Raw genomic sequence first — 141,762 nt, 5'->3', positions numbered from 1 at the left:
AGCCCTGCCAGTGTAGCAGAAATGATGAGGATGATGATGCAGCAGCAGCCGTTCTTCTCTGCGTGAGTAGCTTAATGTTGTCCGTGTGTAATTTACGTTGAGTAGGCTAACCACGTTATTACATTAATGCATGTAAGGTGAACTAGCAAACATCATCATAGCTACATGCGGCTGTCTTCTTGTTTGATGGCAGGTACTCCCTTCACCCTGGACAAAAAGGCTAAAATGACCAAAGAAAAAGTGGAAAACAGTTAAACATGAGAGGTTTAGGACAAAGTTTGTGTTTTTTCCATTGTTTAAGCACTGCTTCCAGCCAAGAGTGATGCCATATATGCCCCATAGCTGCAGAAAAGGCTAACATTGTTATCTTTTTACAAAAAAACCCCAGCTGAACATGAGAGGTTTTTGGACAAAGTTTGTGTTCTCCATTCTTTAAGCACCGGTTCGAGCACCGTTTAAGCACCGGCACCGTTTCAAAAGTACCGATTTGGCACCGGTATCGGATAAAACCTAAACGATACCCATCCCTAGTCAGACTGATGGGCTGCGGTCAGCCTAACCAGCTTTATCATTGCCCTGGATTCTTTGTGTTAGCCTTGCAGATGCTTACAGAGTGGCAATTCTGTTAGAACTATAATGTATAACTTTGATTGCTCTTTTGTCTTTTAGATTAGATTAGATAAAACTTTATTAATCCCTCGGGTGGGTTCCTCCAGGAAATTCGGTTTCCAATAGCACAGCACCGACAGAAGTTACAGAATGTGAGCAGAAATATACCATATATATAAATACAGAGTATACACAAGGGATAAATAAAATAAATAGGAATAAGAATGCAAGGGATTTGCACATTTCAAGTATTGTGAGTCTATTGCTCCGTTGGATATTAAGTATTGCACAGTGAAGAGGCACTACAGCTGTTCCCTCCTCCTTTGTCCTCCTGTTTCCCCTCCCTCTCCCCTCCAGAGAGGAGTTAAACAGTTTGATGGCGTGTGGAACAAGGAGTTTTTTAAGTCTGTTGGTCTTTGGGAGAAGCAACCTGTCACTGAACAGACTCCTCTGGTTGTTTATGGCCGTGTGCAGAGGATGCCCAGCATTGTCCATAATGTCCAGCAGTTTCTTTAATGTCCTTTTCTCTGCCACTGTCACCAGAGTGTCCAGTTTCATGCCGACCACAGAGCCAGCCTTCCTGATCAGTTCTTCCAGCCTGGATGAGTCCTTCTTTGCTGTGCTGCTCCCCCAGCACACCACAGCATAGAAAAGTACTCCAGCAACCACTGACTGGTAAAACATCCTCAGGAGCTTCCTGCAGATGTTAAAAGACCTCAGCCTCCTGAGGAAGTACAGTCGGCACTGAGTTGCATGACCAGTCCAGTTTGTTGTCCACCCACAGCCCGAGGTACTTGTATGTGTTGACCACCTCCACCTCCTCTCCCTCTATCTGAACTGGCAGTGGACCTGCTCTGGACCTCCCAAAGTCCACAACCAGTTCCTTAGTCTTTGAGGTGTTGAGTTGCATGTGGTTTGTGTGACTCCATGTGACAAAGTTCCTCACCAGACTTCTGTACTCCTCTTCCTGATCATCCCAGATACACCCCATGATGGCTGTGTCGTCTGCAAACTTCTGAATATGGCATAATTCAGAATTGTAGCAGAAGTCAGAGGTGTACAGGGTGAAGAGAAGAGGGGACAGCACAGTTCCCTGTGGTGCTCCTGTGCTGCTGACCACAGTGTCAGACGTGATGTCCTTCAGCCTGACGTACTGTGGTCTGTCGGTGAGGTAGTTTAAGATCCAAGTGACCAGGCAGGGGTCCACCTGCATCCTGTTTAGTTTTTCCTGAAGCAGACAGGGCCGGATGGTATTAAAGGCACTTGAAAAGTCAAGAAACAGGATCCTGACCGTGCTTTTTCCCTTGTCCAGGTGTGAGTGGGCTCTGTGTAGGAGGTACAGGATGGCATCCTCCACTTCAACATCTGCCTTACTATTTTGTGTAATAGTAAAGTCTATATCTCCATATCTCCACTGTAGACCGCTCTTTGTTCTACTTAGACTTAGTTCCTCCTGTGACGGATGGCGCATTGGGCCACAAGGGCTCGCCAATGAGTTTGGTTTGCAGCCACATCTTCAGCCTCATCCCATGAAAGATCGACCGCTTTCAGGCCCTCAATGAATGACCGTCTCCACGTCTGTTTTGGTCGTCCGCAGCTCCATGACAGGTCTTCATGACATGGCTATCTTCGGTAATCATTTTGGATGTTGGCGAAGAACGTGATGGCGAAACGAAATCGTCGCTCCAATGCCACGTCTGCTAGCTGTTGTGAGGCAGTGCGCTGAAGGACCTCCTCGTTGGTAACATGATCTCGATATGAAATTTTGAGAATCTGTCGGAGGCCGTGCTGTTGGAAAACATTCAGTCGTCGGGTAATCGTTGCCGTCGACTTCCATGTTTCATTCGCATAGATAGCCATTGGTATGAGTATCGTATTGAACAAATGGACTTTGGATGATATCGAGATGGCGGTCGATCTCCAAACTGGATTCAAGTTGCGCATGGCCGATGCTGCCTTTTCAAGCCGACAGGCGACGTCCTTGTCTGAGCCACTGTTCGGTGTTATCACACTGCCCAGAAAAGTGAACTGATTGACTTCATCAAGCAGGTGGTGGCCAACGAGTACCGGAGTATTTGCTCTGGCCTAACCGAGCCGCATGACTTTGCTTTTTGCAGCGCTGATCTGCAAGCCAATCTTTGACGCTTCATTTTCCAGCATGGTGGTCAAATCACAAATGGAGCGTTGAGTAGATCTGAGCAGCAAAATGTCGTCCGCGAAATCAAGATCTGCAATTTGTCGTCCGTCGTGTCCTTGGACTCCATGCTCCCTGTCCCGCAGGGTATGCCGCAAGATGAAATCCACAGCCAGTACAAACAGAAACGGCGATATAACCAAGCCTTGTCGGACTCCCGTCTTGATCTCGAACGAGTCCGAAATCCCACTATCTGTATGGACACAGCAGCTTGACTCGTGGTAGATGTTTCTCAGGAGGCTAACGAACATCTCCGGTATGCCGTAGGACCGGCAATTCTCCAGATCGTTTCTTGATGCACGCTGTCGAACGCTTTTGTAAAGTCTATGAAATTGATTGACAGTCGTTGCTGTAGCTCGGCACTTTGATCGATTATTGTCCGTAGCACAAAAATCTGCTCTGAACAGGATCGTCCATTCCGGAACCCGGCTTGTTCTTTCCGCAGCAGCTGATCGACTGTCAAACAAAGACGTCAGAGTAGGGCTGCTCAATTAATCGAATTTTAATCACGATTACGATCTGGGCTTTCAACGATCATTAAAAATGACTGAGCCGATTATTAGCCCCTCCCTCATGCTTTACTCTTGCGCTGCTCCATGTGGCAAATCAAGCGCACTGCTCTGCATTTCGAACACGCGTCACAACAATTAAGAGGACCCGAGGGAAGCTCGGAAAGCTAAGCAGAAGTTATTTGGAGAGGAGAGTGACTGCCGTTGGTTGAAAAGAAAGGTAAAGAAAAAAAACTTCAGTGGTGTGGAAACATTATGGGTTCGCGGAGTCAGATGTGGATCAAGTAGACACAGTGTGTAAACTTTGCTATGGTGTCGTAGCTGCACCACAGAGCAACACTGCAAAGTTCACATTTTTCATTTATTTCTTATATTGCAAACATTTGCACTGTTATCAGTATTTGCACACTATTTTATATTATTTTTTAAAGTCATTATTCAATACATTGTTATTCTTAACCCTTTAAAGCCGGTCAGAGCAGCATGCTCGTTTTGTATAACTATTTTTAAATCCCTGTAGAACCTGAACGCTAAGCTAGCACAATAAATTTTTTTCCATATGAAACCAGAGGAGTTACATCTTATGCCATCAGCTTGTCCTCGGTCACGGTTTCCTTCCACATATAGCTTTGCAAAAATTGCATAAAAAGCGCTTGCAGGAACAAAAACATAATATTTCAGAAACACGCTTTGCCGATCCGATCAGCTGTTCGTAACACTTCCCACATTGAAAAAGACGTCAACGCGAACTATCGCAAGTGACATCATTTTCGCGGAAAATGTAGTTTTTTTACTTGTAGGCCTTAGAACTCGAATTGCACTGCTGGAAATAGTTTATTTTGATGCACATGCACATTCTTTGCAAATTTGCATCATAGGATTGTTTTTTTGTTTTTCCTGCAGTATATAAAAATTGCTGTATCTCCAAAAATAAAACTATGAAGACACTCAAAATAAATTTCCTGTGGTGGGAAACTATTTTTTGCAACTTTTTTGTATTTAAAGTTTTGAGGGATAAACCTCTTAAATTTCTCCAAGTAGAAATATATGTAAAAAAACAAAACAAAAAGATTTTCAATTTTTTTTTGTAGTTTATTGCACTTTTTTGCAATTAATGTAGTTACTATGGACTTAATACATACACATTTTAAAAATATGGGCTATAACAGTTGTATTGATGTATAGCAACGTGAAATGCTCCCACAAATGGCACTACAGCATGTAAAAAAAAATAATATAAGCTCTGGCGGACGAAATAAATATCGTCAAATAATCGTGATCTCAATTTCAGTGAAAATAATCGTGATTATCATTTTTGCCATAATCGAGCAGCCCTACGTCAGAGTAGCACTGTCAGTGTCCTGGGTCTGAGCGCACCAGGGTCCCTAAGCAATTATGGACATGTGTACTTTTGGTGTGCTGTCCCTCATTCTCCCTTCTTGCAGGTATATGTGTGTGTGTGTGTGTGTGTGTGTGTGTGTGTGTGTGTGTGTGTGTGTGGATGCTGGAGTTTCTGAGGCACCTTCAGGCCTGGTGGGTGTGGCCCTGCCAGGTGGTTGGCCACACCTGGAGACCATCACACAGCTGATCAAGCCTCGTCGGAGGAGCTACTTAAGAGTGCGATGGAGCTCCCTCCGACACTGGATCATTGCGTGACTTCACGAGAAGCGTGGAGACAAGAGGGCAGCAAGCACGGGGTGCTCAGACACTGAGGAGCGGAGACAAGGAACACTAGCACTGGGAAGAGGACATGACACGGGAGTCGGGAATGCACTGAGGAATTATTGTTATTTTTCCATTCACTGTAAATAAACGCACTGCTTATATTCAGATCTCCATGCCTGGGTCCTCCTTCCTCACATCCCCACGGTTGGCCAGCGTCAACCGTGACAAGCACGGAGCACAGAACCTTTCCTGGAACAGAAAGGAGAGTTATCCCACGCCAGTTGTTACAATTAGCAAGATCACCCTTCTTCGGCAGTTTCACGATGACATCCTTCCTCCAATCTTTCAGAACTGTCTCCCAGCAGTGATTGAGCAGGGCCATAAGTTGTTCGACTATAAGGTCACCGCCATTTTTCAACCGAAATCTCGTCCAACCCCGGGACCCGGCCAGCCTTCATTGACTGAATCATGGCTTTTGTCTCCGCAACAGTAATTGGATAAACGTTAACTGGAAGGTTATCCAGGGGGCAGAAGGCGTCTATGGGTATCATCAACATGGGCGCCAGTTGATTCAGGATTTCCTCGAAATGTTGGACCCATCGTCGGTCTTGTTCCTCCGCCGTTGTTAAGAGGCGGCCGTCCTTGCTCTTGACTGGTACTCCTTTGCCACTTGGAGCACCGCTCAGTTCCTGGTGGACTCGATAAAGCGTTTTGGTATCGTTTTTGTTCTACAGACAAACTGAAATCAGCTGAATGTAGCACAGGTGCCCATGAATGACAAAGCATGTATGTTTGATGTTTTTATTTTCTTTCTGTGAGCTGGTCATGGAAATAAATGAAGAACCTTTTGTAATGCAAGTAACAAGATAATTGTAATTCTCTTGATATTGTAATTGATCATTGTAATTACTGAATAATGGCAGTGACATGTTACATTACTGTGTTACTTAAAAATGCAATGTGATTACAGTAATGTGTTACTTTGTAACGCATCATACCCAACTCTGGTCCATGCTTAATTTCACTTAATTTAGTTTAGCACCATGAAGTACAACCCGACCCAAACCTTTATTAGATCAACAATGTATAAATATTCTAGAGATTTTATCATTATTATTATTATTATTGTTTTATTGTTTATTTATGTATGTTTTGTTAGGCCAAATTGGCATCAATGCTTTGGTTTAACTATTTCAGCTTGGTAATTCTTTTTCTTTTTTCCTTCTAGGTATTTCTGTGACCAAAAGCCCGTTCAGAGACCGTCTGCCCTCCTATGGTAAGCTCCACAGATAACCACTGACTTCAGTTCAGTTCAGTTTCACTGTAGAGTGACAGATCAGGGTGATGGTTTGCACTTAGAAAATATGTTGATGGGGTGGGGGTTTGCTCAATTATTGGGTTATTACCATTCTCAGCCTTCTGGAGGAAGTTTATTCGATGGTGCTGAAATGAGGCACTGACCAGATTTTGCTCTGGGCACGAAACAGTGGAGCAGATTTTCACCATTGCAGGACTTCTGGAAGGATCATTGCTGCGCCCACGACCCAACTTTGGATAAGCACAAGATAATAACAGGATGAATGGATATTACTTGGAAAACAAGCTAAAAAGCTTGTGGCCATCAGGCTTCCTGAAATATTACATATTACATATAAAGACATATTCTTTTCTCTCCTCAACAGTGCTACCACTTGATGGGCTGCTATTGTCTTCCTTAAAGTCTTTGTCAAATTGAATTAGTCTATTTTGTTCACAAGTGAAACTCTGACCTTTCCAAATCCCCACTTACAACTCTGATACACCAATGAGAGAAGATTAAAGCCACTTGCACACTTTTTTTTCTTTTTGTAAATATCAGCGAAATGGTGCTGCTATTCCTTTTTTTTCTCAGGTATCTCCCGGCCTCGTTCTGGCAGTGCACCACCCACTCCAGTGAATGTACTGAGCATGCCAAGCTCCCCTTCCTCAACCAGTTCCTCCCCTCCATACAACAGACAAGTGACAGCAGCAAATTTTTCCAAGACAACCACCAAGACTCCCACGGTACCACAGTACTTCTTTTTCATTTGTCATGTAGCACTTCTTGATCTCTTTAACTTATTGCTTGTTCCTTTCTTTCAGATTCCATCATGCCATTGGAAATCTTTCTCCCAGCTTCCTTCCTTCTCCTCCCTGTTTTGTTCATCTCTCAGACCCTCTCCCTCACCCCTCAGGTGTAATGTGGACCACCTTCTACATCTGTTTGGTTGCTGGCTGTTTGATGCTGCACTAATCAGCAGAGACTCTGGTTTGTCTCTGCAGTATTGTTTACGCAAAACACATACTACACGTACACATAGTAGGCACAGTACAGTAGTTCTTGTATTCCTTGTGTACTCTTGCTGTGCTTCCATATCTTACTTACTGAACTGTCTTCTCTAGCTGGGCAGGGTGATGTTGCTGTGATGTCAAATGGATGGGCGGCAGGTCGAGCTGAGGCTTGTGGGACACTTTGCAGGATCTTCAGCTGCAGGAAGACGGCAGAGGAAATTCTGTCTGTCTACCTGTCCAGGTACCTGTCTGTTCACCTGTTCAGAGCTATCCACCCATCTTTGAGCAGTGTAATGATTATGGTTCTCCATCTCTTATTCTGCAAGGTTCTACCTGGTTTTGGTACAGGGTCTTCAAGTGTCAGAGAAGGCCAGTTCCCCTGTTCCGGCCTCCATTCTGCTGAACTCCACCTCTCTGTTCTGCTGTGACCTAAGAGGAGTCAACATACTGCTACCTCCCTTTATCTCAGCTCTGGAAAATGTGCTGCTTGACAGGTGCAAGTACTGCAAATACTGTAATTGTTCAATGAGAAAAGTTTATTTGAGTTTTTTTTAAATAGCAGAATAAAGCTGACATTAGTAATGTTAGACGTTAACTCAGCCAGACAGAATGAAACGGAGGAAGAATGGGTTGTAAAGCATCTTTCAGCCCAGAACAACTTAAAATTGGAATTGGCAATTGGTAAAATTCATCTATGGAATTTGGCAAGTTGATTGGAGGCTGAGTCATGAGCTCATGGATGCTGATAGATGCTATTACCTACCAGGATTTCGGGCTGTTGGATTTTGTTGTTCACCTGAATCTCAACGACGGTAAATATTACTAAACTAAAGGCTTCTCTCATACTCTCTCTCACTCAGAGAGCTACTGAAGTTTAAGAATTTTGTCACTCCGGTGGATTTAAGGCGAGCCTCCATCCTAGTCCTGCTTTCCCTGCTGCCCATCCCTATGCACTTTGGATCAGTCCAGTTAGAGGTAACTTATCATGCACTTGCTTAAAAACGTACCCTTGCCTGAGCAGAGATGAGCCGGATCACTGTAGCAGTAGTGTTCACTTTGCTGCTTAGGAGTTACAGGATAGGAAGTTAAGCGCTGATGCTGCAACAAGTACCCTCCTGTTGCTGAAGCCACGCCTTATCAGTGTCCTGATTGGAGCTCTGCAGACAGAGGCAGACACCTGTAACATACAGCTCCTCCTGGGTTAGTTACTGATTCTTTTCCAATTATTGGTCCTGGGGTCAGTTTTTGAGCCAGTTAACAGAAGTTCATATCTGAGTGTTTGATGTGAAAGATTTTTCCATTGTAATCACTTCTGATCTGGTGTTTGTATAGCGGCCATGTTGAATCTGATTCAGGATTCAGCTGTGTTAGAGCCCGCAGGACGAACTCAACAAGTGAGTTTACTGATATTGAGGGATATGTACTTACATTTGCCTTCATTTTATGAGACAAAAACAGTTTTTTGCTTTTGCTTTCAGGAAACTGAGCCCCTGCTTACTGGGACCAGTAAACTCAAACAGGCTTTGGGAGCAAGTCAGACCAGTTCAAACCGATGGACCAGAGGATCGAGTAATTACAAATCAGTTCAGTTAAATTTGTTTTATATTATCAATCCCTCATATCTGAAGAATCTAACTGCAGTAATGTGCGTCCAATCAGATGCAGTGGCAGTTTTGTGGGTTCAATCTCTACGTTTGCTCACTCAGCGTCTGACGTCTCAGTGGAGGAATGATTCAGCAGTTTGTCTGTCTGCCCTGGAAGTACTGGGAGGATTGGCCAAGGTGGAGACACACACACACACACACACACACACACACACACACACACACACACACACACACACACTCAGCGAGATCAAGAAAACCTTACTTTTTTTTGACAATTTTATTTTAAATTTTCAAAATATAAAACAAAAACAAACGCAGAACAAACAAAGACAACCACAGACAGGCTCAGATGCATACAGAAAAAACACTTAATGCAAACAAACTTGCACTTCACAATACAAGAAGAATACAAAAAGCTGAAGTTGATGAGCGTTTACAGAGTTTAGCCCAATCTGGCTCTTGCAAAGTGTTCCAAAAAGGGGTTCCATCTGTATTATGGACATCGTGTCTGTTACCCACAACTGAAAGGAAGGAGGAGTGGGGGACTTCCATTCCCTCAGGATTAATCTCTTGGCAACAATCAAACCTAGTTCCAGTGGCCCCTGCACTTTAACCGGGAGTAGCTCTGACGTTGGAGAACATCCAAAAATTACGAGTTCAGGTTCAGGCTGTAGAGGTTTCATATATGCCTTGGAGTACCAGTCAAATATTTTAAACCAAAACTCTGTTAATGAGGGACAAGACCAAAAGTAATGGAACAATGTACCTTCTGCCCATCTACACCTGTTACACATTGGGGAGATAGAAGGAGAAATCTTGTGCAGTCTGACCTTAGAATAGTGTAACCGGTGGAGGATTTTAAATTGAATTAATTGGTGTCGGCTGTTTATGGAGAAGGAATGGATTTTAGACAGACACTTACTCCACATAGAGTCAGGCACATTCATCCCCAATTCTTTTTCCCAAGCCTGCCTGATCCCAACGGTATGCACTACAATAGAGTCACCAAGTAACTGTACAATTTTTGTGATAAGCTGTCTGGAATCAGGTTGGCTCTTGAGTATTTCGTAGATCCCGTGCTCCGACGGTAGAGTTGCAAAATCTTTAAACTTGGATTGGATGTAATGACTGACCTGCAGATATCTATAAAAGTGTGAATGTGGCAGATTATATTTCCCTTTTAGTTGACCAAATGAAGAAAATGTATCATCAATATACATATCCTTAATAGACACTAAACCCTTTTCTCTCCAGTCATGATAAGTCTTATCTTGCCAAGGGGGCATAAAATCATGATTAAAACATATTGGTGTCTGTACAGATGTGTCTGGCAGTTCCAAAAAACTTCTAATCTGATTCAAGATTCTAATGGTTTGTTTTAATACAAAACCCAGACATTTATAAAAGTCTAATTTTTCAAACTTGGTAAATAACATAGCCAACAAGAAAACCTTACATTTAAATCAATGTTATTTATACTGAACCAAATTATTACAGGCATCCTTGACATGTGAAGCTCTTGATCTCTCAAAATTATACAGGGAAACTTAGTATTGGCAGTCTTCCACTATGATCCTGTACCTATCCCCCTGCAGGTGGAAGTGCGAGTGGAGGAGTCAGAGAGGATGCGAGTAGTCAGTTCAGTCTGCACCTACATTGTTTTTCAGTGCAGTCGTCCTCCTCCTCTTCACTCCAGAGATCTGCACTCCATCATTGTTGCTGCCTTCCAGTGTCTCAATGTCTGGTTAACGCAACATCCCACACTGCTTGGCCATAAGGTAACTGACCAGACCAACTAATCACTATGTATCAATGAGATATCTAACTGCCAGATGACTGACCAGCAGGTGAACATCCATGCGCTTTATTTAGTGTGTGTTTTATTTGACTTTATTCAGGAGTGTTTGTTGGAGGTCCTGGAGATCGTGGAACTCGGGATTTCAGGCAGTAAGTCTAGACAGGAACAAAAAGTGAGATGTAAAGAGGAGAAAGACCAAAACCCAGCCTCTCTGAGGGTGAAGGAGGCAGCTGAGGCCACACTTAGCTGGTGAGCATCACAGTAACAATAACATTAAGATTGTAGAGATTATAGAAACCAATCGTTTTGCATATAAGATCTGACTTAGTTTATATCATGCATTTTGGTTGCTTCTTAACAAGCAACAGGAACAAAAACAGAATTTTGACATGAATTGCTTCGAGGATTTATGTCATTTCAAAAATGTGTTACTGTTCATCAAAGGTGTGGTATATGTGGTATAAGACTGTCAAAAGCAGTTATTGTTTAAACATTTCATCGTAGAAAGCTTTCTGATCCTGGCTATACTTTCAGTCTGAGTGAATCTCCTTTTATTGCTCTTCACACACATGACACAGACGCAATGGAGACAAATGAGTCAAATAATGTTCATGAAGCTGGCAACAATGCATTATTTTACTACAAGTTCAGTCATATTGAGTTCAATTCAGTTTTATTTATATAGCCTGATCCATGCTTGGTTGTGCCATGGTATTAGTGTTAGTATTAGGGGGTTAGGGGTAGGGTGTAGGGTGCTGTATTGAACAACTGATCACGGAAATGTGGCCAAACTTGGTCTTGCAAAACTATGAAATGTGCTAATTAATCCTTTTTTAAAAATCATTTGTACAAATTATTTCGGTACAAAAAGGAGGGGGGGGGTCGTTTCTTTGTTGTTGTTTTTTTTTTACAGAACTCACATTCTATTTTTTATTGCAATGTGGGACTTTACAGTACTGCCTCTTTTTTTTTTTGTTTTTTGTATTTCAAATCGGCCATGCTAAGAGATTTAATTAGTGCATTGGTCCAAACTTTTTGGCTTTTAACCTTAAATGTTTTAAGATATTCATGTTAAAACATTGTCTCCCAAAAAGTAGGTGAATGGGCCTCTTTAAAAATAAAAAAATATCAAGAGAAGTATTTTAATATGTGAAGCTAAAATTTCACAGAAATCACAGAAAGAGGTGATTTGATTTGAGATGAAATGACACAGAAAGAAAGAGCATTGTCATCTTTACAGCCTTTTAGTCATCAGGGTTTGTAGTCAAATTAAAGTTACTGCAAACTATCAAAAGAAAAGCCCTGTGTAACTATAGTGAAATATCTCAAAACCACTGTACTTTGCTGTTGGTTTCCTCTAATTCCTTTGTGCACCAGTGCTCTATACAATCAATTAAATACTATTTATATAGCACCAAATCAGAACAACAGTTTCCTCAAGGTTCTTTACATTGTAATGTCAAGACCCTACCCACAGAGTCCTGACCTTAACACAACAGAACACCTTTTGGACGAATTGGAGGAGAAACTACAAGCCAAGCTTGTCAATTAACAGTGTCTTACCTCGCAAATGTGCATCTGGAAAAATGGTCAAAAATTCCCATAAACACACTTCTAAACCTTATGGAAAACTTTCCAGACGAAGCAAAGGGTGTGCCGACATGGCATGTCACTCAGGTTCACATGCGTGTGAAGGCAGATGAGCAAAAACCTTTGGCAACATAGCGTACAACTGCTGACCTGCTCCATGGTAAACATACTGAATGGATGAGCTGTAGCTTGGTTTGTTACCACCAAACATCCTATCCAACTATCAGACTGGGGCATCTCTAGCTTTAAGGATGTGGTCTGTATTTGTCTCAGTGTTATGCAGGTTTCAGAGGCATTCCCTTTCGTCAGTGGTATCCTCAATGAGGATGTTCTGGTTCGTTCTTCCTGTCAGAGTGACAGCAGTCTTGAGAAGTTCAGATATTTTGTGGTGGAAAGCTCCATGATCCTAGCCTTTTTGGAGCAAACACTGGGACGTGAACAGGGTGAGTCCTGATACAACTAATTGTGAAACTGATAAAAAGGAATCTGGGATGTGTACACAAAAGAATAGAAGCTAATGTTTTTCTATTTACATTATTAAGGAAAACTGTACAGGAAATAAATATATTGCACAGCAACAATAGCAGCAGAAAACCAGTGTACATGCATCATTCCAGACATGAAACTGAACTGCCCTAAAGATACAGTCATGGAACAGAAAGATGGAGATCCTGTTACCTACTCCCCACTGACTGCAGTCTGTTGATGAGGGTGTAAGTGGCTGTGGGAGATGGTCGTTTTGAATGCTGAGCTGACAAACAACATTCTGGTACCTGTCTCAAAATGTTGTTGCAGCCTGCTGCCTTCTTTATTTTCATTCTCCTCAGGTTTTTACAGCCACGGTGAGATTTACTACTTTCTCATCAAAGTGAAGGATGGCTTTTATTACAGGGGTGCTCATTAAGAATGTTCATTAAGAAGGTGTTGTTGTCACACAGCCTTATAATCTGTTACTGCCTGAATCCCCTGCCACATGTGTCTGGTATTGCTAGAGTCACAGTAGAAACCTTTAATCTTTCCAGCATTCACAGGCTTATCACATCACATACTCACACTGATCCTGGCACAACAGGAACGCAGGCAGTACTCGACACATACTGTAATATTTAATAGATATTTTAGATTTCAGCTTCTACTGTTCCACATAAAACTAATCTTTGGGAGGTTCAAAGTTGCCCGTTGATAGTTTCGATTGTGTTTTTGCTTTTCAATGGTGAATGCAGCACAGTATCCATCACTCATCATGGTGACCAGGGGAGCGTCAGGACGCCACACCTGGAGTCTAGAGCTTTGTCCAAAGCCTCACGAGGGACAAGCTGACACACAGGTGGCCACTTCCAAGCTGATGCAGTATGATTCAGTATATGTTGTGCATTCCTTCAGAGGACTTTATCATAGCTTACAATAGATTATACAAAAGATGTGCGCAACCACTTAGATGTCTTCCATTAGTTTGTGAAGTCATATTTTGTAGTACTTTTTTCAGGTTAGGTCAGTCATTTCTTCTCTCTCTTACCTGATGATTGTTTTCAGGAACCCCTGATACCAGAACAGCACAGCATGGCCCAGGAAGATGCCAGAATACAAACTGTTATCAAACAGCAGCTGCTTTCTGAAAGTTTTGATACAGTTCCATCAGTTAAAGCAGATCATAGTATTCCAGCTCTGCATGAGACCATTACTGAGGAGGTAAGAACCAAGTTGGATGAAACCCAGTATATTAGTATATGCTCCTGCTTTAAAACGAATTATCAGTTATAGATGACTGTTTATGACTCGGGCAGCTCCTCAGTAATTAATTTTTTCTCTCCTTAAAACTTGGTATGTTCTTCTAAACACGTTGATTGAATGGTTACTTTATATGATGATGCAGTCATATAGAGACTGAGAAAATCTGGACTGATGATTGTGGTTGTTAGGTATAGTTAAGCCAATTACTGAAACTATTTCCTGAGTACATTGAACTGGTTAGGTGTGACAGTTGTAATTACAGTGTAATTCCAGGTGTAACCTTTTACTGGCCAGGTGCAGCAGCAACTAGAACATCTGCGAACAGCTTTAAAGAGACAGCAGCAAGTCGAGGCTCGACCACAAGCGAGCAGTCGTTCGGCTGTCCCGATGACCTGTAAACCTCCTCCACCTGTCACCCATTTCCAGGCGGCAAGACTGTTCCTGTCCCACTTGGGCCTGCTGACACCTGAGAGTGTAAAGGTAAAGAGGTGCTCATAGGCGGTCGCCTGGTTGTTGGGGTCTTCACTGCCTTACTGTGGGCCTTTACCTTACAATATAAAGCGTCTTGAGGCAACTGTTGTTGCAATTTGGCACTATATAAATAAAATGTAACTTAAGTAAAATTACTTTTGAGCCTCTGATGATATGATGTATAAAAATGGCTGTAATTGCTAAACAGTTGATGTAATACTTTTGAACTGAATACTTTTAAAGCTGAATGTCTGCACTTCAATACCATGTTAATTGTTTGATTTAAAATCAGGTGGTGGTATACAGAAGCATAATTGGCAAAATGTCGTCACTGTCCAAACACTTATGTACCTGATTGTATTTACACGTGTAAGTGTGCTTATCTGTGTGTCTCTCTCTGTAGGATCCAGGTATCAGTGGTGTTCCAGCTCCGCTTGTGGTGCTCGACTCATCTCTTCCTGGTTTCTTTGACAGCCTGAGAAATTTGGACCAGCAGCCATCAAGAATCTACGATTCCACCTTTATCTTCTACATGGGAGCAGGACAGAGGACAGAGGCTGAGGCAACCTAAATAGAGTTTTAAATGAGCAGCTGACAGTGTTCAACGTTTGTTTCAATTAAATATATTTTGTATATAGTTTTAGATCGGTTAAGGTTGTTTTCTTCTCTTTCAGTGTCATTTTGTGTGGACAATGACACACTGTCAGATCTAGATACAATTATTTGCGAATTGTTGTAATGTTTTTTGAAAATGTTGCTCTTGTTGTGTTAATTTTATTATCTGTTTGTGTATAGATCCTGAAGAATGTGGAGTCGGCCTGCAATGTCCATTCACACTTCCTTGACTTCCTGTCATCTCTTGGTTGGCCGGTGGAGGTGGGACAGGTGGGCAGGGTCAGCACTAGCAGATCCGGTATGTGTTGCTGATTGGGCCATTCACAGAACACTCTTAAGGCTTTTCTTGCTGATGCAGATTGGTTATTTTCTTTCTACCAGAATTTTCTTCTGTGCTGGGTGACAGCGGAGGGAGTGTGTTTGACGGGAAGCGGTTCATCCTGATGTTCACAGACAGTCTGACAGAGCTCACCTTCATTGTCCCATCACTGCTACACAGTCATGGTAACACATAATGTACATTAGTGAAACACTTAATCCAAACTTCTGACCCAGAGGGTTTGTGTGGTGTGTGACTTGAGGAAGCATGTTAGTGTTTGAGATGCAAGTTTTATGTCTTCATTTTGGTTTTTGGTTTTTTGTATTCAAATCAACACTCCTGTAATTAAGCAAAGTTGTTAAAAATAAGATGATTCAAAGAACATGAAACACTGAAACATGGCTAAACCTGATGTGATCTGGTTGGGAACAAGAAAGAGCTTCACCTATGACTCGCCCAATCTTCAAATCTGAGTGTCAATAAAACAGAAAATCACTCATAAGTGAAACTTTTGAATTAATATTTACATTAAATATTGAATATTTCTGCTAAAACATAATAGTGTGAAATCTAACATTTACTATGATTTTAAGAATGCATGTCACCATATAAGGTTGTGAGTAATTTCTAAATTTTGTATGAATACATTTTATTTGACCCATTTTGTTTTCTTTGAACTAGATGGCTCGTCAAAGAGTTCAGAGGTGTTGTTCCCACCTGCTGAGTCACCACTCAACCTACCACGTCACTCTAAATCCAATGTATGGACTTTCAAAATAAAAGACTTTTTTCCTTGTTCCTCTAATTTGTATCTTACATACTCGTTTCTTACTTGTCTCTTGATCTTTCATGTCTGTGCAGAGTTATCCAGCAATGATGCCATGTAACAGCCCTGAATGCAACTTGATGATAGTCTGGGTCGAACGGTTCGAGGACATTGGTAACTATGATTCATTTTTCTGAAAACAGAAGTTCATGCTTGCTCTGTGCAAATTTAAAGTCCATGGTGACATTACAGATCACATAGACAAAGAGACTACCAGTGAGAGATGTCTTAAATTCAGAAGAGTTTGCTGAAGAGACTGAGACACATAGAGTGATCAACACACTCAGGCCAGCTCAAAGACAAAGTGTTATACTACTCACACAGTTCAATACATGTTTAAACACAGGCTCTGGAATCTTAATGGCCTGGCCTGTGGCAGATTAACTATTAATGTAGGTGATCTGGATCTAATCTGTCTATGCCGTGAATGGAGGATAAATGTGTTTTTGTGTTTCAGAGAATTTCCCTGTGTCTGGTCTCCTGTCACATACCAGGTCACAAACAGAGATGAGGTAAAACTCTCATTCATTCTCACGCTTTAAGACTATGAAAAATCTTAAAATGTGCAAACACACTTTTGTCCATCAATCTGTTAGTATATCCACAATCCAGCTGATTTTTATACATCCTCTGAAAACTGGACTCTACCGAATCCATGTCAGTGAAAACACCACCAGCAAGTTTGGTTTGGTAGTCCCATTGGTCAGCGGGAGTGTGGTCAGCCAGAGGTCACTGGGTACGTGTCTCCTTGTCTTCATGTCTGCATCTGTGACTGCCTTTTTTCCTGTCTGACCGTCTCGCTGTCTCCAGGTTTTTTGGTTAGGGAGATGGTGATAAACTGGTGCCATCGAAGATTGTTAGAAAGTGACTCTACTCCACCACCTCACATTAGAAGAAAGCACATGATCAATGACATCACTCTTCGCTACCGCAGCCGCCACTCTGAACCTGCCTTTTACTCTTCCCTTTTCTATGAACCCTAATCTGCTAGCCCTGCAATTGCGTGTGTGTGTGTGTGTGTGTGTGTGTGTGTGTGTGTGTGTGTGTGTGTGTGTGTGTGTGTGTGTGAGAGAGAGAGAGAGAGAGCGAGAGAGAGAGAGTATGAAAGGGTTGTTAAGTTAGCCAATCAGACAAAAAAGGTTCTGTTTCAGCCTCCAGCTAAAGACTAGACTAAACATTGAAATTAAAGATAATATATACAGATATTGTATGTTTTTTTTGTTTTAAAAAGGAAAGCAAAAACCTGTGTACTTTAAGAGTCTTATGTTCATCCCATCAGCCAACTAATTGGTCCTCTGTTGAATTACATTGACCATTTTATAGCAAAATACCTTTACAATGCAAACTACAGAGCATATGCAATGACACATCTATGTTTGTTTTTGTTTTTCGTTTTTTTGTTGTTGTTTTTTTTGGGGGGGGGGGGGGGGGGGGGGGGGTTAATATAACTGATTAAACTCATTGACTGATGCAATCATTTTTGGTCAATTGCTGATCCATGACCAGTCGGTAAGCAGTAAGCCGGTGTGTCCTGGGTCTACACCAGGCCCTCCTCCAAGCAAGACATGCTTTGTTTGTTTATGAGAAGCAAACTAGTTTTCCGGGTCATGTGAAGGTTAGTAAGACTCAATTTACATTCCAGCTTTCTGGTCTGAGGCATGTGTTTTTGTGATACACCAGAGTGTCAAAGTAATCTGATTTCTTGCTTGTGAAAGTCACTGAACAATCAGAAACAAACTTCATGAGGGTGGTCTGAGAGCCCAAGTCCACTGGCGCCCTGTGCTTTTCATTGTTCGCCATGTCACAGAAGATCAAAGGGTCTGGAGAAGTCATGGACAATGTTATGCAATTTAGGGGGACATATTTATGGAGGCATGCACAGACCTATAAATGCTGAACAATGGCACCCTGACTGCCATTAGGTGTCTGGATTAAATCCTTGGACCCATTGTCAGACACATCAGTGCTGCAGAGGGTCCTCCTGTTACACATCAATGCCTGCGGCAAGAGTATGCAGGTAGCTTCTGGATAATGAAGGAATTAATACCTGACCTACAGCCAACAAAACACCTCTGGGATATTATGTTTCAGTTCACCCAGCACTGTGAACTTGCCCCTCAGACTGTCCAGGTTTTCAACCCAGCAGTAGGACCATTATTTGCTGCTTTATGCAAGGAAGAATAGGAGTACCACTAGACATGCATGTTTCTGACCAAACATGCTCCATGAGGGTTGCCTGAGATTAACTAGTGGAGCCTGTGCTTACAGCCAAGTGGCTTTAGCATTTCACTGATAACGTCAGAACTGGGAGATCTGCCACTGGTGGTTCTCTTCACAGATGATGGTGCCACAAAGTTTCCAGACTCAATCATTCTAGGTCTAAGGGATGAGAGGGTAATGTATACTTTGCAAATAAATAAATAACAGGATTCGAAGAAGGAGTCAGAATTCAGAGTCAACGTAAACAGATAACGGTGGTTATTATAACAGTATCAACTAATTATAACTAGAACAAAACAATCTTCAACCTGAAGATAAAATCCTTTCTGAGAGGAAGGAAGGTGCGGCTGGCACGTCTACAATTGGAGGCTGAGGAGAAGGCCCAGAACAGGCGGGTTCAGCTCGAAATAAGAAGGCTGGAGATCAGTGTTGGTCAAGTTACTTGAAAAAAGTAATCAGTAACTAATTACCGATTACTCCAACACCACTAGAGGCAGCAGATAGAGATAGGTTAGAGGGACCCATATCTGTCATGGAGATAGACAAAGCAATTCGGGGTATGAAGACAAGAAAAGCGCCGGGCCCTGATGGGTACCCAAGTGAGTTTTATAGAACATTTGCTCCCGCACTGATTCCCTTACTTTGCAGAGTATTTAAGGAAGTTCTTGATAAAAAAGCTCTGCCCCAAACAATGTCACAGGCCTTGATCTCTGTACTCCTTAAGAAGAATAAGGACCCACTTAAATGTGAGTCATATCGCCCAGTAAGTTTACTTGGATGTGATTATAAAATACTGACTAAAGTACTGGCAGCTAGAATTGAGCTTGTTATAAGTAAGATAATACATCCTGATCAGACAGGGTTTGTTGCAGGTAGACAACTCTCCAGCAATCTCCGCCGTCTGTTCAATGTAGTATATACTGCTGGAGATAACATTATGCCAGAGATTGTGATATCCTTAGATGCCCACAAAGCCTTTGATAGAATAGAGTATTACTATCTATTTATGGCCCTCGAGAGATTCAGCTTTGGTCCAACATTTTGCTCGTGGATTAAAATAATTTATTCGAGCCCCCAGGCTATGGTGAGAACGAATAATATCATATCTGAATCCTTCTCTCTATTCCGGGGAACAAGGCAGGGGTGCCCTTTGTCACCCCTGCTCTTTGATGTGGCAATTGAACCCCTTGCAATGATGCTGAGACAGGCTGCTGAATTGGTAGGGATACAAAGGGGGACACAAAACCATAGGCTGTCCTTATATGCTGACGATCTCCTCCTTTTCCTGTCAAACCCTGCCACTAGTATCCCGGTGGCCCTCGGTATTATCAAAGATTTTGGGAGGGCGTCGGGCTATAAAATTAATTTAGACAAAAGTGTTCTTTTCCCCATTAATAAACAGGCGAGGAAACTTTCTTTCCGGGCCTATCCCTTTGCAATACATAAGGATAGATTCACATATTTAGGTGTTAATGTAACTAGTAAGTATAAAGATTTACTGGACTATAACTTTAAAGTTGCACTGGACAAAGCGAAATTAGATATGGAAAGGTGGGCATCGCTCCCCTTATCATTAGCAGGGAAGGTAAATTCTGTTAAAATGAATATACTGCCGCGGCTCCTCTATTTATTTCAGACGATACCGATTTTCATTCCTAAATCATTTTTTAAGGAATTGAACAAATGTACGTCTGCCTTTATTTGGAAAAAAAACTGTCCCCAGGATAAGAAGGGAGTTTCTTGAGAGACAGAAAGAAGAGGGAGGCCTGGCTCTGCCGAACTATATGCACTATTATTTTGCTGCTAATATACATAAGTTGTTATTTTGGGTCAAAGAGTTGGATGAGGATGAAACCCCAATATGGGTTCATATGGAAAGGTATGTCTCTAGTCCAGTGTCCCTGCGCTCCCTGGTCTGCGCTCCTCTACCCTTGAGCAAACATCTTTACACAAACAACCCGGTGGTATCTAATTCTCTGAAAATTTGGACTCAATTCAGATCACATTTTAAAAACAGAACCGCCCTCCTGTCTGCTCCCATCTATGGAAATCAATTGTTTCCCCCAGCCCTCGGGGGAACAGCCTTTAGGGAATGGCATAGAGCTGGGGTGGAATGTGTCAAACATCTTTTTAAAAATGGTACTTTTATGTCTGCTGCTCAACTGGAAAAGGACTATGGAATCTCCTCCAAGACTAATTACTTTAGATATTTCCAGGTTCGGGACTTTGTGAAAAAGTCATTCAGCCCCTCCCTCGAGCTTCCACAAAGCGGATGGATAGACAAGTTGATGGACACAGATCCGCCTGCTAAGGGGACAATCTCCACGCTATATACACATATTCAGAATGTGGCTTCCCCCTCCCTGGACAATGTAAGATGGAAATGGGAGGAAGAATTGGAGCTGGACATTTCAGAGGTTGACTGGGGGGGGGGGGCTGTAGATCTAGTACACTCTGCTTCTATATGTGTGAGACACGGATTGATACAGTTCAAGGTGTTACACAGACTCCACTTGTCACGGGAGAAACTGGCAAGAATGTACCAGGGGGCCGATCCGACCTGCCCCAGATGTAAACAGGTGCCAGCCAACTTATGCCACATGTTCTGGTCTTGTTCCAGGCTGAAAGACTTTTGGGCTAACATCTTTAGAACATTCTCATTCATTTATAATAAAGATATGGAACCAATGCCTCTGACAGCCATCTTTGGTGTGGCACCGAGGGAAACTCAACTAACAGCCTCTCAGAGGAAGGCAATAGCATTCGCCTCATTGCTGGCTAGGAGATTGATTCTATTTAACTGGATAAAGGCAACACCGCCATCCCATAAACGCTGGGTGGAGGAGGTGATGGCACACCTCAAATTAGAACATCTCAGATTTACTATACAGGGCAACACCAAGAAATTCTTTAGGGTCTGGCAGCCTTTCATTTCCTATTTTGAAGATGAGTTTCCATCCACTCCATAACTGGCAACTCCCCCCCCCCCCCTTTTTTTTTTTTTTTCCTTCCTCTGTCTGGGTATAGTTTTGTCTTACACTGTGTGGTAGGACTTGAGTTCGAGCTTTTCTGTATGAATGGTATGCTTTCTGAAAACTCAATAAAAACACTTTGATTATTATTATTACCGATTACTCCCCCAAAAAAGTAATCCCGTTACTTTACTGATTACTTACTTTCAAAAGTAATTAATTACTTAGTTACTTAGTTACTTTTTAGAAACACGATTTACAACCTGAATAGGTGATAAAACGATAGATCTTTCAGCCCAATTCTACTTTTTCTGCATAATCCATCATACAAAATGTAATCAAATGGAAAAGTCTCTTTTTAAAACTTGTTTTATAGGTTTTAACTTTATGCATCAAGCAAAAATTTAATTATATGCAACATTCTCTGACTCGAAGAAATTTGTTTAACATTTAAACTTATTTTCTGCACATTCCAGCACATAAAATATTTTTTTGTGTGTGTTTACACTCACTCTTTCAAATAGATGCAAGTAAAACACAGCAGAAAATAAATAAAGTCAAAGACTCAGCGGTCCTGTTGCTCTATTTTCACCTGTAAAGCAGGAGTGGGGTAGGCGGAGGTGTGCTCTGGTGCAGGTGTGCAGCGGTCAGTGGAAGAATCCGCGAGTTTCTCTGTGAGTTTCCCATTACGTGGTAGCGCACTCCCGCTGCTTGCTTGGAAGTTTAGGGGTTTTTCGCTGTAAAAAGAAGTTTTCTTCCCACGCACAGCGGACACTAATGTTTTTGTCACTTTTTATGGAATCAAACTCAAAGTAAGGTCAGTACTTCCACGCTTTAAATGCTTTAAACGCTGTTGATCTGCACACAGCTGTTGTCACTAACGGCGCACTCGCTTACGTCACTGTCATGAGACATTCTCGCAAAAAATCACGGTTTTAGTAACGCAGTAACGCAGCGTTCCTACGGGAAAGTAACGGTAATCTAATTACTTATTAACGTCTTATTTTGCAGCATTTGAGCACATTGCTGGTGCTTTGCAGTGGCCTAGTGAGATCTGGCCCCTTTTATTACAGTGTAAACTAACTGGAAAAGCCCAAGAGGTGGTAGCTGCGCTTCCCTTAAAAGACAGTTTGGAGTATTCTTGTGTTAAATCAGCTGTGTTGCAAGCATATGAATTGGTTCCAGAAGCATACAGGCAGAAATTTCGGCTACAGAGGAAACGTCCCTCCAAAAACGTATGTGGAGTTTGCCAAGGAAAAAGGTATCCTCTTTGACAAGTGGTGCTCTGTAATGTAATGTAATGTAATGTGCTAGTCCCCATAGGGAAATAGTTCCTCTGCATTTAACCCATTCACCCAGTGAAGCAGTGGGCAGCCACCTGTGCAGCGCCCGGGGAGCAGTGTGTAGGGACGGTACCTTGCTCACAGGTACCTCAGGGTAGCCGTTCAGTGGAGTCGAACCCCCGACCTTCCGATCATGGGGCCACCACTCTACCTACTGAGCTATCCCTGCCAGTGTCAAAAGCCAGTGATTATGATTCATTGTGTGAACTGATGTTGCTGGAAGACTTTAAAAAGTGTCTTCCAGAGAGTATAGTGTTATACCTGAATGAACAGAAAGTAACCACTTTAGCGACTGCAGGAGTTCTCGCAGACGAGTATATGCTCACCCATAAGTCCTCTTTTCTGGTTAAAGAGAAGTCACAGTTTAGTGCTGTGCAGCAGGCTCGCACTGTTAAACCCTTGGGCTCTAAAGAGAGTCGAGAGTGTTTCCACTGTCATAAACTGGGACATGTCATTGCGGACTGTTTGGCCCTGAAACGCAAAACAGTGAATTCTCAGCAACCCAAAGGTGTTGCCTTTGTGAAAGCAGCGTTCCATCCTGAGGTGCTTGATTGTGGTGGTAAGGTGCCAGACCCTTGTTGATCCATTTATCTTTGATGGTTTTGTATCGCTAACTGATAAATTCACTGATCTAAAATCGGTGCGCATACTGACACCGGAGGGTCTCAGACCTTAATCCTTTCTAGTGCTTTACCTTTCTCAGCAGACAGTGCGTGCGGATTTAATGTTGTGCTGCGTGGAATAGAGATGGGTTATGCTCCCAGACCCGTTCACCAGGTCTATATCAAGTCAGAACTCGTTACGGGATTTTTCCCCGTCGCAGTATGCCCAACCTTACCCATAGAGGGGGTGGCCATGTTGCTAGGAAATTATAATGTGGGCGGATTAGTGCGTCCTAGTCTGGAGGTGCTGGATAAGCCCCTCAGTTGTGATGCCCCAGATGTTTCTGTGACCCTAAAGCTGTACCCAGCCTGTGTGGTTACTCGTGCCCAAGCCTGTAAAGATGGTGACGTTACCCGCGCTGATTCTGTGTTGATGACCTCATTTTCTTAGGAGGGTGCCGCGTTACCTGACGACAACAATGTTTTGTCTTCCCCAGACTTGGTGAATCCTGAGGAGCCTGGTCCATCTGTAAAAGATATTCCACTGCCTTTGACCAGAGAAAACCTGTCGACAGCTCAGATAGCTGGCGAATCATTAAAGCCATGTTTTAAGCGTGTGGTAAGTGCTGAGCAAGCCAACCATGAGCAACAAGCCTATTCCATAGAGCAAAATGTGCTAATGTGTCAATAGTACCCACCTGGTGCAGGAAGTGTGGACTGGGGTCAGGCCAATGCTCTGGCTAAGCAGCTCATTGCCGTTTCACAAAGAAAAACGAAACACACTTATGATAAGGCTTCTCTAAAAAGACACCTCAGAGTAAGTGATAAAGTACTTGTCTTACTTATTTTACTCACTTACTTATTTTTACTTGGTTACCTTAAAAGTACAAAATCCCTGCTATGCCACACTTCTGTGTTAACTGCACCCGACTTGATGCAACCATGCAAGTTAGAAATTGACGCCAGTGCTGTTGGGGCTGGAGCAGTACTGTTGCAAAAAGACTTGCAGGGATTGGACCACCCCATTTGTTATTTCCACTGCAAATTTAATCAGCATCTGTTAAGTTACTCCACCACTGAAAAGGAGACATTGGCCCTGTTGCTAGCTCTTCAGCACTTCCATGTGTACTTGGGGTCTGGCACATTGTAGCGTACACTGATCATAATCCACTTGTATTTCTTGCCCGAATGTTTAACCACAATCAAAGGCTCATGCGATGGGCCTTGCTGCCACAAGAGTACAATTTGGAGATTCGGCATATAAAAGGATCAGAAACTGTACTAGCTGATGGCCTCTCCCGGCTGTGAGTATGACTTGTTTTGTTGTCTGTCACGAATATTGAAATCTGTGTATACAAAACATAGTCTTGTATTTTAAGAGGAGGGGTGTTACGGCCCTGGGCCTTGGAGAGAGTGAGACTACCCTTTTGTGCTTATGCAAATCTAAGTGTGCCAGACCTCGCGGACGATTGGCTGCCTGGAGATCCCATGACCACTCCATGACCAATTGACTGCACCTGGGAGTATAAAAGGCTGAAGATCCTTCACACTAGGGGGGAAACTGCTGGTCTGAAGTGAACATGCAGTGGCCTCCTCGTCTGCTTTGCATGTTAAACCTGTTTGCTGTGTTGCTCTTTGTTATACAGCTCAACTTAGTTTCATTAGAGTTTTGTGATCCTGGCTTGCCTTAGTTACCCTTAGCTTTTATTTTGTGTGCCGCCAGCCTGCTTTAGTTGACCCTTAGCTTTTACGCCTGACTGTTTCGTTTGTTCTTTATGTAATAACTATATGCCCAGTGGTCTGTTGAACAGCCCTGTCGGTTTTCTGTTTAAAGTTTGACATTAAAACCTTTTACTTTACTCAGTTTTGTGTGGGGGGGCTTGTGTACGTTACTCCTCCCCTGACACCTAGCAGAGGGGGTCGTAACACAGTACTCTTGCTGCATTAGAAAAAAAGAGGCTTTCTCTTTGCAACCCTTCCTTGCATGACGTACTTGTTGCATGGGGCTTGTTCAGTATTTTTCCAACTGTGCTGTCATGATAACTGATGCCTGCAGAGTCTGAGATCTAGCTCTTCTTCATTGCCTCTGATTCTCTGTGATTATCGACCTTTGGGCATTTCATCTTGGGTCTCCCTCCTTCTCCTGCTGAGGTGGAGACAATTTGTCAAGATGTGTGGCTTCAGGTCTTTGGTACTCTTGGGGGATGCGGATGGCCCAGATCTCATACATACACATCATCTCTCTCACTCACTCACACACAAAACACAAGGAGATTGTTGATTTGTATATTTGTATTTCTATTTGTACTCTATCCATTATTATATTTTCTTCTTTTTTCCTATTTGTCTTCAATTTCTTTGTGCTTGTTACTTGTGCGTGTTAAGAGAGGGTGTGAATAAAGTAAGGCAGTAAGACAAAGCAATGATTGTTATGCCTGAGCAGTATATTAGCTATGCTCAGCAGAGGACCAGAGCCAGGAGGCACACCACAGTGCTCCAGACCTCTCAGCTCATTTTGTTCAGAGCACAGAGAGAGGGGATGAAATTGAAAGTTTGGATGACCTGGAGTTTAAACGCTTTAATCAGACACCAGCAACAGATCACAGGATAAAGGGAAGTACAGGAAAAACTATGAACGCTCAAGAAAAGGTGGCTGAAGGCGAGTGATAAGGAAAGAACCCCACTAAATGGCATGGACACTGTTTTTGTTCATCACCACTGCTAGAGGTGGAGGGACGCAGTGCAGAGGTGACATCAGATGACAGCACAAGACATCCTGCCTGCCGAGAGTTCATGGACGATGTAATCATGATGACTTCATCAATCCAATTGATGAATCTGACAAAAAACACCTTCAGCATCCAAAGGTCAGAGATTCTAACCCAAGAACAAGGGATCCGATGTTTTGGGAAGAATTATGAGAGCTCTCTGAAGGACACTGCTAATCTCGGGGACACCAAAGCTCAGCTAAGCACCTGGCTCATGGCAACAGCTTGGATGGTTCAGCTTCAATGTTTGTCTCACCGTGTGCAATGAAGTCCAGAACTCCCCATCTTTAAAACCCCATCCAGCACCTTATTGGGTTTATCCTGAACAGTAACAAAGATGGTGCTTGAATACAAACACCCAGAGAGACAAGTAACTCAAAACTCAAAAGATTTATTGTATTAATTGTAAAATCAGTAAAAGAATCACAGTGAAAACAAGACATGTGAAAATCCAAATCAGAAGTGAAAATTGAAATACAATTTTTCAGCTTACTAGAGTAAAAATATCAGTGCTTGAAAACAAAAAACAAACAGCAGAAGTAGTTAAATGTATCACTCAGTTCAGATCATTCAATAATTCTGACCAACATCCATACAGAAGAGAAGCATTAAAGAGAAAATCCTTTAAATCTCACACAATTTTAACTCAAATTAAATATTTATGACAGTGAACAGTCACATCAATATTGATGATTTAGAAATGAAATACATCCAGTGTATATATGAGAAAGCCAAATAACCCAAATAAAAACCGAAGCAGTCAGCTCTGATAACTTCTCTTGTACAGCCACAGCTAAAGTGAACATCTATCTTCTTTTAAACAAAATATTAATAATTTTTCCAAATCAATGATTTGATTTTAATGATTTTCTTTTATTTAAAACTGATATTCTGTCATATTTTAATTTATGTTCTAAATGTGTGTGGTGTGTATTAATTAATTAATAAGTGTTCTTTATAGGTAAAGAAAAAAATCAGACCAGTAATCATAGATAATGGCATTTACTCAAACCAGCCACAAATAAAATATAACGCTTGTAGATAAATCCGGTTTGTCACTTAGCCCTTTACCAAATAAATTATCTCCTGTCAACACAAAATAATATAATTAAGACATTTTGTGCTTTCTAATATTTCAGTCCTTAATGAATTGCTAACATTCACTCAAATTTAGAAAAAAAAATCTAACAAAAAACGAAGATTAAAATAAGGCAAATTTGTGATGTATGTGATGTGATGTGTACATTTGGCAAATTTCTCATTTTCCCGTTTCTGGCCAAGATTCACTTTGATACTCTCTAACGAGCTTGCAGCCAGTCAGTAAAACAGAATTTCGGTGTTTTTAGGAAGAGCAGGCGGTTTTTGTTTCAGAATCAGCAGGAAGGAGTGTTTGCTCAACCAGCTCAGCATTGGATTACAAAACAGAAAGCGTTTCTGTCTACTGAATGAACTCATGGGCAGTGTGTCAACAAGTACTGTGAACTTCAGTGATAAATGTGCTCTTATCAGTGTAAGCTTTATAGGAGCCACATGCAAAAGGTTAATAGCAGTAACTAAGAAATCCGATGCTGACGGGGATCAAGGAGACCAGCAAACGTCTAATTCGGCTGTCTCTCACCCTTTACCCTCCCCTGTTGCTTGTCATGTGTTTCTTTGGTGTATTAAGAGTTTTTTCATGTGCAGAGGTGGGGTTTTTTTTCTGTTCTCAAACTGATCTCCCTGTTGGAGGTCAGTCTGGGGGGGGGGAGTTATTTTTTTCTCCTTATCTTTCCTCATGTGGTGCATTTTCCATTGTTATACCTCTCTGACCCGTCTTCCCCATGTGATGTTTTTTGTAATGTATGTATGGTCGGAGGGTAAGATGGCGCCACCATTGCATGCAATAGGTCGGAGGCCTTATGAAATTTCCCCTTGTGGGACTAATAAAGGTATATCAAATCAAATCAAAGAGCAGGCCTGAGCTGAAACCAAAATTTTAGACTGTTCATTGTGAGTGAACCGCCACTAGTGTACATTCTGTTACATCACTAAACCTGTTAAATTAAAACAAAGAAATCCACACGCAAACCAGGAATGTCGTCCTCAGACATTAGTCTTTCATGAGCCAGGGCTCATGTTTCATCACCACATGCAAATACACACACAGGCATAACTAGAGAAAGAAAGCGAGTGTGAGACAACTGAAAAGAAAATCTGCAGCAAACAGCAATTAGAGCTGACTTCTGAATGCTCGTACCATTTTGGAGGAAAATCCCAGGTGGCAAAATACGGATATGTTTAGCTTTTATACAATATTAAAACCTATTTCAATCTAAGAGTACAACAGCCAATGGCTCTACCCACTTTCATATTTGCAAAAGGTTAATGTAAATATGTAAACACGACAGGCGACTAAATCAGCTATCGCTCTCACACACCAGTTCCACTGTAACTTAACTTTAGAAACTTTAGGCATAGTCTGGTGAATTGGTCTCTCCTTACTCTAAGGAGTTACATTTTATTTTACTGTGATTATTGTATATAAAAAACGAATAAATCCTTTAACAGTCAAAGGACAGACAAAGGAAAAACAGGCATTCTGGCAGCATCTGGCTTCTTTTTTAAAAAGGTAAACAAAGAAGAGAACCGTTTACATTTTTTTTTCCAGAAGGGTCCCACACAGCTCAGTGAGAGTGGGTTAGATGATTTGGCAATAAAGAAGTGGCAGAGGCTTTCAAGGTATGGGTCAAAGTAACATTTTCTGCCATCTAACATTTCTATATAAAATAATTTAGGACATGCTATTTTCCTGCATTAATTTGTGTGGTTTTCAACCTCTTCTGAAGAAAAACCATCACCACCTTTTACACAATTTGTGCAGGGTGGATTAAAATAAATGTATATCAGAGAGATGGAGAACTAAAAACACATGTGCGTCTACAAGCTGGAACGTAGACATCTACTAATATATCGATCGAATCCCTTGATAGTTTTCAATGCAAATCACCAAACCAACATTCACTGAGTAATTTGTTAAGATTTCTAAAGAGTCTAGAAGATGGTAAAAAAGCAAAACCCAGGAAGGAGAAACCAGATTAAAGTGAACCTTGCAGTCAGAAGTTCTTCTTCTTCTTCTGTTAGAGGAGCTTGGGCCTGGATGGGTTAGCTCTGACTGAGGAATAAGCCCCAATGTGACTGATGAGGTTGGGTTCTACACTATGGGACCTCTGCCCAGGGACTGTCCTGGCCATTTGATACAGAACAATGTCTTTAGCATGCCCTTTGTAGCAGAATGAACTGTCTAGATACTCAGCCACCCTTAATGAGGCATTGCCAGGGAACAACATGGCTGGGGTGCAGCACTCGGTAGCTGGCGAGACGGCATACAGCTGTGGGGAAATTCTCCGGACTTCTAGAAGGTAATGCCGCCCCAACAACTCTGCAGCGGTCATAAAGTATAGAGTGAAAAAGAGGAGATGGGTAGCGGACAGGGTGAACGAGAAAGAACAAGGGTTCCAGTAAGGAAAGCTGAGGAGGAGAGCCGTTGCGCCAACCAATCCCAGCCCCACCCACTCCAGAATGCGGTATGGCTCAGGGTTCCAGTAGCGTTGTAGCCTTTCAGGATGATATAGCTTGATGTAAAGAGTGTGAAGAGCAAACCTACGTGACAACAAATCCTTTATAACAATGAAAAAGTCATTTCTTGGCAAAGCATCATCTTCTAGAACGACAATATTTTTAGGCTTCACCAGATCCCAGCCTCTGCGGAGACAAAAGACATAATCCCTCTTCTCCTTTTCAAAGGTATTAATTCGCTCCTGTATGCTCTGCTGCTCCTGAGGTGAACGCCGGACCACCCTGAAGTGGCTCTCCAGCACCTTGGCATCTTGGTTTTCCTGCGGGCCACTCTCCACATCACAGACCAGCACCTCCGCGCACTTCTGCTCCCCACAGCTTCCCACAATGTTACTCAGCTGCAGCATTACCTGGAGCAGGTAGTGGTAGTCCCGTGCCTCCTTCCGCCTGGCTGTTACCACAGTGACCAGCAGTTCAGGATGTTGAGTGAAGTTGTTGAATCTGGACGTTGCTGCAGTTGAAGAGCTCTGCCAGAAGTGCAGAGCCTCCTGACCTCGATCTAGGCTTTCCCGCAGCACCACTTCACTCATAGAATCGAGGTACATGGACTTAATGAAGTAGTAAGAGTACAGCAGACGATGGCAGCACAGAGGAAATATGACACAAAATGTGATGATGGACAGGGCGAAGGCTTGAGTGACTGTGCTGGACCATCGCAGGTACTGGCTCAAGAACACTTTCCATCGAGGCATTGGGGAATTTGTCATGTGATGACAAAAAAAAAGTCAAAAAGAATCTGCTCTGGAGGATTTAGGTCAACATTTACAGTGTCCCAATATGATATAGCAGTCCACTAGCACTTACCACAGCAGTGAAACGTAATGACTGTGGCTGAATAAATGGCTGTGATCTGATAGCCTTGTGGAAAATGAGTCAGCTATTGGTTCTTCTTCTTGTCCACAGAGTGGTAAGAGTTTCAGCTCAGTCCTTGTGGTCTGTTTCTCCACTGATGTCTGTAGAGAGAGACAAGGTATTTCTCAGTTATAGTTTTCAGCTATCCTTTAGATCCTACATTAGAAAACTACTTGCTAGTGGTAGTTCATGTGGAAAGTTTGACACAAACTGGAAATGGAGCACAATAACATTCAAAGTAAAAAATTTGAAACCTTTTCAAATGTATTGCAGTGGTAAGCACAACGTTTTATTTTGAAGGCAAACATTCTCTTTTTCTAGTTTGTACCAGATTTTTGTTAAATATATTCTTTGCATATTTAATGATATAATACAAATAATGAACATGAATTTTCAAGGATAAATGTTTTCTTCTTTTTAAAAGGCATTACGTTATCAGATTATTCCATGATAAATCAGTGAGTGCATGCCATGTGAACCGCTTGGAATCAGCAATTTGTTTTTTTATGTTCGCTTATACAGTGAAGGCAAATGGTAAATGGCCTGTATTTGTATACCGCTTTACTAGTCCCTAAGGACCCCAAAGCCATCCACTCATTCACACACTGGTGATGGCAAGCTACAATGTAGCCACAGCCACCCTGGGGCGCACTGACAGAGGCGAGGCTGCCGGACACTGGCGCCACCGGGCCCTCTGACCGCCACCAGTGTCTTGCCCAAGGACACAACGACCAAGACTGTCGGAGCCGGGGCTCGAACCGGCAACCTTCTGATTACAAGGCAAACTCCCAACTCTTGAGCCACGATCACCCACAAGGCATGCAACATTTTACCATCATATCATTACTGTATGATGTATAACTATAGACAGTACATGGGGCTGGTTGAAATATAGCTTGTTTTCCTCGGATCAAAAATGAGCCCAGGTTTATGGTAAAGAAGTGACTGAAGTGATTGTTTGTGAAATTGTTTGGGCGACTGTGGCTCAGGGGGTTGGGAAGCGTATCTGTAACCGGAAGGTTGCCGGTTCGATCCCCGGGCTCTCTGTCCTGGTCGTTGTGTCCTTGGGCAAGACACTTTACCCTACTGGTGTTGGCCAGAGGGGCCGATGGCGCGATATGGCAGCCTCGCCTCTGTCAATCTGACCCAGGGCAGCTGTGGCTACAACCATAGCTTGCCTCCACCAGTGTGTGAATGCGAGAGTGAATGAATAGTGCTTTGGGTGCCTTGAAAAGCGCCATATATAAATCCAATCCATTATTATTAAACCTTCAAATTCTTGTTTTGTCAGTTTGTAACGCTGGCCCATTTTTACTCCCTCCTTGCACTTTCTTAATCAAGCATTAGCAAACATGAATTTGAAAAAGATTTTATCCTTAAGGAATCACACCTAGACGTTGAGCCTGGTATAAAATATAGATGGAAAGGACATCTTTTAGACTGTTCTGACCACTTGGTGATATGACCCATTAAATCTACCCCAAAAGCGCTTTTGAAGATTTCTGAGCTGTCAGAAAACAAAGAAAACATCCATGAAATCAATGCTTGTTTCTGTTACTTCACACATACCTGGTATAAAGTTCTTATACAAATAAATAAATAACAGTCTTCTTAGATTTAGCTTATGTTATATGGAATGACCCTTAAAAATAACCCTAAATGCCAGAATGTTGACATTGCTCACACACACCTAAGTAAAGTGAGAGAGGTATTGATTATACTGAACTCCTCCTTCACTGTGGTGGTGGATACAAAACCATTAGTTAATTTAAACATGTTAAAAATGTGAGTACCAAAATCACAGGTGGGAAGTAACAAAGTAAAAATACTTATATAGAATTTTCAGGTATCTGTACATTACTTAAGTATTTATTTTTCTGACAACTTTTTACTTTTACTCCCTATATTTTTAAACAAATTTCTGTTGTTTTGTTTTTTTCAGCACAACTCCGGAAAGACTGCCGGTACCCACAAGTTGCTGTTGTGCTACTTCAGCATCTAGCTAGCCATACAGAAGAGGAGCAACAATAAAGGTGTAACATGTTGTGGCAGGTTATTTCAAATGCAACTATAAGCTCAGCAAACATTAGCAAACGCTCAAACTGCTTGTAGCACAGTGTGTTGCTAGCTAAAGGTCCAACTGTTGTATTTCACAGAGAAAGAAAATAGCTAACTTCACTCAGAGATGGGGAAAGATAAGAAAGGCAGGAGAAGAAGAGAGGTTAGATTTAAAGATAAGGACTGCTCAGTTCAGCTGGATAAACTGGAAATTTGAAACTAACATGCAAGTCCTCATGTTTTTAAGTCAGATAGGGTCCTGACATGTGACATTGCTTTTTTTTTTTTAAATTGTGAAACATGCTGCACAACAAACTGAGGCAGACTAACTCGCATTTACATGATTTTTAATAAGTTGCGTTTCTCTGAGTGTCATGGGTCCCTGTGTAGCTTCAGCATTGTCTTTGAAGTGTCTTTGGGTGTTTCCCTACCCCAAAGCCCGCTTTTTCTACAGTCTTGTGTTCGGGTGATTGTCACCGGCAATAGTGATAAAGGGTAAAGTAGGTTTGGGGCGGATTTCACCCAGTGATAGTGTTAGTGTACAAAATCAGGCGATCTTGATTTTTAGCAATAATATTCTTGTTTGCTCTAATAAGGTTGCTCTGCAGGTTAGTGCTGGATAAACAGGTTAGCTTGCTGTACTGTGATGGATTTAAAGTAAAGAGCAGTGTGTGACTGGTGCACAGTGGCTGCCTAGTAAAAAGTTAGTACAAGCAGTGTCCTCTCAGTGTTGAGGATGGAAATCAGCCAAGACAACTTATGAAACGTCTGCTGACATCTGGCTGAATTCAAGTGTGTACATCCACAAAGAGCAGCTGGTAGCTGATAACAGCCTGTACATTAAGAACATCTGCTGGAGCTCTCAACAGAAATTATTGTGAGTTGTGATTCTTTCCCCCACACTGAGCGATTACATCTGACTTTAGGAAATTATGATTCTAGAAATACTCCACGCATCTACGTGTTGCGATAACCCCCGTGACAAGACGGTAGCCCGAGTAAACGTTTGCTAACAGTAAGGAGCCAGCAATCAGGGAAGCACTGAAATCTTCCGTAAAGGAAGTGTGGCTCACATAATATGCGCGTTCACGTCGCTATTTTTAGATAATAAACTATATCGCGCTTTAGTATTTACAAACTCCGCGCGTGTGCCAAAGCCGTGGACGCCAGTAAAGTAAAAATAAAGTCAAGAAATGTTACTGTGCTTTTTTCGCTGTGGTCGCTTTATTTTTTAAAAGTGAATAACAGATGACACCATACGGCAAGAAACACGGTCTGTGTTTAAACAGCGCTCTCTCTAAGCTCTGGGTAACACCACGGATCAGTCAAAGTTAGTAAAAACACCCAACACAGGATTGTTTGCGCTTAACGTGCCAGATTAAATTCTGTTGCTCGCGCCGTCCCAGCGCTGTGAAATACGGATCAAAGATCACGTTACGCCGCGTGAACCATCCGAGAATGAGGAGGGCCTCAATTCAGACATTCTGAGAGAAAACACGGCAGACAAATAAATAAACAACACTTACACTTACTTGCGGTCGATTTCCGTTCCTCGCTAACATGACCGAACATCACAGCAACCTCCCCTAAGATACGGCAAGTGACCCGCAGTAAAATACCGTATTACTGAGAACACAGTCGCAGAGGTGCATACTGCTCCTGATCAGCAGGTGGCGCCACCTGACACAAGAAATGCATACAGGAGGGGTCTTTTTTTCTGTTCTCACTAATGAAAGCTACCTTCCGCTTCTCCCTTTTTCACGACAGCAGAAAACTCTCAAAAACATTTTAAACACTTATCAGGGACACAGAGTTGAGTGTGATAATCATAATACTGCACACAATAAACACTGCAAAAGGAACAGCTCAGCCATAAGTGACACACACATACACACAAACATACAAACAAACATATTTCATCCACTATTCAATGATTTAACAACATAAACTGAATCAGATTAAAACATACATGAACATCTTCACTTTTCTGCACTCCTTCCTGTTAAAGAGTAAACAAATTTCTTCTATACCACCAAAAGTTATTTATCATCTATTATCAAAGATTCCTTTATTGTCACCGTACAGGGAAACTGGCACAAGGTTTACATTTCAGAAGACTATTAGCTGAGTCTGCTGAAATGACACGTGGTGGAAGAACTTTTAAAAACCCTTACTTTAAGAAAAGTCGCAATGAAACAGTAATAAAACACGCTGCTATGCAAAAAGTGTAAAAAGTAAGAATATTTTTTCTGCAGAGAAATGTTTGCCATCAGTGTTAAATTGATTAATAGTACTGATGCATGTGTTTAAGGTTGAGCTCATTTAAAAACTTTATATTCTGTTTAATAAATATATATATATATATATTTATATATATAAAGTATCATATTCTATAAATGGTGTATTTTTAGTGGTTGCCCTGTGAGGACCACAAGTCTAAAGAAAAATAATTTTTTTAAAACCCCTAAAAACAGTTATTCATGAGCTCAGAAACACAAGCCTTGAGTGTGTGACATGGTTAACTGTCAATCTGCAGGGGATTAAAAATATTAATGAATAATAAAGATCGACTGTTGGCAAACAACTGTTACACCTGCACTTGGTCAACTTAGTAAATGGACTGGTTCTTATATGGCAGTTTTTTACTCCACCTGAGTACTCTAAGCATTGCCTCAATCATGCCTCAACCACATGCCTCACTCATCCATTCATGCAAGCACATTTTTCTATGCTTAAGTGTTTTCTATCTAACATTCACACATTTATACTCTGATGGATGCGTTAGGGACAACTTTGGTCCAGCATCTTGCCGATGGATATTTGGCATCTACACTGGAGCAGCGTGGGACTGAACCACCAAGTTTCCCATTAGTTCTTACCTACCTAATGAGCTACAGGTAGCCACTTACAAGTTTTGTTAGCCTGGGCATGAGAAGAGCTGCCATCTCATCAAGACTTGCTAGTGTAGTGTTATTAGCAATTTACTTCACACTTCCATCCTCTTTACACTACACATGTTGCCCAAGGTGGTTAGTAAGAAATTATTTGAACTTATGTCTACCTACAGATTTGGCAAGTGCTGCTAGGTTATTTGTCAAGAAGCAGTTGAGGTAAACAGTAGGTAAATGATTTGTTAACAGTTTGTTAACCTTTAATGTTTATTCCTATGTGTTCAGTGACAGATTCTGTATGTAAGTCTCAGCTGACAAAGATCCACCAGCTTACAGGAAGAAGAGTGAGGTAACACCAGCATAGTGACGCTTTGCTCATTATGCCATGGCATGCTAGACACTGCCAAGCCTAGCCTAGGAAAGATTCCCTTAATGACTCCACACCTGTAAGACACATGCTGGGCTGCTTTACTGGTTTTTAACAGCCTGGAAATGAAAACCTACTGTTTAAACGCAATATTGCAAAAGAGCTTTCAAGGAAGGAGGAGGTCCAAGTCACTGACTCACAAAACTATCAGGTTTACAGACTAAAAACTGTGATCTCATTTCTTTTGGGAAGGGCCAATCCCTGATTGTGATCAAATGTGCCACTCCTTAAATCCAGTTAAACTACATAAAGATGAAGGGATCAAGGAACGCAAAAAACAAATTTTTCAAACGGTGTTGCAGTTAATCTCAGCAGGGAATGAAATCCTGCTAGCTACTATGACCTCCACAAATAGTGACTGAATTTTCATTTAAAATCAGCAAGAAAAAGAATCATTGAGAGATGCAAGAATCTTAGAAAGAGAACGGTCTTTCACTGCAGAAGGATGGACTCCAGTTTAAAGGCAGTTTCATGTTCATTCTGTTCAAACACTGCTTTGTACAGGAAGCCAATTCTACCAAACTTAATGTAGACATAGGGATTGCCTATTGTTTAAGTATTTACTGGATTTTATTATTTATCTCCTGCATCGTGACAGACAAACAAACTATCCACAGTGGATTCTGCATCTCGATGACTGGACTATGCAAGAATTTTAGTTTAATTACAAATTTTCTAACTACGTGTTGAATATGAATAGAGAAAGACAGTCAGCTGTTGGGCCACAGGTCTACCTGGTGTTTTGGTTGCTGGCCTGCTTCTGTGGGGGTTGTGGTCTGGGGTGGCTCGGGCCTCTCAGTTGCATGGTGGGCACTCCGCTGGCTGTGAGGCAGTTCTTGGGGCTGGGGGTCTGGGGCCCCATCCTTGGCTTGTGCTGGGGTTGCCGGCCTGTCTGCTGCCTCTGGTTCCCTGGCACTCCTGCCCTTGGCTGTGGGAGCTCTGTCCAGCTTCCCTCTCCCCCTGCTGGGGTGGACGCACATGTGTCATTGGGATGTGTGGCCTCAGGTTTTCAATGCTTTTATGGGGTCGTGGATGCTGGGGCCTCCAAGAGATGCTGCTATGACTTAGAAAGTAGCTGCTTATTTTTATTATTTCTTTCTAACTAGCATAAAAAACATTCGCTAATGTAGATTAGATCACAAAAATCTCAGAGATTTTCAGAACTTTCAGAGATACAAGTCTGGTGTTATATTGGTAATTGCCAGCCAAGAAGCTGATGCACTTTATTATATTTATTGGGTAAATATTTTTATTGATATTCTGGTCTTCAGTGTTAGTTTACAGTCCAGCTTCAGTAAAAGCAAGTCAAATTCACATTTACTGTCAATTGCCAACATTGACAGGTAAGAGTAGACCACATTCACCTTTAATATTGCTTTGGATCAGTTTATGCTTTTTATTAGGTTGCAAATTCTATTTCTTTGTTACATTTAGTTAAAAGAAACAGGTACGATAGGACATGTAGCCAAAGTCAACAAAACGTTATAAAGCTTCTGTCTTCCCTGCATTCATTGATGATGATTTCACAAAACGAATGTAGATCCCCAACCTGCTGTTAAAGTAATTACCGTAAGATTATATTTTTCTTCATTTCTAGCTGAGTATGTTTATGTGTGATTGTCAGTACAAAGGTTTGTGTCACGGCTGGCGGGGTGAGCCGTGCGGTGTTGGAGGAAAAGGAGGACCCAAAATGCGGCAGTGACTGATGATTCGAGTGACGTTTATTTACAAGTGGTGGAGTGACAAAAACAGGCAGTGAGGCATGACAAAACAACTGAAGAAACCTAAACTGGGAGAACTAAATGACAAACCCGAGAGCATACAAAAGGGGTGCAGGGCAGCGAGCCGCAGAGACAGGACCGAAAACAGACGAGCCAACAACGAACACAGACCGACACCCACTATATATACACACACAAGGTAATCGGGTAATCGAACACAGGAGGGAAGAACAGCTGATCTGAATACACATGATGACTGGAGGACACAAGCTGAACACAATGACAACAGACACAGACCTTCAGAATAGAACAAGAAATCCAAAACACGAACCTTCAAAGTACAGCAGGAAACAGGTAGGGCTGATAAAACACTAAACTTCAGGTTCAACCCTAAACTAATACAAAATCAGAATAAACACAAGGCACAAAAATGACCCAGGACCATGACAGTTTGAGGAGAATGAAGGAAGAGAGGACAAAGAAATTGTATGATAGCAGGAAGAGCCAGGTGAGCAAATTTGCACATAGTTAAATGGAAAAACAATTATTTTTGACATAATTCACATAGATTTTATGGATACTTTGTGTGATTTCCAATAGCATATGATACAAATGGTAGCACTTAACATTTAAAAGTTTGGACTTAGAATCTCCCCTGGTTTCTGTGTTCACCAGCTTTGACTATCCAAAATGGTACTCTGGTAATTTGGGGGATTTTATATTTTTGGAAGCAGAATTCAATCTTGTACACAAGCTTCAACTGACAGAGGTCCATTAATTTACAGGAGGAAGAGTCAGGTAACACCACTGTGGTGACACTTATTATGTTATGACATGCCATGACAAACCCAGCCAACCCAGCCTCCACAACTGTAAGACACCTGCTGGGCTGGTTTACTGGTTATTACAAAAACTCAGTTCTCATATTGTGGCTCAGACTACTGTACAGTGTATCAACTGTGCTGACAAAGAAAACTTTGAAAAATCTCTTTGGATTGGTCGCCCTTGATTATTGTAAAATCAGCTACATTCATCACCGCCCCGTTGTCCTCCACCCCAGATCATTTTGGAGGCTAAAACAGTTATCCTGGCTCTTTCTTTAGTACCTGGTGGAAATGCAACTAGGTTTTCAAAAGGTTGTTGGTCCCCAGGGAAGTTTCTTTGCTGAACTCTGAATACTAGAAATAATAGCTAATTATTGGTCATTTGTACTTCTGGAGAGAAAACTGATAAATTTTTGTGGAAATGGAATCCTACTTAGCACTCAGTATTTAAAAAAAACAAAACGGAAGGTTGTTGCGTATTAATTTGAGTATAAATCAGAAGAAATATTGGATATTAATTAAGATCACTTCTGTGGGGTGATGAATTTGTTTTGGGTTGTTAGACATAACTACTGATGTTATTCATTTCACTGCTTGCCACGTTACATTCTTTTAAACTGGGATGTTAAATGGAAAATCCATTGTGTTTTGATGGCTGTTATGCTAACCCAACACTAAAGCTAAAAAAACCCCCAGATTTTAACATTTATAATGATTGCTATGAAATTTTACCTTCAAATATCAAATATCTATGTGGGGGGCATTTGTGGAATGGTACATCTGGCAACTTTCAAACAGGCAAGGAAACCACACCAAAACATGTCCAGAAGTAGCAGTATTATCCACATGCAATGTCCAATGGGAAGTGGTAGGAAGGGGCAATCCACCCTCCATGAACATGTCCCACTGAGCCAAGGGTCAGCAAACCCCAGACCCAAGCCCAGGCATACACCAACACAGACTGACCATGGAAAACTTTGTGTTATAGAATATTAAATACCACCTAACTCCTTATTACAATCCCGGGCATTAGGTGCAGCTTTTTTGTGTGACTAATATACTTTATTTAAATTTTTTTGTATTAGTATATATTCTTTACCTTCTTAAATATCCTTTTATAGATTCTCTCTTCCTTTCCTTTTCATATTTGTTTTTGTTCTTCTCAGTACCACAGGGACAGCACCTAATTTCATTGTACTCGTTACAGGGACAATAAAGCTATTCTGATTCTGACATACCTTCAGAAACTAGTCACTAGCCACTTTTCAAATTTGAAGTGTTTTATTAGTGCTCAAATATGGGACTTTTTTCCATATATTATTATTCATATATTTCAAATATATATATATATATATATTGAAAAATTTAAAAACTTGATATATAAATGGGCGACTGTGGCTCAGGGGGTTGGGAAGCATATCTGTGACTGGAAGCTCGCCGGTTCGATCCCCGGGCTCTCTGTCCTGGTCGTTGTGTCCTTGGACAAGACACTTCACCTACCGCCTACTGGTGTTGGCCAGAGGGGCCGATGGTGCGATATGGCAGCCTCGCCTCTGTCAGTCTGCCCCAGGGCAGCTGTGGCTACAACCATAGCTTGCCTCCACCAGTGTGTGAATGTGAGAGTGAATGAATAGTGGTATTGTAAAGCGCTTTGGGTTCCTTGAAAAGCGCTATATAAATCCAATCCATTATTCATGTTTTTAACATTTTTTATGCATATCAGTGTTAAGTGTTAAGTTGATTTAAGATGGAATGATATATATGGGTTAGTGAAAGCCTTTCACTGCAACAGAATGCTTGGTATTACACTATGAACTATATAGAAGGTTGTGTTTCCTGGCTTAATTTTAATTGTTCTCTTTCTGCCAACAAATTATTTCAAAATGCTTTGACCTGTATTGCAATTTTATAGAATCAGGAACAGCTGCAAGGTTCTGTCACGGTGACTACAAGTACAAGGAACTTCATTTGGAGAATCATTAAAGAATTTCGGTTTCTGCTTGACCAATTATTGTTTGTTTTGTTGTTGTTGTTGTTTCTTTTCTTGGGTTTCTTGGCTTTACTTACGAAGAGTGTTGTCTCCACCAGGAGTAGGTTAGATAGTGTGACAGGTGCAGGAAACCGGATCCACCACGTCAATTATCAGAGGTGTTTGCGCAACAGCTCACTTACCCAAATGACCAAGCTTGCCACCTTTACGTTTCCATGGAACTGTTGTTTACAGTGGGTAGTGTGAAAAGCTGCAAGCTCACAAACGGAACTGAGTTCAGCTGGCAGCACATAAAAAATGTCTTCATATGTCTTTATTTCCATTCATGCAAACTGCTGCTGGAGACCTCTGCATTACTCTGCCAAATCGAGCCCTGCACTCACAAATTTAAATGTGGCCCAAATATTTTGTCCCACCTAGTTGTTGCCTAGGTCTGCACGCGTGGTGCACATGCTAAAATCAACAATCTGAAGCAAACGTATTCTGAGAATGACGGGGAAGTGAAGTACTCCTTTATTAACTGTTAAGAGACGATCATGCATCCTTCTGCCAAGTTTATGACGTTCTGGAACTGAATTTGCGTCAAAAAAAAAAAATTTGAAGAGGAAAATGTAAATAAATAAAAAGTCCAGCAGAGCTATTGCTATTGTCGCTCTTGAGTTTTTTGTTATTTGATGTTCTTGAAAGCGGAGCTGCTGCCCGTTGTCATGGTGATAAATGAGCCAGTGTCCAAACACTGCCGTCTGTCCCGCACTGATGATCCATCAAAGGCATCTCCATATTCGTTAAATTCGCTCTGACTACGCCCCAATTACCGGGCGTGTCTGCACTGTGCTGATGGAGATTCCGTTTTTTTTGCAGCCTGCTCCACCTGCTTTTCAACCGTAGCGGGTTTGAATCCGATTTAGTCTAACAGCAGCAGCAGCAGCAGCAGGATGGCCTCCAACACTAGGACTATGGCAAACCTTCCCAGCGGGGTCGGAATATGTGCCACCCTCCCCGACATCCTGTACCTCCCAGAACTGGTAAGAAACGGCGATTGTAGGAACTTTTCTCTGTCACACAGTTTTTACTCACAAAACATGCAGAAACTTTCTTATCCAGAGATGTTCAGATGGAAAGCCCTTAAAAAATAATTTTAAAAAAAGAAAAGAAAGAAAATAACTTTTAACCATTTTCTACTTTTTATTTCAGTGACGGTTTTTGTTTTCTGAAACAGAAGGACAAAATTGTTTCATTTCTGGTTAACCTGTGGTTCAAAATATATTTATATAGTAGGTATAGTGTAAAAGTAAGTTACAAATAAGGTTAAACTTCTCACTTTCTCTTCACAGCAGTAGTAAGAGGAGCTGATTTACAGCCACTTTGCAGAGAACGTGGTTCCAAACGTTTTTGTGCTCTCCTGTGCCTAATTTTAAGTTGGCTTCACCCTACTGATAACTGAAGTTTATAGGATGCTGACTGAGGGTTAATGATGTGGGTGTGTTAGGAGTAGGATAATCTTCCTACATGAGCAATATTACAATTAATTATATTCCAGTGAATATGTCATGAGCCAAACATCACAATAGGCGGAGGACAGACCGAGCAGGTTGGATTCCTATGATGACTCTGTGCAGTGGAGGAAAACAGATATGAAAAGAAAAAATGTTTTCATAAGCCACGTTTAGCTTAAGAAAATGTCAGCAGTGGAGGAATGTCGCAGGTGTTTTCACATGAATGTGTGTGAACAGGTGGAGTTCAGACAGTGATGACATACGGTGGAGGAGGGTCAGGCTCCTGAATAATGCAGTCTGTCAATCATTAAAGGTGTAGAGTAAACGAAGGCAGTCACGCCTGTGCTGCATGCTCAAGTAGAAGTACAGGTTCTACAAATAACTGCAACACACGTTGTGGAAACATATAATTTCCTTAAACTAAAGCTTTATGATCGTCCCAGATCTAACTGAGGCTGTCATTTAGGGGCTTCTAAGCCCGTGTGGAGATTTTTCACATGTTCCAGCTCTTCTCATGTGTACATGATGTATACATGTTGTTGCAGGTTTTTGGTGGTCTGGTGTGGATCTTGGTGGCATGCACACTGGTAGTGCCAGAAAATCCTCAGGGCTGGGTCATGTTTGTCTCTGTCTTCTGCTTTGTGATGACTTTTATCTGGATGGTGGTGTTCGCCTGTGGGAGACATCATAATAAAGCCAGCTGGGCAGCAGCAGTAAGTCCTCCACAAATCATATCGCACACACTTACTTGTCCTTGCTGCTTGGCAGCTGTCTGATTGTTGAACTTTTATCTCTATTTTTGTTATAAAAGTAGTTATAAAGCATCTTGAGGCTATTGTTCTTGATTTGGTGCTATATAAATAAAACTGACTTAAAGTGTGTTTCATTCCTGTTTATGTAGCTCTATCATACCTGTCTTGACTCCAGTAGCAGGAAGTACCCCTGGCAGATAGAGGATCCAACTTATACGCAATAGAAATTGACCAGCTTGAAGTCCTACCTCGTTGTTTTGTCTGTTATAAACTGTAGTATAATACAGCGAACAATATTAATATGGTTGCTTCAGAGAAACACGGATCGTTCTAATTGCAAATAGATGCAGTTAAATGATGGTAGATATACAGCATCTACCTTCATCATCAACCCTGACACATGCCTCACTTTAGAGGTAAAAAAGAGACAGGAAACAGAGATTTTGGCAGAGTTTTAAGGAAAACGCACCCTTCCTTATAATTCTATATAATATACATATAGTACATATAATTTTATATAAACCACAATTAAATGTTACAATTTAAGCCACTTTACTTTTCCTTCTTGAGCTTGTGTCCATTATATATCATTGTTCTGAACTTTTCTTCTGCCGTGGTTAAATGACAAGCATCAGTGCAAGATTGCTTTGACAATCTTCTTCGGTTGCTTTCCGTGGTGCTCTGACACCTGATATTTAAGAATTTGCAGCTACAAAACAAGTTTTTTGATGCAAACACACACAACACAATAGCTTTACATGCCAGTGTTTGACAGGATTTTGCAACTATATGTGTGTTTTGACTCTATGCCAATGCAGGCAGTCACCACTTTGAAGACATCACCACATAACAATGTCTCGCTCTTTTTCTTCCTACTCTGTCAGGACTTTTTGTATCATGGCATTGCTGCATTCTTCTACCTCAGTGCTTCAGTGGCGTTGGCCAAAGTGACGCTGGATCTGAGCGGAAAACAGAGCAACAACACAACTACAGGACCACGCAACTACAAGTTGGACGTTTCTGCAGTGGTGAGTCAGGCTGTTGTTACTTGGGTGACACAAAGAAATGAATGATTATAAAGCTAATGAAATAAAGCCCACAGAGAATTACACACTGGTTGCAGTTTTCTTTCAGAGTTGGCTCTCAGTGAGTTGAAATAGTGATACAAGAGGTAGTCGTATTTCAGTGAGGCAAACATAAAAATACCAAATAGTTTTTATTGCATTAATTCTTTCAGGCATCATTTTTAATTTTACTTTAAATGTACAGATTTTTTTACTTTACTTTGTAGATGTTCCGTTTTTGTTTTGAGGTATTTAACCTATTTTAGATCATGTTCTGATTAGTTGTTTTCTTTGGATCTTTTAATAAGAAAAAATAGGAAGAATCAGAAGAAATCAAGTCAGTAGAATATTTGCACAGATCTTCATGAATTTCTGTCTGTCGTGGATGTAATATTTGATCAACTCCATAGCCCTAACTTTAAAAAAAACATAGGAGGCTATCATTACCTAGTAAAATGATTCCAAAATACTAAAATAACTTTGAAATCTCACCTGCTTTACTTCTGCAGTCTTCTGCTGTGTAAGTATCGACTCGCTTAGTAGACATTTTTGTCGCTAGTGGTTTTCTATCCATTTGTAATTGTTTTGTGTCTATTTGCATTAATGTTCTATGTCTTTGTAGTCATTATATTCTATTATTTCTTGTTAATTAACTTGTTTTTTGTCTTTATACTAAGCTAGGCTAAAGTGGTTTTAATCTAGATGTTAAGTCTCAACAAAAAAGAGAGTGTTTGGCACATTGTCAAACAACGGCTTTGAAACTGAAGCCAGCCTATTTTTTAAAATATGAAACTACTTAAGAATAAACTTTTAGTGCACTCAAGGTGGTGAAGTGGAGACTATTCTAAAACCTCTTTCTCCAGGGCAAATATTTCATTGCAGCAGCAGCAGCAGCAGCAGATCTGTTAGGTTTGTAGCATAAACCTATTCGCTGGAACGTTAAGGACAATCTGCTACGCAGCAAAAGCAAGACTCAAGGCACCAAAGTTCTCTGGTTACTCATGCATGAGGGAGACCTGGCTGGAGCCAAGCGTCGTTCCACCACTTGACCACTGTCAGACTCTCAGCCAGGTTTCCCCACAGCACTCCTTTTATTGTGGTTACATGAATATGCATAGGGTCATTAACATATAACATCTTACATAGGTATACATGTGAACAAAGAATACTGTGTGTGTGTGTGTGTGTGTGTGTGTGTGTGTGTGTGTGTGTGTGTGTGTGTGTGTGTGGGGACTGCTGATCAAAGGGTCAAACATCCTTGGTCAGGAAGAGGGTAGCCTCCCCCTCACCCTAGATGGTTCATCCTAGATAACACGGTGAGGAAGTCCTGCAGTTCATCTAAACAAAGAGCACTTAGACTAGAACAGACGCAACTACGTTAATCCTACCATAAAATAATAAGACACGGTATGACCTCTCATGCTCCCAAAGTGCTGTCTAATACACACAAAGTTTGCAGACTATCAAGGATCAAAACCTCTACCAATCTACAACTAATTACAAAACTCTAAGCATATATAAGTAAATATTTCTAAGCATAAATGACAATCAACAATACAAACTCTAACAAGATCTGCTTTAACATTTAGCTCTATCATACAAGATTTACTCTCAACAAATGACTTCTAATCAAAGATGGATATTATGAACAATTTAGCTTCAGTAATGCCTGGAGGAAATGTTATATGTTGCTGTTAACATTGCTTAAAATCTGATACTGTGTTGGTTTGGATTTTTTTAAGGCTTTAAGTTTCAGTGGTTCAAAGATCATTTAAGGTGTTGATTACCTCCTGATGTTCTCTGTCTTTGCAGGTTTTCTCATATGTAGCCACTCTTCTCTACTTCGTCCACACAATCCTGTCTGCCATCCGATGGAAATCTTTCTAGAAGCTTTCTCCCTATAAACCTCATGAGCAGAACTGAATTTCATTTTGTACATACGGAAATGCTGATATGACGGGGGTTTGGTGATGGAGACTGTCAAGTTACTGATCTGGCGTTTCCCTCTGCTAAATGAAAGACGATCTGGGTCTCACTGTGCCTCACACTGCCTCATGTCTACTGTTAACTTCCAGAATACCATTCCACAGTATCACTACTTACAGCCACAAGATTAAAACCAGGGGCCACACAGTGTGTAGGAACTGGATATTTGTGAATGTGCTGGGATGCCAAGCACTGGAATGCGAAAGGTGGATCCTTTGCACTCCTTGTCCCAGGAATAATGGGGTCTGAGATTAACACCTTAGATTAGTTTCAGATTTCATTTGCCATTTTAAATAGTTCTCATTTTGCAAACATTTTTAAGTTGACAAAGTGTTCCAATAAAACCCTGCTTTGTAGTAAAATAATCAATGCTACGTATATGTCAGTAGTTTTAATGTTGTGGCTGTTTTGGTAAATGGTAAATGGCCTGTATTTGTATAGCGCTTTACTTAGTCCCTAAGGACCCCAAAGCGTTCACAATCACTACTCAAGCTCTCATTATATAGAAATGTCAGAGCGCCAAAATAAAGAATAACCAGGATAGGAACAGAATGATTGTATAGCCAGACATAAAAAGATTTATCATTGCCCTGCAAAACTGAGCAAGCCAGCTTACTTAGAAAGACTGAGGGACTAGAGAGACAAGCTTAGCGTCACTTTTATTTGCTGATATCAGAACACTTGATATCATTTGGCGAGGAGTGAACTCATCACTTGAATGATCATTCTGCTACACTCCATGAAAATAATATTTGACATATTTAGTTTAAATTAATGTGATAATTAATTTATCAGTGATTAATTTCAGGTTCCCATGGGTCCTTTACTCCTTTTCTTCTCATCATTATTATTTGGATAACTTTGTCCTTTAATGAAAACCTTTCGATTAATATTATTGTTCTGCTCTCAGCTGACTAAAGAAAGGAGCGGGTGGGGAAACATTTATATTTTTGTAGGTTTATTCACACTTTCTTTGAAATTAAATAAATTTGGGGTTTTTTCATGAAATACATGAAATATGTGAAGTGTTTCTGTATGCTATATTACCAGATTTTGTAAGGTGAATACAATACATTCAGACAGAGATTGTGGTTTGTTGAATAGTTATGCTACGTGTTGAGTGCTTACAAATTTTATGCCAAGGAGTCCAGACCAAGTCTGCTGTGACACACACAAAAGGTGATTTTGAGCACTTGTTTTTGTATCAGTTTGTGAACAGATTTTTTCAACATAATGCAGTTCATGCAGTGTGAATATGTGGTATATAGAAACAGTATCCATTACATCACCAACTTTGAGCTTTGAAACTTTGAACTAGGACTGTAGTTGCGATTTTAATGTAAACATGGGGAACCAACCTTAAGAAGGGTCAAAAACTAGTTCCAGAGAAGAAGTTTAGCTAAATACAAAATAATTTGTCAATAATTTATTAATGAATAAAGAAAATCTGTTCTGTTCAATCAAATTTCATTTATATAGTGCAACATGATAACAACAGTTGTCTCAAGGTGATTTATATTTTAGGGTAAAAACTCTACAATAATATAGAGAAAACAGAAACCCCCAAAATCAGATGACCCCCTACGACAGGGGTGGGGAAGCTTTTTTATATGAAGGGCCATTTAAATGTTTATATATTTCTCAGAGGGACATACTATTATGAACACATACCTAGGGATCCAAAAAGAAAGACCAAAAAAGCTACATGAGGTTTCAGCTCGCCAACACACCTCACAGCAGCCGGAGGTGAGTGCAACAACACAAGCTTGACACAGGGGTCGAGGGGACACGGGAGAGAGGGAGACAGAGACAAGACTAAGACACACAAAGGACAAGGGAGACTTAAACACAAGTTAGAACATAATACAAAAAAGGCACAAAACTCAAAATGCTGGTTCAAGATGAACCAGAACTATGACGTAACCAACTGCAAAAAAATAATGATGAGATTCATTTAAGATAAGATAAGATAAGATAACCTTTATTAGTCCCACGTGTGGGAAATTGTGTTACAGCAGTGGACAATCCAAAGTTACATGGAAAATTAGAAAAAAGAAAAACACTGGAATAAGATTTCAATAGATACTGTATACAACTGTACACAATAGAATAGAATAGAATAAAATAATATATACAATCGAATAAAATAGAATAAAATAGAATACAAATGCTATATACAATTGAGTATAATACAACGATGCCAGAAAAGAGTATTGCACTTCATTTGCACTTCATTTGAGATTACAGAGCACAAAAACTGCTACTGTTCTGAAGTGCATTACTATTTAACTATTGATTACTGAATTGGCCAAATGGTTACATTCTTGGGATTTACATGTAAACAGAACAGCTAGAAAGAGACACAACACGAGATAGAAATGGATAGCAGCCATGAATATTTCACGTAGCAGAAGCTTGTTGCTTTTCTTTTCTGTTTTTAACCACAGTAGCATTTTACTGCTAGAGCAGCAGAACAGCATGAAGCAGAAGCATTAATGATTTATATCAGTTAAATAACAACAATAGCATTTGTCCTGAAAAGCAACTGATAACTATATTTTAATCACTCGAGCAATTTCTTCTGACATAAACACATAAACAACAAGATCCTTATAGCGTTATTTCCCGCTGTTATAAAGCGTTGAATTCATTTGACAGCTGTACAAACTTAATCAAATTTTTAAAAAGTAGTGTGGATGAGTCATGTCCAGATATTTTAGCTCTGGACATGACTGAGCTAAAATAACCACTACTCTTTTTATTCTGACCAGCAGTGAAGAGTTTAAATCAGAGAAAACATGAAAGCAGGTTTTATAGAAGTACAGCAGAGAGCAAATACAGAACACGGCGCCTCATACACAAGATGTGTTTCCATCACTTCAGAGATGCACGTTTACATTGGCATATTAATTTCATGGAAAACTCCCATGATCATAACCAGTATTTATTTAAAACTTAATCCTAAACCTCACAAGTTCATCCTCATGGGGACTTGCTTCATGTCAAGAAAATATAAGTACACATGGAGCCATACTGGCAGTGTGGCAGGTCAGTGAACTGTAGCTGTGATGGATAATTGATGAGAAGGCAGGAGGTGATAATAGCAGAGTATTTCCATGAAACTGAAGACGAGAGAAGCCCTGGGATGATGCAGTCTGTCTAAATGACTATGACATCCTAATCTCAGACAACAAACAGTTGATAAGCATTATGGACAAAGATACTTCATGTCTGTGCCTCTTTTATGGATAGTCTTGATGTTGTAGACAGCAGTGATCCTCCAACTTTGTGTCACCATTTTGGATATATAACAACCCCCAAAATGGGCCCTACAGTGATTAAAATGCACATTAGTTTAGGCACAAAGAAAACTTCTTGTCCTTCTGTGCTTGATACTGTCGACCATAATATCCTATTAGAGCGATTAGAACATGCTGTAGGTATTACAGGTACTGTGCTGCAGTGGTTTGTGTCATATCTACCTAATAGACTCCAGTTTGTTCATGTAAATGGAGCGTCCTCTTCACACACTGAGGTTAATTATGGAGTTCCTCAGGGTTCAGTGCTAGGACCAATTCTGTTTACATTATACATGCTTCCCTCAGGCAGTATCATCAGAAGGCATAGCATACATTTTCTTTGCACTTCAGATGATATCTAACTTAATCTATCCATGAAGCCAGATAATACACACCAACTAGTTATGAAGCAGGAATGTCTTAAAGACATAAAGACCTCTATCTTTCTGTTTCTAAATTCAGATAAAACAGAGGTTATTTTCCTCGGCCCTAAAAACCTTAGAAATATGGTCGTAACCAGATACGCGCTCTGGATGGCATTTCTTTGGCCTCCAGTAACACTGTGAGGACTCTTGGAGTCATTTTTGACCAGGACTGCTTTCTTCCATTTGACAATATCTCTAAAATTAGAAATATCCTGTCTTAGAGTGATGCTGAAAAATTTGTTCATGCTTTCGTTACTTCCAGTCTGGACTACTGTAATTCATTTTTTTAGGATGTCCTAAAAACTCCCTGAAAAGCCTTTCAGTTGATCCAAAATGCTGCAGCAAAAAATACCAACAGGTATGTTTTTTCTTTCTGTTTATCCAACTTTTTATTGCTTTGTTTTGTTATATCCTCCTGAGAACCAAGGAAAAAGATTCTTCCGATTTAACTTTTTTTTGTAATTTCCCGTGTCTTTGGGGTCACCCAAACACATGAGATATCATTGGAAAGCCCAGAATGTCCTTTATTTACTACATTGGGCTGGTTCTCAGGAAGATTTATCATTTCATGTTAACCTGTACCGTTGCCTCATGTATACCAATATCCTCTGCAGCCATCTTATGGTGAAACTGCTGTACTACAGCTAAGGCCTACACTTATTCACATTGGCGTCAATAAAAGCAAAACTGATAACAGCCCTAAAACGCGAATACACACAATGCACCTGATTCTATTATTAGCTTAAAAAAATAAAAGATAAAGATAAAAAATAAAAGAACAATAAAAGTCAGTCATTAATTGTTACTATCTTACAGTTAACTTTAAGATTTAATAAAAGGCAATAATGTATACATTTTAAATATTTATTAACCAGTTTAAGAAATATATGTTGTAATCTAATAATCTACAAACAGAAGATTTTCAAAAGTGCTCAAGTTATAAGTATTGATAAATGCATTAATTACCAAAAAATACAAAAATTTAACAAAACCAAAAGTATTTTTGTAGCAAGTAAAATTCCAGTTAGGACAAACAGGTATTTATATAATAAAGCCTCCACTTACAGACTGTTAATACATACACTGATACACTGAACTAGAAACTGATGTTGTGATATATGTTGATGAAAAGAGACTGTCACGGCTGGCGGGGTGAGCCGTGTGGTGTAGGAGGAAAATGACCCAAAATGCAGGCAGTTGACTGGTGATGAGAGTGATGTTTTATTTACAGAAGTGGAGCGACTGAACAGGTAGTGAGAAAAGACGAATGACTGAAAAAAACCTAGACTGGGAAAACTAAATGACAAACCTAAGCATGAAACGGGGAGCGGAGAATGCAGAGAGACGTAGATACACCGAGAAACACAGCTGACACTAATGGACATGATGAGAAGCAGACCTACAAAGTAAAACCGGAAACACACAGACTGTTTTGCAACAAAAACGCAGGGACCTGAACGGAGCACAGAGGGGAGACACAGGTAGGGATAATAACACGACAACCAACCCAAAGAATTAATACAGAATCAGAATAAACACCAAACACAAGATGAACCCAAAAAGAAACACAAAACGCTGGGTCAACGACCCAGGATCATGACAGAGACCCATAACTCTACAGTCCATTCATGTGGAATCTGAATTTATTAAAGTTTTAACTTTCATTTAAACTAACATTTGTTTGTAGAACGCACAATGCATTTCTGAACATCAGAAACTATTAATCACACACTAATATGGACATTTGTAAATCTTGTTTTGTTGTACCAGCATCATCTGGTACCAGAACGCCTGGAGTGAATACACACAGTGCAAATAACACTGAAATCCGAGACCTCCTGCTGAGCAGGGACACTGCTTAACCCAGTTTGGAGATAATGATGCTACCTTTGATCCATAAGGTATCAATGTCTTTGAGTGATGTCACTCTGTGGTGAAAATAAAACAGCTGCTGGCCATCCACAAACACACGAAATCTGCTTTGTTCACACCGAATCTCAATCTGTGAGGACAGAGGGAATGTTTAGTTAATTTTACAGTCTTTTTCTTTCAGGAGCGGTGTGCACTGAGTAGTTGCCATTCATTCGTGTACTCCTTGTTATTGCCGATCATTTCATGACACCCAAAATCACTCGGTAACAATAACATATCCATGGAATGTACTCTATTTTGCACTAACATATTCTACACATGTAATTTATATGTATAGCATAAACTCATAAATGCCATTACAGTATCAACAAGTTTATGGTACCTTGAAGGGCTGGTCTCTGATGAAGGGGAAAAAAGGAACAGCTTTGTCAACATCTCCCCAGGATCCAGACATGCAGGCTCTTCGTAGCACTTGTCTGTCCTTGAATCGAACACACATCTCCAGAGCCACATCAGGTGGAGGCTCCCTGGATGTGCCACAACCACATGTCAGGGCAATGTAGAACCTAACAGGGGGATGGATATACAGTATGAATCTGGCCACACCTTTCCTTAGATTATCACATAATAAATGAATTTTATATGCGGTGGTTTCTCAAAAGGCATCGTTTTGGACTTGAATAATGGAGAAATCTCTGTAGGAGAGGCGATTACCATACTGATGTCACTGACTTTAAGCCCATCTTCACCCCTCAAAGTCACAGAGACCTGTTTTAAATTCTGTCTAGATAACATTTCTTCAGCATTCACTTCAAAAGTCTTTAAGGCAGCTGTCTCAAACTCAGAGCTGCTAGGGGCCACTGCTGGAATGCTTAAGTATTCAATCAGAACAAAAAAGAAAACATCCACAAATATTTCCAAAAATGTAGTTTTTTTATTTTAAATATTGTATAACGAGACAAAACTGCAGATGTAAGCACAATTGTTTTTCTCATGCTTAACTAACTCATCGGGCACTCTGCACTGGCTGCAGTGGTTATTATTATATTTACATGCTTTCATTTTCCGTTTCTCATCAGTAGCAACTCGTACTTTTTGACCCTCCTTTTTCTCCCTCCCTCGCCCTCACATGCACACAACAGGAGGGGCTGTCCCACACATTCCCCCTGCAGCACAGACTACACTGTCCATGATGCAACATTCTTAAAGGGGCTGTAACACTCTGCTCATGCTGCCTTCATATTAAATAATTTTAGAGGAATAGGTATGGAGGGAAGAAGGATCTCGTATATAATGTGGTAATACTGTGGGAAGGATGGAAAGTCAGTAATTACACAAAACATTTCTACCTATCAGGATGGGGCTTCACAGTACCAATCACTATGATCCTTTTCCCCAGCTGCATTCCTCCTGGGATACGACCTCTGAAAGGAACTGCCTGCACACACAAGCATTTGCATAGAGCAACAAAATGCTGAAAAACCACAGTTAATTAAATTTGATTTAAATAATAAAGTTAAAAACTAAAAAATCAAAAGGCAAGCAAGTGGTGAGCCTAAATAATTTTGGATGAATCTAATGGAAATATATGGTACAATAAAATTACAAAAATTACTGAGAATTCAAGAATAAAGCTGAAAACGTTTAAGACAAAACGGAAAGAATACAAATGTGCTTTTTGTTGAAAAAATTAAATTCACTTCTGTAGCACCAAATCACAACAACAGTCACCTCCAGGCACTATATATTGTAGGGCAGTCACTGTGTAAATGGTAGCATAATCTGACCAGAAAAGGCTAAAGTGTTACTTTATTTCCAAAATGTTTTCTAAGTAAAGTGTAAATTGGATAAAAATAAAAATTTTACAAGATCCACTGCAAAATAAATAGAAAAATACACATTTTATATTATATTATACATCATACATGCTTCCCTTAGGCAGTATCATCAGAAGGCATAGCATACATTTTCAGTGCTGTGCGGATGACACCCAGCTCTATCTGTCCATGAAGCCAGAAAACACACACCATTTACTTAAACTGCAGGAATGTCTTAAAGACATAAAGACCTCTAACTTTCGCTTCTAAATTCAGATTAAATTGGGGTTATTTGTACTCGGCCCTGACAATCTTAGAAATATGGTATCTAACCAGATTCAGTGCACATATTGAACATTTTCCATTTGCGCAACATCTCTAAAGTTAGAAATATCCTGTCTCAGAGTGACGCTGAAAAACTAGTTCATGCATTTATTACTTCCAGGCTGGACGACTGTAATTCATTATTATCAGGATGCCCAAAAAACTCACTGAAAAGCCTTCAGCTAATCCAAAATGCTGCAGCAAGAGTCCTGACAGGGACTAGAAAGAGAGAGCATATTTCTCCTGTTTTGGCTTCCCTTCATTGGCTTCCTGTTAAATCCAGAATTGAATTCAAAATCCTGCTCCTCACATACAAGGTCTTAAATAATCAGGCCCCATCTTATCTTAATGACCTTGTAGTACCATATCACCCTATTAGAGCACTTCGCTCTCGCTCTGCAGGCCTACTTGTTGTTCCTAGAGTATTTAAAAGTAGAATGGGAGGGAGAGCCTTCAGTTTTCAGGCCCCTCTTCTGTGGAACCAGCTTCCAGTTTGGATTCAGGAGACAGACACTATCTCTACTTTTAAGATTAGGCTTCAAACTTTCCTTTTTGCTAAAGCATATAGTTAGGGCTGGACCAGGTGACCCTGAATCCTCCCTTAGTTATGCTGCAATAGACGTAGGCTGCTGGGGATTCCCATGATGCATTGAGTTTTTCCTTTCCAGTCACCTTTCTCACTCAGTATGTATTAACAGACCTCTCTGCATTGAATCATATCTGTTATTAACCTCTGTCTCTCTTCCACAGCATGTCTTTTATCCTGTCTTCCTTCTCTCACCCCAACCAATCACAGCAGATGGCCGCTCCTCCCTGAGCCTGGTTCTGTCAGAGGTTTCTTCCTGTTAAAAGGGAGTTTTTCCTTCCCACTGTCGCCAAAGTGCTTGCTCATAGGGGGTCATATGATTGTTGGGTTTTTCACCGTATGTATTATTGTAGGGTCTACCTTACAATATGAAGCACTGTTGTTGTGATGTGGCGCTGTATAAATAGAATTGATTTGAACTGACATGAAATGACATGAAATTCAAATATATTGTGTTTATTTATTACACTGAAACTGATTAATAAGCTATTAATAATGTAACTGTTATTGACATGATGCACAGCTTATTTGTGATTAAAATAACAAACTTTACATTTTAAATTTCCATCAAAGATGAAATAGTTTTGTTTTATTTTGTTACTTGCAGCCTTCACATCAAAGTGTGTTTGCTTGATATTCATGTGACATTACCAGTTTTCTCTCAGTGTCTCTGTCAGGAGGGTCAGTATTTGCTTTTCTAGGCTCAGTCCCACCTCTCTGTGGTAAATTCCATTTCTGAAAGGAAGCAAAAAAAATGATTGCAACTTCACCGGAAGTGTAGATAGATAGATAGATAGATAGATAGATAGATAGATAGATAGATAGATAGATAGCGTGACAATAAATACATCACAATTACATAGACAATTATTTCGGTTTACAATAGAAAGCTTGGTATTTACTTCACTCCTGCTGGCCGAATGAAGTCAAAGCATAGGTCACAGTTTGATCACGTGCCCTCAAAGCGTGAACAAGGCAGGAAGCTATTTGAGTTGAAGTTGACCTTCAAAATATAAGCTTCAGATTTGAACTCGTGCTACAAACTTCGTAATAACAAATCAGAAGCTCACTTACGAGCAATTTACATGTTCAGTTGATTTATAATTTACCAGAAAAGAATGAAGTGAGTATTTTTACAGACCGGAGCTGAATCTTCTATCACGACCATCAACCCTTCTACGCGTATTGTTAAACCAATTATTAACTTGCTCAAGAACTGATATTGGAAAAGTAAAGTTGGAATATGGGATAACCATAATATAATTTCGATATAAGACTTAAGTTGATTGTATTAGTTTTATTTTTCTTTCTTTGTGCGCGTGTGTTTATTTTTATTTAAAAAACAAGCAAACACTGGGCCTTTATTTTGGTGGCTCTAAGCGGAAGAGTCGCTTTACTTACTTCTGCCATTTTAAAACTACCTGTACTAGAACAGGTTGATAGTTTTCAAAGCCAAGAAAGCTTAGGTTGTGTCTAAACAGCCACCTGAGAAATAGATCGAAATCAGAAACGGAAAGTAATGAAGTAGTTTGTCAGCCTGCTTCGTCTCTGTGTCCCCTCTCTGCTTGGTCACTTACCTTCCTGCCCTGCGCTGCTGTCAAACTGTGTGTTTCAGCCATGTTAACCTGAAGGGAACAAAAAGCAAAGAAATAAGCTGCAGATCCAGTTTGTCTGCTGGTCGCTGAATGAACAGTGACGCAAAGCTTAATCTCAGCACACACACACACACACACACACACACACACACACATTTTTGATAATCAGCTGCCCTGCATGCCTTCCTGTTTCTAACAAGTGCGCTCATTGTGAGGCTACAACTTAAGGCAAAATAAAATAAATCCGCTTCAAGCACAGCAAATTAAATACAATATGTCTTATTTACTTCAAAAGCTTCAAGTTTACAAGTCTCATATTTTTCATACTGCCAAGAATTCTCGAAAAAAGTGCCTGAAAGAATGCAGTCAATTTATTTACCTTCATGTCTGAGGATAAAGTGCAGAGTTCACGCAAAAGCTCAGCGGGAGAAGATACATTTGTTCGGTGGTGTGCCGTGTCAGCTGTCCACTGAATATTTATATTATTAAATATAATATTTAGATTTAATATTTAACATTTGATGAAAAGTTACAAATATTTTACTAAATGTTGTAAAAAATTACTCGAAAAAATATGTTTTTGTAAGGTTTTGAGCTAAATGTGGAAAAATGTTGCCGTTAATTTCAGCATGTTTCACTTTACAAACGGCGCCCCATACAGAAATGTTTCTTAAACCAGGTAATCAAACTTGGTCTGCATTTCTATATTTGTTAATACAATGCAGAATATAGATATGCAGAGTAAAACAACTCAAGTGCACAGAAGAAATCACGATTTAAAAAACAAACAATAAAACTGATTTGACTTTGAGCTGTAAATCTATTCGTCCATCACTCAGTAATTCTCAAATTGAGAGCATCATTAAAAATAAAGACAAACAACAAATATTTTTACTGTTTTTCAAGGGGAATATATTTTTGAAGCTCTACAGTAGGACAGTGCATGAGGCCAAATGCAAACAGAACCACTAGACTTATCTTAATTGTTACTACCTTTAGATACACAATAGTTTTTAATCGGATACAATCAGTGTTCCTATCCCATTTGAGATATCAAGATATAAAGAATAGACTCAATCCATAAATACTCACAGTGTCTGCAGCCGAGCTGTGGAGCTTATTTTTACCTGTCTGTGGGCCTGAAATTGCATTTCTAATGTGGTTTAGAGAATACTGAAACACTTCTTGTTGTGACTTTTCTGAAGTCACAAATGAAGAATCAAAGAATGGGAGGAAGCAGAGGACATGGAGTCACAGGAATGGGCTGAGCTGCAGGAAACGGGAAATGCAAGCAGCCTTAGAACAAGAGGCTACAGTGCACTCGCTGCATACCGTGTTCTACATGCTGGGCACCACATGAAAGCATCTGTTGGTAGCTACAGTTTCTTCTGATTACACTAAACAGATACTTATCAGTGATTTGCTGTAATAACAGAAACAAAGCTAGCAGGGATATTCACATGTGAAGAAGCTCCACCCCTTCTAACCAGAATGAAAATGTGATACTGTGCATATGTTAGTGTATGAATTGAAGGAATGACATACAACCAGAACAGTACAAAGCAACAGCAGGAAAAGCTACAACCTAAATAAAATGTGGGTTTATGAGATTTTCAAATCAGTACATGCTGTTTTGACTGACACATTTTATGCAGCATCCAAACTGTTTTGGAAAATGACAAAATGGCTACAGTGACGTTTAAAACTACAGATAATGAATGCAACAACATTTCAGACATCTTCACAGAAACAAAATGACTATAAAGAGATGAAAAATGCGCACAAGTTATTAAAACGCAGAGAGAAAATCGGTACAAAGAGAAACAAAATAATACACAGTCTATAAGGTAATTTGGTAAAGTGAATGCTATCAAGTGGGTTTTCCTTCAGCACATATCAGTGTTTGTTGTTGCAGTATTCTAGAACCTTAGCATCCACCAGGTCTCTAGAAATCCATCTAGTGTTAGGGTTCAGTTAACACAGTAAATGGGCCTTTCTACTACAAGGCTCATTCCTCAGTCACACACTTTCATACAGTGCTTTCATCTATGCATAAACACTTTTTCCCCACACACACAGTCAAACCCTGATGGATGCATGAGGGGCAGAGAAGGTTATGTATCTTGCATACACATGGACTGTAGGAGCTGGGGATTGATTGGTTGTGGCTGTAGAGTTTGAGAGTTAACATACATCCCATCATCCATCTTGTTCCACTTAATGAATTCAGGGTAGTCAGGGTATTCACAGGGAGAACATCCAAACTTCAGAGGGTGGAGTTTTCTGTGAAGCAACAGTGCTAACCACCTCACCACCGTGGTTCCCTACGCCAGTACGTTTTTTATAGAATTTCCCTATTTAAAAAATTCCACCCATCCATCCATTTAGACAGGTTGGATCACATAAGTTGGATGAGGCCTGTAATCAGAGTAATTGACAGAGTAATGCCCCAACTATGACTAATACCACTAAGGCAGGATGGGATGTACTGAACTGCCAGGTCATGCAAATATACAAAAACTGGACTCACTGATACTTTGACATTTTGATACAAAGGCAAATATATCAATTTGTAAAAACTGTGACATAAAACAAGAATGGGAAACCATTTTGAACAAGCCTTTATTAAAAGTTTGAACATACATAAAAAAAAAACATTTATTGCAACGTATAAAAATTACAAAAACAGAAATAAGCAGTGAAAAAGTTTATAGTTCATTTAATTTAAGTATTTTTTTTAAACTGTCTTCAGGTAAAAAACATTAATATTTTAAAAAAAACACTGAAAAACTGAGAGATAAATACAGTCGTGTAAAGCAAAGATATAAAAGGTCCCATTAATTAATATTTTTAAAAAAACAACAAGAGAGAAATGATTTATTTTAGCTGCATTGATCAATGTCTCTCAAATGAATTGCCCTTTCCAATGAAGTATTCAATGTGACACAAATCACGTAAAATAATGCCAGCCCCTACCTGAGACTGAAATACTTACTCTGTATTACAAAGAGTAAAACATTCATTTAGAAATCCTGCATGGCTTACTTTAAAATGCCAGTGCAACAAATGGACAGCTCAGTACTTTATATAGAGTTGTCGTTGTGTCTCATATAAGATATAACATATAACTAAGAACAGGATAAGCATCAAGTGCTTTTACACTTTTCATAACAATATGTCATCAAATGTCAGATATACAGTTTTCCTACTACCTTTAAACCAGTTTTCCTAGTAGGAATGAGAACGATGCTCCCACAGCCAAACCCAGGACCAAGAAGAAGGTCATCAAAGAGCCAGCTGTCTCGCAATCCTTACACCGCACCAACCTGAAGGAGACGAAAACACACAGTTACAACACTATCCAGTACAGTGAACACAACACACAGAGAAGTCGATTCATCTTTTTCATTTATTCTTCAACAAAAACACATGAAAGTTTTTCACAAACCATCAGTACAAGTGAAGTGCTTGTGTCTTCATGTTGCCTGTATTACTTTGGTTTACTTCCTGTTTTATTTTGAAGGTTTAAAACCTCATGTGGCTTTCTGTTTCCTCCCTGTTGCCTTTCTCTTCCCTCTCTTGTTAATGCCTGATAAAGTTCAGTGTTGGTCTCCTTTTTTCCCCTGTGTTTAGTCTGTTTTTGTTGTATTCATTGTTGAAAGTTTTTTGTCATTTGGGATGTGTTTTCTCTCAATTATTGTGCAGCAGTTTGTTATTTTTTAGTTATTAGTTAAAGTACCTTATTTACTTCCTATAAATGTATCCTAGTTTGCTTTTTGTTCTGCAGTAGGGCTGGTGGAGGGTTTCAGGGATCCCTGAACACACAAACTCCCTGAGCGGACACTTGGACCACTGTGAGCAACAGCAGACGTGTGCACTGTGGTCACGCAGGCATCGAATCCATCCAAGTTACATGGTTTAATAAAGTAATCAAATTACAGCATTTACATTTATGTTAGACTACTTTTAATTAAGTGCTTTAGCCCCACTTACAATGAAAATTAAAAAAAAAATCTTGTTCATGACCTGTGTAGTATGCTAACACAATTGGAAGTAAAAATAACTTGAACTCCAACTTTGAAAACACAACTTTCTTTCTTTCTTTCTTTTTTATAAAGCTGTGACTTGTATTATGAGTCTGTGGTCTGGGAGAGAGTCCTGTAACTCTGTCTGCAAAATACAGTATATAATGACCAATGTTGGGCAATTAATTATATAGTTACTTCTTCAAAAAAGTAACTGAGTTTTGCAAACAGCAATTTTTTTTGCAGCTGTTTATCTAAAAATGCAGCCAAGGCGTTTTTTAAATAAACACTTCAAACTTTCTACAGAACAATCAGCTGTTCTGCATCAAATCTGAATCCACACAAATTATTTGTGCCACTCCAAAAAATCATTTCTGTCCACTATGAGATGAAGGAGAACAACAGCCTGATACCTGCAGGCCTGACAGCAGCAGATGTATCACTGCTGTAACACCTGTAACATTCAGCAGTCGCCTCGTTGTTCTGACACACAACAAAACTATTGACTACACTAACTACACAAGATTTGCGCTAAACGTCGCAATACACCGCCGTCACCCCTAAAACTTTCCCCCTTCCTAAACAACTGTTGCCATATCATTTTTTCATTGGTTGACACGGTACATTTTTCGACCAATAGGAAAGGGTTTGTTTTTTTTTGTCTTTGCTCACAGGCTTTCGAGTGTTTTCCTTATAAAACGCCGTTTTTACCGTTTCTTCCCGCAGTAACTATAAACAACGACAGTATTCAGGAAGAAAACCAAACATTGCAGATATTTTTTATCATAACTCTGGTTTTATGTGGCCGATCAACACAATTTAAAAACTGGTATAAAGTCCACACTTTTTCCACCAATTGTTCCGTCTGTCCTGCTCACATCTCCAAAGATTGTACATGTTGTCATGACCGTGGCTTCACTCCACATCAGCCACGCCGCTTTGCTAGCTAAAACACCGGTGTCAGCACATAAGGACGCTGTCATAGCCTGTCGACGTTGATTAGCTGCGTATATACGAATGTGAATCACATTATTGGCTGGACTATGGGATAAGGTGGCATCGTTCTAATCCCATACTCTGTCAGTGCGCCGCAGGGCAGCTGTGGCTACAATGTAGCTTGACATCACCAGTATGTGAATGTGTGTCTGAATAGGTGGATGACTGAATGTAGTGTAAAGCGCTTTGGTGGTACTTAGGGACTAAGTAAAGCGTTATACAAATACAGGCCATTTACCATTTACCATACGGGAGCAGCCAGTCACTTACTAACACTGCAAAACAGAATTGTTAAAGTTTTAATTTTAATTTCAATTCCGGTTAAATTTTTTTCTTTTTTGTGCACAACACAGATTTTCTGTGCGCAGAGACCGTGTCAGCAGTGCGCACGTGCGCAGCTTAGAGGGAACTTTCCCTGACCCTGTTCAAAATTCACACCAAAAGATTTTGCAGTTGCACCATCCAGCCACTAGGTGCCACAAGACATTCTTCTTCTTCTTGGGTTTTGTTCAGCCAGAAAATTGTGCTGAATGTCTTTGTTTTGTTCCACTGAAGTCTGTGACTTGAATGACATGTTCCACAAGAAACACAGGAATGGTGTGCATGTGTCAGTGGGTGTAGTGTTCTCAGTCAGTGGTAACATACATATAAGGTGCCATATAAAGTAGGCGGTCTGCACCTTTGGCAGATTTATTTCTTTATTTCGGCTGAAATAAATCCCATGTTACATTTTATGTGTAGCTCATGTGCCCAACATGTGGGGACTCGGAGCTGTGACTGGCTTCTTCTGTCTGTAATTCTTGAGTTTGTTAAAGTGAAGCAAGGATTCAGTTTTCACCTACTTTCAGGTACAAACGCTTAATTTAATTTAAATATTCAAACAAATCAAATAAAACTCCAATGGAAATTTTCTCATTCTTATTTTTTATTTTAGATTACTGTTTTATAGAGAGATTTTCTTCTCACTCTCACACAGTAAAAGTCCCTCACTATGCACCTGTGGCACTTTGACCTTATGCTGCTGCTGTAACACAATCACGTTCCTCATGGGATCAGTAAAGTATTGATTTATCTTGTGCTTCAAGCTCCATCACATCTGCCTCATTGTAATCAAGTTGTGGAAGTTTTCACGTGTTAGCACACAAACTAAGTCACATCATTAAAGAGCAGTTTATATCCTATAGAGGGATTTTTTTTAAATTGGGGTCTGTTGAGGACTCACTGTGGAGCGTAGGCCATGCAGAGGCTTGCCAGGTATCCATTCGAGAAGGCAAACAGAGCCATGATGACGACAAAGGCACAGTCGTGGCGGAAGACGGCGGTTAGTTTAGAGTCCTGGACATTACATAACATGACCAGAGGGATGAAGACCAGGCGAGAAAACACGACGGCAGGAAACCAACGACTCTCCTTCGACGGCTGCACAAAAACATACAGAAATCAGTCGCTGAAGTTATCTGTAACATCGCAACTTCAAAGTCAGATTACGTGTAACATAATGACTCAATGAGTGCTGTGTGGATTTCAGCTATCAGTCCTCTGGAGTCAGTAGACACGCCTGCATTTCCAAATCACATGATTTAAGATGATCTAGCAGCAAGACGCAGCCTCACTGAGTCTCAGTTTCAACTTGTGTCAAAAGTCTGGACTTTAAACTATAAAGTTTGTGGATTTCATCTGTTATTGTTTCACATCACAATAACCATGCAACAAAATAGCCGTGCTTATATTGTCTATAATGTGGACACATGTAACTGTAAATAACTAATAACTAATAACGATGCTATCAAACTATTTAAGTAATATATTTAGACTATGGACACTGTAAAAATTCCAATACTAAAACAACATTTCTTTTTATTGTTTTCATAATCAAAATGGTATTTATTGAAATCCTTCAGTAAAGACCGTTTTCCACAGGAATCCTTTGAAGTGGAAAAAAACACCTCCAGTCCTCACGAAACAATATTCGATTGGTTTGTTGATTTCTATCTTAGAAACAAAAATGTTTGAAGAAGGCAGGCTGCAGACTCACCCACTGGACGATGTATGGGGTTGTGCGACCGGCCAAGTCCATGACATTGAAAACAATGAAACAGCAGACACAGGTGAACACATTGTCTGTTAGGAAGAGGAAGCAGAGGGTGGACTATAAGGAAGAATTCATCGGTGAGCGAGGAATTTTTGCAGAAAGTTTTCAATGGCCTGAGGGTTTCTCTTTCTCTTTAACTTGGTTAGACCATTACACAAACTTGTGCTGAACACATAACCTGCTCTGGAGTCATATGGTCAACCAGATGCTTCTGTAGTCTGCAGTAATGCTGTAATGATGTCTTACCCCATTCAGCATTGTCGTAGACAGTCCTTACTCGCACTGTGATGACAGGAAACACCGACAGGGTAACAGCAAAGACACACGTCACGCACAGAGCCATCAGCCAGATCTGAGAAACACAGGAAGGTGTTAGTCAGTGATTCCAGTAAGGAGGCATTTGGGAACGCGTGTGAAGATAAGCTCCAGGACTACACAAGGAACATTTTTCATCTGAGGTTAGCAAAAGTGTATCAGCTCTTTGATAGAAGACTTTGTACAACCTCTCAGAGCCAGCTTCCACTATTACATTAGACTGCGCCATCATAACAATTTTGGGTTGTTAGATTTGGAGCCGCGGACCAGTATGTCTCTATGTAGGCAAAAGTCTAAACAGTTTAAAACATGTTACTGTGATCAACAGAGGAGGTTTGAGGGGTTTAGTCAATGCTAGCAGAAGAAGTTTAAAAAATGGACACCAAAGCTAACGTTCACCTTCTTAAAGACAGCCAGGACTGAGGAATGTTCCTGATTCTCCTCTTGCTTACTGAGCTTCCCGTTTGCCTCCAGGTCCTTTTTATTTTTTTCTTTGAAAGGAAAAATCAAAAGAATCAGTTGTAAGCCTCATTAACACTGAACGTAGCTCGGCTAACATGTCAGCTATCTAACATAACGCTGAAAGAAATCATATTTTTATTCATTATACTTAATGAGAACCAACCTGTGCTCTCAAGGAAGACCTCCTCCACTTTATCAGGCTGATGTCTGTTCAGATAGAAATCAGCAAACTTCTGCAGAGGAGTCAACATTTTCAGAAGACTGTAATGTGGCTTTTCTTCCACTGACATGATTCAATTCATTTTTTTAGTTAATATATGACACAGATTTTTCAGTTCAGTTCAAAACAGTCATTTTCATGTACTTTTGTGATAGTGATTTTATGTGGTGTCTCCATACCAGGCGTGGCAGCAGCAGGTAGCATACCAGAGTCCCCAGAGTAGCCACACAGGGTGTTATGAAGTATCCCAGTGCAGCCGAGCTTTGATCTGATTTACCTGCAGGCAAACAGCTTCATTTACACCTCCAAACTCCAGTAATTTTACATTTTTTACAGTGTGATACTGGTATATTTAAATTACTAACGATGAAATAAAAAAATAAATACATTTTGCCTGTGAGGAGGATCAATGCTTACCTAAAATAGAGAAGAGCATGGCTAAGGCGGCAAAGATCCCAGCGAGGCCCTGACCACTCATGAACAGAGTGCTGTAACGAGGGGGTAAGAGGCCCACCATACCGAAGAGACTGCCCTGCAGCACTGCTCCGCACACTGCACTCACACAAGGTACATGATTAGTTAGACTATAATTATAGTCTACATATATATACATACACATATATATATACACATATATATACTTAGACTATAATTCTTGGCATATTTTTGATAAAGACAATAAGCCTGAAAAGTATTTACAATTTAATGTTTGAACTACGTTGTGATTTGCCAGTGCCAAATGTAACATTTAGGGATCTGATACAAACATTTTACAGCTGCTACATAGTTCATCTGTAGCTGTAAAAATGTTACTGCAGTCATGGGATCGTTTGAGTGAACCTACTGTTGATGAACCAGATGGTTGCCATAGTAATGGAAAAGAAGTTGTCCGGCTCCATGGGGACCTTGACCAAAGCAGCAGTGAGAGAGAAAAGGAGGAAGATGCCGACCAGGCTGAAGGGCACACGAACACGCTCCCTCACGCTGCACAGAGACATGTCTTCATTACCATCAGATAACAGAGGAGATAATCAGACTCTTTAGTTTTCAGGTAAACCTGGTCCTGTCCTGTCCACTAAGGACAGCTTGGTTCAACTTTTATTAACATTGACATCATATTTCTGTCAGTACCAGCCAGCTATGCTTACAGACTATTGCAGTAATTCCTAACAACATTACAGAGATTTGGAGCAGATGTGCTCGTTCATTCAGTCAGTTTAAAGAAAAAAACATTAACATTACTACTACTGCTACTGCTTAAAGCAAAACAAATACAAATAAATACATTAATCATATAATTAACTCTAATTCAAAAACTCAATGAATGTAAATTCTTTGTTGTTACTGTCCCACCCATCTGCAACAGCGCACCTGGAACGCTAACATCATGGAGGGAGGGTCAAAGGTCAAGTCTGGAAGAATTTGCGGCAGCATCTATTCTGTGTTTGTAATAGTCCACTATGAAAAAGTGCAATGAAAAATCTGAAAAGCTGATGACCAAAATGCTTTCCCTCACTGTGTCTTGGATTTCACTGTAGTTATAGTCAGTGTAATACTTGCTGGAAAGCATTTATTAAAATGAACATGTTATGTTGCCATTGCATGAGAAACTAGGGTCACTCATAACATTTCAGTAAATTTATGTTTCTGGATCTATTTATTTCTTATCTTTATCCTTTTACAAAGTTAGGAAAGTAGATTGCATCTTTGTATTATGGTTATGATGTTGTCTTACACATAAAGAGTGATACATGGCCTCTTCTTCAAAGTAATAACTACAGCTTATTTATTTCACTTTGGTATCAGAGGATACCTGAAGCCAAAGTGTCAGAGATTTAAAAACTTTAAAGGTCTTGTTCTTGTGACTCAAACTTAATCTAGAAGAGCCATTCAAGCAGTTTTAGTGCTCTTAACACTCACCGCTGATACAGGAAAGAGTTGAGAAGGGTAAACAGCAGCTGTGGCAGTTGGGAAAGCAAAGCCATCCAGCTGTCATAGCTATAGTCTTTGGGAGAAGTTCCTGATGTGCCAGTTGAGTTGAGACGTTCATTGAAATACTTAAAGAGGAAGATTAAAAAAAGCAATTTACTATAAAAGGACATACTGTACATGCTATAAGATTCAAGTAACAGAATAAACACAGAACGAACAAGAATGATTTGAATCCCTGTGCAAAATTGCAGACATGTTTTTTTTAACTTATTTTCTTCTCAGTAGTGTATCATGAAAATCCTAAATAAGAATAAAATACAAGCAGTTTTTAAGTAAAATCATCATTATTTCATTATTTTAATAATAAAATCATTTAATTAAAATGTATACATTGAAACAAACTGACCTGCCTACCTACACAATTCATTTTCAAAGTTAACAGTGCTAACATGTGATACAGGGATAGACGATAGTCAAGATGGTCTCAATTTAGAGTAAAGAATCTGCTGCTAAAAATGTGGAAAATGACGTGAACATGAAACCTTAGATGCTGTGATGAAAAAATTCCAGGGCAGCAGAGTTCCTAGACCGAGCACAAAGATAATCAGGGCCACAGCCTGTCCGCTGTGAAAACAAAATACAAGTGAGAAGAAGCGCCAACCAGTGTAAAAGAATCCTCCAATGTAAAGGAGGATTCTTTTAGATGTGTGTATATCTCTAGGAATCAGACTCACCGGTCAACAGGTGCACTCTTTTCATTCGACATCCTGATAGTTTGTCACGTCTCTGCGGATGTCAATAGAAGACCCTTAATAATGATTAAAATTATGTGTTTCCATCACATGTACTGACTGAGTAAATGCTCTGTTGACTGCAGGAACAGAAACTTTTTTTTGTTCTTGTTTCTTTTGTACAACCATTTAAAAATACTAGTATAACTCAAATGAGAGAACAGTCAGGTGTCACAATAAGTTGCCCCACAAATTATTTGTGACTGTAAAAATTTGTTTGTCTGCCACAAGACAGAGGAGAACACCACAGGGATAAAAGTGATCTCCTGCCAAAAACTGATTTCCCGTATTTGACAAAAACGGATTGCTCATATTTAAAATGCTATAAATAAGTTGTTGGTCTATAATATGTAAAACATGTGTCAAAATTGACCCTCATGAATGACATCAAGTAATCATGGGCCACAAACAACATCCCTGTAACAATCAAGTGGACAAAAAGGACCGGATTGGTTATAATGTAAGTACAATAACACAGAGTTATAAGGATACTTGACAAACAGGTAATTTATACATTTTATATATAACCCTGTTGTAAACCTTGTTCACCGAAGTCTATTTACCAACATACGTAAAGATATTACACATAAAAAAACACACGGAAACATTGGAAATCAGTTTTTGGCAGGCAACACTTTTTGGCACAACATCTGTCCGCACTATTGGGGCTGAACCACGTGTTAATGATGGAGGGGTGGGGGGTAACGCTATGCAATATGTTCAGTTTGAGAATTTATATTTCGTGTTAACTGTAGTTAAAGGTGTTAATGCTATCTTATTTTAATAAACAACACTGTCATATGCAAAACTAGGGTGGCAAGACATCATTGTAGTGTGGCACATGCCCCCCATGCCGCAGGGTTTGTCCATCCGAGACTGGCTGTGAGACATCGACTTGCGTCATTAATATGGTTTAACGTCACATCTCCACATGTTGTCTTATCACATTATTCTACTTTATTTCTTAATCTACTGAAAGGAACATAATACATGTTCAACGGATTAAAGCATATTGCTGTTTTTTTTAAATATCTGTAACAACTGCCTGACTAAAGAAACTTTAGAGGATGGATCATTAAAGTGATATTAACTTTGAATAAATATATGTGTCTCGTTATTCTAGCGACGGAAGCTGCGTTTGAGTTTAATTAACCCCAACTTTAATTGTTTTGATGAATTTAAATTTACCCAGCAAGTTAAAAGACGAGTAACCGATACATTAAGTAGTAACAAGTACACGTGTTCCGATTCTTTATGCGATATAAACCAAACCGACAATTAACATCCAAAAGCCAAACGCTGTGTTGAAGCAAGCTAATAAAAACAAAGCACTCGAGTCGGAGCTGACCTGCGAGTCGAACAACGTCTTCTTCTGGGTATCCCTGGATGGATGAATGAAAACGCGGTGAAGAAGATGGTTGTGGGAAAACGTGCCGCCAAAAGCGTTAGAACAAGGAAATGATGAAATGAAACATGATGCGTCGGAACTTCGAATTAGTTCGAGTGCTTCCCCCGCTTCCAACCCACTCAAGGATTGTGCTAATTACTCTAAGGATTGTAACATACAGTCCTATTAAGCATTCAAATTAAGTTCTTCTTCTTTTAACTAGAACTTGGCAGAGATGATGAGCCCCTTAGATGGGTGAGAAACCAGAAGAGACAAATATGGAATGACATTTATGTTACAACAAATGCACGAGCAAATAATAATAATAATAATAATACTAATCTGAGCAAATAATTGCATTTCACTGGCGGAATTAAATTCCTCGCGCGTAAATTCAATAACCCGCGCGCGTATGAAGTTATGTGGAGGCGGAGCCCAAAGTAGGACGGGGTCCTTATATGATAGCTGGACACTTTAGGTTACTTGGTTAATCTGAGTTACTCTTATGCAGCTATGAAGTGCTCTTTTAAACCGTATTTGTTTACAGTTTGAAAAATAAAGTTTGCAAAATTAATTATTAACAGTTATTGTTTGCTGTACAGCAGTGGAAATACGCATAACTGTCACTGGATTACTTTAATGTTGAAGAACCAGAGGATTCTATGGCAGGTTTTAAAGCATCTGCAGTGCTGTCCCATTAATCTGCTGTACAGTATTGCACAGCTTCTATGATTTAAAAAAAAAAAAAAAACAACTCACAACGAGGACCAGGAAAGGAAGAGTGGATCAGAATCTGGCAATTATACATTTGGCCAAAATCCAGACAGTTAAACCATCCAGCAGAAAGTTGCTCAGTCTGCATCAACAGTGAATTTTGGAGGTGGGAACATGATGGTGTCTGTTTTTCAGTATTTCAGCAGCAGTAGGCTACAGTCACACTTCAAATAATTAAAGGATGAATGGAAAAACATACCAAGACATTCTTGATAAAAATCTGCTGCTAGATGATGCCATGGTGCCCTAAGTTCATCCCAAAATGTGTTATGTTTTTAAAGAAAGTGCTGTCAAGAGAAATTGAACCGCACAGTTGAGTTGGTTAGAAATATGCTGTATAATATTATATAATAAGCTAAAGTCATTGATATCCAGTTATTTAAAAAGCAATAGCTATTATTCATTTACTACTCCTGCATGAGGTTTGTGTAATCAAAGAAAACATCAGTCATGCTATCCTTATGTGATTTTCACAGCACCACAATGTTCTTAGAGGATGCTTAAAAAGAACAAATTGTCTGTCAGTTGTTTAAATAGAATTGGAAAAGGCAGAAGAAGACGAAAGTAAAGATCAAAGCTGCTGATGACACCCACCACACTCATGTCATCGGTGAACTTGATGATGTGTCTCTAACTGTGCATTGCTGCACAGTCGTCAGTCAGCAGTGAACAGCAGTGGGCTGAGCACACAGCCCTGAGGGGCTCCAGTGCTCAGTGTAGTGGTGTTGAGATGCTGTTACCGATCCGAACTGTCTGAGGTCTCTCCGACAGAAAGTCCAGGAGTGGGGTTCGACTTCCTCACCAACACATCATTCTGAGCGTCAAACCGTGCAGAAGTTGTTCAGTGCATCTGGTATGGAGGCGTCACCATGGCAGGCAGGTGTCGTCTTCCTGTAGTTAGTGATGGCATGGATGCCGTGCCACATACGCTTTGTGTTGCAGGGTTGACTTGAGCATATAGCTATATATGCTATAACAATTTAAAGCATATAAAATTCATAACTGAAGATTATCAGTGTTGTCTTCAATCAGATGATTTAGACCTTGACAGGTTGAACTGTGACATCAGAGTTTAATCTTCCTGCATATAAGAAACGTTGAATTCAGTCTCAGTTAGTAATGTCTGACATGACTGTTAGTGCACTCAAAAAAATGAATGAGGTGGATTGTTCAGTGTATATTAATTATTTATTTTCATTTTACTTAAAATATATGTTTTTGTTAAGTTAACATATGTTTTTCTAATCAAGTCTACGTAATTGTGTCTATTATTCAACGTACATAATACTAATGTGTTACTTGATCGCATAACATTTAAGTTAAGTCAATGAGGATCGATATACCTTGTATATCCACAAGGTGGCAGTAATGCAAAAACAGTTGTAATGAAACCGCGCAGAACAAGAAGGTTTCACGGCTTGTGCCTGCTCATGCGCAAGACTTCAAATTTAACTGAAAAAGGCTGTTTTGGCGCCAAGCTGCTGTTTCTTTGAGAGGTAAGACCACTTTTTTCTTTGACTATGTTGTGTAGTATCTATATGTCCAGCATGGTTATATTTTGCGTTTGTCTTACAAGACATGTTATATCGTTTGCGTGCGCTTGTTTTACATTAGTTTTACTGGGTCCTGGACATGCTTATTTTGTGGACTGTGTAAGAAACATTTTTATTGTTTTTTGTTTTATTAAGGGATTAGCTACAGGGGTTCATGGGGTTATTCTTTCAAGGGGTTATTTTTCCATTTGCTTTCTTGGGATTCCTTTTCTGTAATCCGAGAGTCGGAAATATCGAATAGGATAGCAAGGATAGCATAAAGTGACATTTAAAATCCAAAAAGTCAAGGGCGAAAGCCACTGTGACACCATTGTTCTGCTCTATCAGTAATCTGTATTATGTAAAAATGGTCTGTAAATACAGCATGTTTCCTAGCGGAGTTATACATATCAATGTAGTTATAAATTACAGTTTGTGAAAGTACACACTTAATTTTTTTTAATAAAATTATTCAAGACATATGAGTGGACAGACAATGGAGGTCGACAGACCTGGTGATAATTGCTTCTATAGAAAGTTAGCACATGGCAGTGTCAATCTCTTGCTTTTCTTCTGAGTAGTATTTTATTTAGTTGTAATTCAAACAATAATTTGCTTCTTGAAATTAAGGAATTAATTATTTTTTTTCTTTATAAATCTCAGATCCTGCCTTTACCTGCTCCCTCCTATACTGATGTGGTGTATGTGGTATTGCTGAGCTTGTATGTGGTATGTGAACTGTTATACTTTTAAAAACAAAACTGTTTTATAAGTTAAGTTTTCTTTTGTGACCCATCCCATGCCCCTGTTATTTCTTCTCCACATCTGAACCATGGTAAAGGTTGCAGTTCAAGGGCCTGAGGCATGAAATTCTTTTCAGATCAGCTGTGATCAATATTTTTTGGAACTTGATAAATAACAATAAAAGCTGTAATGGCTCCATTAGCATTTTGTGTAAATGTTTGTGTTAAAATTATAGCTTTAATGAGGTCTTTCTACATTAGTTTTAGTTTGTATATGTGTACATATAGTATGTATATTTACAGTACAGTATGTTGTGTTTGTTGACATATTTTCAGGTGGAAGCAGAATATGTGAGGATTACTACTGCTGCACATGTTCCAAGGCTTTTTACACAACTTGACCAATACACTGACCAGCTCATAAAAGTCTTCAAGAAAAAAGGAGGCGTTGCAGGGAAGAAAATTAGACAAACTTTGGCCCCAGCCACACAGGTGCGTTATTCTGTTGGTAGCAAAATATTATGGCTAATAAGATCATTTTCAAATTTAAACAGCTAGTGTATGGTAGCTGCACAGTGCACTTACATTTATATTAAGCAAGACAAAGTTTGGTACTCAAAACGTTGGAAAATTTAAATTACCTAAACATATGTAAAATCTGATCCCTTGATTTAGGTTAAACCAGAAGTGAATGTTTTTATGTTATGTTTTGAATGCAAAAAAGATGATGTATTAGTTTGTCTTTACCTCCATTATGGACATATATAATGTGGTGGAAACCCTGCCCAACAGGTTAACTATTCATGTCCATGTGATGATTAGTTGGTCTTGTGTACATGTCTATCTGTGCAGTGGCTATGTCGTTCATTTTGCGTATAATGTGAGTTTCTGTCATCCTAAAGTATTTCTGTTTTCTCTTCCTGTATCTCTGCCACTCTCTACAGAAGGAAACCATTGAAAAGGGGAGGGAGTGTGTCCTCAGGGCACTACCTTTTTACCTGAATGAAGACCCAAGCATCCTCTTCAAAGAATAATTGGTTGGTAATTTTAGTTTAGTTTTTTATCTGTATTAAACCAAATTTTGAATAACTAATGTTGTTGCATGTTGTAATGTTGTTGTTGTTGTAATTTGCATGGAACCTGTTTAAATGTTTTGGGAAATCTTCTTGTATACCCAAACTATTTATATTTATCGTTGAATCTGTAGTCTGAAATAGTGGCGCACTGGGGTGCATGTTCCTAATATTGTGTTTACGTCATTAAAGGGTAGCTTTGGCCCTTTTTCTTTCTTTTTTTAAAACTGGATGCCATTTTTCTATGTTTTTGTGTCTAAGCTACAGCTGTTCAGAGGGAGCTGGAACAAATTACCCTTGCTATCTTTACCATCGAAAGAGCTGATGCCAGCACTCCTCCAGCCGATGTGGGTATAACCATCTAGTGTGTTCTGCATGACCTGGAAGACCTGGCCTCTGCATGTGCACTCTTAATGGGTGGGATATATGCACTGAATCTCAGTTAACCTCAAGACTGAAAGCTAAGAGACAATCAAAAGTATTGAGATTTAAAGGATTTAATTGAGAGATGATACTGCACCAGAAATGTTGAAGGGTGGTGTGTATATTAGCGTTCAAGGCATATTGTTATGAGGTGGAAATATGTTCATATTCAGTTTGTGTTACATTGTGTGCATTGTAAAGGTAATTGCAATACATACTAAAAATAAGGGTAAGTTAGGAGGTTGATCTGATATCCTCGTGTTGGTGTTGTTCCCAGATCATCATACTAAATGTTGTTCCAGGATCAATATTGCAAGTGACCAATCAGAATGTTGTGACGTCATACTTTTGCGACTTCGGGAAAAACCGGCGTAAAACAAAAAACTGTACTTAAGCTGCGTGAAACCGCCTCTGTCCGCCGATCAACTGACCCTAACCCTAACCGTAACCCTTTAATAAACAGTAAGCAGAATTGATATTGTCCTTGCAACATTGGAATTTCATAAATGCACAAATGGCTTGGCGCGCAAAAGAATAACGTCACAACAATGTGATTGGTCACTTGCAATGTTGAACCTGGAACAACATTTTCATGATGGTCTGGGAACAACACCAACACGAGGATATCAGATCATCCAAGTTGGGAATGCAGGATGAATGTATATTTTGTGGACTTTTAAAGACGAACAATTGTTTCCATGTTAAAATGTTTCCATCTGAAGTTTTTTGCCCAAACACTGGTAAAATAAATGTTGACAGTGGCAAGTGTTAAATGGTTACTGCTGTGCTGTTGCAAAAAAACTGAACGCTGACAAGCTGTTTTATTGTTAGACCATAATGTTGGCATGTTTTGTTAAAGTTTTATTTGGGATGGTGATGTAATTTTCTTTGATTGCTAATATCAGTGGACTATTTATTATTATTATTATTATTATTATTGTTGTTGTTGTTGTTGTTGTTGTTGTTGTTACATAATTTTTTTTTTTTTAAATTGTGGCTGTTGAGGTGGACACTTCACTTTGCATTGTTAAAGGAAAGCACTTCATTGGCATTGTGTTACTGGACTGACCCTAAGCAATCATTGCAAATAGCAACTTTGCTATCCATTTTAGACACTAAAAGAAAAAAACACTCACAGACCTTACTAGCATCACATGTGCATAACTCAAGTGTCATCTTATCAATGTGTTATGTGATCTTCAATGCGTTTTTTTTTTTTTTTTTTCTCTTCTATTTCTGGTAGATACAGACATTTAATTTAAAGTCTTGATGTTGCATCTGTCTACATACTGTTAATTACTAACCCTAATGAGCTGTTGTGTTTTATTTTGGACTGGGTTTACACAAATGCTCACTGAATGTGTTGGCAATAAAATAAATTTAAAAAAATAAGTTGGATGTACTTAATTCATTTGTGTGGAACCTGTTGACAAAATAGATTTATGTAAAACTAATTAATAAAGCACAAGGTGGCTGAAAATATAATATTTGAATTAATCTAACTTAAATTTAACATTTTACTGCCACAAATAAGAAATGTGTTGAAGTAACTAATCTAAACTATCTAACCTGAAAATATATCATCTATGTTCATACAACATAACTTGATTTAGTTAGTCTTAAATATGTCTTGTTAATCTTAAGTAGTTTTTTTAAATTAGATGAACTAAAGATTTTTTGCTTTAAACTAACATAATTCAATTTCGTGGAACCTGTTGACAAAATAATTTTAATTAAAGTCAACGTTTCATTTTTTTGAGTGTGTATGCTATTGTTCCTGTTGTTTAGGAAACGGTTTCCACCTTGGGATCCTAAATACAAAATAGGCTGTAAAAATCAGATCCAATACTCTCAGTAAAGGAACATGGCTCATTTTCCAGGAACTAAGATCACTTCAAAGTTGGACAGTGCTCTTCTTCCATTACAAGCACAGCACAGCGTTTTACCTTAACCAGCCTTGTTACAGCTGTTCTGTTTATCCAGCACTTGTTTTTTTTTTATCTGTTGTCTGTCTCTGTGTGTTAACCTGCCTCAAACTGGTATAAGAAAATAGACGGGCCGATGTTTTAGGTATAATATCTGATTTAAATTGTGTTGTGACATGACTGGAAAAAATACTAATAAAAAAAAAATCAACACTATTTACATTTAAAAACAAACAAACCCCCAAACAACAACTACCAAGATAACTTTTTAAAGTATATTTAGGAACAGGATGAAGCTTGTAGGAACTCTACATCGTTGGGGACGGTTAATCAAAATAAACCAGTTGGTAACTCACTCCTGTCTTCCAAAAGTTTACGCAGCAGCCTAAGGTACCAAAACGTATAACTGACACGTCGGCGTTTAAACAGACATTATTAACATTTTAAATACATATTATCCCAGCTTACGATTAAGGTCCCTGGAATGTACTTGACACGTATTTTGCTCACTACCGACTTCTTGGCTTTAAATATATTATTTCATGCGCAGGAGGTTTTATGCTTGTGTGCTGTCATCTGTGCTGTGTGGTTTACATTCTTCTTACAGTTACAGTTACAGTTACATTTCCTGTCTTTCATATATATATATTTTAATTGATTGTTACCAAACCATTGCCCTCAGGATTAATAAGTATTCAGATTCAGAGTTTGATTTTAATTTAGCTGAATGACCTAATGTGAGGAAACATTTGACTAATTTGAGAGGATGTCTTATTGGGGTAACAGCTGCAGTAAGTCATAAACCTAAAATCATAGTTGTTTGTGCACAGCTACACACGCAGACCGCAGAGAAAACCGGAAGTACAGGTTTTGTATTTTCATAATAAAACAAGTGTTAATGGTGCAACCATCTCAAATAACCAGGTTCTCTTAATTAACTATGAGTAAACTAAAAACTAAAAGTAGACGTTCAAGTTTATAAGACATACTACAGGAATTTACTTCAGCTTGAAAACAATTTGGCATTTGAGTAAGTATTGAGTATTTTGGTATTCAAGTAAGTTAAGTTGTTTTACTCTGAAATGTTAACCGGAAATCAGTAGCCTTGATAGCTAAGAGGCGCAGTTGAGTTTGAAAACGGTTAAGCCAGCATTCGCTCAGTGTGGTTTTGTTAGGAACAAAATCGATAAAAAGTCGCCGAACTCCTGGTAAACATTTAAGTAACTGTGACATTTATGGTCTAAAACGGCTAACAGCGTTTGTTCCTGGAACAAAGACATCCGGGACATGAGACTGCTTTAAGACGAACTGTAACTTCGGTGAGTTAATTGTCTAAGGAGTTGATTCTTTTCGTCATTGTTAGCGCCACTAACGCCGCCTTAGTCCTCTGTAGTTAGTGGTAACCTTATGCTAAATAAGTACCTAATGAACTAACACATTCTCTGCTTTTTCTCAAGTTTTACGATCGAAAAATGCTAACTAGCTACGAGTTACCGTAATGACGTTATATAGGGCAACAACAGTATACCAATCTCTTAAACAATTCAAGATTTAGGTTGAAAGCGCCATAGGTTTAGGTTGATAAGCGTCTTTTTTTTTTCACTGACAAAATCCCAAACACAAGTTGTTTTTTTTGGGGGGGGGGAGATTGTGTGAGTTTTGGAAAACGTAAATCAAATTTTATCGACGCTTTTATGGTCGTATATGGTATTAAATTTCGTAATAAATTACGGTGACACGTCCTTTTCGTAGTAACTTGTGAAGTGTCCTGTGTGTATGTGTGTCATAAACGGCTCTGAAGTGTCTGCTGACTCCACTAACATAGCTTCTTTTCTGTAATAGTGTGTCGTACTGTTTTGTCCACAATAGAGTGGCCACAAATAGAACTCCAGATATTTAATTAAAATGTACACACAGCATTGCTATATTCTGCAGCTCATTGAATTCAGGATTTGAAGTTATTATTCATATTAGGTAAAACATATAGTGTGTGTATATTTAGTGTCTTAAACAGGGCTCTGTCCGTGGTGGTACTCCGTCCTGTCCTGTAGCCCAGCTGGCCTTCTTTGTCCTGGCCACACAGACTCATTAGCATTCACCATCCTACCAGAGCATCCATCTGTCCCCACAGACGATGCTTTTGTTCCCCATTTTAATGTTAAAACTTTGCCCTTTTTGTCCAACTGTCCCCTCATATTAAAAGCCTACAGATGTGTCAGCCCATCTCCAAAGACGAATGTTGATCTAAAGCCTGGAAAGTTTTAGGAGTTCTAGGTGAGAGTTGCACCAGAGGATAAACAGAAGTGATGCTTACAGTTTACGTAAATTGAGATATTTCATTGTCAGAATATCACAATTTATAGCTGATTTACATACGTTAACGTTTCTGTGGCTGTTGTTCAAACTGGTATTCACAAACAAAAGGGCAGAAAAATTATGATATTAATCCTGAGGGCGAATCTGTGGGAGAACTCTGAAATGCTAAAGATGGTAGTTGTCCCAACTTTGTCACCAGAGAGCCAATTAACACCCAGATAATGAAACAGAAAGTCTTTGACTTTTTACCACTGGAGTGAGGAGATCTCTGAAAATGTTGACTTTTTTTTGGCCGGTCCCCACTTTTTCACACCCCTCTTAGGTATCTGCAGAACATGCCTGCTCGTGTTCTGCAGGCTCATCTGCGGTATGTGTGTGGAGTGGGAGGTATTTCTTCTTCAGAGGTTATGTGGAATCATCACAGAATGGTATAGGTCTTGTACCTTGTAGCTGGTCTGGTTTGGTAAACATCCAACACCTCCGCCCCCACCCCCCTGTTATTTCTTTAATATTACTGTACATGAGTTTATCCTGTTGTGTCATTCTTTTGCTAACTAACTTGTATAGTACCCACAACTCTTGGCTGACATTTCCTTTGAGCTTTAGATTAGAATAACTTAATCTTTTATTTCAACTCAATAATAGTTACAGATCACAGCGTTTTAGAAATACTGGTTGGATGTTCCAAGTAAACTCATAATTTTCTAGCATAGTTCATAAATTTAAAATAGATTTCTTTTAAGAGTTTCATCATGTACATGTAAGCCATAGAAGGGCTCCAACTCTCATAGCCATGATAGTTCTTTGCACTTTAGGATTGTCTTAATCCTAATAATGGTTTTATCCCATGCTGGCGTTCTGGCTTGGCTAAATAAGTGTGAGCCATCCTGAATGGTATTCCAGTGAATATTCTGCAGTTTTGTGTACTGTAAACACCTTACTTTCACAGTAATGAAACAATATAGTAGTCAGATAGAGGTACCCGTTTGTGTCAGGTGTTATTCTGCTGTCTTTATAGTCTGTTTTTTTTTTTTTTTCATAGTGGATAAAGAAAAAAAGTGACTAACAGCTCAATGTACAGTGCTGTGGAAAAGTATTTTCCCTGTTTCTGATGTCTTTTTTTATTTTTGGAACATCATTTATTATATGATGTAAAGTAATATTAAACATAGATGGCATGAGAATTACAAATTGCAATTTTTAAATCATGATTTTATTTATTAATGGGGAAAAAGGCTATTTAGACATACCTGGCCCGATCTGAAAGTGAATTTCCCCTGAACCTGCTGGTGTGGCACTTTTGACACCAAGAACTGCAAATGTTTGCAAGGGTGTTTCACATCACTGTAGAGGAAGTGTTGTTAGTTCATACCGAGATGAAATGGAATGTTAACTTTCCAAAAAGTTCCTTTTGCCTCCTCAGTCTACGGGCTATTTTCTGAAAAGCTTTGGTTATCATTAAGATGGTTTTTTTGGCAAATGTGACATTACCCTTTTGTACTTGTACTCTCCTATGGATTTTATTTTTTTGTGGCCAGCAGTTCTTTAGATGATGTTTCTTCTTTGACCTCCTGGGATGAGTTGTCAATGAATTTTTTTAGTGTTTTTGGTAGGCCTGGTACTCCTGGGAAGGTTCCCCACTGTTGGAAGTTTTTGTTTGTTTGTGGGAAATGGCTTACACCATGGATCAATGGAGTCTCAAAGCCTTAGAAATGGTTGGTAAACCTTTTCTGGCTGGTGGATGTCAGTGACTGTGTTTGTTTCTTTAGACTGTGAGATGTGTTGCGTTTTGAAGTCTTTTCAGTCTACTCCACTTTGTAGGACAGATTCTATTTAAGTGATATCTTGATTTAACAGATCTGGCAGTAATCTGGCCCACGTGTGACTAGTGAAATTGAGCTTGACTTTCCAAAAAAAGTGTGTTTAAAAATTAAGAAGGCAGCAGACAATGTAGTTTGCAGTCAGGTATTCAGCTGATACCCATCCGCTTAAGTTAATTAATTATGGTACACTAAAAATTTGTACTCTTTTATAAGAGGCTGATGTTGATAACCTAAAGCAACAGCGCTTCCATCAAATGACATCAAGGCTGAATCGTCACCATGCCAGTGGTGAGAAACGGCAGCCCAAACTAGGTCGCGTGAGGAGCCGTGACTCCATTTGAGCTTTGTGTTGTTGAGGCTGATTACAAATTGAGAGATGGGTCACAAAGGCGGGATACAGTGAGTTGCAGTATGAACATAGCATCTATGTCAGAATCTACATTGCTTTCACAAGAGGGAAAAGACGCACATGAGAAAGAGGAGTGAAGTCACTTTAGAACTCAACCTTGTTATCTGGTGTCAATTTACAGATAGTGACTGTGTCTCTTCAACCCTGCATTTCACTGAAATAAACTTTGGACATTTTTGAGGGCATTGGATAGTCACGGGGACATCGCTTTGTTGTAAATGCACTGAAATCACATTACCTCTTAAGCTTTCCAGTCAGCTGCAAGGAGATCCTACAAGGTTTATCTTTAATTTTAGCCATAGGATGTTTTTCAAATGAAGTCAGAAATTGAAAGCTTTGTGTCTATATAATTCTTATAGCAATGAACTTGGAATCAGTGTGTAATGTAAAATAATTATTACAATGTTACAGATTTGTTCAGAATAATTTTTAATGTTGATAATTTTTCTGCTTCACAACATAATTCCTTTTGCAAGTGCGGCATTTTGAAGAAGTGACATATTTTGATGTACTTATTAGTAGGAAGCAACAGATTAATTCAGTTCATTTAATGCATTTTCCTTTTAATGTAAACCTGAGATAGATCCATACAGTAGGACATTTGGTGATAGTATGCAGAAGATCAGTTATTCTAAGTGATTAACCTTATGTGTCCAGACAGGAATGGCCTGTGATGAAGATGATGTGAATCACACGCTATGAACTGAGGCTATGTCCACACATACACGGGTATTTTTGAAAACTGAGATTTTCCTTTTTCGTTTTAAAAAATAATCCCGTCCACACGTAAACGCAGAAATGAAGGAAAATGCTGCTAGGAACATGCCAAAGCAACAGGTGGCGCTAGATTCCTAACCGTGCAGAAATGTTGGCCAATCAGAAGTCTAGAAGCCTCGGTGGGGAAAAAGTAAACAAAGCTGGGGCATAGAAGCAGAACCGAGTCGTATGTGTGGAGGGACAGTAACTGTGTGTATATGTAAGCATTTAAACACTGCAGAGAGTAGAATTAACAGTATTGTAGAAATTCATTTCACCAAAACAATAACGTGGCGCACAGTGTGACGTCAAAAAAGGCGCACACCTTTGACGCTGCGTTTTCTCAGTTTTCTCAGTTTTTCTCGTCCACACGTAAATGCAAAAACTGAGTTTTCGAAAATATCCACCCTGGCAGGAGATTTTAAAAATCTCAGTTTTCAGTGACTGAAAACGCCGTTTACGTGTGGATGGAAGGTGCAAACGCATAGAGAAATCTGCGTTTTCAAAATTCCCGGGTACGTGTGGACGTAGCCTGAGACAGCAGATGCAGCAGGTGTTACAGATCTAAAGTTTAAGGGTCAGAATTTTTTATTCAATATAAAACACAAGTTACGGCTGCATCATTAAATATACTGGTCTGTGGTATCTTCAGTTGACCCTGTCCTTGTCCACAACTGAGATTCAGCCATAGCTAGTGTCAGCCTTCAGCGGTGTATTTAAAGATAGGCAGGTGGCGTACTACACATTCATCATTATCACTATCATTAAAGCTCTAGTTGATAATTAATTGTAGATGTAGAAACGTACAGGTGCATGTGTTTATCCTGGATTAGCAGGTCCTGGCCCTGTTGAATGATATTTGCAACTAAGAATCGGTAAATAACACCATTTACGGATGTATATATTTTTTTAATATTTTTGTTTAATTATTATTATTAATAATAATACTTTATTATTTATTTATGTAAAATTGTTTTAGATTATCTTATCTAACAGTATTTAAAGTAGGTTGATTATTAAAAATTGCTTTAGTGAAAATACACAAGGTAACTGTTTTGTCTTAAAGTTCATGCATTCTTAAATTGTAAAGTTGAAGAGCATGAGGACACCTGAGTGGGGGAAACAACTCAAAAAGCTCTGATACTGCAGAAAACACATGAAAGGCTTCTGAGTGTGAAGTATGTGCTAAAATGAAAGGCTGACGGGAAGCAAGAAATGGCACAGCTTTTCAGTGCATGCTAACACAGAATAGCGCTTATCGCCATCAGCATATCTTCATCTAGAAGCGAAATGCCACATCCTAACAGCTTTTAATACATTTTCTGCTAAGTTGCTTTGATACCAGCTTATCTTGATAGTGTCTTGATATACTCCTTGTTTCCCGTCACTTAGCTGTATCATGCGTTTATCTGTGGTATTAAGAGGAAACATGCTGTAAAGGCTTCAGTTTGTCCTGCCTGGAATAACGATTATGTTGGATGATGTTTGCCAAACTTAACTGTTACTCCTTCTACCTTCTTTCTTCTTGTGCTCTGAGGCCTGATCTGAACTTATTGGCTGTAGACAATTCTGCTTTGTAATGGACTTCTAAATATAAGGTTCGAATCCACTTAACGGCTACCCTGAGGTAACCCTGAGCAAGGTACCGTCCCTACACACTGCTCCCCGGGCGCCTGCTTAGTGGGCTGCCCACTGCTTCACTGAGTGAATGGGTCAAATGCAGAGAAAAACAAGTAATTTCCCCATGGGGATCAATAAAGTATCCATTATTATTATTATTATTATTATTATTATTATTAAAATGGTATTTTCAGAATATTAGCAATGCTGAACAAAGAGCGGAATTATACCTGAATCTGTGACGGTGATCTGCCACACTTTTTCCATAAACTGGAATATTAACTCTAGGGATTGCACTCAAAGAAAAAAATTGGGGGTCCTTCAACATACCCACATCTGTGTGACAACCAGTCGAGATCAGTGCAGTATTTGTCATAATTGTGTAACACGCAGATTTAGATGATCATGATGTGTCCTCTTTGGCCTTTTGACATCAGAGCTGGCATTCTGAATACAGGCTCAGCTTGTTAAGTGTTTTCTGTTCTTCTGTTTTTTGTTTATTTCATAGTACAAAAGAACATAACATCAGTCCTGGCGTGTTTCTAAGTGAGTCAGCCTTCACAGATAAAATGGACCCTGCATTACCCCAACAACACTCAGTAGATTTGAATGGATACATTGTGCGCCACTGTTGCTCCCAGTACAAAGACACTGGGTGTATTGTAGCAATGAATAGGATTGTGTTGAAGCCTTTGTGTGTTTATATGAATGCCTAAATGTTTTTAAAGTGAATATTCAGTGATGTATGTTTTTCATTATTTTTCTTTAAAACCGAATCATGAAAACTTTTGATGATTTTATATCCAAGAATATAAACCTTGGTCTGATTGTGTCTGCAGGTGGCGGGCTGTGTGCCTCTTTCAGTAGAGAATCTCTGATGGTACTCAGCCTGCCTTTTTCAGAAACCTGCACAGATGTTTTCGCTGGGTCAGGAAAACATCTCCACCCACCTTATGTCTACCAAAGGACCTGTCAAATATGGGGAGCTCATCGTTCTGGGGTAAGCGGTTAATTACTGAGTTCACATACATTCATAAGTCATCAAAGCAGAACTTCTTCAGACCATTTTTTTTCTTTAAAATCCTTTTTAAAACTGTTGAATGTGTAGGAAATAAGCAGCTTTTGATCAATGTTGTACCTTCCAGGAAGGAGGGAACAAAATCCTATTATTTTACCCACAGGCACACATGCAGGCAAGAAATCAACGATGGTGAAAACACAGTGTTTGGCTTAACAAGAGGAAACCCTTTCTTACATTTTTTTTAACAGGGGGATTTAGCTGTAAGGAGGGATTCCATTTGAGTTCTGTTGTCTCAATATCAAACTTAAAAGGCATACAGTAACCAAACATGCATAATAAATATGAATTTTTTCCGCCAGTGGAGATGGTTAATACAGCAGTCCCAGTCATGGTAAGATGAAGAACAACTGACATGGCAGGAATCAACATCTGCGTATTTGCTTTTTGTCAAAGGGAAAAGTGGTTAATGCAGACACTGTGTACGCACACTCATTCTAAACCCACAGACCACAGAGGCAAACTCGCTCTAAACCCACAGAGTAAAAGCCCTTCAGGTGGAAAGATGGGGTACTGTCATCACCCTGCCAGGCGGGTGGTGTGGGCACCTAAGTTTGTGAATGCGATAACTCGAGATCAAAGCAGCATAGGAGCTTCAAATTGATACCAGAGGCACATCTACAAAAAAATCTGGGACAAGTTTGAATCTCAGTGACCTCAATCTCAAGGTCAGAGTAAGCTTTCTGAAAATGTTGTGAATATGATAACTTGAGAACAAGGCGACGTAGGTTTTTGAAATTGATACTAGAAAGTTGTTCTATACAGTGGATGTAGAAAAAGGAGTTAAATTCATAACTGATAGGGGACTTTAATGCGGTCTAAAACTAAATGTTTTAATAAATGTCACAACCACTCATTTACATGTAAAGGACTCTGGCCTCCTCCCGCAAGCCAAAGACGTCTAATGTTAGCTTACTGTTTTATTTTTAATTGGGTTTAGGCATGAATGTGATTGTCATTAATGACAGTAAAATCCTGGAAAAGGAAGACGGGATACATCCTTAGTTTTGTTTGCACTTATAAAAAAAGTTTAGTGCCTGCAAGCTGCAATCACTTATACAACTTTCTTCAATATTTTATCTATATTTTTTATAAATATCATAATCACAAACTTCCATGATATATCATGATAAACTTTTGAGGCCATCTGAACCATTTCTAGACCGTATCTTATAGATATGTTCCTGGAAACTTGTGTGCTCGGGGTGGCTAGTGTTTGGTAAAAGTCTCTTTAAAATCCCTTTTAATTTCTAAAATGTACGTAGTAATTCTAAACCAAACGATAAAACAGCTGGATATTGCAGACATATTTTTGATGTCATCAAAACCATTTTTGGAGTTTGATAACCGATCCTTAAACCTGGTTGTAACATTCAACTTCTTTAGCTGTAGTATAAAGGACAAATTGTGCTGTTGTTGATCTAAAAGGGCCTGGCAGTCTTTGTTTGTGTGCCTTGAAGTTTATAAGCGTCACTGTTTTAGGTAAGAAATTGACTAAACTTGGGTAGGTTTAAGCAAGTCTCTTTATTTTAATGTGCCTTGTAGTGTGAGAAATTCAGTTGGGTGCTGCATAACTAAAGTGTGTTGGGAAACTCAACCGCAGCCAATAAATGCTGCCGACTTCCTGACTAAAGGCCATTCACTGTGCACACAAGAGTGAGCCTGCGGTTCAGGGAGGTCGGGTCAGGAACGTGGTGGCTGCTGTGGTTTTAGCCCTTTTGTTTGCTTTTGTATTATTGTGACCACACGTGGAATTAAACAGTCTGGATTGCCCTGAGGCTGGCAATTACACTAGTCATAAGATTTAATTAGAAAGATCCACATAGTTTGTGAAAACATACCTTGTAGTGTGGTTCATAGAGTGGAGCCACAGCGGAACTGGGGTGGCTAGTGTTTGTCTAAGAAAAAGGTGGCTGGTACTTCATCTCAAACGCAGGAAGTTTGCATTAAGCAGTGAAAGAATGGCTTGTCTCAACTGTTTACTTGACCTGCAGCTAACAGCAGCCTGACTCTGAAGATAACTTCAGTTAAACTGACTCTTATTGGAGCCCCCATAACATTCAGGATTGTGTTTTCAAATGTTAAACACATCAGGACGACAGCGGTGCTGTCATTGTTTTTTGTTAATTTTCAAAACATGATAGTTTGCTTTTAAAAAACAGACACATTTAATGGTATCCTAATGGCTCAGTTGGATAACCTATAAATCTCTCAACCGCAGCATCCTGCTTTTAATTCTGGACTGAAACCGTAGTTACTTTTTGCTCCCTCCCTCAAAGCTTCCTGTCTGCAGTGAAAGCTGTGGAAGGAATGTTTGGGCAATATCTCTGTTCGTCTTTTTACCTACACTACAGAGAAACGGCCTCGGTGTGTTTAGCCAACACAAACTAGCAGAGAAAACTGAAAGTGAAGCTGCTAGGGTTGTCAGGCATAAATTTCTCTTAGGTGGTTCCTTGTTGTTGGTGAGGCTGCAACAGTTTCTCTGGGAAATTCAGAGAAGTTTCGTTTTATTTGTTTTTCTATTGGATGCAGACCTGGGACCTGCAGGTTTAGCTAACAGCTCTGAGTTTGTTAACCATGAGTTGAGGGACGCTTTGGGTCTTCTTTTCCAAAAAGTGAGTTAACTTCAACTCCAACTCACTTTACTGAGAACTTTCACACTCATAAGGTTGAAACAGCAGTTGCGTTACAGATGTATATCAGCTCAGAATAAAAACTATAGTCTTCATCTTTCTAACTCTGTGACTCTGGCTGACCGTCTAAGAGGAGCATTTTTGTCCAGTTTCCTCGTACTGCAAACCTAACTGTGTGTCACTTTATCAAACGCTGTTTAAATAAAGCTTTAGCCATAGAACACACCAATCAATGAATCAATTGTCATGTTGCAATCGGTCACACGGAAAGATAGCTGTCATCTTGGAGATGATGTGAAGAGTCTGAAGACTTAAACTGTGTAAAATGTATTTCAAAGAGAGCTTTAATTGCAGCTGCAGAGTCCGTCTTCTGAATATGAGTTCACTTGCAAAGCAGGATGGATCCAAAACTGATCACTGATTTAGACCACGTCAGCCCCAGTTCCAGGCAGGCTAAGATTGGATCAGATTAGACATAGTTACGTTGGCGAACATTAAAGCAGAGATTTTAAGAAATTGGAGTAAAAAAATTTTTTTGGATTACATTTTTTACTGAATACGTCTGTGTAGGTCTTCAATCATCCTGGGGTTGAGGCGCCTGACAAGGGATTTTTAAAAAAACGCGTTATAGGTGGCAGACAGTTGGTGTTGTAAGCCACCTGGTCTGTTCATCTGTCTTCTCAGTCTAAAATGTGAACATCGGTGTCCTCGAAGGAGTGACCTTTTATCTAGTAGATGCGAATGTACAGCTGAGTCTCGTCCTGTCGAGGTGGCGCATCTATGTTGTGCTGTGCGTTTATGGAGGAGCTGTTTGGTTTCTCCAGTGTAGAGGTCTGAGCACTCCTCACTGCACTACACAGCACACATTACATTGTTTAGTTTGTGTGTGGGAGTCTCATCCTTGGGATGAACCAGTTTTTGTCTGAGGGTGTGGTGGCGTTTGAAGCCATGCTTGGAGAAAATTCTCTGATAAACCTGATACATAAGGGACGGCAATGTTGTTCTGTTTGTCATTCGGTTTCTCCCTAGTTGGTGTCTGACCTTCTTTCCTGTGTATCTTTGACTGATTTAATGAAGGCTCAGTTGGGATAACCATGTTTAAATCTTTAAAGCGTTTTTTAAATCTGTGTTTTCCTAAAAATAAATAATAATAAAAAATTATATGGAACTTTTATTGAGACAGTGGCCTAAGTTAATTACAACTGCTCGTTTCTTCCTTCCTATGATCAGCACTGACACGTTACTGAAGCTCAGCAGGTCGAGCAGGTCCTCTAATAGTCTGAAGGTGTGTGGTTTGATCCCTGGTTGCGCCAGTCTGCATACCAGATATCCTTACTAACCCCAAGCTGCTCTTTGATACATCCATCAGAGTGTAAATGTTAGAAAGCACTGAAGCATACAAAAAAGTGCTTGTGCAAATGAGTGAACAAGGCATGTTGAATAAAGCACTTCGAGTGCTCAGGTAGACTTGAAATATCCTCAGTCTAGTGGATTAAAATGGAGGCACTGCTCTCTCCATTCCCAGGTTGATTCCTAATATTTGGAGCACCACTGACCCTTTGTTTCCTTACTCACTGCTTAACTCTAGATGAACATACTCTAAGTTGATTTAAATGCTGAGCTGCCAGGAGATGATTTTCTGATTTGCCATTGTCTTTGGTTCATTCATTCATAATAATGTATTATTAAAATTAAAATGCCTTTTTGAAATGCAGCTGAACATAAAGCAGTTTTGCTCATCGTTATCCTCTGTGTTCAGGTGTAATGGGTCTCTACCCTATGGAGACAAGGGGAGGCGGAAAAGCCGCTTCGCTTTGTGTCGCAGAAATAAGGCCAACGGTGTGAAACCGAGCACTGTCCACATGTCATGCACACCTCAAGCTGCCAAGGTGAGAGTTCAACACAAATGAAAGTGGCACATTTCTGGTGTATTTTAATCTAAATATGACGAGTGTGAGGAAACTACAATGAATATGGAACGCATATTTAACTCTTTTAATCAGTTCTATCTTAAAGGTCTGCAGGTTAAATATGATGCTCTAAATGGAACATGCCCTTAATAGGATTTAACTAAAACATCTTGAATTTGTTACCAGTTTCAAAATACTCTTCCTGACATGCTTCCATCAGTATTAACATCCCCGCGATTGCTGTAGAAGAAATTCTTTCATGTCTTAAACACACTAACAGAGCTTCTTCTTTCATGTTTGTTTTGTTAAGGCCGTCAGCAACAAGGAGCAGCACAGTATTTCATACACGCTGTCTCGCGCACAGACAGTGGTGGTGGAGTACACTCATGACAGCAACACAGACATGTTCCAGGTGTGTACTTTGAAAAGCATACACCCTACATGGATATTCAACCTTGTGATTTTCAGTATTATCCTTTTTCAAATCAAATCACTTTTATTGTCACATCACATGTGCAGGTACATTGGTACAGTATATGTGAGTGAAATTCTTGTGTGCGAGCTTCACAAGCAACAGAGTTGTGCAAAATACAATAATGTAAACAAGCAAAATACAAGAATGGCTACATCTGAAACTAATAATATATGTACAATATATAATAGTATATGCATTTCTGGATGTGTATACTAAATATTTTTCTACGTGTGTGTGTGTGTGTGTGTATACACATATTTTACAAATTAAATAGAGTAAACAATAAAATAAAATATATAAAATATACAGAGTTGAGACGTGCAAAACAGTGGCATTACTGTACAGTATGGAGTGCATAATGTTGAAGTTCCAGTAGTGAAGCTGAGGTGTCTATGACGTGTTCAGCAGTCTGATGGCCTGATGGAAAAAGCTGTCTCTCAGTCTGCTGGGAGGGAAGCTCACCTCCAATTATCCGTTCAGAGCACCGCACTACTCGCTGGAGAGCTTTGCAGTTGTAGGCGGTGCTGTTGCCATACCAGGTGGTGATGCATCCAGTGAGGATGCTCTCAATGGCACAGTGATAGAAGGTCCTGAGGATGCGGGGGCTCATGCCGAATCTTTTCAGTCTCCTGAGAAAGAAGAGGCGCTGCTGCGCCTTCTTCACTGTTTTGTTTGTGTGTACTGACCACGTAAGATCCACGTAAGATTTTTAGGTCAAAGTGAACACTGGATGAATGACATTGTTACATGTCAGTTTTCTTTATTAAAGTGGTGTCTACCACAAAATATGTTCTGTAGGTAGCATAATGAACACCACTGAAAACAAGCAAGACATGAGCACTTGTCTCTGTGTAATTACAGATTGGCCGTTCTACAGAGAGTCCCATTGACTTTGTGGTTACGGATACTGTGCCTGGAGGTCAGAACCAAGCTGACAGTCAGACACTTCAGAGCACCATCTCCCGCTTTGCCTGCCGCATCATCTGCCAAAGAAACCCACCTTACTCTGCACGAATTTACGCCGCAGGCTTTGACACGTCTAAAAACATCTTCCTTGGGGTAGAATGCACAAACTGCTCATTTCCTGTGATAACATTTCTTCAGTTTGAATGTGCTAAACATACATTTGACCTCTTCATAGGAGAAGGCAGCCAAGTGGAGAATGCAGGATGGGCAGATGGATGCACTGACGACAAATGGAGTTCTCGTGATGCATCCTCGCCACGGCTTCTGCCAGGACTCCAAACCTGGTCAATGGAGGGAAATCTCAGTTTGTGGGAATGTTTTTACACTGCGGGAGACCAGATCAGCTCAGCAGAGGGGGAATATGGTGAGCGACTCCTGTTTTCTCTCACACACCACACAAACACACACAGTTGTGTTTTCATATTCTCGTGGGGACATCTAATTGATATGCTTTCCCTAGCTGCTTACTCTAATCCTAACCTAATTGTAACCCTGACACTAAAACCACATTTTGAGACTCAAAAATGTCTTCAAACACGTGGGGGAGGGGAATTTGTCCCCATAAGGGCCGTTGGTCCCCACAAGCATAGTAAACTTACAATCTTTGGTCCCCACAAAGACATGCAAACCTGTTACACACAGACATGCGCAAGGCCCAGGTCATTAATCCCAGGTCATTAATGCCCCCTCCAAGGTGGAATCTGAGTCCAACGAGCTGGTGGATGGGTCTCTTATCGACCTGTGTGGTGCCACCCTGCTGTGGCGCACGGCCGAAGGACTGTCCCTCACTCCCACTGTCAAACACCTGGAGGCCCTGCGGCAGGAGCTGAATGCCGGGCGGCCACAGTGTCCCGTGGGCTTCAACACACTGGCCTTCCCCAGCCTGCGTCGCAAGGACGTCCTGGATGAGAAGCAACCATGGGCATACCTGCGCTGCGGCCATGTGCATGGCTACCATGGCTGGGGAGGGCGCTGTGATCCTGAGGTCGAAGCAGAGTGTCAGGAGCGGGAGTGCCCCATGTGCCGTGCGAGGGGCCCTTATGTGCCACTGTGGCTTGGCTGCGAGCCGGGGTTCTACGTCGATGCGGAGTCCCCTACCCACGCCTTTGTCCCCTGTGGCCACGTTTGTTCAGAAAAAACAACTGTGTACTGGAGCCAGATCCCGTTGCCACATGGCACACATGCCTTCCATGCCGCCTGCCCATTCTGCATCCAGCCGCTGAGCAGGGAGACCGGCTGTGTCAAACTGATCTTCCAAAGCCCGCTGGATTAGGAACGACTCTTGACTCTTTATCTGAAGCCTTAATCAACAAAAGAGGGATGCAACTATTTACAGTTTGGGAATTTTCATAACTTAATTTAACTTAATTTAGTGTTTTTGTGCATTTATTGGGTTGATTCTTACCTTTTATACGGTTATATGGTTCAGGCACCAAAAAGGTGATTGTTCTTCCCCAGATACAGCTGTCTGGAAAAGCTGTGATGATCTTTAACTTACTTACACTTAATTTATTCTTTTACCTTTTTAATGTAATTTTGTCTATGAGTCAGTGCAACATTTCCCTGCATCTCTCTGTAGCTGATTACCGTCTCATACTGCATTAATGAGCTGATAACAAGATCGAGTTAAGAGTTGTGTGCAGATGTTGGTCTGGAAGCTTATTCAGGGGAAACACTGGATTTTAGATTTTTTTTTTTTTTTTTTTTAAACATTTTTTTCTTACGTGGAGTGTAAGACTACATTTTGATTTTTTGGGGGGGATTGTTTTTTAAACTCCAAAATCAAGAGACCTCTTTTTTTTTTTTTTTTTGAATGCAAACTCTGAACCCAAGCTAGCAAAACTGTATCTGGGAAACTTTTTAAGCTGCTCTCCTGTGACTTGAAACATCTATAAGTTTATACATTTTTCAACTAAAGAGATGAATGACTTCAAATCAGCGATCATTGTTTTAACAATTTTTTTTTTACAAGCAATAAATATAGACTTCCTTACAGACCTGGGTCTGTAAGGAAATAGTTATATTTATACTATTTATTAGGGAATAGTTACATTTATACTATTTATAAGGAAATAGTTACATTTCCTTACAGACCCAGGTAGCTCAGCAGCTCTTTATTCAGCATTTGTCCAGTATCTTGAGGCCAAACCTGTCACTTTAAATTCATCATGTACTTCATATTTTCTTAATTATGTTTTATTCTGATTGTAAAGATTCTTGGACCTCTTTCTTGTACCTTTCTCTAAACTTTATTTTTGTCCCTGATGAGTTTTAAGAAATATTATCCAAGTATCTTTATTGTTATTTTTTTGTTTTGACTCATTGTGCAAGAAATTAACAGCATCATCAACCAAAACCGTGATGAGAGGGAAGGTTAGTCTGAAAGCATCAAAGCAGATGCTGATACGTTCGCTCTGACTCATTTCCTGTGAACCAAGTATTCATTATATTTTGTCACTAGCCTGTTTTTAAAGTGTGTCTCCTTCTTGGTTATGCAGTCATGCTGTACACTTTTCTTTTCCTTTTTTTTTTCTTTTCTTTTTTTTGTACCGATAGCGAACAATAAAAACAAGGCTGAAATTTATGTGACTGTTTGTTTATTGTACATATACAACCAGAGTATTCATATAAGAGTAGTGGAAGTTAGACTCATTTAAAATCTATCTATATATCAAGATATAGATGTGTATACACAAAAAATTGAGAACATTGAAAATGAATCAGGCTGAGTACTGTACTGATGTGGACTGGATAATGTGTTTGGAGCAAAAGGGACGTCATTTAGCCCAAACTGGAAAAGTACAGCTGATGGAAAGCCAGCTGGATCAAGATTGGTAAATGTGCATAAACTCATTTTCAAGTACAAGTCACATCTTTGGATTCATACTGAACATTTACACTTTGTATTTTGAATGTGATCTGACTCCAGTTCACTGGTCTTTACTGATTTAGTGAATTCAAGAAGATATAACCAGTTGTTCAATAAGCTATATGGCTCATTTCCAACCTCTACACACTATAAAGCTGCTATAAAAGGTAAAATTCATTCATCTAATCAGCATCAGTACCTTGAATTAATGTCCGCTACCCTTGTAACCTCGCATTGAGCATGATTATCACACCTTGTCCTGCACCAGTCCAGTGCATTACTGTGAACTTTACCACAGTTTAGCCTGCACTAAGGTGTACTGAAGTATCTAGTATTTTCATTCAACCTCTGAATAACATAAAATTATTATAATTACAGTTTTTTTCTAAAACATTTCACAATATGAAAAAATAAATTTAGCAACATATCTGGTCCTATTTCCCTCACGGCAGATGACCGCCCCTCCCTGAGCCTAGTTCTGCTGGAGGTTTCTTCTTGTTAAAAGGGAGTTTTTTCCTCCCCACTGCTGCCAAAGCTTTGTTCATATGGGGTCACATGATTGTGGGGTTTTCTCTGTTGTATTATTGTAAAGTATGCCTTACAATATAAAGCGCCTTGAGGCGACAGCTGTTGTGATTGGCGCTGTATAAATAAAATTGAATTGAATCTTGGGTAAATCCAGCATCCTAAAATGAATGAGGGCATTACCAGCGAGAAATAAATTAGTTAGCATTGTTGTATCACAGCAGGAAGGTTCTGGGTTCAATTCCACAATCATGCTATGCATGTTCCCCCCGTGTTTGCGTGGGTCCTGTCCGCTTACTCCGGCTTCCTCCCACAGTCCAAAGACATGCAGTTAATGGGGTTAGGCTAAATTGCCCATAGGTGACATTGTGAGGTTGTCTATCTCTCTTCGTTAACCCTGTTAGACTGGTGACCCTGTCTCTCGACAGCTGGGATAGGCACTGCCGTAACACCGTTTAATATATCGTGTTCAGTAAACCTATTTGAAATTATTTTAGCTTTGCGGCATGGCGAGTTATCCTGCTGGAAGTAGCCATCGAAAGACCGGGGACACAGTGGCCATAAGAAGACGGAAAGTTCAATAGCACTACTCTCGTAGGTTATTCCATTAAAATTATGCGGTTGTTACTGTAAGTATGCCCGGTCAGCGTTTTTCTGATCTTCTGTTGTGCAGTTAAGTTAAACCCTGCTTCACAATCACTTATCACCTTTCGTTGCCCGTTCTGATACTCAATTTGAACAGCAGTTCGTCTTAACAATGTCTACATGACAAAATGCTGAGTTGCTGCTATATTAGATATGCCATAAACTGTTTATATAACAGTTTAACAGCTGTATCTAGTGGCCGGTGAGTGCGCACTTTGTTGTCTACTGTATACGGACCAATGACATTGATATGGACCGATTCAGCTTTAGTTAGCAGGGGGCAGCAGCGAGCTTTGAAGACTGAAACTTGCAAACAGGCAAATAAAGAACCTGACGTTGATGTTCCTCTTTCCAGCAGTGCATGATGGTCCGTATACCGGTATTAACTGCTGTGAGTCCTGTTGTTTTCCCCTCGTTTCCTTTAGTGCTACTGTGATTATGAAGAAAAGACACACCGTCCGCTTTATTTTACATGACAGGTAGGTGTCCAAATGAAGCCTCTCGGTCCCCTGTCATTTCGGGCTTTCTTTGGTGTTTTTATGTTGCCTGTTGGGGTAGCTTATCCGGCTAACTTGCTACCATTGGCTAGTCTACGTGTAACTGCCGTTGACAACATTAGCTGTAGCGTTAGCTCTAGCATGTAGCTAATAAGGCCGCGAATATTCTGCAGCACATCAGCCCCTGACAACAAAACTGCAATTAGTTTTGTGTGTTTCATGTTGCTGTGAGGCATTGACTTCACTGTCAGCGTGAACGGTTGTAATGCAAACACCTGCCAGCAATGCGTGCACTGTAGCTAGGCTAAGGCTAGCTGCCTAGCTTCTGTTACATCTACTTGTCCCGATGGGAGGCACAGCAACGATGACAGCCGAAAGCATAAACATTTTAATATCAAAGATTAAATGACTACAAGGGACACCTGTTTTTTCTCCGCTCAGAAATAATCACGATGTTTTATTGGGCGAGGAAATTTATAGTATAATTTATTAACGGTGCTAATTACTAAAAAAAAAAATGCCATTAAGGCCATGTTTATTTCTTGGCACAATTTCCGGAATATATTAGGGTTTCAGATTTACATTATAAGGAAACGTTTATGCCTGAAAATAATCAGTTCTCGCTGAGTAGATCATAATGTGATTGAAACAAGTAGAATCGAGTTCAATACAGCGGCTCCCCTTGGTATTGTGCTTTCACTTTTGTTGATACCGAGAAAAGGATTAAAAGCCTGATTAATTAATAAGATCCTAATATAGGATGGTGCACACTGTTTTTTTTTTTTTTTTTTTTTTTTAAAAACAAGTATTCTTTGTCCATACATGCCGTCCAAAACTATTCCTGAATAATTTGGATTTCTAAGAATCGGTAAATAATTTTTCTTTGGACTTTACATGTCAACATAGAAATATAACTGAGCTTTTATGATCTCAGCAAGAATAGCTCTGTGCAGTTATGCTCTTGTTTTACTGTAATTTGCTGATGATTTATTGTTTTTGAGTATTTTACAACGGTTTTCTAAGGGCAGATGAAAATAAATGAGGAAGGTGTTATAAGCTGCTCCTGCTTGTTTTTTTTTCTTTTTCTTTTATGGATGGGATTCAGTGTTACTGCTTGACATATCTTATATGTCATATAGTGAAGAACTAGCCAGTTATATACCTGATGTACCTGCATAAATAAATTCAAATAATACTTATTTTAATCTTTGGCTATCACCATATTACTGCCATTCCTTCCTATTCCTTCAAAGCAGTCTGTCTTCAAAAAGATGAATCGGACAATCATTCCTATTTTTAGCTCCATGCAGTTGCAGTGGGTGGTAGAAAATTGACAGGCCAAGGATCCAAGATGGTTGTGAGTGCTTGAATCTGTGACAAGTCTGAAGTTTTATGTGTTAAGATGGTTCTTAATATTTTGACAGCATTTTTTTTAAAATGTAAAAGCAATATGAAGGAGCTAAAAACGGTTCTGATAATAATGGGGAGCGCATAGATCTATAATCCTCTCATTTGTGTGATGGGATTAACAGCAGAGGGTCATACACCTCCACAGTTTGAGCAGTCAGATTACAACTGACTGTTAGCACAGCAACATATCATTGGTTTACAGCTGTCATTTAACCAGCAGTTTTCTTTCAGTTGTTAACCACCAGGGCTGTGAAATGGAGCCAATGTAAAACTCTAAAAAATGCAGTTCTTCCATGGCCAAGTCAGCTTTGGTCCAAATTTTACAGGGTGGTACACAAAACTGACCCTATAGGTAGTTTCTCCTTGTATAACAATTGTAAGACGGCCGAAAAGCAGCACAGGTCTGTTGACCCAGGCAGGTGGAGCTGGGTACCTTTTCCAGTTGAATCAGCAGAGCATCAAATATGAAACATGTGGTCAAAGTTTAGATGCATTTTGTGTTTGATCGGGTGTTGCCGCCTTGGTCAGCTTTTTGTCAGCTTGCATTTTTCGCTACAGATGCTGCAGAAAATGTCTGCATTAAGTTTTAAAGAATTTAAGCACATCTGAGAGCACTTTCACCACGTTGCAGATGTATGTAGGCTTACTGACTGGAGGTTGATAGGCCTTAAATTTGTCACTTAACCAAAGCAGGGCTCTAGACTAACTTTTTGACATGGGCGCACCGGTACGCCTAACTTTAAAAATTTAGGCGTACCGGCACAAAAGTTAGGCGCACTCAAATTTTTCAACCGCATCGCTTAACACCGCAGTTTTACATGTGCACTTTCTTTGGGGGGGGAAGTCCATACAGACAATATTAATTTCTAAATTATTAACTAACAAACTTGTGCTTAAAGTGCTTTGTCAATATTGTAGAAAATGTTAAACTTAATCATCATCTTGGCCTCCTCTGACGACCTGTTTGCTGCTGTCTGCTGCTGAAAGGCCGTGGGGAGAGGGGACACTTGGGCAGTGCATTTACTGCAGCATATAATGTGTTTTCTGGATACACTGTGCTTTTTCAGCATTCAAAGATTGATGGCACCGTGTCAGAGCACTGGCTATGAATTTCAGACAGATCAGGCCTTAACTTAACAAAAAAGTTATCAATAGTTCTTTTCATCTTTTCTTATTACCCACAGCTACAGTACATCCACTTCTCTCAGGCCTAGGCTGCTCACTAGGGCTGAGTATCATCACTGATTTCTATAATCCATTCAATTCCGGTTCTCAAAGTCCTGATTTGATTCAATTTAGCCTCAGACAGTCAGAAATATTATAATTCTGATCATTTATCAGTACTGATACACATGAGACTTCATCAGAATTGTGAAAATCACAGCAGATGCCTTTGTGTGAAAGTAACTGAGAATAAAACACAGGAAAACATGAAGGAGATTTTCCTGGTCTGGCTTTTTATAGCAGATAACCTTAAAAATATTCTGCAATTTTGCATAATTTTAAGAAATTTAAATTTCTTCAGTATTGAACAGCAGAAATTAGGCTTTCTTGTCCGAGGTCATTTAAGTGAAAAAAGAAAAAGCGCTGTAAACAACGCTAGACTGGTGGGTAATAAGCGAATGAATAATGCAGAAAACAGATTTGAGACGGGGAAACTGTTCCTGAAGTACAGAGAGAGAGAGCTGTGCAGGAAGTGTGATTTTTATCGTGGTGGAAGCAAAACAGCAAAAGTCAGAGGGAATTCATGACGACATTGATCAAATGTGAAGCGCAGTTTGCTGCTTCTTTTGCTGCAGGCTCGGTGAATTTTGGTTGGAGAGACAAAACCTGCAGCTCAGAATCAGCGCAAAAAGACGTAAACACAGCGCGGACCCGAAGAATCGCTAAGCTCCGACAGCGTGTCCGTGTTCGGGCCGTCGGGTGAGAAAGCCGAGAAAGACGAAGCTGATTCTGATGTGTTGGGTCCGCTCCGTGTTTAGGTCTTTGTGTGGAATCCGTTAATGAATTGATATCGCTTTATTCAAGCTACTCACCTCTCTCTTCCACCTGCACTTTCAACTGGACCACGGCCAATCCGAGAGGTCCCGCCCCTGACTATCTCTGATTGGTTTAGTCCACGATAGGGGCATAATGTGTGTCTGTTGTTGACCACACGGAGAGTTACAGAGATTTTTTTTTTGTTACCGGAACAGTTGGTCGCACCTGTGCGACCAAATATTTATTTTTAGTCGCACCACTGAAAAATTTGGTCGCATTTGCGACCAAATTGGTCGCACTCTAGAGCCCTGCAAAGGACTTTTCTATATTTGTGTTGTTTGTGTATTTGGAGCATTTTTAATGAAATGATAAATGATACTGTTCGATATGTTATACAGTACATCAGAGAGCTACAAAAAGTCTTTTACTTTTTATTTAATAGCACATATGTATGTATGTGTGTGTTGTATCAGTCAGTTTTTGGATGTAGTTTGCCAACATTAGCTGATAACCTCGCTCTTCACCTACTCATCCAGTTATGGTATCTTATACTTCAGGGTTGTGTGTGTGTGGGGGGGGGGGGCTGCAGTCTATCCCAGCTATCTTAGGGCATAAGCAAGGTACTCCCTGGACAGGTCACCAGCCTCATGCAAGTGTTAACTGAACCTTCAAATGTAGTTAACAAAATGAATGCATGTTATTATCTCAGTTGTTAGATTTAATGCAGCACTGTTGAAAGCTGTACCAGTCACCCCACCCCCCCATAAAACCACTGTGTACATTACCACACAGAAAGAGCTGGAGACTTGCTTGCACCAGTGGATGAACCAGGGCACGTTTCTGTGTCAGTTTGATGTAGAACTTGTATTGAAATTGAGGCCCTTCACAAATTTTGATGTAACTTTAGTCTGCCTTGTACATGGCAAGCTGAACACATAGTCGTTCTCTACTGCAGCTAACAAGTTACACTAAAAGCTACCTTTGATTTGTCTGTTATATACAAGGGTTCGCTATAGCAGGTAGCTCAACACATTTTATTGAATTTTTTTGTACTGGATGTTCTTTCTGATGCAACCATGAAGAGGTTTGTGTCTTGTCCCATGATCAAACTTTGGATCTTTTGCCGGTTAGATGAATGTGTAAGACTTTATGGCAAAACTAAAGGAACACCAACACATTACAAGTACAAGAGCTGCTCAGCCATTGAAACCCATGCTACAGCATTTACTGAGTCAGCAGAAGATTGGCAACTTTTACACATTATGCACTTCAACACTTAGCAATCACAGTATAACTTTGTACAGTCTGCCACTTTGAGGCTGAGTTGCTGCGATTCCTAAATGCTTTCACTTTGCAATAACATCCCCTACAGTACCCCCACAGTTGATCATATCTAGGAGGGAAGACTTGGACTAGGATGCCTTCTCTTGCAGTACCACACTCGAATTTTCTGAGCTTGTTAGAATGATTCATTCTTTCACAAAACTTTGTAAAGACAGACTGCATGGTCATGTGCTTGATTTCAGACTGTGGCAATGGGTCTAAAAACACTCAAATTTAAAGGTTAATTAGATTCAGCCACCAATCGTTTTTTTTAATATAGTGTTGCTATCCCTAATGGTGTACAACAGAAGGGGAAGACGTGATACTAAAAGCTGCCAATTTCAAGAAATCATCATTTTGAAACCACAAACCTGCAGAGATGTGGAATGAGACTTCAGAAAGTCCCCTAGTCATCCACTACAAAAAATGGTTCCCAAAGACTCACTATTACTATTTATTTAAAAAAACAAAAAACCCCCAAAACAATGCCCAGTGACTTTATGAAATTATTGATGCTTTAACATCTTACAAGATCAATCTTCTGAAAACATCTGTGACTCTTTACAGATTGGGCAAAGTTTTAAGAGAGATGGACCACATAACTCGTTTGGAACTTTGCTGATTTGGAGTTGATAGTGCTGATTATGATTTCTCTATCTAATGCTAGCCCTGTTTTCATCTTTTTTTCCAGCTAGCCTGCTGGGAGGCACGTCCCAATGACATGGCCTCCAGTCACAGCTCCTCCCCAGTGCCTCGTCCCAGCAGCGGAGGCCGAGATGGGATCTATCACAAGGAGCGAGATCCTTCCCCACCTCGCTACCGGCATATCCGCTCTTTGCCTGACGTCTGCCCGAAGGAGCCGACTGGTAGGAAGAATGACTGACTTCAGTGCAATGGCATGCATAGGCATCATTTTTAGCAGTAGAACATAACCAGAAAGTATTTATATTTTGCAGTTAGACAGTGAAAATAGTCTATAAAAGGTGGTGAAAATCTAGATGTTCATCTATACATCTGCGCTAAGGGTCATCAGTCATTTAAAGTTTACATAGAAACATAAACAGTGATGCTAATATTTTTTTAAGTATACATTTTTTTTTTTACATACTGGCTATCTACACACTCTTTCTTTCACGTTGACATATTGAACACAAATGAACTTTAAATAGACAAATTTGTGACACTGCAGGAAAACACAGCGTCTTGCAGTTTTTATCTGTATGTTGTGCATTGATTTACTGCTGTGCTTGTGATGTTGCTGTTTGTTGCATTCACCTGGGCCACAGCTGTGATTTAAGTTCAGGAACATGGAAACAAAACCAAGAAACCATGGCAGGCCAGATGCTTAAATTATGAGTTGTTGTTCTCCGCAGAAAATGAAAGCACTGACTTTATTTCTATGTGGTCCTCCAGGTGAGGGGCAGGGCCTGTGTAATGGCCCATCTGTGGTGGCAGAGCACGACCGATGGACAGTTTATAGCTCGAAGGTCAACCTCCCAGCTGCACTGAATGACCCTCGGCTCGCCAAAAGGGAATCTGACTTTTTCACTAAAACATGGGGGCTGGACTTCACCGAGACGGAGGTGATGCCCTCATTTTGCCTCCCCAACATCACCAAGGAGCACTTTGGGCCCTACCTGCAAGAGATGACTCAGGTAATACCTAGAGCGAATTATTAAGAGCATTTATGATTTGTTGACAAGTCAGTATCACTGCAGCTCAGATCTGTGTGGAGTCAATGTTAAAGATGCTATTAGGATATTTTTGTTCTTGAGAGAGTCTTGATTGGGGAAACCTGCAGTCGGCTGAGACTGAAGAAGTCACTTAGATGAGTGACGAAACGTTTCTCCCAGTGAAAACCCTACAATCAACCTTTTGGGGTTCCTGAGAAAGATTCTACGTTTCTCTTGTTTTGGGTTTGTCAAGAATCTGAGGCAGTTTCACTTTGTAGCCTTTTTTGCTCAGGACATGTAAAGTAGAAGTCTTGAAATGCATCTGTTAACTAAGAACTTTAGTTTAAGAAATCTTGTGCATGGATCTTGTGCAAACAATGCAACTGTCTCCCGCTGATGAGCAGCTGCTGTATTTTCCCACCATTTAGAACAAAGGTGGCATTATAGAAGAAGAAAAGATGAAAATGTCTGAATAAAGCTGGACCTTTTTTTAAATCTCAGGAATTCAAACAGCCTGAATACTGGAGGCATTTGCATTTCCTAGAGGAGTTTACTAAATAAAAAAGCAATAGAAGTACTGATGCCAAAGCTGTTGTGATGGAAAGATGTGTCTCAGTCTGTATGTTAAATATGTGATTTTCACTTTAACCAGTCAGGGTTTTCATGTTGATTTTTCTTTCTTTTTTTTTTCTTGTACATGCACTCATTTGTTGACAGAGTTACTTATCACAATGGTTGTGTTACTCTGGCATTTGGCTGAGATTTGCTCTTTTTGTTTTGCCTCACAGTTAAGCTACATTAGTTCTAACTGATAGCTTCTACTGGAGGAAACATGACAACTGCAGTTATGTGTATAGATACGAACAGTAACATACATGGTTACTGATAGTAATTTATTGTTTAATAGTTAAAGTAGGGTTTGATTTACAGAAGTTAACTGGTAACCAAGCCAAAGCCAGAGCGCTGTGGGTAGGATGAGTAGCGTGCTTAAACGATTATGGAAGTGACGTGAGTAAAAATGGCGTTTTGAGATAGTCTTACGTTCATCATTAACCCAGCCCCAGTGAGGAATGTCTTTGTGTTTAAGAGACAGCAGCTGTACGTTTGTATTCAAGATTCAAAGTTTTAAAGGGAATCCAGTCTCGATACAGTACAAACACACCTTAATGTGTTGGATAAAACCTTCCTTTACTGGCTGTCATGTTTCAAGTAGAATAGATGTCTTGAAATGCAGCTGATGCTTTAATGTTGTCAACAAACATTCTACAAACAATTAAAATAATGAAAATAAAATACAAACAGGCTTTAAAGTTCTTATGTGTTTTTAAATTCTTAAATTGTCTTGGCCTGTGCTGCTTCATTTTTATAATGCCTCAAGTGGCAAAAATAGCTCTTACAGAAGGTTTCTGTTCCTCATTTAGTCTTTTATTACTTTTGTTACCAGCTGAGTGTGGTGAGATTGAGCTGTAACATCTCTTGCACTTCTGACAGTGCATTTCTGTTCTTGTAAGAGTCATCTAGTTTTTAGAAATGTTATTGTAGCTTTGTTTTCACTTCCTCCTACGGGTTTCATGCATCTGATTTCTTGTTCAGTGTGTTGCTTTGTTCTTCTCTAATGACCCACAGCTGTAACCTTTGTTAGTTTGTATCATCAAACTTGGCTTCTGTGATTCACTCAAGCCTTTTTTTCCTGGTGCATAACGATCATGTTAGCTTTACAGAGAGCGGGCTGGGCCAAAAATCCTGAACTTCCTTTTTGGATTTCATGATTTCATTTTTAGAGGGAACGAATCCATGAACGTTGCAAGACGATCTGCCCCAACAAAGATGATGTCGACGCTGTCTCTAGTATCACCACCAACCAAGGTATGAATTATTAACCAGCTGCTGCAGGACTCTCTGACTGCCTAAGATTGGCAGCACGCAATGACTTCAGATGCAAATATGCAGGCTACAGTGTATACATATACACTGTCACATCTGACTGTACCACACATTAAGTGTATGTGAGCGTAGTTTGGTCCTGAACCTTGGCTCTTTAATAGATTTAAGGGTTTTTACAGTTTAACACACGGGTTTTATTATCTTTCTTTTGATTTGCTTCCAAAACAATATTTTATGCCTTTAATGCACATTTCAGAATTTGATCTGATAAACACATTTCTCTGCTTGCTGCACTTTTCACAAGTTTCCTGTCTTTTTTATTTTTATTGTTTAGTTTGTACAGAGCACACTCTAGTGTCAGTCTTAGAAACTAAACTTTGTCAAACTTTGTTAGCTGAGCAACACAAAAGGATATTCTGACTCTTAAACATAACTACTGTAACCGATAGTGATTTAGAGCTTTTGTTGCTTATTCCAGACAAATCCAGAACTGAGCTGGAGCAAGTCCCGAAGGTAATTATGCAAACATGCATAATATTCTGTCTGATTCTCTTTGGATTTCTCTTTCCCTTTAACTTTGACAGTGTGGCCAATGCTCTAATGCAGTTCCGTTGTATCATTTTAGCTGTGGACTCAAACACATTGTGACTCTTTTGACACTTGCAACTAAGCATGTCTCATTTATTAGCTTAGACATGATAGTGACACTATTGTGACAACAGGCTGTCTCCAGAGTGACCTTGCTGCTTCACTGTCTCACTGTGCTTTATATTGTCAGATTTTCATGAAGCCCGACTTTGCTCTTGAGGACCCGGCTACCTTCAACATGGTCCTTCCCTGGTCACACTTTAACAATGCTGGGGGGAAGAGCAGCAGAGACGTGGCTTCTTCCAAACTGCTCCAGGAAAAGGTGAATTCTCATCAACACATACAGATCACCCAGGGAGGGCGATCTGTAGATCGAGAGTAAACCTGCACTGATGTGTTTTCAAAGTGTTCCTTTCAAACCATCTTGGTAACACTCCAAGGCAGTTATATAGTGTTCCTTTGAAAACGCATCAGATCACAATGGAGAAAAGCATCATGCTGAGTATCTGTACTGATATGGACTGTGAAATGTAAGGAATAAAGGATGCGATTGTTTAATGGGAATGAAAATGATCAACCTGCAGAGGGCTGAATTCAGGGTGCTCCTGCCCCCCCCTGCTGTTTGTGTTGAATTTTACACATCCACAAACAGTGGTTTTGGCTCTGACACCGGCATGTTTATCTGTCTAAACAGCTAATCACAACCTAAACAAGAAGCAACCACTGACCAGTAAGAGGTAGTTTGGTGTTGGGGCCTTGTAGCATAACAAAAGAACAAAAGGAACTTAAAAATAATAATACTAATAAGTTTTAGTAGCAATTTTGTTAAATACTTGTTTAAATCCCTTTAGCTTCTACATCTGTGAGTATTTTCTGCTTTTCTCAGTTTTACAAGAAAGACACGTGGCACTCCAGGAAATTTTGTAATATATCGTTCAATCTTTATTTTAGGGAAAGCTAGCAGGAGTTGTAGACTCACCGGTCCAGTCACTTTTGATGAGGAGTGAAATTAAAGTTCCTGTAGATACATTCTATAAGTTAATTACCTTGAGGTGTTACCAAGATGATTTCTAAAAGGACACTGGTTGGTGTTGACTGGAGAGGTTAAGAAAAATGATGGATAATTGTAATTTATTTATAATTGTATTTGATGGACTTGATCTAAACACAGAAATTAGACGTCTGTTGTTATATATTTAAGGATGAAATGCATATTGTTATTGTTCAGTTAATTTACCTGAAGATATTTAAAACTTATGACAAGTAGAATATAACCGCAGTGGAGGTTTAGTATCGGTCATGTGATTAACTGCTTACAGTTAACAGGATCCTAATCAAACAGGATAGTTGTTGATTTGCACTTTTGTGCTCATCAGTCATTAGATCAGTTAAACCAGCGACCTTCATATGTAGAAGTTAATCAAATGATGTTCTTTTTCCTCCAGCTCAGCCACTACCTAGATGTGGTGGAGGTGAGCATTGCTCGACAGATCTCGCTGCGTTCCGAAGCGTTTTTCCATGCTATGTCGTCGCAGCACGAGCTGCAGGACCAGCTGCAGGAGACGCAGCATGCCGTGGCCGTCCTTCGGGGCCGTACAGCTGCCATGGACCAGGTCATGTGCCAAGGACCTCTCCAGGCTCTCTGCACCGCCCTGACTCGCAACAACTGCGTGAAGCTGCACAACAAGCTGAAGCTGATGGCCGCAGTGCATCAGACACAGCCCACTGTACAGCTGCTGCTCTCCACCTCTGAGTTTGTTGGAGCACTGGAACTTATCGCCACCACTAAGGAGGTGCTCCAGCAAGAGCTGCAGGGCATCCACAGCTTCAGGTGAGAGTGTGTTTACTGGAGCAGTTTTACTAGGATAGTTTTTGTTGTGATGTCTGAAATTGATGTTCTACAAGCAGCCAACAGAGCAGCTGTACAATGCTGTGTTTGCATCTCTCAGACATCTGGGCTCCCAGCTGTGCGAGCTAGAGAAGCTGATTGATAAGATGATGGTGGAGGACTTCAGTATGTACGCTCACAGTGACCTGAACCGCAGCCTGAGAGATGAGCCACAGGTTCTGGAGAAGGTCTGAACAATCACCTTCAACACAAAGGGTCTAATAGATTTCAGGATGGTCATGTTTAGAAGATGACTGACAACAACAACTGTTGGGGAATGTGCGGTTGCCATTTACATTTGCATGCATCTCTGTATACATGATAAATATAAGTATTCCTGCTACATCTACACACACAAAACATCAACGTTTCTGTTCCTGTCATCAGTGTGATGCTTAATATCGAAAGACTAAATTATATTTCTTTGTCATTTCGAATGTGCTTCTGCTTTTAGTTTCAGTTACATCAAACAAAATGTAGAATCTGATTCTGGCAGCAAGTCATTATTATAGTCTGACAGAAACAATTATATACAGCTGTGCAGCTCTGCTCATGCTGAGTATCAGTATTCGTTTTTAGTCTTTGAATGTGATTACGTAATTGAATTCTTCGGTCTCATATTAAATTCATCTCAGCTTTCTGAAACCCTGCTGCCCGGTCATGTCAGTGTTTTAGGACCCTGTATTTTCTGGTGCGTTTGTCTGTGGATTTTAGGAGCGTCTGGAGTCGCTGGTGTTCGGCCTGCTGCGGCAGCGGAAGCTGGATTTTCTGGATATTTACAGTGATGAGATGATCGTAGCGGCCAAGGCAATCGTCTCTCAGGTGTGACTCCTCCTGACACAGTCCAGTCTTTATCTGTTTCTAAGCGCTGCATTAAATAACAGCGATCCAGCTGCGATTTATCATGTAATAGAAACCTTTTTGTGTTTGCAGTGTGTGGCAGATAGTGTTGTGCAGATAGAAGAAATTGATGCTGAAGTCGTTGTTAAGTAAGTTGGAACAATGTGATTAATACCACTGGTTGTATTAAAGCATTTTATGCAATGTTTAATGAGCACATTGACTTTGTAAACAAAGAAAATACCAGTCCAAGTTGAACCTCATGGAGACTCGCTGTACATGTGTGCATTTGTGTTTCTCAAGGCTTGCTGACCAAATGCGTCTGATGACATTCCCTCAGTGGTTTGACCTGCTGAAAAATGTCTTTGAGAGCTTCCTTTTCTTCCTGCAGAGAATCAAGGTTAGTCAAAACAGCTCCTGGTACAGAGCTCCTATTTTTAGTCTGCTAGACTTCAGAAGATGGTTCACACATCACAAACATTATCCAACATTTGATGCAGGTAAAAATATTCTTTCTGTGTGAATTCAACAAACTGAATCTAATTGTGCACCTTATTACCCAACTGCCTGTTTGCTAGGCCACTATGAATGTGATCAGGAATGTGGTTCTAGAGGTTCTGGACTCAAACCAGAAAACCCGTCTCCTGGAGGACTCCTGTTCAGAACCATCCGGCCAAGAGGCTTCTCAGGTCCCGTCACTCCTGCAGGGAGAGGCTGAGCTGGCCTACCTCACCCATGAAGGCCTGTTCATCAGTGATGCTTTGAATGATGCCCAGCAGAAACGGCAGGAGCAGAAACAACAGCGAGTAGTGCCGGCAGCCCAGGATCAGAGCTCTGCAGCAGGATTCAGGAGCCAGCAGGGCCGGGTGGAGACTGCCAGTAGTGACTCTGGGGCCACAGAAATGTCTGCCAGCAGAGAGCAGAGCTTCATGTATGTCACTCTTAAGTTTTTCTTCTTCTTCTTTTTTTCTTTTTCTGTTTGAACAAAAACAAAAATATCATGGTAATTGCAGTCCCGTTGCACCATAGCCTCTAACTGACATCTGGTTAAAAGGCTGTTGCATTTTCCTTTTTTTGCAATTCAGGTCTTCTTATTTACTGAAAACAGCATCAAACCGTAAAGTGACAGTTTTGTTCAAAAGTCTTGAGCCTTCCAACAAGACAGATTTTCTTGTAATTAAAGTTGTCTTGAGCAGCAGTTCTCCAGGCTTTCTGAAGGAGCTTTTCTTTAGACATTGGGTGCTTTTTCTCTCTTTTTCAGTTCGGCTCCTGTATCAGAGCACTTTGTGAAAAACACTTTTTGTTTGTGATGCTACTTAACATTGACCCGTGAATTATTCAAGCATAAAAAAAGGGATGAACCAGTGTTATGACTGCATTTTAGATACTTTGTTACTGGTCGCCTATCACAAAAACACAGGATGCTCTTATTTCTTTAGTTGATTCTACGAAAATGGCAAACACGCATAACTTACACGAGAACTGGACTTGAAAACCAGTGGCAGCAGATCTTACAGAGTGGTGTGGACTGTAGTGGCTTATAATCTCCTGTAGTTCCCTATTAAATGTAGAGACTGGCTCTCTTAAAACAAAAATGGAAGTGTTGTTGCCCAAGATAAAGTACAAAAATGATTTAACCAAAAGTGAAAATGACTGAGAGGGATTAAAGCTGTGAAACCTTTGACTCGGTTCTTCAGCCTGTTAACAGTGAGTGTGTTTGTGTTCAGGCCTGGTGAGAACATGATGCCCACCGACTTTGAGCTGAACCTTGTGATAAACAACCTCCAGGAGCTCATGTACACTGCTTCCGACATCAGCCATGACCGCTGCGTCAAAGTGCTCACAGCCCGAGCCAAGGTATGGTGTACATGTGTCTGTATTTGAGGTTTTCTATGGAAAAGGATAAACCTGAAAATGTAATTGAAGTGTTTGTGTTTACGTTTAACAGGATGGATCTCTGGAGCGTCTGACCTCAGCGGAGTTCGTTTGTCTTTCACAGGCAGTGGAGGGATTTGTCAGGGACACAGAGGAGCTCTGTGGCAGGCGAAGCGTTTCCCTGAGGGGCGCGTTGCAGAGCCAGGCCAACCGCTTCGTCCACCGCTTCCACGAAGAACGCAAGACCAAACTCAGGTAACCTGCAGTACCATTGTTTTCAGGATGTGAAGGTTTGCTTTTAAATATGATAACTGTTTGTGTGAGTGAGTGAAGGTTTAGTTTCATGGTTGAATTTGAGTGTGTATCTGGTCTTACTCCTGTAATGTAGCAGTGTAGGTGCTGAAGTTTGCTTTTGTGCCCCTGCAGCCTGCTGCTGGATAATGAGCGCTGGAAGCAGGCTGAGGTTCCTGCTGAGTTTCAGGATCTGGTGAACTCCATTGCTAATGGTAGAATATCACTACCAGAGCGCAAAATCCCAGGTATCAGACTCCACTGTCCGAAAATCCTCATTAACCTGATTTTATTTGTAATTTCTGTAGTTTTAGTTCTACAGTTCTGAAATGTTTTGACTACTTACAGAGTAACCTACGCACACATTGCATATATATGCTGACTTTGATGTAAAATAAGAAAATGGATAAAGAAGTAAAGATTCACAGTTCAGTCCAGTCAAGGAGTTTATAAGACCCCCAAACCTTAGAGAGAAAATCCCAACAATTGGACAGTCCCCTATAAGCAGCACTTGGCAACAGTGGGGACAAAAGAACTCCCTGAGAGGCAGTTATCTATGAGACCTGTTGGGTGAGGGTTGGGCAGTTAATTTCCCTAACGGACCACATGAAGCAGAATTTATGTTAAAGTGCAGTCGTGTGTCTGCTTGGTGCTGCTTGTGCTGTTCTTGGTCTGTCAGCAGGCGCAGAGAAGAGCGGACTTGTAACATACAAAGAGTTGTAGTGAAACAGAGTGTTAAAAACAGTGAAACCTGTTCACTGCAGCAGCAGTCTCCCCCTCCTCCAGTTTGGACAGAAACATGCATGCAGACAGACTTAAATTACACTTAAGAAGCTGGGAGTAGAGCAGAACTGCTCTGTGTTGTTGTCAGAGGCTCCAAGTGCTTGGAGGTTTCTAGTGATGCACTGAGGCTTGGTTCCACAGCTTGCATACAGAGCAACAGAGAAACATCACAGCACAAGAAGAACAGCTTTATTATTTGTAACATTCGTTTTCCCATTCCAGGTCCCAATGACAGGAAACCCACAGAGTTTCTGCTTGTCAACGGGCAGAAATATGCAGTTGTTGGGTAGGTGAAATCACATATTTCATGATTTTAAATATTATTCTGTCCTCACACTGTCATTAAAGTTGGAAGTTAGACAGCGCAAATGCTTTTTAAATGTGAACATTTAGTTTTAAAAGATTTTCTGAGTAGCCTTTGTGTTCCTTCAGGACGGTTCTGCTGCTGATCCGGATCTTTTTAGAATACTGCCAGTGTGTCAATGACATCCCATCCATCTCTACAGACATGCTGACGCGTCTGGCAGACCTCCTCAAGGTCAGAAACTCAACAGCACACAAATCACACGATCCTACGTTAGTTCAGCCTCTTGTAGTTAGTAAACAGGAAAAGACTTTGTTTCCTAGAGACAATTTGATCACAACACTGAAGTGTTTACATTTGACACAGCCGTGACATGCTGGTATGCTAGCCCTAGGTTTAGAGTGGTGGTGTTTACTGAATTTTCTTGGATTGTCTTTCTGCAGCACTTCAACTCTCGGAGCTGCCAGCTGGTTCTGGGAGCCGGAGCTTTGCAGATCGTCGGCCTCAAGACCATCACCACCAAAAACCTTGGTATATAACACCTGCTACACACACTGCTTACAAGTAGACCTGTTTTTTCAGTATGTGAAGCAACTTTTAATGGTTGAGAATGCTGATTTTTACTGTTAACTGTGTGTGTTGTAGCATTAGCGTCCCGCTGTCTGCAGCTGGTGGTTCACTACATTCCCATCATCAGAGCTCATTTTGAGACCAAACTGCAGCCCAAACAATTCAGTGTTCTCAGACACTTTGATCACATCACCAAGGTAACACTCAGCATGACCACTTTAAGTGTGGCCTCATCCTGGCTAAATAAAAGTTTGAGAGAAGAGTTAAAAATAAAATGTCATGACAAAATCTCCAAAGATTTCAGCTCGATGTGAGTCGTGTTGCTGAGGCTGTTTGTTGTGTTGCAGGACTACAACGATCACATAGCAGAGATCTCTGCTAAGCTGGTGGCCATCATGGACAGTCTGTTTGAGAAGGTTCTATCAAAGGTTAGATGAGGGCAGGGAACACGAGAACACTTTATGAATGGTTTTAAATTTTATGCAAGCATAAAAATAATTCTATTTACAGAGGACTTTCAGTTGTAATGAGATTCAGGCAGTGTGTGTAGGCCTAATATTTCCACAGTTAATTGTGTTAATCCTTTTTTTTTAACTTTAATAATAGTATTGAATTAATGTAGACTTAATAGAATCATTGCTATTAGATAATAGAACAAACAAATAACCAATAATCGAACCTACTAAATTATACTTGCACTGTATACCTGATGGTCAGGTATCCATTTCTGTCCTTTATTAGTACAGAATTTATGACTTTTTGACATGTGTAATGCACTTTCTCAGAATCTTTCTGTGTATTTTAAATTGTTGTATTCCAAATGCGCACAGAATCACATGACCTCAGGCGTATCCTTTTATGTCCTCAGTATGAAGTGAAGGCTCCGATGCCCTCAGCCTGCTTCAGAAACATCTGTAAGCAGATGGCAAAGATGCACGAAGCCATTTATGAACTTTTACCTGAAGAACAGACACAGGTGAGATCTTTTTGTTTTCTCTACTCTTTTTGTGTCTGTGACAGCTTGTTGATCAGAGACTTGAGAGTTGTGTATCCATATACAGATGCTGTTTCTGAGGATCAATGCCAGTTTCAAAATGCATCTGAAGAGGCAGCTGGCTCGGCTTGGAGTTATTAATGATGGAGGACCGCAGCATGGGTAAGTGCCCTGAAAACCAGCTAATGATTGGAGTATGTTGATATGACAGAGCAGCACTTCCTGCTTCGCTCTGAAGAGAAGTAGCACCTCTTTTCCTGTTGGTGTTCCCCGTTGTTTCACATTTTATTGAAAGAGAATTTTGAACATTACATGAATACTTGACATGTCTTTATATCTGCTATATTAAAGTGCTAGAATTGTACTTAACAAACCTGACACAAATTTAGAGTTCCACTTCTGTGAGTTAGTTTTGGAATTAACGTAGGTGATAGGTGTGTGTCAGTGACAGCTGCCACGGTGCCAGAATCATTGCTGCCAATTTTGAAAGAATATCCTCATATGTGGCTCTCATTTTTCTTAAAAACAAAAATAAGGTAAAAAAAAAAAAAATCTGGTAATTCTTTGTTTTTACGTTCATCGGGCCCCAATGTGACCAAATATCAAAGAGAAATTAAAAATGCTGCTGTGGAAGAGTTCAGGTCTTAGGAGGTTATAAACTGCTTCTTGTCAGAGCATAGCTCTTCCCCATCTTTCATGTCTTTGACACTTTGACTCGTGTTTGCAGGCTGGTGGTGGTAGACGTGGCGTTCTACACCGAGAACATCCAGGGGCTGAAGAGCCTCGAGAGGCTCGACCTGAACATGGTTGAGGTCTGGGAGCAGAAGAGGTGATGGAGGATGGAATCTGCATCTCCAGAACTGACCTTACCTCAGCAGTTATGGGAGCCTGACCCCCGGGGGCTGGCTGAGGCTGGAAGAGGCCCAAAGGGACCAAAAATGCGAGTATGGGAGAAGAGCAGCAGCATACCGGTGCTTCAGAGACTGTTCAGAAACGCACAGCGCCTGGTGAAAAACTGTTGCCACCTCATCGCAGTGTGTGCAATTCAATAGAAAATGAAAAAATAAATTATTACTGTTTTAGTGGGAGGGCAGGATGTGGATTATTCTTATGAAATTTGGGGGTAATTTATTTTTCTTTCTCCGGAAACATTCTATACTGTGTTAGGCTTTTTCCTCCAGCAGTCTGCAATGCTGGAGCTGACAGGATTTTTATCAACACCGCATGCTCGGCAGGTTACCCTTTTGCATACTCGGAGAGCTTGGGAGGGGTCATTCTTATTGCTTAAAAAAATCAACAGGGTTCCTGTTCCATGTTAACACTATTCCAATCCTCTCTGATCAGCTGCTTTTGGGTTTATTTGCTTACTTTTTTGTACTCCAAAATAATAATAACAGTAGCTGAGAGAAAGGTTTAATTTCAGTATGTGGGCATAGTGACAAGATTCACTTCAAAAGGTTTAACTTCCACCTTAAAACAGTTTGGTCATGCAGTTGCTTCAGCCCAGTCAGATCCTGGTCGTTGTGATGATTGACAGTGGCGCAGAACTCGCTAAACTGATGCAGAGAGTTTGCAGGATGTGAAGCATGAATATCAGCTGTTAACTTTTGCACCTTCCAGTCTGTGTGAGCTGTTAGTTTTCTGCGAAGATGGAAGAGAAAATCTGATTAAACCTATCATCCAGAATACCTTCTTCTGATGCTGCAATATTGTGTCACAACTCCCCACAGGGGTAAAAGTAACAAGTGCTTACAGCTCTCCCTCCTCCTGCTAGCAGAGTTTTCTTCATGACATCAGATTTGATCAGATTTTCTCTTCCTGACTGTTCAGCTACCGAGAGCTCCCGTCACACGAAGCAAACGACCTGTCACAGATCAGTCTCTGCAGCAGTAAGAACACTACAGGCTGACAGGCTGCTGTTTGGAACCATTCGACTCCCAAATGCAAATATTCATCTACTCTCCTAGTCTATGTGTTGGCTTTTGTAAGCAGCTTGTTTCCAAGATAAATCTCCTGGTATGAAACTAATGAGCTGGCATTGCAATAATTTGCCCTTCTGAAATGATTGATTAATCTAACATGTGCAGCCATAGTCATTCTTAACTCCCACACTAATCAGAAGGCATAAATGGTGTACATATGGTGACAAGCACAGTTGGATTAATGTGATGTGACTGCAGCGGTCAGCGTCAGGCGCGCCAGAGAACAGAAGCATTAACGATCATCACTGTCTGCTTCAGAAGTGCCTACTTTGAATCGACTATCAGAGACGACACATCTGAGCTCTCCACTACAGTGTGCCTACCATACCACTGTGTGTGTGTGTGAGTGTGTGAGAGACTTTTTGGGGTTTTGATGAGCATGTGTGTATGAGTCCAAATGAATCTGTTTCCTTCAAACCTGCTGTGAATAAAACAGGATGATGGAGCGACCTATTGTCAGTCTGTTCATCTGTTGCACATTGTCATCTTCAGAGCTAGCATACTTCCTGTCTGAGCCTCACAAAACATGTTAAGGCAAATGTAAGAGTGTTATTATTTCCAGTTAGCCAATGTTACTACATCGGTCTATTCTGCACAGTTCTAGCTGTATTCATTTTCTTAAAACTCACATCAAACACTTCCTGTAAGATCTTTGGCTTGAAACCACTTAAGTTTTTTAAAAATTTGATTTTCGACCCTTTCTATCACTTTCCAAATTGATATGAAAGATTTTACATGAAGTATTTGATTCAAGCGGAGTTACTGAAGTAAGGATAGAGAACACTTAAAAGAGATCGTTTGACATTGCTGGATGTACTAGATCTTTCTCACATCGGCTTTTTGGATCATGTATCGCTTGCTTTCACTGAAGTAAGCTTTAAGTTACTCTAGACAGTGAGAATGACGATGGCTAAAAATATGAAAGGTTTGTCATATCTATGGTTGATGGAACAGCCAAAAACTTTACAAGGTTTACTTGAAATATTACTATTACTTGATAACTAAAAAAAAAAACCAGCATCAAGAACTCCTACCAATGAGCTAGAACAGGCCAGCCTAAACAACAGTACAAAACTCTAGTCCTGGCAGCACAAAGACCAGAGGCAACAAGACTGAGACTCTCCAACTGTGACTCGTACACTGAAAGGCACAATCAAGTGACTAAGATGATGTACAGGAGCATCTATGGACTGGAAGTCCCAAGCCCTGATGGGAGACGACACCAAAGGTGCTTGAGAACAGCAGGGTTATGGTCCTGTGACAATTTGAGTTCCAAGCAGCTTTTCGCCAGCCAACTAGAGATGGTGGTGGCTGACAGGGAGGAGAAGATTGCTGAGATTGCCACATGTATCACAAATGCAGACGGTAACATCAGGAAGAAAGAAAATGGAAAAAAGATGAGTGCCAGGAGCTGAAGAGGCAGCTGGAGCAGATGAAGTGATCCCAGTGGGTAGGAAACTGGAGGAGCAGCTCAATCAGATTCCAGCAAGGGGGACTGGTGTATATTTATTTATTAGAACAAATGGTAAAATGGGCTGTATTTGTATAGTGCTTTACACGTCCAGTCACCCACACATTCACACACTGGTGATGGCAGCTACATTGTAGCCACAGCCACCCTGGGGCGCACTGACAGAGGCGAGGCTGCCGGACACTGGCGCCACCGGGCCCTCTGACCACCACCAGTAGGCAACGGGTGAAGTGTCTTGCCCAAGGACACAACGACCGAGGCTGTCCAAGCCGGGGCTTGAACCGGCAACCTTCCAATTACAAGGCGAACAGAACACAGCTGCCCCAAATTAACAGTATAAATAATGACCAAAATCAGTAGTTATGTGCAAGCTCTGAATGACAAAATGTAAACCAAAAAAAGCACTTTATTATTTATTCTAGTTACTTTTTGATTTGGGTACAAAAACATGAATTCTAGTATATACGAATCTCTCTTCTGACCATTTAACACTGTGTGCTCTGTGATGAAATGATCATTTGTGAGTTTTGTGAGGAGGATCATCAGTAGTGATCCAATCTGAGTCTGCAACTAAGATCAAACGGGTTTTAAGTCTGTTTGATCTTAAGTTAAGGCCGAGTGTCAGGTGACGAGCAAGACCAGGAGCATAATTATTCACTGATCTTTTATCGTTGGCTGCAATAAGGAATTGACAGGTTTAATCACTTTATATGCTAATGGGGTCACAGCTCTTAATGCTCCTGTCTACCTATAAGATCCAAATGACTTTGTATGTTTTTGAGCAAACCCAACACATTGATGCAGGAGTAAAGGGATGCAGCAGTGATTAGAAGTAGCAGCAACTCTGAGAATAGCACAGAGGCGCTGTGAGATCAGCCATCATTTTCATTTTTCTGGGCCTGTTCACAGAACTTTCTGATCTCACCTTGTACACAAAAAAACATAAAACAAATAAAGAATGAGTCCGACGTTTCCACAAAACACAGGAAGCTCTGCTGACCCGTACTGCACTTTTTTATTGACACAAGAAAAAAGATGACCACAGTGAGCCAGACTTTACAGTGATTGTCTTGCAGTAACAGCAAATTTCTTCTACACAGTGCTGGAGAAATTTGGAAGCACGATGAATTTGACCTCTGACCTTTTCAGGCTGACTTTACACTGACACAACTGTTTAAAACAAAAGCTGTAACAACCCTGCTGTTCATCAGAAGAACAGAATCTCTTAAAAGTCATCTTTAAGATCCAAATGGCTTTGAGCATTTTTCCCAGAAGGCCTCAGTGGTCAAGGATCCGCAGATTTCCTGAAACAATCTTGTTCTCCAGCATGGCTCCAGCAGGAATATCTATCCGGTCACCATGATTGGCTATGATGATGACAGTACCCTGATGAATAAAACGATTAACGAGTGAAAAACTGACAGAAATGTCACGTATTCTTGCAACCTTTGTTCGAAATCAAAGGTTATTGTTAAAAAATATAGTTGAGTAGCCCTGACAGGCTGGTGACCTGTCCAGGGTGTATCCCACCTCCCGCCCTGTGGCAGCTGGGATAAGCTCCATGAAAACTGTTGAGTCTGGCTAAAAATCTTTAAGCTGGTCTTTCTTTGAGCAAACATGTTAAAAGGTGAACTAAACATTCTGTGTATGCACTACCTATTTGCTCTAAATTTCAATCAATTTGTTCACAATGGTTAGTCAAGTTAGAAAGTGAAGGAGCTGCTCGTTATTCTGTCTAACATGGGACATAAATGAAATGTTTAATCTGGTCTGCATAGCAATAATCCTCAAAATCGGGTGGGGCCGTTTCCCCCCATTTCCTTGGAGAGTCGCAGTGTTTTAAGATTTAACTCTGAGTTTCTTTCCCTGCAAAATACATCTTGAAATGATCTCATTCAAATCAGAAAATAGTTGCAATGGAATTTCTCTTGAGAGTGGCTGAAATAAACAGAGGTATCAAGGAAAGATTTACATTTTATACTGTAAATTCTATCCAAGGACATTTCTGTTGGCAAGTATATTTGTAAATATCTCACAAAGTTCAGTTAAGGTGGAATTCCTTTCTAATTTCTGGAACAGTACTGTAGGCCCGAATAAGGCTCGACGTTAATTCAATTCAGAGAGCTGAAATAATGCTCTGTAGAAGTATTTGATTTAAGCCTGTAGGTGGCGCTGTTCAACTGTGCCTCAGTTATTGGAGCGGTTGCTTACTTTGAGAGAGACGTTCTTCCCGAAGGTGACATCTCCAGACACAGTGAGGTGATCAAGCTCCAACATGTCAGGGATGTTTTCAAACCTTGCCAGAAACTCCTGAACCTGTGGAGCAACAAAGCAAAAAGCAACCAAACCCTGATTTTATTATTTAGGCTCTCTAACATTATAACATAAAACACCTTCAGATGACTGTTCAGACTTATTTAAATAAAACTTCATTTAAACTGAAACATGCTCCTACTTTCTCACTACGCTGAGCAGCAAGCAGGTCATGATGTTGTAGCTGAAAACATTATCTTTCCATTTCCTGAGAACTGATTTTTTTTTTCCTTTAGTTAACTTGTAGTTAGATTTAATTAGAAATATAACGTGATTAAACCTGTCAATTCCTTATTGCACCCAATGATAAAGTACAGAAGCTGAGAGAGGCTTGGATCGAGAGTGGAGATGATGCTTTCTGGGTGGCAGCTGACCTTTGTGAAGGAGCTGCCCAGTTTGACATGAGGCGTGGTTGGGAACTCTCTCTTCTTGCTCATGGTGAGAGAGCCGGCGTCCAGGGTGTACAGATTGGACATCACCAGCAGCAGGTCAGATGATGTCTTCACGGGCAGGAAGCGGCTACGGGGTACGTTCACACCCATGGCATTGTTAAAGCTTTTGATGGCAGCACCCACAGCTGTCTCTAGCTGGATGACATTCAGCCCACCATCCAGGGTCTACAGAGAGATGGAGCGCTTCAGTCAATAGGAGGAAAAACAGTTCCAACAGGCTCATAATCAAATTTGTTCATTCCACTCCTTATCGTCCACTCATCTTAGTGTGGTACTAATACACTTAGTACCCCACTAAGATGAGTGGACGATAAGGAGTGGAATGAACAAATTTTTTGAACTCAGGACTTTACACAAGTCCTGAGTTCAAAAATAGCTTTCAAAATAAACCAAATCTATTGACAAAATGTGCAGAAAAAACTGCTCTGAGCTAATGTCAAAAATATCTATTGTGTAAGATAAGGCCGGGGATGTATGATAACACCAATTTGTATCCTAAGACGACATATTAACAGTATTCGTCTGATAAAGCCTCTTGAGAAAATGGAAGCAGGGTTAAAAAGAAAAAGTAAAAGACAAGCAGCACACACCCAAAACATTTTAATACTGCCCCCAAAACTTTTCACAGCCTCATTACTTGAAGTACCTTTAAAATATCGCTTCATATCACAACACCAGAGAACACAAAAGCTCAGGACTGTGATTATGAGGTTTTTAAAGGTCCTTGAGTATTTTGTGGTACTTTGATTCTTAAATATCAGTTTTCTGACATTACAAGTTACAAACTTTGCAGCCTCTAGGAGCAACGTATATGTTCTACATGCAGTTTTGAGTTTGACATCCGACTCTTTTTCCTCCCAACACCAAGCGGCACCTCTTTGTTGGATGTTTGTATTTAAGAAGGATCTGAGAATTGTTGCTTAGTCATGAGCAGGTGTTTTTTTAAGTTATCCATGAAAAGGGAATCACAGTGTCACTCATGTCAGGCACACTGGATTCCTTTGGCTGAGGTTAGTGGTAATGTTTTTGCAGTGGTAGCTCCTACAAACAAGTCTAACAGCATAATGTTAAACAAAAAGATTTCCGCAGGATTACCTTTGGATTGACGATGATCTCCAGGTCCATGGAGTTCTTCTCTTGCAACCTCTTGATGGCAGGCAGAGAGATCCACAAATTGTTGGTGTTGAAGATCTTGAACTTGGTAACAGACTTAAATTCGTCAACATGGGCCTTGGGGACCTGTGCGATCTCCAGCAGCCTCAGACGATCCTCATACTGGATCAGAGTACCACCCTGGACAGAAGGGAAACAGGCTGCACAGGCCGAGCCACACTTTGTTCAGCCGGGGCCAGATCGCCATGAGGGAGATACTAAACATACCTTGACGTCGGCTCTGGTCTTGTCTGTGACCTCCATGATGAACTCGCAGCGTTTGTCGGCCGGCTGGCTCATCAGATGGTTGAGGATGAACAGGTCAACTGTGGCTCCCAGGTTGTCGATGTTGGAAACAAAGATGTACTCTTTCCCTTCAGCAATGAGTTTGTCCAGGAGCCCGGAGTTTTGGAAGCTGGCATAGATGTCTCCGTGCCCTGGTGGGTACCAGGCCTCAGCATTTTCGCCACTGGTGCCCATGCTCTTAGCAATTGGCAGGAGGGACTCCTTGTTGATCCTCGGATACCTATTAAGAAAATAAAGAGTCCGTCATTTAGACTATAAAGAACTGAAGAGCTCTCTATTCCAAGAGAAGTGAAGGAAAATCAGATGGTGGACAAAACAAATTTACCCTCAAAGCAACTTTGACACTTTTATTTTTGGACAGCAGATGTAAACGATGGCCCTTATTTACCAACAGTTTCTACACACAAATCTGTGCGCACAAATGTTTAATGCTCAAATCACTGACTTATAAATTATATTTTTCTATATTTTGTGCACTTTTGTACTTGTCTGTTTACTACCAAATCAGAGAAGACAGCATAGCTCGATATGTCTTCAGAATCTTGAATCTGGAAATGTTTTTTTAACATCATCATAAAAATTAGTAGTGAATGCTGATGCATACATGCCTGTTCTTCTTTATAGTTCATGTAGTGTACTTCAAATCAAAAGACATTTCAAGTCTTCTAAAAACTTGCTTTTCTTATTTTTCCTTATAGTCGTCCTAAAGCCTAATCCGACTGTTTCGCTCTGGAGTCAAATCACTGGATTGTACTTTTTGATGAGTCCTCTGTGTTTGCTCTCATGAAGTTTTCTTTTCAGTGCAGACCTGAATATTAACATCAGGTCTGATGGACAGTGATCTGGTCTTTACTTGTCTGGATGTTCTGAATGGATCCAGCATTGTCTTCCTTCCAGGTTTTGTTTTTTTAAGAACACACCAAAGATTATTTGTCCACTGCTAACGCTCCAGCTTTCCTTTTAATGGACTTGTTGTAGTTTTACTGCTTACCACTTTAACAATGACATATGTACAGTGGGGCAAAAAAGTATTTAGTCAGCCACCGATTGTGCAAGTTCCCCCACCTAAAATGATGACAGAGGTCAGTAATTTGCACCAGAGGTACACTTCAACTGTGAGAGACAGAATGTGAAAAAAAAAATCCATGAATCCACATGGTAGGATTTGTAAAGAATTTATTCGTAAATCAGGGTGGAAAATAAGTATTTGGTCAATAACAAAAATACAACTCAATACTTTGTAACATAACCTTTGTTGGCAATAACAGAGGTCAAACGTTTACTATAGGTCTTTACCAGGTTTGCACACACAGTAGCTGGTATTTTGGCCCATTCCTCCATGCAGATCTTCTCGAGAGCAGTGATGTTTTGGGGCTGTCGCCGAGCAACACGGACTTTCAACTCCCGCCACAGATTTTCTATGGGGTTGAGGTCTGGAGACTGGCTAGGCCACTCCAGGACTTTCAAATGCTTCTTACGGAGCCACTCCTTTGTTGCCCGGGCGGTGTGTTTTGGATCATTGTCATGTTGGAAGACCCAGCCTCGTTTCATCTTCAAAGTTCTCACTGATGGAAGGAGGTTTTGGCTCAAAATCTCACGATACATGGCCCCATTCATTCTGTCCTTAACACGGATCAGTCGTCCTGTCCCCTTGGCAGAAAAACAGCCCCATAGCATGATGTTTCCACCCCCATGCTTCACAGTAGGTATGGTGTTCTTGGGATGCAACTCAGTATTCTTCTTCCTCCAAACACGACGAGTTGAGTTTATACCAAAAAGTTCTACTTTGGTTTCATCTGACCACATGACATTCTCCCAATCCTCTGCTGTATCATCCATGTGCTCTCTGGCAAACTTCAGACGGGCCTGGACATGCACTGGCTTCAGCAGCGGAACACGTCTGGCACTGCGGGATTTGATTCCCTGCCGTTGTAGTGTGTTACTGATGGTGACCTTTGTTACTTTGGTCCCAGCTCTCTGCAGGTCATTCACCAGGTCCCCCCGTGTGGTTCTGGGATCTTTGCTCACCGTTCTCATGATCATTTTGACCCCACGGGATGAGATCTTGCGTGGAGCCCCAGATCGAGGGAGATTATCAGTGGTCTTGTATGTCTTCCATTTTCTGATGATTGCTCCCACAGTTGATTTTTTCACACCAAGCTGCTTGCCTATTGTAGATTCACTCTTCCCAGTCTGGTGCAGGTCTACAATACTTTTCCTGGTGTCCTTCGAAAGCTCTTTGGTCTTGGCCATGGCGGAGTTTGGAGTCTGACTGTTTGAGGCTGTGGACAGCTGTCTTTTATACAGATGATGAGTTCAAACAGGTGCCATTCATACAGGTAACGAGTGGGGGACAGAAAAGCTTCTTACAGAAGACGTTACAGGTCTGTGAGAGCCAGAGATTTTCCTTGTTTGAGGTGACCAAATACTTATTTTCCACCCTAATTTACGAATAAATTCTTTACAAATCCTACCATGTGGATTCATGGATTTTTTTTTCACATTCTGTCTCTCACAGTTGAAGTGTACCTCTGGTGCAAATTACTGACCTCTGTCATCATTTTAAGTGGGGGAACTTGCACAATCGGTGGCTGACTAAATACTTTTTTGCCCCACTGTAACTTCCATCTGTCTCTGTTTCCATCCACCCAAAAAATAATGAACCATTTCTTTAATCACCTCTGGCTTTTTACACTTATTTCATACTTAACAGATTTTGTTCACAGACTCTCCGTATGTGTGTGTGTGTGCGCACTGCACCTGCTCTGATTGAAAGTGTGGATTTTGACTTGGTGGTGTTTGTATTTCTGCAGGATCTTCTTTGTATCCTCGTCGGTGTTGAAGGAGTTCATGAGTACAAGCGGCACGTCAGCATTAAAGGTTTTGTTTAGATGCTGAAAACACACAATCATTTAGCACCATGTTAGAACAACAATTGCCTCAAGGTCGTTCACCAGAGGCAAAAACATGACCCTGGACTCATCCTGATCATCAGAGGTTAAGATGTGCAGTGTTTTTCTGCATTCTTACCTCAATTTGTTTCACTGTCAAGTCCAAGAAGGTGTTCTCATTGCGGACACTGATCAGACTCTTTGGGCCCTTGCAGCCCATGCTGGTTCCTAGACCGCCATTCAGTTTGACCACAGCAAGTTTGTTGAGACTGACAGCGATGTTGTCGGGTAGTCCCCTCGCCTTGATCCTGTCATAGGGCTGGATCTGAGCAAAATCCCACAAATGAGTAAGATGGGAGTTAAAAGTCTACGAAGAGTAGAGCTTTTTTTTTAATACTGTAAAACAAAACAGTGAAGAGGCTCAAGTTAAGGTCAAGGTGAGATTGAACAAACAGTTCAGTTTGTTTTACATGTAAGTTATCAGGATGTTATGCAACAATACAACCAGGCTTTAGTCTGATAAGCACAGACAGCAATTCTCAATTCTTTATTTATTTGTCACATGTAGTTATAGCTGGTACAACATACAGTGAAATGTTTTTCCTGGCTAAAAAAGTACTCCCCCCGACTGTGCAGACATGCTAAAAAGGATTTTACATAAACTAAAAAAAAAGGGGGGGGGGGGGGGGGGGGGGGGGGGGGAAGAAACAAAAGTTAAAAAGTAAAAAATAATATAAAAAACAATGTAAAAGTCCATATGTTTGTGCTTATAAGTATATATCCATGACGTGCAGGATATTGTACTGTAATAATTTAAATGAAAAAACTATAAAAATATACATTATTTACATAGTACAGATATATATAATAAGGTACGGATAAGGTTCAGCAAACAGCTCTGCAAGTTACACAGTGAAACCCATCAGTGCTAGATTTGTTTGTTCACTACAAAGCTGCTATGTCACCACCAGAAATGAGGAGTAACGCATGAAAAGTAGTGCATTACTGTAATCTGATTACTTTTCTCAAGTAACGATTAAAGTAAGGGATTACTATTGCAAAAAGTAATTCGATTACTGTACTTTCCCGTATGCACGCTGCGTTACTGCACCGTGATTTTGTTTGTGAGAGTGTCTCATGACAATGACGTACGAGCGTGCGACGTCCGTGGCAACAGACGTGTGCAGATCAACAAGTATGAGTAACATATTATAATATGAGAGAGTATGATCGTGCAGCGCTTAAAGCTCGGAAGTACTGACATTACTTTGAGTTTGATTCTGTAAAAAGTAACAGAAACATTAGCGTCCGCTGTTCACTCTGTGAGGGAAGAAAACTTCTTTCTACAAAAAGTAAAGTTCAAATTGAGCGAGCACCCAGCACGCTGCCACAGGAGTGTGAAATCCACAGAGAAACCCCCGGATCCCCCCGCTGACATGGCCACTGCAGCACCGGGCAAACCTCCACCCGCCCCACTCCTGCTAAACAGGTGACAATAGATTTAAGAGCGACAGGACTCGGTGCCGATGAGTTTTTGATTTTATTTATTTTTTGCTGTGTTTTACTTGCATGTATTTGAAAGAGTGTGAACACAAAAAATATTTTATTTTATTTTATATGCTGGAATATGAAGAAAATAGGTTTAACTGTTAAACAAATTTCTTCAAGTCAAACACTGTTGCATATAATTTAATTTTTGCTTGATGCAATGTGCATAAAGTTGAAAGATTAAACCTAAAAAATGTTTTAAAAAAAACTTTTTCATTTGATTCAATTTTATATGATGGATTATGCAGAAAAAATAGAATTGGCCTGAAAGGTCTGTTGCTTTATTACGTATTCAGGTTGTGCATCATGTTTTTAAAAAGTAACTAAGCAATAAAGTAACGAATTACTTTTGAAAATAAGTAATCAGTAAAGTAACAGGATTCCTTTCTTGGAGAAGTAATCAGTAACTAATTACTATTTTAAAGTAACTTGACCAACACTGCTGACCACTGCAGACTGGGAGCTAGTTGTCCAGCTGTCACAATTTGCCCCTCTTTAAACTTTCTCAAATCCTCACGCTTGCCCATTTTTCCTGCTTCGACCAGATCAACTTTGGGGACACAATTTTCACTTGTTCCCCAATATATCAAATCCATGTTAGGAATATCTGCTTGCAGATATTACACAGAACCAAGAGTAATAAAAGACTGTCTGAAACTGTGATAGCAGCAGTCTGGCGCTCACAGGTATTACCTCATTATTTGAAACATTGACCATGTTTGTAACAGCATATATATCCATTACAGATAATAAGGAAAAACATAACACTTCCACATTCGTGATATAATGTTAATGTATATTTTTATAGAGAGATGTTTCTGTGGTACAAATGTCTACAGTAAGACCATTTACTTGAACCCTTTTTATATTCAGACAAACATGCATACCCAGATACAAATATATGTGTAGCTGGGTATTAGAACATGGACAAGTAAACTAAATGTGTATATATGTATATTCATATCATTTCTAGTAAGAATTAAATAAAAAAATGTGTAGGGAAACCAATTTGAATCTCTGTGGTGTTTTTTAGCTTCCAAATGGTGCATGCCGAATAAAGCCTGCTGGGTCTATACTGGGTGAAGCTGTAGTCTACAGTTATGGGCAGGAGGAGTTTTCTATTTTAAGGTTTTACTTGGATATTTGTGGCTCCATTATTAAACAGTAACTTTTTCCAAAACAGATAACCTCCCGTAACTGGAATGAACAGAGTTACTTTTGGAAGTGCAGTCTTCTGACTTTTCAAACCTCATGACACAGTGTGACACACAGAAAGGACACATGTATTTATGGTCACACTACACACCATATCAAAGCTGGATTTCTGCCCGTGCTTCTATAAACAGCTATCCAACAACAGAGCAACTGTTAAATATATAGCAAGTCACACTGTAACAAACACTGGGACATCTTGTATTGCTTTTTTCTTCATGCTTTGTGACGTTCTGAGGTTTTTAAAGATCTACTGGAATGGTGTGAGCTTGGAGGCCGACCAAAGACGGTCAGCTGCAGGTGATCAGCTATAGAGGAATCTATGACCTTTGCTCTATGACCTCAGTAAAGTCTTGCCTCACATGTTTGTGGATGTATTGGAGAGCAAATTGGGTTTAGTGTCTTGCTCAAGGATATTTGGCATGCAGACTGCAGCAGCCGGGAACTGACCAACAAACCTTGTGATTAATAGAGAACCTGCTCTGCCTGTTGAGCTACAGGAGGCCAAAGCTTGAGAAAACAAGTGGACAGCTCCACGGCCACCAGTGATTTTGGTTTTTAACAGCAAAAATGAATTATATCCATTATTCCTGTAATATTCCTTTGAGATATCCACAGCTCATCATGACTGTAAATATATTAGTGTTTGTTTCAACTCTGGAAAATATTCAGTCGAAGACATTCAGAGACTCTCTTTATGAAATAAACTGACACTGTGAGGGTGGTTTCATGGACAATGTCAAAAACTGTGTAAATAAAGGATTTAAAACCTCCATCACATTGTCTTGATGCATGCTCAATCACCAAGGTATGGAAATCCCACAAAGTCGATGCTGTACATATAAAGGCGAGTGTTACGCATGTCTTGCACCAGTAAACTTAGAACGCAGTGTCTCATTTTCTCTGAACCACGCTCATGACGACAGCGGTGGTTTGAGGCACAGGGTGATTAAGGTCAGAAGGGGAGTGCGAGTGGAAGATGTGTGGGTGCTCCGCACGACACTCTGAAATGCTCCAGCAGTCAGGCTAATCTTAGTCCTAACCTTCACTTGGCTGATATTTTTGGGAACACCGTAGGCAGGAACTGAACATGTGTGTGAAATGTCACCATGCTGACAAACAGTTGGCTTTGGCCTGAGCGTTCACTATCCTCAGATCTGGTTGCAGTAGCTTGTTTTTGAAGTATGACACCCGTCGCCACAGTGGTGTAGGAGAGTCAGGAGAGTGCATGTTAACCTTAGCATAAAGACTGGAGTTAGGTAAGTGCGCGCTAGCCTCACTGTTACAAGTTAATAAGTAAACATTGTACTCTAATAATACGATTACTCATCTTTAAAATGTTCATTTTTGAATTCACCTTTCTAAAACGTTGCCTGTTGATTTCTTTGAACTTTTAATATAATTCATCTGAAGGATAAATAAACACGTGAAAGAAATTGGTGTTTGGAATAAAGCACAGTGTAGATGGTGTTTGCAGCCATGAAGCCCATCACCACACTGGCTGCAAACTCTTGGGACAGGACATCTCTACATGAATTGAATTGAATTAATGATTAAGCTGAACTATGCAGTAAGTGAGTTTGCTTTTTAGGGGCATATAAAAGTCTTAAAAAATGTTTAATTCTTAATTTAAAAGCTTCAGAAGGTCTTTTCAAAGACTGTTCAGGGTTGGAGTTGATCTAAGAGTGGATGCTGCTCCTGCACATACTGTATAACATGTATACAGCTTTAAGATATAAACTGAAGCAGTTAGAAAATATTTGGAAAAATACATTTGCTCATCTGTAGATTATGTAATTATTCCCTTACAATTTAAGCAGCTGTGGATTGTTAGCAGGTCCCAACTGTGAGGTTTTTCTTACATATTTCTGTTGCCCTCAGATGGGTTATATTCTAGCTTACTTTTATTTAGCTTACTTCTAGAATAATTTATTAATCCCTGAGGAAATTATGTGGTCGCAGTTATTCCAAGACAGTAAGAACTGTAACCAACTAAACTACAAGTGCAGATGATGCGCAGAGAGTGAGGGTGTGCAACTATCACACTGCGTACTTGCGCTTTAGATGGAACATTTAAAGCACATATGAGCACCAGCACAGAGCACTGCAATGTCAAAACTCAAGCCGTGTTAACCAGAAACATTATCTTGTGCTCACCAACTCCTCCGGTGGCCGGCTGATCTTGGCCCAGTCCACTGAAGGCCCTTTGACTTGCAGGAATCTGTGGAAGAGCTTCTTGAAACCATCAAAATCTTTTCTGGAGATCTGAAACAAAAGAAGTCAAATATCAAAACTCACTGATTAGGAATCTATGTTTAACGTCTATATGTTGCATTTATCTAGAGTGATTTTTCACTGGCTTTCAAACTACCCTTCCTACATTAAATAAATCAATACAAAATAAGCTTTATTAGAAACAGTCAGTCAGTCGGACGCCAGAAAGGTTGGCTATACATCAATAAAAGCTTCAAACTAAAAACACAAAGGTGATTTTATTTACAAACATTTTGTTTTTGTCAGCTAATCATATTAAAGCTCTAATCTGCAGGTTGGTTTACATGTCTACCCTGGTTTCTTAAAGTGCACCCCTAATAATATTTTATGTAGCCCACAAGCATAACAAGGACAAAGTGGACTTCATTCACAGTGCATACTGTGGTATATTAGTGCAGAACAAGACCAAAGGGATGTCTTTAGAATTTCAACTTCTTATGTGATCATAGCAGATGAAACCTTCATAACTTGGATGAAGACAGCTGGTTTCAAGAGGTGAAATGGCTTTAAACCAGCACAAAAACATAATCGACCACGAACAACCACCTCATTAAAAGACAAACTGAAAACATTTCACACAAGCGCAGTGTCCCTGAACTTTGAGACCTCACACACAAACACAAAGTTCATCTGTGAAAACAGGTTAGACGTGTCTAAAGTTGCTTTTTCACTTACTCATATATGCTTGCTTCATAAATTAGCACCATAACAGGTTTATAAGCTATCAATTAATGTTGTAGCATGTTAAAAGAAAAGGAGCAGCATTGTCTTCGTTCATCCTTCAGAGTGACAGCTACACCACATTAATATCTTCATAATGTCTGAGGCCGATTACTGAAGCAGGTATGAATCATTTACAGGACCTCTGGGTTGTTCACCTCAGGTTCCCTCGTCAGGCCAAATTTCTGCCAATAAAATCTACGTGCTCAGATGAATGTAATGGACTCTCTGTACGCAATAATGTACAAACATTTGTTCTACATATATAACAGATCAATGAGTCCATGGCATCTGTCACCTCGTGTGTCTCCCAAAAACTACAAGAATGTAACAGAAAATTACAAATTTAACAAAAGTAGCGAATCAGATGCTGTCTTATGCTACAGTGCAAACACCGCATCCTTCAAGAACCACATCGCTTCAGAGCTAAATCTGACAAAATGAAAATTACTAGTAAAAACCAAACAGTTAATGGCAAAAAAGCTGATGGCGCTTTGTGTCATTACAACCTACGCACCAACTCTGTGACGACCCTGTGATAGAAACTTTGTTTTAATTTAACAAAACCATAAGAAAGAAGATGACAAAAGCTCGAAGGATGAGAAGAACAAACACAAAAAAAACGTACACATGGCCAGTCGCCAGTCTGCGTGCAGTAAAAGTAATGGGTATGTGTTACCTTATTTGACATATGCATGTTTTCTCTCACATATTAACTACAATTAGGTAAATGAAACCTCAATTAACAAAACTGTAGAGGGAAAAATAGTATTAAATTACAAAAAAGCTTTTCTGGGGCTGCACGAGATAATCCTATGCAGAAAAATCCCACGTTTACTCCTGTCCTGTGATGTTTGAGAGGATTTTTCAGAGTTTCAGAGCATTTGTGGGGATGTTTGGAGGGAGCAGCAGAGCCAAAGGCGTTCCCACCTCTGCTTCAGCTTTGTTGGTTGTGGTGAGCAGAGCCTCCAGCTCGCGGTGCATCGAATCCTCATGTTGCTGACGGAGCTTCTCCTCAAACTCTGTCATTGCTCTCCGAGTCAGATCTGTAAGCATACGCATGGGTCGTCTTCATTTAATTTAACTGTACATGTGTTGCTCAAAGATTAAATACACAGGCTGTTACTGGTTTCCAAATATATTTTAGAAAAAGAGCCACAGTTAAAGGAACAATTATAATCTGTGAATTGGAATTTATTCTTTACTGCATTCTTAGGTGCCAGCTGCAACTTTGAATATATTTTAATATTCATTTAGCTAATTTCTCTGTCCTTTTATTTCTCTGTCAGCTACATAAATTATAAGTGCTTTAAAAAAAAAACCTTTAAAGCTCAGGTTTGACAGGAATTGTAATTCTGGAATTAAACGCTTGTACTTTATCCTTAATACATCAAATATTAGGTCACACATTAAGCTTGGGAACAAATAATTACATACGGAATTACATAAGAAAAAAAAGTTAGTGCAACACAAACCAGTCAGCAGAAGCTCACTTTTAAAACAGTACGAGGTGCTTTTATGTCAGTGTTTGTGTCAATACTAAAGTCTGACTTTCAGGATGTCTGAGGACGTGCTGGAGTCTTCAAGTCGCTTTTTTACCCCTCGGGTAATCTTGGTGACTGAGAGTTTAAGGAAAAACCAGAAAATCTATTGACACTAACAACACGAATGTCTGAGGGAACAGACTTGCACTCAGAAAGTCCATCCTGTCAACCAAGATGCAAACTTACCAGCTACAGTCAGAGTCATTTTAACAGTGGGGGCGAGCTCAGCAGAAACGAAGCAGCTGGCAGCTTTTGGTGGCAGGTATGTCAGCTCACAGTGAACAATGGTCCCAAAGAAAAGCAGAGTGAGCAGCTGTCAGAGAACAACACACATACTCCTCATCCTCAGCTCAGAGGAAGCTCACAGAGCCGCTGCTCTGACCCCAAGCTTAATTCAAGGCCTGCCCCCAACCCCACACACCAATCACAAGCTGCCAGGGGGTTTGTCACAAGGCGCTGTGTACCGTTGAAACATTCAGTTAATCAGTTCTTTAAGAAACAGAATACAGATTGGCTTTTTATGTCCTGCGTTACAGTAAAAATCTGATTTCTAGATTTCAGATTTTTTTTTTAGTGTCAACTTTATATTAAAAAATAAAAACTATCCAAAGGCCTTAAAGCTTGAGGTAGACCTGGCTGACAAGCCAAGGTCAGGATTGCTCATACTATAACAACTTCCTCAGTCACAGAGTAGGTCCACCCTAAAACTGTTTGTTCGTCTATTTTACCTTCTGCAGTTGCCCACAGTTGGGGGTTGCCCACTCATGTCTTCACATCTACCTCCTGAGGATTCCCACCCCATCATTCTACTTTGACGAGTCTCTCAAGCTTCTGTAGATTTGATGGCCACAGCCTTTCAGTGGGATGTGCAGGTCGGTCAATAATATTCACTTTGGACTTTGCCATGTAGTTCTTCACCAGAGATGATGTATGTTATGGGTTGTTGTTTTGAAAGACACAGCGATAACCTAGATCTAATTCTGCTGCTTGAGGTTTCTTTCAAATTTCTTCACGTCCTTTCTTTATGATTCCTTTCACAATACTCCCAACACAGTGTTTCACTGAGAGGATGGTGTTCTTTGGGTTTCTTTTTCTAAACATAAGAAGAGCTTCAGTTTAATGTCATCTGACCAAAGGATGGCCTTCCAGTATGCATAATCTTTCTCCAGGTTGTCCTGAGCTTGAACATATCGCTTGTGCAGAAGTGGAGTTTTTCTTGGTGTGTAAAAGGTTCTGGTATTGACCTTCTTTAAGACTACAATTTCTGACAGGGAAGTCAGTCATTGCTGTCTTCGTAGTGGTTCTGGAGTCTTAAGCCACTTCTCTCACTAGTTTTCTTTTCAGCATGTTTGAAATCATCCACTTTTCATCTCTGTCAGGCTTTTTCTATACGGTGTACAGAAAAAGTCTAAAATGTTTTTTTAGCATGTTTTTTCAAGTGACAAACCCTTGCTTAAGTTTTTATACTGTGTGTAAGTTGGAAGTTATCCTTCACATTAAACTCAATTTTGCTTTGAGCATTACAGAGATGAAGCATTTTCATTGCACAGCTGTACTTCATGCTAGTCCAGTTTTTCAGGGGGCTAATATTGTTGACAATTCTTTTTTGTCGTTATTCTATTTTATTGTGTGCAAACAGAAATAATTTATGCTTCTAAAGAAAACTGGTACGTGTAGAAACGCTATGCTGAAAATAAAATATTAATAAAAAAATCAATTCACCTTTTTAAATGTGAGGTTTTGCTATATTTCTTCCATTCAGATAATCCATTTAGTTGGTTTCCCAAGTTATCAGTGGTTTGTTGCTGAAATCACCTGCAAGCTTTAATGGTGACCTTTACCCTGACCTTTACGCTGCTGTTTAAAGGTCAAAGGTTGAGATTCCACTCCAGCTGGCACAACGTAAAGGCACGTATCATTGCACCACAAAGAAAAAACTGCAACGTTTGCTTAAAATTCACTAAAGCTATCAGCTGCAGATTGTTGTGTGTCCATTTGGCTGTAGGGTGTGTGAAGACCGTGGTGAAACGTTTCTGTTCAGCGCGCACACACAGGGCAGAAGCAGTTTCGTGTTTGAGCGCTTTTCAATGTTCATTTACGCTTCTCCAAACACTCGTTTTGACCAACGTGCAAAGCAGCCACAGCTCTTACTCACCTGAACACTGTCAAAGTAACGGAAGGGCCTCAAAACACACCCGAGAACAACACGGACAACTTCAGACGGGGATCGAGTAGGGCTCGATCATTTTAATTTAAAAACAAATAACATTAAAAGGTGTCGTCATCCTGCCTTTAGCTTGTAGCTGACAGCAGCCACAACCAGCTCCGCGCAGCGCGAGCCGGGATGGTAAGTGACGTAACGGTGCGCCCTTTAGTGCCAAGTGGTGATTGGCTAAAAACGCCTGTCAATCGAAGCTGCTGGCCATTAACCCTTCTTCCTTTTTCTACAGATAGATCCACCAAACTGCAAAACTCTACAAAGAAAACCAAGAAAACCCTGTTTACGTCCCCAAGCCCCCAAAATTGTCACATCTAAAACTTTTATGCTGTTTGCTGCAGGTTTTAGCCCCATTTCTTTATATTATTTATTTATGGTTATAACGGGAGGAATGCATGCTTTTAAAAGGAGCTGGTGGATATTTAAATTGATCCATTTATCTGTCTCTCTGTCTTTTGTAGGCCAGTGCTTAATTTTACAAAAACAAAACAAAAACAGCTTTAGTATAACTGCCATTTATTCTTTTGAAGTTAACAAGCCTTCATTACTGATCTCCTGTTTCCACATATCTTACTCTGGTTTTATTTGTATTGTATTCATTTCTATTAAAAAAAGAAAAAGAAATCTTCTATTGTTGATAAAAAAAAAGGTTTCATTTATATAAACACTGGTAATACAATTGAAACCCTATAGTTACCTATTAATTTAGTTGCAAACAGGAAGAGTCTGATTATAAATTATTAACTGAACGCAACACAAAAAAATCCTCAGCTGTCTATGTGCAGATTGATACTGCCCTCTTGTGGCTAATAGGCTTTTACTGCAACTGTCTGGAGGATTTAATAGAAATCACAAAGTAAAGGTATCATCACCACCTGGGTTGAGCTTTGTTCTGCCTTCTGAGGTTTTCAGAGTGGTAAAACACCACACTATGCAGTGTCTACCTTATAATGACATAGTGTCATATAAGGTAGACACTGGCTAAAACTTTCCAATATTGGTGCTCATTTCCCACACATCACTGCAAGTTGATTTACAAGATTGAGATATAGAAAAGATATCAATAATATTTTAAAAGGTTGTGCGGCACATAATGTCCCCTATACTGCATTCATGTGTCTTTCAGACTGTATTCTGACAGTGGACCATCTATTATAACAGATCCAGGTGGGTATGATAGTTTAACCCCAGTCTTTAAAGAAAAGTTTAAAACCTGTATTGTATCCACTGCTGAGACTCCTAAACATGAAAGAAGCACAACTGAGGCCTGATTTGGTCGGTTTCTTGCTTTATTGGTGACATGTTCCGTTACAGTTTCTGGACAGCTACTGCGTGTTATCTACCACCACAGACATTTTTCAGTGTCTTGCAGATGTAGGAGGCCAGGCTATGTTCATTAAACAGGTTTTCTGAAAACCTGAAGTGGCCAAGTGACACACACTCACTCACACACACGCATAAACACATACACACAGAGGTGACACGCGGGCGCCAGCTTGGACGGTTTATTATGGTGGAATCTCAGAGCCGAGAGCAGCGCGCCTTTGGGGGAACTAAATTCTGGACACCGGCGCGTGACAGTCACTGGGAGAGGAAATCCAGGGCAGTGTCTCGCTCCTCCACCAGCTCTGCCGCTGTGGCGTCCATCTTGGCTCGGGAGAAGTCATTGATGGGAAGGCCATCGACCACTTTCCAGGTCTTGTTCTGTGGATAGAGAGAGAAGAGTCAATGGTCGAGCTATGAGATTTATTGCATTTTGTCCAAACTCATCTTCAACTAAGGCTGTCAGCAAAAGAGCATTGTTGTTACACTGTTATTGTTACTGTGCGACAAACATCGACTAAAAGCATGAAGTGACTTACATGTGACTAACCTACAGTTTTGGACACTAATGTATCTTATACATCATCTGGGAGACGAGTATATACACTTTATATACAAGTACCAGTTATAATGCCGACTAAATTTACATGAATGTGATAAGGGGCACACGTTCATTTTGCAGCTGTTAAGTAATTAGGCAAGCTAGCCAACCACTTTAATCTGATTTTGGTTAAGCATTGGGTAACATGAGCCAGAATCACGTTTGATCACGAAAACCAAAAGATCCGTTCAGTGAGACAAATGTTCCGTCGATGTCCACTGCAGTATTCTGCTGTTTGACAGGCTTTAATATTTACAGCATGTTTTTTTTCTTCTTTTTAGCTGATATCAGCTAACATCAGCTTACTTGCTAACGCTGACAAACTGCTTGATGCCCAGGCAAAAAGAAATACACCCTCAACAACCTTAAAGAGTTTGGGCCATGTTCATTTTCTGAACCGATGGAGGCAGAAGAGTGCAGGTGGACATGCTGTTGAAAAGACAAATCGGTTTGCTACAGATTTACAAGCACTAACATTGTTTATTTAAGCTAAATAAACAATGTTATCTAAGGACCATAAAGCAGCAGGAGTGTGGGAATGATCTGCAGCAGCTGTTTATATAGACAGATGTATGTAGCCTGTATATAAACCAGCCCACCACAAGAACCTGGACAGATTTTGAACAGTCACTTGGGGCGATCGTGGCTCAAGAGTTGGGAGTTCGCCTTGTAATCGGAAGGTTGACGGTTCGAGCCCCGGCTTGAAGTGTCTCGCCCAAGGACACAACGACCGAGACGGTCGTTGTGTCCTTGAGCGAGACACTTCAGCCGTTGCCTACTGGTGGTGGTCAGAGGGCCCGGTGGCGCCAGTGTCCGGCAGCCTCGCCTCTGTCAGTGCGCCCCAGGGTGGCTGTGGCTACGATGTAGCTGCCATCACCAGTGTGTGAATGTGTGGGTGGATGACTGGATATGTAAAGCGCTTTGGGGTCCGTAAGGACTAGTAAAGCGCTATATAAATACAGGCCATTTACCATTTACTTCCTAATCTGGACCTATTTTACGGTCCAGCATGTATTCACCTTGATTTGGACTGGGAAAGAATAGATCAGGTCCTCTGGGATGTTGTAGGAGTTTCCAGAAGCATAGACACCCATGGAGACAAATTCACCCTTGAAGACAGGTAACAGTTTCAATCAGTTTGCATCAATAACATGTAAGCAGAAATGTATAAAGAAAGACTACAAACTCAGCAACTTGTCTGGAAAAAAAGAAAAGAAAAAGCTTTTTTGATGTGATCTTACAGGTCTAAAGATGAGGACTTACCTTTCTGACCATCGGGATTCTTATTATTGTCAAACACTAAAAAAATAAAATAAAATTGAGCTGGGATTAATCTCTGTATCCACACTGACCTCCTTGGTGCCAAACCAGATGTCCCTCATGTGGTCACAGATGGCCTTGGCGGCAGACATGGCACTGGACAGCTTCCTGGCCTTGATGACAGCAGCACCACGCTGCTGCACTGTCTGCAGGATGAAGAGGAGAAGGTTTCACATTAGAACAAAGTTTCTGTCTGTTTGTTATGTTTGGCATGGAGTCAATAACTCACAGAGATGAAGTCTCCTCTGAGCCAGGCATCGTCCTTGATGGCTTGGTAGGCTTCCGTCTCGGCTCCCTGGAGGTTGACCTTAGCGTGGTGGACATCGGGGTACTGGGTGGAGGAGTGGTTGCCCCAGATGATGACGTTCTTCACTTGGTCAGAGGACACGCCACAGCGCATCGCCACCTTCAGGAGAGAATACAACAACAAAAACAGAAGTAGTATTTTAAAATAGTAACCATGATATGTCAACACTATAATTAATGGTGCGTTTTCCAGTTAGTGGTTATTCGATATAAAATCTTTTATCAATATAAGCAAAAAAACCCAAAACAAACTGTTACTGGGGAACTTAAGTGTATTTTTCCATCTGACAGAATCGAACCAAAGGAAAGTTTGAGCACCTGAAAAAACACTTTGTGCAACTAAACGTTCTGGGCCCTTGTTTGTGCGTGATATTGTTCAGCTGTCTTTGCAAAGACAAATGTCAGTTTCAGATCTTAATGTACATCACAATATTATAATACGGTTTACTCCAAAAAACAAAACAAGTTTAAAGCATGTCCGGACATATTTAGGGCAGAGACGAACTACAGTCACGTCAGATAGGATTTTATGCATTACTATAGTTCACAATTCAAAATAATTTCATGATGACAACTCTCGTCAGCTTGATTTAAGAGTTTCTCACAGAAACTGTCCCAGCAGGATGAGTGTTTAATTGCCTCAGTGATGTGTGGTCAACAGCTGGTTGGAGATGTGAGCAGGTTGTCCTGTATTATACAAATGTATATTGTAAACAAAACAATAGTAAATTGTAAACACATGTACCTGGGAGCAGGCTCTGTTGTGGTCCAGTCGGGTCAGGCAGGAGAAGTTCTCTTTAGGGATGGATGGAGCAGACTTGGAGGCGATCAGACAGTTGGTGTTTGCGGGGTTTCCAACCACCACAACCTGTCAGGGTGAGATCCAAACATATCTGTCAGACACAGAGTCTGAGACAATTTCCTGAATTTGCTTTGCCTGCAGAAAGCAAATGAACAACTGGCAAAACAGAGTCACAGGGTGAGCAGAATTTAGAAGATGCTCAAATCTTCTGTTATCCTGAAAATACACATTTATTAAAAAAAAAATAATTTAAACTTTTAAACTAATGGAGTAATCAAAAACGTAAACGTTTACAGTAAAGAACGGCACTAGCGATTTAGCTCTACGCTGGTAGTGACCCGAGTTTGTAGCTGCCCTGTTAAAAGTCAGCAGGGCAGGTTGTTATGGCCCACGGCGCTCTGTTGCATAAACAAACTCAGAAATGAATCACACAAATAAATTTAGCTCTCTTGACAAAAAGGACTTAAAACACAAATATTCTTCTCCCCTTTGTAAACAGAACTCTGGCATGAAAAAGAAAGATTTTTGAAGATAAAGTACTCGGGACTAATCCTCACTGAATTAGAGATTTTAAGATTAGGCACAGTACAAAATGCAAGTTCAACAAAACACACTTGGAACCTTTGGAGACCTGCAGTTCTTTTATGCAGCAGCATGACGCTGCTGTGTGACGTCCAGCAGACAAACAGATGGTTTTGACATGCAAAAGACGTTTTCTGGATAAGCACTTTCACTTCCTGTGTTCATCAGCTGCAACTGGCTTATTAAGTCACAGATTTTCAACAAAATATCTGAAAATAATATTATACTAATATAATAATATTCCCCCCCCCCCCCCCCCAAAAAAAGCGAATGGAATGAACGTAAATATGGGTATAGTGAAAGTCGAGGGGTCACCTTGACAGTCTTCTTCGCATACTTGTCCAGAGCAGCTCCTTGCGTCTTGAAGATGGCCACGTTGGCCTTGAGCAGGTCCTTCCTCTCCATGCCCTCCTTCCTGGGCATTGAACCCACCAAAATGGCGGCATCAATGTCCTTGAAAGCCACTTCTACCTTGTCAGTGGGGATGACCTCTGTTGGAGACGAAGCACGTTAGCTGTCGCAATTGGGACTTAAATATTCCAATATTTTGACAACATTTTGATGAGCGAGATGAGAGAGAGCCTTTATTTGTCAGTTGCACACAGTTGTTTTAGTCTGCAAACCCCAAGCACAATCCTGTCAGGAGATTTTCTTTCTGTGTTTATCACTACACTGCACCATGAGCTATCTGAACAAAGGGGCCCCTGCAGGAACGTAATGATAAGAAAAAGTAAATGCATGGACTGATAAGACACACACTGATTTTTAAAACCAGCATCAGTACCCAGTGTACCCAGTTACTCCCTGCAAGCGTAACTTTGCGCATAACTTTGTAAGTTCTGACTAAAAATAGCGACTACTTTAATGAAAGTTACAGAAGCTTGGCATCTCAAAGATACGTAGGGTATAGCTGATTGGCATGCCTACTATGCGATTTTTTTTGTTCTTAGTTGTGTACAAACTTTGGTCAGTAGTATTTATTTTTTAATGGCAAAATCAGTGTGATAATTTATAAAAAATGATCATTTCCCAAGTGAAGATAGTCCTCGATAGGGTCACATTAACCTTCTCACAATTTTTACTGTAATAAAAGCTCATTGTTACTGAGCGACTGAGTCCACATGAATATCTGCAGCCTTGGCTGATTCTGCCTTTGCTGATAAGATGTGCTTGATGTCTGATGTTAGACGTAAGCTGGCTGGTATCAGCCTGGACTTCAGTCGGGGTTCATCTCTACTCCATTCATATTTGTCCCACCACTGCTCTGATTGGCTGCTGTGGTGCCTGAACCAGCAGCCAACCAGAAACTGTACTTTAGACACTCCTCCAAAGAGCAGCAGCAGTAGACAGAGAAGGCTTCTGCCCACAGTTTATGAAGGGCGCACACACACACACACACACACACACACACACACACACACACACACACACACACACACTGTGTACTGCATTCCAGATGGAGCACAACAAGCGTCTGTGGCTGCATCTGGCCGCTGACTTCTTAAAATCTCCATCCTTCTATCCACTTGAGCTTAAAATGAGCAATAAACAGCTTTTGAACAATGTATTGCATGCTAACATAATAGAGTGGTTTCTGATTCAAAATAATTAGCAAAAGCTCTGCAGAATATTTGTCAACATCTTCAAAAGGCAGGCAACACCTTTTAAGATTCCAGAAAATAAACAAGCAGTTATTTTTGTAGTTAAAAGGCTAGTTTAGATCCAACTGATTGAGAAGATTCACCATGAATTCTTGCCATGCACAGACACACGGTGTGGGCTTACCCTTCAGAATGGGGAGGGCGCAGTCCTGCAGCTCCATGACGACTCCATCAAGCACTGGCAGCATGGGGGGGATGTCCAGGAGGATCAAGATGATTGGCTGAGAACACAACATGGTGACATCACAGGAAGACAACTTGAATTATGGTGTTCAATGTGCATCACACAAGTTCAAACCAAACACTTTATTGTAAGTGATATAAAACAAACAAAAAACCCAAAAACTTTTGACTGATTTATTTGTAAGCAAAACAGGGTGTATCCACGAAAAACACTGATGTGGCTTAAAATTAGATTTTGCTAGTGGCTAAATCCAGGGACAGATAGATACTTGGGGAAATCGCATGGTTAACATCAGCCGGGCATCTACAGAATTATTTCGTACTTTGTCTTTCGTCTGGCTAACACTGGCTATTTCTAGCATGTCCTCTAACGTGTAAGCTCTTTCTAGTGAAAATGCTATCTTGAACGGACAGGATCAGTCAGTTATCCAAACTTCCTGTGCTGTCCAGTATCCTGGCAGACAAAAGCAAGAAAACTTAAGTCACTTAATAATGCTTTGATAAGGTTATGCAGAGCTCATTTTATAAATGTCGGGAAAAATGTGCAAAACACTCAGTGCAGCATGTTTCAGTAGAAGCAAGATTATTATTTTTTGTAACGTGAATATAGCATGAAAGTGAAAGGATTTGGGACAGATTAGCTCCTTTCTACACCTCGTACAAAGACCTTTCGATGCATTTCCCGGTGTCACCTCCCACATGGAGTGACTCATTAAGGTCATGTTTTAAACTGCAATATTGGCATGGAATCAGGTTTCAGATGCAATCACTAAAGTAGAACCTGTTGTTCCTAAAACTTGTTCTTCCAAACCTTCACAAGTGTGGGAGTTTTCCCATGCTTTTCTCCAATGCCTTCCTAAATCCATATGAGTTATTAAAGCTCTGTTATTTTATTCTAATAGCATACCTTTGCATGATTACGAGTTTAATACTCTTACATTGGCTTCATCTTCTAAAACAAGCTGTTTTAGCCCCTCCCACTTAGAGACCACACTCCCTTTAAGTCAACTTTCTTCAAACGGCTGCACTCATCAAACATAAGAGTGAACAGCAAGTGGGAGGGGCTTTTGTGCTTACAGGCAGCACTGTGTACATGAGATGTCCATGTCAGCGAAAGAGCGTTTAGAGCAGCCTGAGCTTTAGGCTCACAGAGACTACTTGTTCATAAAGAGGCCTTTTATTTGAAAACTTTGTTCACTTCTCCTTTTTCCCTACACTCTCTCACAGATCAGAACTCCATTAACAAGGCATGTTCATTACTCATGCTAATTCCATTATATAACAGTCCCAGTCAGAGATCGGGATCTGAGAGAAGGGGACTCTGCTGCTTCTGAACATTATGTAATCAAAGCTCAGAATGAATCTCACCTGGTCCTTCCCGAACACATCTCCCTTGGCGATGCTGTACAGCAGGGAGTAGGCAATCTGGCCAGCAGCGCCGGTCACCAGAACACGGATTGGTTCAGCCTGCGTAGACAAAAACATTAGCGTCACTGACCCAGTTAAACAACTGAGGCAGGAAATGAAGGAGCAGTAACTATCATTGTTGGCTCACTGGCTGTGACTTTTCTTTCTAGTTGAAAAGCACATATGCATAACAAACGAAATCTTTACATTGAGGACAGTGATGTCTTCCTCATAGACAAAACTTCACAACAAAGCCCGTTTGAAAATTAGGACAAACAGAATGATCTAATATTCTTGCATAATAGCAAGAGTAGCAAAATTATTGTTTATTTTCTGTGAGCACTTGGTATCTCCGTCTCATTGTCCATGCATGAAATTCATCAAGCAGTGGACAGACATACTTAAGTATATACAAGCATGGAAGGAATTCCTTTCATGCTTGTATGACTTCGCACTCACTTTAATGAGAAATAATCAATGAAATGGGCGAATTGCATACAGGGTTAACGTGCATTTTAAACACAAAATAAACTGCACACAAGTATGTTCAGAGCCCGCCTTGCATTATTTCTAACTGGGCGCTTTGTAAGAGAGATTTCAATCTGATGGAGCTCCTGTTGTGATTGGTTACCCTAACAGATTGAAAGAAAAGGCCGCTGATGTAATTTGAGGCCGATGCCACGCCACCGCCTCTCCTTCATATTAAAATGGAGGTTTTGATGTACAGTGAACCTGCGACTGTTAAACAGTACAGCGGTGCACTAACCCGCAACAGACCGTTGCTGTATTACATCTTCCGTATTTTCGATAACGCATCTCCTTCCTGCGCCACAGCCTGCGCGTGTCTGCTTTGCCCTTGGGTCTCGTACAACACAAAGATAACCTTTATTAAAAACTCGTAACACCATCAGCATGAAGTGAGATGAAACAATTACTCTGCCGCCTTCTTGTCAATGTTAACGATTAGTGCATCATTAAATAAACCGTTTTTTTAACCAAGAGAAACGGTATTATGATATTCGACGTCTAGTTTACATAGTTACTATCAGCCAACGAGGTCAAAATATTCCAGCTTACCATTTTAACTAGCGAATGCAGATAGGTTTGCTGTGCGGTGCCTGATTCCCCCTGTCAGAGTCGGACTGGACTGCGGGGTCACCTCTAGCCTTGTGTTGCAAGTCAGGCGGCGAACCGACTCTTCACACTCACCATGGGATTTGTAGTCCTTTTCAATATTAAGTCAGATGTTTTGACACAGCCGAGAATACAGAAAAGAACCCATTCTCCCACAATGCATCACTCTGGTGAAACCGCGCCCCTTTGTGCTGAATATGGTGGATGGTTTTCTGAAAAGCGTCCTTTTTAACAGAGCATCTATAAACTGTATGTTGTCGACATCTTGTGGTCGGCAGCGGAACATCATTTGTTTCGCAAAATGACAGCTTTGAAACTCAAGAACGGCATTATTTACACTTACAGAAGTATGTTTAAGGCCCTCTCTATGGAACGTTTTAAGAATGAGCAATCTAAAAAACGAAAACACCAATGGAATAACATAATAACACTGGGAATATGGGGACTCAACACTGACCCAATGAATGGAACCCCATAAACCTTTCTGGCTACCGAAACTACCGAAATATATCAAGAAGTGGATGAATTCCCTTAAAATTCTTAGAACACTTTAATTGTCAATTAAGTATTCACAGAACTGAGGTGAAACACACACACACACACACACACACACACACACACACACACACACACACACACACACACACACACACACACACACACACATAAATTCCCCTCTTGCTCCTGCAGGCAGTCTTTATTCTTCAAGCTGGGTCCTCTACCAGAGCTGGCAGCTTGAGGGTCCTGCACAGTATCTTTGCTGTTCCCAGGACTGCGCTCTTCTGGACAGAGATCTCAGATGTTGTTCCTGGGATCTATTGGAGCCACTCACCTAGCTTCAGGGTCACTGCACCTTGTGCTCTGATTACCACAGGGACCACTGTTACCTTCACCCTCCACACCTTCTCGAGCTCTTCTCTGAGCCCTCGGTACTTTTCCAGCTTCTTGTGTTCCTTCTTCCTGATGTTGCTGTCATTCGGTATTGCTACGTCTATCACTACGGCCGTCTTCCTGTGCTTGTCCACCACTACTATATCTGGTTGGTTAGCCATCACTATTTATGTCCATCTGTATCTGGATGTCCCACAGGACCTTAGCTCGGTCATTCTCGACCACCCTAGGGGGTGTCTCCCATTTTGACCTCCGGACATCCAGGCCATGCTTGGCACACACTATGCCGGCCACTTGGTTATGGCGTTCCATGTATGCCCTGCCTGCTAGAATCTTGCACTCTGCTGTGATGTACTGGAGCATCTTTACACAGCCTTCATCTGGGGCCTTGCTTGGTTGTGATAGACCCCAGCCTCTAAGGATCTTGTACTTAGAGCTTGTTCATGTGTTTCCATGATTAGAGCCTCTGTGCTGTCTTTCAATCCAGCTTTGTCAGCCTGCTGGTAGGATTTCTAGATGTCAGCCACTTCCTCTATCTGCCAGTGGTACATACCGTGCAGAGGGCTTGTCCGTCCATGATGGTTCCTCCTCTTGCTCTGCTTTCTTGGGTTGCTGCTGCCTCAGGTATTCATTGAACCTGGTTAGTTGGGGCCATCTTCCTGATATAACCGAGGATGTTTGTTGTCTCATCTTCGACTGTGGTACTGACACTCACTAGTCCCCGGCCTCCTTCCTTCCGCTAAGCGTACAGTTTCAGGGTGCTGGACTTGGGATGAAACCCTCCATGCATGGTCAGGAGCTTCATTGTATTGATGTCAGTGGCTTCTATCTTCTCCTTTGGCCAACTTATTATTGCAGCAGGGTACCTGATCGTGGGCAGGGCGTGGGTGTTATAGCCCAGATCTTGTTCTCTTCCTTCAGCTCACTCCTCAGGACTTGCCTGACCCTCTGCAGGAACTTAGTGGTTGCGGCTTTCCTAGCGGCCTCTGCGTAGTTCCCATTTGCCTGTGGGATTCCCATGTACTTGTAGCTGTCTTCGATGTCTGCAATGTTGCCTATGCAGAACAGCAGTGGGAACAGCGCATCTCCTTGGTAGATCCCACACTTGATGGTGACTTGTGCTATATGCTTGAAGTCGACCTCTATTGTTGTACCCATTGAGTTTGTGATGAAAGCTCTTAGAGTCCTAAAACATGGTGGAGGTAGAGATTGCTTGTGTGGTTAAGAGTTTAAGTCAGTCACTAGTGTTTATTGATGATTTAACTGCTGATAGCAGTAGCAGGATCAACCTCAAGTGTACAGAATCTCTTCATTGTATCAGTGAGCCTTTTACATGAACCAAGCCTTTTGGACCCTTATCATCCATGGAAAGTACTTCTGGAACTTCCTCAAAGGACTTGATGATTTTTTCCATTAAATTCAAGATGAAGGTCATCATGCATTACATGACATTAAGTGTTTATAGATTAATGTCAAACCGTTTTCTTTTCCCGTTAATGAGTGAACATTTTGCGACTGTGTGAGGTGTCAGAATTTCTTATAGTTTGCATTTTAGAATTCAAATTTGTAACAGTCTTTTCATTTCTTTTATTATTATTATTTTTGTTGAAAAACAATAAAAATCAAATCAGGCCAGCAAACAGGTGTTATTGCACAGGGATTGGTGTAATACAGGTTTATACTTCCGAATTAATTTTTTATAGTACTTTCAAGCTCAGAATTGGATATGAATAATGGAGTCATTTCAATGATTTCATGTTTACTTATTATTATTATTATTATTTTATAATTACAAAAATAAAAAATAAAAACAAAATAATTTTTCAACTATGAGATAAAGTATTTCTCATTCTCTCTGTAAGTCAGAAGCATAGTAGATGACACCTTTTGGCTACCAACAATATTATAAATAGTAAATGCATCTCTGACTATTCACACCAAGCACATTTATTCTACATCTAAGTACTTGGAACCTGTGTATTTTTAAAAGACCAGGCTTTTCAGGCTCATCAGAACTCATGAGGCTCCCTTACTAACCTCCTCAAGAATCCCTGAAATCCTGTTAAGTGTTTCCTCTGGGATTTTTTTTTCCCACTCCAAGACCCCTATAA

At 40.3% G+C, this 141,762-nt stretch overlaps 9 protein-coding genes and 1 long non-coding RNA gene across 13 annotated transcripts in view; 5 read left to right on the top strand and 5 right to left on the bottom strand.

Moving 5' to 3' along the window:
- Nucleotides 1-17,227, top strand: part of LOC146629976 (ral GTPase-activating protein subunit beta-like) — a 22,592-nt gene extending 5,365 nt beyond the window's left edge. Inside the window, exons 10-33 of the mRNA XM_085355393.1 lie at nucleotides 6,206-6,253; nucleotides 6,869-7,020; nucleotides 7,099-7,264; nucleotides 7,399-7,528; nucleotides 7,614-7,781; nucleotides 8,148-8,262; nucleotides 8,355-8,487; nucleotides 8,620-8,681; nucleotides 8,766-8,820; nucleotides 8,947-9,068; nucleotides 10,490-10,672; nucleotides 10,793-10,941; nucleotides 12,556-12,725; nucleotides 13,506-13,609; nucleotides 13,816-13,971; nucleotides 14,308-14,493; nucleotides 14,888-15,046; nucleotides 15,280-15,388; nucleotides 15,481-15,603; nucleotides 16,100-16,179; nucleotides 16,280-16,358; nucleotides 16,702-16,756; nucleotides 16,841-16,980; nucleotides 17,055-17,227. Coding sequence (XP_085211519.1) covers nucleotides 6,206-6,253; nucleotides 6,869-7,020; nucleotides 7,099-7,264; nucleotides 7,399-7,528; nucleotides 7,614-7,781; nucleotides 8,148-8,262; nucleotides 8,355-8,487; nucleotides 8,620-8,681; nucleotides 8,766-8,820; nucleotides 8,947-9,068; nucleotides 10,490-10,672; nucleotides 10,793-10,941; nucleotides 12,556-12,725; nucleotides 13,506-13,609; nucleotides 13,816-13,971; nucleotides 14,308-14,493; nucleotides 14,888-15,046; nucleotides 15,280-15,388; nucleotides 15,481-15,603; nucleotides 16,100-16,179; nucleotides 16,280-16,358; nucleotides 16,702-16,756; nucleotides 16,841-16,980; nucleotides 17,055-17,227 — 3,017 coding nt within the window. The remainder of the gene's footprint in view (nucleotides 1-6,205; nucleotides 6,254-6,868; nucleotides 7,021-7,098; nucleotides 7,265-7,398; nucleotides 7,529-7,613; nucleotides 7,782-8,147; nucleotides 8,263-8,354; nucleotides 8,488-8,619; nucleotides 8,682-8,765; nucleotides 8,821-8,946; nucleotides 9,069-10,489; nucleotides 10,673-10,792; nucleotides 10,942-12,555; nucleotides 12,726-13,505; nucleotides 13,610-13,815; nucleotides 13,972-14,307; nucleotides 14,494-14,887; nucleotides 15,047-15,279; nucleotides 15,389-15,480; nucleotides 15,604-16,099; nucleotides 16,180-16,279; nucleotides 16,359-16,701; nucleotides 16,757-16,840; nucleotides 16,981-17,054) is intronic.
- A 9,961-nt stretch (nucleotides 17,228-27,188) lies between these two features.
- On the bottom strand, nucleotides 27,189-34,269 carry pgap4 (post-GPI attachment to proteins GalNAc transferase 4). 2 transcript variants are annotated; one of them, XM_085355513.1, is made up of 2 exons: nucleotides 34,201-34,269; nucleotides 27,189-30,717 (listed from the first exon to the last, which is right to left on the bottom strand). In XM_085355513.1, the coding sequence occupies exon 2, from the start codon at nucleotides 30,469-30,471 to the stop codon at nucleotides 29,266-29,268; it is 1,206 nt and encodes a 401-aa protein (XP_085211639.1). In that variant the 5' UTR covers nucleotides 30,472-30,717; nucleotides 34,201-34,269; the 3' UTR covers nucleotides 27,189-29,265. The 2 variants fall into 2 exon arrangements, with proteins under 2 accessions (XP_085211639.1, XP_085211638.1); XM_085355512.1 differs by having other exon boundaries at nucleotides 34,207-34,269.
- A 7,193-nt stretch (nucleotides 34,270-41,462) lies between these two features.
- On the top strand, nucleotides 41,463-45,726 carry LOC146629974 (myelin and lymphocyte protein-like). Its single transcript, XM_085355511.1, has 4 exons — nucleotides 41,463-41,552; nucleotides 42,569-42,736; nucleotides 43,660-43,803; nucleotides 45,652-45,726. The coding sequence occupies exons 1-4, from the start codon at nucleotides 41,463-41,465 to the stop codon at nucleotides 45,724-45,726; spliced, it is 477 nt and encodes a 158-aa protein (XP_085211637.1).
- Nucleotides 45,727-51,344: 5,618 nt separating this feature from the next.
- LOC146629973 (galectin-related protein-like) lies at nucleotides 51,345-56,893 on the bottom strand. The gene is made up of 6 exons (XM_085355509.1): nucleotides 56,836-56,893; nucleotides 55,726-55,773; nucleotides 54,800-54,883; nucleotides 52,771-52,859; nucleotides 51,804-51,987; nucleotides 51,345-51,551 (listed from the first exon to the last, which is right to left on the bottom strand). The coding sequence occupies exons 2-6, from the start codon at nucleotides 55,765-55,767 to the stop codon at nucleotides 51,408-51,410; spliced, it is 543 nt and encodes a 180-aa protein (XP_085211635.1). The 5' UTR covers nucleotides 55,768-55,773; nucleotides 56,836-56,893; the 3' UTR covers nucleotides 51,345-51,407.
- Nucleotides 56,894-58,957: 2,064 nt separating this feature from the next.
- LOC146629972 (equilibrative nucleoside transporter 2-like) lies at nucleotides 58,958-66,551 on the bottom strand. 2 transcript variants are annotated; one of them, XM_085355507.1, is made up of 12 exons: nucleotides 66,520-66,551; nucleotides 66,328-66,409; nucleotides 65,774-65,910; nucleotides 64,698-64,837; nucleotides 64,271-64,405; nucleotides 64,033-64,130; nucleotides 63,782-63,866; nucleotides 63,571-63,662; nucleotides 63,103-63,208; nucleotides 62,800-62,885; nucleotides 61,987-62,183; nucleotides 58,958-59,069 (listed from the first exon to the last, which is right to left on the bottom strand). In XM_085355507.1, the coding sequence occupies exons 1-12, from the start codon at nucleotides 66,549-66,551 to the stop codon at nucleotides 58,958-58,960; spliced, it is 1,302 nt and encodes a 433-aa protein (XP_085211633.1). The 2 variants fall into 2 exon arrangements, with proteins under 2 accessions (XP_085211633.1, XP_085211634.1); XM_085355508.1 differs by having other exon boundaries at nucleotides 63,797-63,866.
- A 3,543-nt stretch (nucleotides 66,552-70,094) lies between these two features.
- LOC146629971 (uncharacterized) lies at nucleotides 70,095-72,050 on the top strand. Its single transcript, XR_014906250.1, has 4 exons — nucleotides 70,095-70,233; nucleotides 70,933-70,998; nucleotides 71,349-71,504; nucleotides 71,957-72,050. It is a non-coding gene; the product is annotated as an uncharacterized LOC146629971 (long non-coding RNA).
- A 3,513-nt stretch (nucleotides 72,051-75,563) lies between these two features.
- Nucleotides 75,564-90,409, top strand: LOC146629970 (E3 ubiquitin-protein ligase pellino homolog 1-like). The gene is made up of 7 exons (XM_085355506.1): nucleotides 75,564-75,752; nucleotides 82,197-82,357; nucleotides 86,828-86,957; nucleotides 87,289-87,390; nucleotides 88,315-88,512; nucleotides 88,595-88,783; nucleotides 89,114-90,409. Exons 2-7 carry the CDS (start codon nucleotides 82,272-82,274, stop codon nucleotides 89,690-89,692), a joined length of 1,284 nt encoding a protein of 427 aa, XP_085211632.1. The 5' UTR covers nucleotides 75,564-75,752; nucleotides 82,197-82,271; the 3' UTR covers nucleotides 89,693-90,409.
- A 2,046-nt stretch (nucleotides 90,410-92,455) lies between these two features.
- Nucleotides 92,456-111,784, top strand: vps54 (VPS54 subunit of GARP complex). Its single transcript, XM_085356720.1, has 23 exons — nucleotides 92,456-92,937; nucleotides 98,360-98,534; nucleotides 99,082-99,323; nucleotides 101,123-101,207; nucleotides 101,704-101,738; nucleotides 102,004-102,135; nucleotides 103,259-103,644; nucleotides 103,763-103,889; nucleotides 104,416-104,523; nucleotides 104,635-104,690; nucleotides 104,845-104,941; nucleotides 105,120-105,472; nucleotides 106,269-106,398; nucleotides 106,490-106,671; nucleotides 106,843-106,955; nucleotides 107,713-107,776; nucleotides 107,923-108,028; nucleotides 108,238-108,325; nucleotides 108,440-108,561; nucleotides 108,712-108,792; nucleotides 109,233-109,340; nucleotides 109,426-109,520; nucleotides 110,086-111,784. The coding sequence occupies exons 2-23, from the start codon at nucleotides 98,390-98,392 to the stop codon at nucleotides 110,189-110,191; spliced, it is 2,961 nt and encodes a 986-aa protein (XP_085212846.1). The 5' UTR covers nucleotides 92,456-92,937; nucleotides 98,360-98,389; the 3' UTR covers nucleotides 110,192-111,784.
- A 2,003-nt stretch (nucleotides 111,785-113,787) lies between these two features.
- Nucleotides 113,788-129,544, bottom strand: LOC146629968 (UTP--glucose-1-phosphate uridylyltransferase-like). Of its 2 annotated transcripts, none has more exons than XM_085356722.1 (10): nucleotides 129,379-129,544; nucleotides 126,610-126,725; nucleotides 124,843-124,950; nucleotides 120,065-120,250; nucleotides 119,795-119,928; nucleotides 116,957-117,254; nucleotides 116,672-116,869; nucleotides 115,499-115,741; nucleotides 115,023-115,127; nucleotides 113,788-114,197 (listed from the first exon to the last, which is right to left on the bottom strand). In XM_085356722.1, exons 2-10 carry the CDS (start codon nucleotides 126,706-126,708, stop codon nucleotides 114,090-114,092), a joined length of 1,479 nt encoding a protein of 492 aa, XP_085212848.1. In that variant the 5' UTR covers nucleotides 126,709-126,725; nucleotides 129,379-129,544; the 3' UTR covers nucleotides 113,788-114,089. The 2 variants fall into 2 exon arrangements, with proteins under 2 accessions (XP_085212848.1, XP_085212847.1); XM_085356721.1 differs by lacking the exon at nucleotides 129,379-129,544 and adding an exon at nucleotides 127,410-127,598.
- A 1,169-nt stretch (nucleotides 129,545-130,713) lies between these two features.
- On the bottom strand, nucleotides 130,714-138,791 carry LOC146629967 (malate dehydrogenase, cytoplasmic-like). The gene is made up of 9 exons (XM_085356723.1): nucleotides 138,704-138,791; nucleotides 137,588-137,686; nucleotides 136,161-136,257; nucleotides 134,691-134,866; nucleotides 133,737-133,859; nucleotides 132,915-133,091; nucleotides 132,718-132,831; nucleotides 132,385-132,474; nucleotides 130,714-131,145 (listed from the first exon to the last, which is right to left on the bottom strand). Exons 1-9 carry the CDS (start codon nucleotides 138,704-138,706, stop codon nucleotides 131,023-131,025), a joined length of 1,002 nt encoding a protein of 333 aa, XP_085212849.1. The 5' UTR covers nucleotides 138,707-138,791; the 3' UTR covers nucleotides 130,714-131,022.
- Between the last annotated feature and the right edge of the window lie 2,971 nt (nucleotides 138,792-141,762).

Source organism: Diplotaxodon limnothrissa, linkage group LG6, assembly GCF_057381915.1.
Source record: "Diplotaxodon limnothrissa isolate DT_005_m linkage group LG6, D_limnothrissa_male_GT1.1, whole genome shotgun sequence".
Lineage (NCBI taxonomy): Eukaryota > Metazoa > Chordata > Actinopteri > Cichliformes > Cichlidae > Diplotaxodon > Diplotaxodon limnothrissa.
This window is presented reverse-complemented; position numbering and strand designations above follow the sequence as displayed.

Coding starts and splice junctions, on each gene's coding strand:
- pgap4 (XM_085355513.1), bottom strand. CDS start 30,471: ATGACAAATTCCCCAATGCCTCGATGGAAAGTGTTCTTGAGCCAGTAC.
- LOC146629974 (XM_085355511.1), top strand. CDS start 41,463: ATGGCCTCCAACACTAGGACTATGGCAAACCTTCCCAGCGGGGTCGGA. Junction 42,737..43,659: donor AAGCCAGCTGGGCAGCAGCA/GTAAGTCCTCCA, acceptor CTACTCTGTCAG/GACTTTTTGTATCATGGCAT. Junction 43,804..45,651: donor AGTTGGACGTTTCTGCAGTG/GTGAGTCAGGCT, acceptor CTGTCTTTGCAG/GTTTTCTCATATGTAGCCAC.
- LOC146629973 (XM_085355509.1), bottom strand. CDS start 55,767: ATGGCTGAAACACACAGTTTGACAGCAGCGCAGGGCAGGAAG. Junction 54,884..55,725: donor CAGCAGCGCAGGGCAGGAAG/GTAAGTGACCAA, acceptor GCTTCCTTTCAG/AAATGGAATTTACCACAGAG. Junction 51,988..52,770: donor GTGAAGCCCCATCCTGATAG/GTAGAAATGTTT, acceptor TCCCCCTGTTAG/GTTCTACATTGCCCTGACAT.
- LOC146629972 (XM_085355507.1), bottom strand. CDS start 66,551: ATGTCGAATGAAAAGAGTGCACCTGTTGACCG. Junction 64,406..64,697: donor AACCATCTGGTTCATCAACA/GTAGGTTCACTC, acceptor GTGTGAGTGCAG/TGTGCGGAGCAGTGCTGCAG. Junction 64,131..64,270: donor CATGCTCTTCTCTATTTTAG/GTAAGCATTGAT, acceptor GTTTGCCTGCAG/GTAAATCAGATCAAAGCTCG.
- LOC146629970 (XM_085355506.1), top strand. CDS start 82,272: ATGTTTTCGCTGGGTCAGGAAAACATCTCCACCCACCTTATGTCTACC. Junction 82,358..86,827: donor GGGGAGCTCATCGTTCTGGG/GTAAGCGGTTAA, acceptor CTCTGTGTTCAG/GTGTAATGGGTCTCTACCCT. Junction 88,513..88,594: donor CTAAAAACATCTTCCTTGGG/GTAGAATGCACA, acceptor ACCTCTTCATAG/GAGAAGGCAGCCAAGTGGAG.
- vps54 (XM_085356720.1), top strand. CDS start 98,390: ATGGCCTCCAGTCACAGCTCCTCCCCAGTGCCTCGTCCCAGCAGCGGA. Junction 103,645..103,762: donor CAGGGCATCCACAGCTTCAG/GTGAGAGTGTGT, acceptor TGCATCTCTCAG/ACATCTGGGCTCCCAGCTGT. Junction 105,473..106,268: donor AGCAGAGAGCAGAGCTTCAT/GTATGTCACTCT, acceptor GTTTGTGTTCAG/GCCTGGTGAGAACATGATGC.
- LOC146629968 (XM_085356721.1), bottom strand. Junction 117,255..119,794: donor CACACTTTCAATCAGAGCAG/GTGCAGTGCGCA, acceptor TTTTCTTAATAG/GTATCCGAGGATCAACAAGG. Junction 115,742..116,671: donor AGATCATCGTCAATCCAAAG/GTAATCCTGCGG, acceptor ATCTCTCTGTAG/ACCCTGGATGGTGGGCTGAA.
- LOC146629967 (XM_085356723.1), bottom strand. Junction 136,258..137,587: donor ATGTGTTCGGGAAGGACCAG/GTGAGATTCATT, acceptor TTGTGTTCTCAG/CCAATCATCTTGATCCTCCT. Junction 134,867..136,160: donor CGCCCTCCCCATTCTGAAGG/GTAAGCCCACAC, acceptor CGTCTCCAACAG/AGGTCATCCCCACTGACAAG.